Genomic DNA, 126,029 nt, shown 5'->3' with positions numbered 1-126,029 from the left:
TTTCCTAAAGATGCACATAGGCCAGACAGAATATTAAACCAAAATGAAACCCTTGAGCTTATTTAGAAAGGAAAAATTATTAATATGAGTTCATCCTCCAGCCTCCAGATCTTGTGTGGGAGTGACAAGCAGTCCACAGCAGATGGTGCTGTGCACCCCCGTCATAATCCTCGTTGAAACCAACGTCTTTTTTTCAATCCGCTCCTGTGTGCAGCAAACCTTCCCATCACTGCATGTGGGAGACGTAGAGACATCCACTCATGCACCGAGGTCGAGCCAAAGCAAACATTTCTTACATGTAAGGAAACAACTGCAAGTACAGCGGGAAAAGAAAAAGAGCTGGATGTCAAAAAGATTCATTGATTGTAATTTTAGGTTTTTTGACTAGGTGAGATTTAACAAGTGTTACACATATAAAGCAAAAAGAAATCCATCTAATTCATAGCATATATATTTTAATGTAAAACAAAAAGAATGCTGCGAGATTCTCCCCCACTAATCAGGACATCATGACACACAGCATCACGTCTCCCTGAGACATGATCGATGTAGAACGGTCTTCTCCCTCCTTCTAGAAAAGCTTTACCTCTTGCTTGCTTCTTGAAGAAATTGTGTTTTTCTTCCACCCAGTTTTTACATTTGGGCTTTATTAAGCCCAATGGATGAATCGTGGTTCTAAATAGACAACAGAAAACCACTTGTCTTACAAAATTAGTGATTAATACATTATAAACCATTGTACAGTGATCTACAGTATATGAATGTGTGTTTATATATATATATATATATATACACGTGTGTATACATATCTATATATATGTGTGTATACATATCTATATCTATGTGTGTATACATATATATATATATATATATATATATATATATATGACAATTTCAATTATTAAGATGAGTTTGTGGAAATATGGGCAAACTTTCAATGATGTACAATTATTTAGATTCACTGTAAAGCAGTGTGTATATGAGTAATAATAATATGAATGTAAGTATGTCTGTAATGTTTTTTATGAAAATATCACTGTGTGCAGAAAAAATGCAGGAGCAGAGGCAGGTGTGAACGATCATGATGGGTCATATTAACAGGTAAACAGACGGCGTTACTCTACAGTGCATACGTGCAGAACGTTGGCGGTGTGGAAATATGGGTTCAGTAAAATACCAGACACCTGTGCTCACCTAACAGATGCAGACACCATCTGTGAAGAACAGTCGGCAGAATGAACTCATTTGGATACATCATGTATACTATCAAAAGATCTTGTGTGTTGCAAAAGGCAACATTTTACAGATCAGGCCGCGTATTTGCACGAAAGGGTAGAAGTGCAATGCAGTGTGAAGTTCATCATCACAGCGTTACAATCACATCATCAGACCATCACGGACCCTTAAAGTCTCCACTAAACCCTGCACGTGGATCACATTTTTTAGAAATAGCAGCGGAATCTGTACAGAATCACACTGGGCATGGATCTGCTGCCGCCGCCGCCGCCGCCGCCGCTTCCCGTGTCTCAATCAGTGATGCCACTGTCAGTCATCTGTAGCAGCTGCTTAAGCCAAACACCTGCTGTGACATCACTGACTGGGGTGTGGCCAGACGTTCAACATGCTCAAGCTTCGAACCTGCGCGGTGGTCAAGCATAATGCGCTTTCACACACTATTCTAACCGGTCTTGATTTTTTTTTTTTTGCGGTCCACCTGCTGTCCAAGCTGATGATAACAGAGGTCCGTCTTTCACGCCTCATCTCTGTGATCGAAGCGCATGTATCGAAGTTTCACCAACCCAGACTGTCAATAACCCACATGAGGTTGTGAGTATCACGACCGAAAGGAATGGTAAGTGGGGCTTGTGTTTCTTCTGCATTTGAAAGCACCGCCAGCCAAAGAATAGACCGATTGTTGCCTGATGAGAGCAAGAGGATGCTTCCAGCGTGTTTGCCTGATGCTCCTCAGGGTTTTAGGATCATCATGAGCGGGTTGAGTGCCTTGCTTGGGGGCTGTTAGGCAACACACAGCGGGTATTTGATCAGCCTAGAGTTACCTGACCGGGCAATTTGAGTACAGTCACAATAAGAATGAAAAATCATATCAGCCCCCTCCAGTCCCTTCCACTAAAAAATGTGTTTTACTTGTTGTTACTTGACTTTTGACGTTTGACCTTCACTGTGTAGAATGATGTATGAACACTAGGCTGTTTTCAAATTCGTCTGCTGAGGGCGGAAAGTTTGTCTGCGCTCGCCTTAAATCTGATTTTGAGACTGCACAAGCGGATTTTCTGACACAGCAACTAGTTTTTAGAGCAGTCGTGGCTCAGTATGCACCTTACGCAAGTGTGACGGGGAAAACTTAAAACCTCTCGAAGATTTTACTTTTCAGTGAAGTAGGAGGCACCTTGTGCCTGGCAGCTAAAACGTTTGAAATAAAAATATTTGCTTAGTCAAGGATTCTTGATTTTTTTTTTTTTTTTTTTTTAAATGATGGAGAAGGATTTTTAAGTAAATTTTTAAGTAATTACCATTCAAATGGGACTATTTCATGTGTCTTAAAACACGTCAAAGAGTAGGTCTTGCGATGATAGCAGCTCACTTCATTCAACATTTAGAAAAACATCAGAACTTAAAAAGGGTTCTTGCTTGTAACCTCTTCAAAAGATAGAATTAACAGTAATAAAACACCCCATTTTCCGTTTATCTGTTTTTTTCAATCACTCTTAGATACTAAAAATATATATTTAAAATTTTTTTTTATTAAGCTTATTGTATTTTGAATGAATGAATGAACTAGGCTGGATGTACTGTATTATGGCCCTTGTTGTGGTGAATGGAAAAATCTTGACGAGTGGGGAAGAGGAAAAAAAGCCCCAAAGAAAGCCGAGGCTTCAGTGAATGGTTTGAGTAGTGAGAAAAAGATTTGACCTGCTGTATGCGCTATGGCCTTCACTGTCCCCTGACCTCTACCCAGATGAACGCCTGTGGCGGACTTGGGAGGGACGTGCTTGACGGCGTCCTTGCGCCCCCAGATGAGCGAGTGTCTTTTGGAAGAATAATGTTCATCCCTCCAGTAGAGCTCAGAGCACCGAAGCTGCCGTCCACGCCTTGCTGAACCACGTGATGTTGTGACACTGTGCTTCCGCTGATTGACATCCCAGTGATTAGCCAGTTACTCCGTTTCTGGGCTGTTATGTTTATGTCCAATCTATTTCCATAAATGATCACGAGAAAAAGGAGAGACTGGAAGAAGACCGTCGGGAGTTGTTGTCATTTCAAGTTCCTGCGGGGATTTTGTCTTTCACCTGCACACATCTGATTCCTCATTATTTCTGCTGTCATATCCAGTTTAACTTAGAAAAGGAAATATTTGTATTGACTCCTTGACTTTAAGTCATTACCCAGGGTCCATTTATTTTGACACGACGATATTAACCACGACCTGTTGTACTTTCTGGATATTCCTCGGCAAAGATACAGAGCACTTCTCTGTGCGGCCGGGCTCATGCTCTCTGCTTGTTAATGATCTGTTTGGTTATTGAAGCGATCCACCAACGTGACGAGACGCGGAGCTGACGTATTGATCGCAGCGTAGAAGGATATGGCCTCCACCTTTACATGAAATCCTGCTAATAAGTGGTGAGGGAATCCTGCCCGGGGTCTCGCTTAATGGAATGAGCAACCGTCGCTCAAGACGGACGATCAATGAGACCGTCAATGAGAATTAGATCTCGCAGGGCTCGCTCGGATGTAAAAGGCAGCAAAAGCAAACCCGGCAGTCGTTTCATCCTCAGCACTGTAATGGCAGCTCTTCAGCCAACTCTGAATCATTTGTGTGATAAATCCAATGGATGAAGTTCACCCGTATGTCATTAAAAACCAGATTGATGTAACCGATGCCCGTAAACAAATAAAACAGAACACACAAACACTATTTCAGAGTTTGTGTGTTTGCTTTTTGGTGAAGCTGTGGATGTCAGATGTTCCGTTCAGACAGAACGTGTTTGCAACTAATTCGAATTGGTCATAGTTAGAGTACAGTATATTCGTTCAGTGCATACTTATCCACTGAAAGTGGGCAATATTACTGAGTTTTCAGGGATGAATAACACTGCACTTTCTCTAATTACAGCTGTTAAAGAATGAGGCTTATCATATTTAATGTTTTTCTTACTGTTGACCAATCACATGAAAAGACTGAAACCAACCATCGGCCGCTCAACACTTCCCTCAATATCCTCATCCTGTCTGTAGCTCTCAGCTCCAAGCCCGTAACTTCCTAAATTATACACAAATCTTTGAAAAAACGGGTCACAAATATAAGGCTTCATTTTTGAAAAGGCTAAATCCTTTTCTGAAACAGCTGGACACTGTTTTCTCAAACAGATCCAGCTGTGGACTAATACACACTGGCTGCTCTAGTGAGTATTTACAGCACAACGAGTCCCCCGACTTAAATGACCATAGAGGTCGTTTGTCTCTACCCTAGGATAGGACCTATAGGAGCCTACCAGCAGCTGGCGTGCCAGACCTTTGTCGTCCTGGTAACGATGCTAAACACGAGGTCATTGTTGGGGGTCCCGGTTTGGTTCGGTTTAGGCACAGAAACTACTTGGTTAGGTTTTTGAAAAGATCGTATTTCGGGTTATAAAAACGACTTCCTTAAGGTTGGAGGACCTTCTCCGTAAGGGTTACGATAGCAAAGACATGATTAATGTCGCAGACACTGTTAAAACAAACAGCGCTGATTATCGGTTTCGGCAAGGAAATGAACAGTGGTTTCCTGTTTGAAAGTCCTGTGTTTTGTGGACCCGTCCATCCAAAGGACACTGTGTGTGGGACCGAGTCAAAACAAACCACGGTTTGTGTGGGTGTTTGTGGTGGTGAAGGAAAACGGATTTCACCCTGTGCAAAATGTGGCTTTTTAATGTGTTGTAATATTTTCTGGACAACAGTGGAGCTCTGTGCCACAGAGGAATAACACAAACCAGGCTACAGCTACACAAGCAATACTTGTTAGGATAAATCCATTGTTTGCCTTTTTTGTTTTCATGGGAGTTGTTGACAATAAGAGAAAGTGAACATCATCAGACTTACCCCTTTAAAATACCCATTCGAAAAGGAAAACGCAAACAAAAACCCAAAACACCATAGGATTCACTGGGAAGATGGAAACATAAATATTCAAAGTCGTCCTTCTTCCTGCTTTCCTTCACACTGCTACCCGGAGAAAGACAGCAAGGAACGGAGCTCCCCTCCTGCCAATCGCACGCCAGTTCGATATCATCACAGCGCTTGTGTTAGCGCACGAATGTGTTCTGCTCACTGGGTCGAGGACGAATCACATCAGCAGTGGTCAGGAAAACCTGGGAACGCCTGAATGCACCAGACAACCCCGCCGCCCCCCTGCTGCCTTCGATGCGCCACGGTACCTGGAGTAAAGGCGCGATCATACTTTCCCTCATTAGTGCACGTGGTGTCGGGGGATCTGCGACACTTTGAAGTGGAGCGTCCGCGTGAAAACAGGACCGTTGGTGTGGATTAGCCCTAGCGGGACTGAGGGGCGCACGTTTGTCGTCTCCACCTTTCATCTCTTACAACGTGCATTGACGACAGCGTGGCCAAGTTAAACTGACAAGCCGTTCATGTGAACAGTCATCAGTTGATTTATAGTTATGAGGACGGTTTGTGAAAATGAGCTTTGGACACTTCGGAGCCGTCCTCCACGGCGGCTGTGACCGTCGCATCTGTGCGCTAAATACGAACCTTGGGGCCAGGAGGTGATTATCATTAGTTAGCACAAAGAATGGGAGCAGGGAGAAAAAAGGAAGCCTGGCTCTGTCAAAAAAAACCAAAACCAAAACAAAATCCACCTCTAAATCTCACAAATTCACATGTTTTATCTCCACACCTCTCTAAGTACCTGGTTGATCCTTTTATGCTAAGTTGAGCCAGTTTTCACGTGGCTAGCTTCATATTTAGCAACTATCAACAAAAAAGTGCTTTTTTCTGTGACATACTTTTCTTTTCCACCTTATAGGTCAGTGGAGCCCTATAACCTATAGGTCTTCGTCATACTTTATTTATTTATTTTTTTTACTTTTATTTTCCAAGCCGCTCATTGACTCTAATGTCTGAAGTCCAGGAAATGGATACAGAGCCGTGATGCGTAGTATGAGAGTTTCAGATCAGGGCTCAGGCCCAACGGATGAACAAAATCATGGGACTGCGTGAGTTGGTACACAATAATCGATCCGGACGGTGCGCACACAGGGCGGGATTTCGGCAGGGATCATGCTGGGAGCTTTCAACAGTTGCTTCCGGGAACGTGTCGTAAAAGGTGAAGCGCCAGGCGCCGAGTAGAAGTTGAGGAAGAGAGGAAGAAGAGTTTTGGATGTCTTATGACTAAGGGGATGCTCTCGTCATGGCGGTATATTGAAAGGATACACACAACATGACGTGTTTTTTGCGACTAAAAAGCAAGGGGCCGTAAACATAAGCACGTATGGCCACCGCAGCTGACATGACCAGCTGAACCAGCTGCCGAAACTCAAACTACATTAACAGAAAACCCAAGGAAAAGCCCATCAGTCCCGCCCACGCTATTCGACTGACAGACAAGCTCCGGAGGGTGCGCTGCAGAAAACACAGCAGCAAATATGGCCACTATAAAAAAGACTTTGTGCCGATTATCGGTTAAACCTTTCTACATCTTTATTTTTTCTATCTCTTTTTATTCTACAATCTACGGATGTGAGTTTTATCTTTGCATTGACAGTTAAATTATTTTCACACATCAGATAAAACGTCTCCTTTGTCTGCGTGTTTATTTTCTTTTTCTCTCCTCTTTGGCTCATAACATGGCAGGTGGAGAGAGCGAACGAATGGGACTTGCTCCCCTCGGTGCCACAGAAGGCGGCAGTGACTCGTGTGATGACCATATAGCGAGTCCCCACTACTTTAACGTGCGTGAGTGCACAAATCTGGGCACACGCAAACACACGCTCGAGAGACATAGGGGGAACAGGGTCTGCGTGAGGTTCCATCGGTACGCAGAGTTTCAAGTGTCACCCTGTGGTCAGCGCTGCCCTGCGGGCCCTCCGTCTGAACCGGACGACGGGTGACGGACACAAACTCAAGGATTCACTGAAATAGCCGTCGTCCGAAAGATGCGACATCTATGACGAAACAAATGTTTTGACTTCGGGGCACCGAAGTTGAGAATTTTCAAAATCTATGCACAGTAGCTCCAGGTGCAATCTTTCATACCAGCACGTACAACCCGGGCGGTTTAGAGCTTATTTCAGTGGACCCCATCCGAACACGCACAAAGCACGGTTAACCCGGTACTGGTGCAGTTGTCGTGACAACAGAAACAGAGCTGGTAACACCGGGATTGTGCGATCGGAAGAGTGAGCGATCGGTCGGGGATCACAGTGGCTTTAATATTCAGCCTCTTACCCGTGAAATGACGTCTTAGACCATATTAAGAAACACTCTTCCGATAGAGGTCGGAGACAGCAGCACACAGTTGCGAGGTGGCAGGAGCTGCCGGTTCCCCCCATCCTCTTTCACCATTCAGAATTTTTTTTCCTTCAAATGATATACACCATGTTAACTGACAGAGACACGCAGCACTCCTTCGGACGACGTAATCATCATACGGGTCTAAGTTACGGCTGTAATTACTTCATCTCCGTCCCTAAAGGATCATGTTTTGGCCGTAACTTTGTCGTGTCAGACGGGTCCCAATTACACAGTACCCGTGAGGCTCGGCCTCCTCGTTGCCGTGGAGAAGAGGCCAGTCGGAGGCGCGGATCAGGGCGGTCGCCAAGTTCAAAACGCTTCGCTGTGACAGTTGAGCACAAAACGCAGGCCCATAGTTGCTGAATTCACCCAGTTTGACCCAGAGTTGAAAAAGCAAATTGAATTAAGCTGCAGGTTTGTGTTTTCAGTGTTTTTAACACTGTTGTCTTTAGCTTCCACCCACTATTAGCGGCATATAGAACAGAAGTTAAAGCTCGGTGACTGGATGACTCTTGCCGAAATGCAGCTTGGGACTCGTAGTTAACATCTACCTCGAAGTTTTTTATGTACACAAGCTTGTACTTTCAACTTTGTTTTTTGACTCAGATAGCCACGAATTTTCTAACGGAGCTCTTAATCTTTTGTGCCGATTACTTAACCGTGAGCGCTTCATGCCGAGCCACGCTTTAGAAGTTCTCCAACCGTGAGTCGCGTAACATTGTGGGAGAAATTAATAAGACTTTTACCTCCAGATCTCAGGGGCTCCCAAAATAGCGCTTCCTACTTTTTCTACCTCTTTCTATAGGACAAGTTCAGTGATAGTGATTATAAATCAATTAAAGATCAAAAACAGGAGTTGGACCAACATATGGTAAAAATGAATTCGTACACAAACGAGGACTCCAAGTATATAGATTAGCTGTCAAATTAGTTATGAGGGCGTTTACATGAACACTAATATCCTGGTTTTGAGTCTTATCCTAGTTTTGATCATATCGGGGATATGGTATTTACATGGAGCATGAAAAACACTCAGTCCCCACAGAAAATACAGGAAGTAATCGTGAAAACATAAACGAGATTTTAAAGAAAAAAAAGGTAAATTGCATAAATTGCCCATACAGTACATTGGCTACCTCAAGGAAACTCAACACACTCGTTCAGGGTAAGATTGTGGTCTTATTTAGATATCAAAAAAAGTCAACGCCGACCCCAAGCAAAGCAACATTTTGTCTTCGTAACCTCAACAAAGAGTTAAGCAGCCTACCCATGGCCACACAGGCCCTGCTATGGTTCCTCCAAAATGTATTTTCAAAAGCAAGTGAGTTGTCTGTATGAAAGTTATTCATCAGTCAGAGTCATGTAAACATACAGCGTGTGCTTTCAAAACACTGAGTAAAAAGCAATTTCGTCTCCATCTTGTACATGTGCATGCAGTCTTGAATGAAACCCCTTTTTTGATGATTAGTGCACGAGCTGATGCCCATGGGCTGACATGAAGTGTCTGTGCGTTCGCGCCAGTCCCTCCTCACTCTTAATGCTCTTTTACTTCTGCCTGGGGGAGGTAACCTCAGTGAGGGAGACCCAGCTGCCCCTTACCTAGCCAGCAACAATCCGGCCGCGGCGCCACGGGAGGGAATACCCGGGGTCGGCCCGTGTGGATGCACAGGACGGGACCTTACATAACGGTCCCATTATGAAACACTCTCTTCTCAGTACCGTGGCGTAATGCTGTGTTGCGTAATGTTGTGAGTGTCGTGGCTACAGAAAATAGATTTGTTAGAGTAATACAAAGAGCAAGCCTGCCAGAGTGGCGGGTAATTTGACCCGCGCTGGGCGGACGGCAAGCGTTGCTGTATGTAAAAATGACAAGATGTCTTTTGGTTTTTTGTCTTTCATGCCAGGTAAACAGGTGAGGAAAATGAGGGGGCCGTCCACCGAGTAACTCAAAAACAGGCCACAGGCTAAAGTTCCTAAAATACTTTTGAGAACTTGCAAGTGGTTTTACATGTTTCTACATGGCTTTTTTATAGAATAGAATAGCCTACTTGACAGTAATGGCTCTGTTCATGTTAACATGTAGTGATAATATAGTAATCATGCTGCTGTTGTTGGTGATTCGAGTGTTGTAGTGTTATGAATTTGTTGTGACTTTTTTTTTATTTTATGAATTCCTCATTTTTTCATGGTACGGAACATGAAAATGACAACAACCTATTTATGAGGTAGAATCAACATTTGGATGGAACGTTCAGCCGATTCATGTGGTAGAATGAACCCAGCATTGTAGTTGATATGAATATGAGCCTTTGGGCTGAAATTTCAGTTTCAGTTTCAACACATCGCGATGGGTTAGATTAACCCAGCGCGTGGTTGGTCCAACAGTGGCCCAGCGGTGTAGCTGAAAACTACCCTGCATTTCTTAGGGTGTGAGTATAAACAGGAATGTGAAAGAAAGTGACATAGACTGTAAAAGACAGTTTTTTCACTATATCAGCAGAGTGTGTATACAAAGCTCCTGGATAACTACCTTGAATTTAAGGTCAGCTAGGCTAGCGTACAATAAATTTAGTTATTCACAATCAGAACATGGGGCTCCATAATATTCACTACTCCCTCTCTAATTTAGCTTTTTTTTTTATTTTTTATCACTGGGCTTAAGTCTAATGCTGCTTAGCCGGAAAACAAATCTATAACTAAATTGGTTAAACTGAGTCATTGAGATTATTTCTGCCCACGGATCAGATCACTCTGAGAGTAAGACTCCAGACGTTCAGGGCAAGGAAACAGTGCAGGACTCACAGTCAGCTGAATATACATTTCGCTCTATTTATGGAGACAAAAGGATTAGATTTCAGTTTTCCTTGGTGCAGGGTGGGTTGTAGTCAGCTGCCGGGGAGGCTGCTCTAACCTGCCTCCAGTGCGTCTGACCCACATGCTTAATAACCCGTCCCTCGGCAGTGACAGGCACATCTGACGTGCATCTTTTGTGTCATCTGCGGGGGAAACGCATCTGTACATCCTGTACAAAGAACAAAGCATGAGAGAGGGTTGTTTTTATTGTTGTTCACGAGTTGGAGTGCAGTCACAATGCTTTGTGTATGTCAAGAGCTTAATATAGGGCCTAGGCTTAATTGGAAATGTAAAAGGTTTATTTCAGGTGCACATGTTTACAATATGCCGGAAGAGAATTGTCACCGAACTCTGAATCTCCCCTCAGCTCTACAAAGCATTTTATTTTTGTCCCGATTTTGTTTTGACCACGGCTTCACTGTACCGGTTCAGTCATCAACATTGTTTTCTGGCAGCAGTAGGCAGCTGTTTTAAACTTAAAAAGATCCAATTAACCCACTTTAAACTACCTCCTCAGCACCAAATAGCAGACAGGTACAGTTAGAGACCAGCTCTTGATAGTATGTGATGGTGGAGCATTTAGCAGCTAAAAAACAAGATATTTCTGTCAGGAGTTGTTGGACACCAAACCTGAGCGTGGAGGAGAGTGAATATTGAACTTACGTTCATCAGTGTCTCCTTAATGTGTAAAAGGAGCAACCGTCCGCCAATGTTCACCATAAAAACTTCACAAGGTAATAATATATCAATGTAGCGCTTACAGCTATTTGCGCTGCACATAAGTAGTAAAAAAAATCTACCTAATCCTGTTTTAAGCAAAACCAAATCAAGGCTGAGCTTGATAATGAGCCACAGGCAATTATATGATCCTCCACAGCAGATGAATAATAAAAAATAAATTCCCACATTTATTTAAAAACGTATATGATCTAAATATTCTGCAGTAGAGAACATGTCATACGTAGAGTGAAAGGGACCAGATGCGGGCTGCTCGTCACTGAGGAGCAGATGCCCTGTAGTTACCCACTGACAGTTACATGTGACGGACATGTCAATACTCCAAGTGCTTCTGCCTCTCTGACACGAACGTAAAACCCCCACATGACCTACACAGAAGGCCTGGAGGCGGCACTAAAACGCAAACATTATTGGCACGCTGGTCAGCCACCCCCCACACACCGCCCCAATCTGGGTCACTGTTAGGCGATCTTTCATTAAACTCAATCCATACTAAGGGATGGTGCGCCCGATTAAACAGTGGGTCCTGTAGGTGGCGAGGCTACGTAAAACGGTGTGAGGGATGTAAAGGTTATCTAAAGGTGAGCTGGTAAATGAATTGGAGATATTAGGTTGGTTCCAGGAAGCAGCATGATTATGGCGCAAGTCTTTTTTCTTCTTACAGCCTTGTCTGATGGATGGAACTGCAGGGCAGAAACTGTTATTGAGTAACCTTTATGTCTCCTGCAGAAGGGTCTTGCTGCGAACATGTGCTCCACACGGCTAGACATTTATGCTACACAGCAGTTCCACTGGAGTAGCTGGAGGTTAAATGTCCATGATCTTCTGGACAGTAGTTATTGCAGAGTTAGTCAAGTCCAGCCAGTTTAATTAAAAAGGCCAAAGTCACGATTCCGATGTTGGAAAGGTGTTTGGGGGGAGGGGGTTTCCGAAGCTATTCGACTGTCAGACCAGCACTTCTGATACAGTACACTGGCAGCTTTAGGGTGTCAGAATACTTTAAATGGAGTGCTTGTCAGATCATCGAATAACTTCTGAAACTTCTGGGGAGCAGGAATAAACACTACGGCCTTTAGATGGGTTTGGGGTGAACAGATGGACATATAAAGCATCTGACTTTGACATGACAGTCCGTTTTGGTTACATTTAACGATAAAGATGAACTTTTTTTAATCGAAGAAAAACACTATGCATAGAAAGAACCTGTTCTTTCAAATCACCCCACTGTAATGTTCGGAGTGCCACATGGCTCAGTACTTGGTCCATTGCTGTTTACTGTTCACATGGTATCTCATGGTGACTTTATGTATGTATGTATGCCATAAAGTTCCCCTTATATGCTGAAACCAAACCCGACCGTCCCTCCTTTATATGGTACATCAATAACTTACTGTATGGAGCTCCTTGTGTGAAATTAAGCACTGGGTGTTGGAACAGTATGTGCGATTGAAACTTACTTATACATCACAAGAATTAACACGAATTATGTCAGTGTGAAAGCAGTTTTATTCCATGATGGAATAAGACTGGAAGAACCGCTTGTCTCTGCACCCTATGAAATACATTGTCAATAAACACTTTGCAGTTACGTTCTGTATATACATTTTGCAACTTTGCATATACATTCATTAATAAAAACATTTCCCTGATATATTGACAAAATGAAATTCATTTAGGAGGCATTGCATTTCTCTAAAACATAAACAAATAAAAAATCTGTTGCAAAATAGTTCTATATAAACATCATTTCTGGGAAACATGGTTGATCTCTGAGAATTACGGCCTTTCCTTATTAGGTTGGCTGAAGTTTTCTCCTTGGGGCCATTATAAATCTGGATTAATGTAGCGTATATAGCATGCGTAAACAAGCACGTGTCTATTCTTGGTATAAATCAATACGTATACAATGTGGTTTTAAATGCTTGCGCGGTTAGGAATATTACCTCTATTGATTTGTTTCATGCTTTACTGATCTATTTCATGTTAATGTAAGCTGTGCTGACAAACAATTTGCACCTTTTTTAATAAACGCTATCTTGAGTCACATTTTCTAAAATTTCTGGTATTCCCATTTTCTCCCTTGTTTCTTTCTCTTTTTTTTTTAAAACAGTGTACGGTATATCTGTGCTAACTGGAAAGTTTTCCTTTATTTCATGTGCTAATCCTGTTGCTCTAACCCCTGGCTTCATTGCTACTGACTGTTTCCAGTGAGGCCAACAAAGAATCTGAGCTCATTTCGGCGTGTGCACTTATCATGCATCGCCCTGGATAAGACCGTCAGCTAAATGCCTAAAATGTCAATGACACTGTTTGGAATATTAATGATGGATGTGAAATGTGAAAACACATTTTGCTTCAAGCAGCACCATCTTCATTTATACACAAAATGATACTGAAGGTTATTTTATCCTTGAGGATGTTACTATTTGGAAAGATTGATTTTTCAACCATTAATCATCACCTTTTACTGTCCGGCCAACATAGATCCCACAAAGTGGAATACGCATTTTGAAAATGCTTAAAATTCTTCATCTTTTCCAGTATCCCAAGGACTTATGGCCACATCAGACCCTTCCACACCTCAAGATTTACTTCCTTTATGTAGGTGGAACATCAGGTTGTGGAGGTCGGGGTCGTAGTAGCACGTCTGACTTTGTAACGTGATCTCATGGGACTGTATTTATATAACACGCCACCTTCAGGGAAATTTCGCATTTCATTTCTACACATTTTAATCCTTTCATTTATTGCCATATAATCGCACGTGTCGTTCTACACCGTTTCGGTTAGGGTAAGGGTTAGGGTTAGCGGTTCAGTAGAGAAATGACGTGGCGTGAAATAGCATGCTAAAAGTAAAAAAAATGCGTAGGGATAACACGCCAAATGACTTCAGGAAATTGGCGTGTTACTCATATGCCATTTGGTGAGACCAGGCTGGAGACCGATGCGGGAGACTGGAGATTACTTCCCTTTTTATATCTGCAATCAACTCTTTTATTTACAGTAATCACGATCTTTCCCTAATCATGACCAGTCATTTTAGCTGCCTAACCCTGATCGGACTTTACCCATAGTTCGTTATTTCTCTCATACTCTAGGTTTGCCATGCAAGGATATTGTACATAGTGAGAACTTTAAAATCACTGGCACTGGACATAATCCAAGGTTTTGTAGAATCATCCAATATCAACATTCTCGTCTGAGGTCAGGATTGCGCTCAACCCCTTTTTTTGTCATATTGTATAGCACTACACCAATTTCTGTTGTTAGTAGTGGCTAATGTAGCCTTGAGCAGCTACCTTTTTTATTTATTTTTTTATTTTTAGACCTGGAAACAGACTTTGGAGTGACACATTGCTGGAATTCCCCCTTAAGATCGTAGTGGGTTTTATGGACTTACCACAGATGATTACATTTCCTTTTTTAATTTGAAACCATCTTCTCAAGCCAGTACATAGATCGCCAGTAGGTATCTGCCACATGAATTTCTTACATACTGTAGGTGTATACGTGTACATACAGCAAATTATCATTGTGTATTGTGTTTGGTGAACCAGAGCAAACCTACATTATTTATCCTTTTTTTTCTTATACATGTTTATATTAGAGGTGGACTAAGATAATAGTTCACAATTTCAATAATTTCATTGTTTGTTTATTTTCATTCATTTATTCTTTCTTTCTTTCTTTGTAGCCATGGGTTCATAGGTAGAAAATACGTGTGGGCACTGACCATTGGGTCCTTATTTGTGGTTGTATGTGCTTCAGTTTAAAGGCTGCATTCAAAATTGCTCTCACTCCCACCGATTCACTTCTCCCTATGTAAGAAACACCTTATTCCAGTTAGAGGTAAAGTGAGATTTCGGACACTTGTGAATCATCATAATTTTGTTAATCACTAACAAATGTGGTTTCGCACAACTGTCATTTTTTGCATGTGTGGGATGTGGTGCACTGCACTGTGGGGCTGCTAGCAGTCCATCCCATGGACACTGCTTCTTTCATTCCATTGCAGAACTTTTGAAGGCCCTGTACAGTGTGATGCATAAATTTCACACTCGAGCTTTCACGATTCGGACGCGCGACCATAGTGCGCTAAATGGTTAATAGGGCGTGATCTTGAACACAGCCACGCTGTTTGATTTCTGTTTTGTAAAAATCAATTTTAGACAAGACTCTACAGTATGTAGGTATTTTATTAACTACTGCACATTCTCTGTATGAATGCTTTCATACATGTCATGTTTCTGTGAAGAAATCGGTCACAAACAGTATCCATCCTCCTGCTCCATCCCCTGTTCCCCTGCCTCATTTTCATTCTCTATCTGTCTCTCCCTATTTGTCCCCATTTCTCATGTTTCTGTCTCTCTGTGTTCTTCCGCCACCCCCCCACCATCTCCCCCCTCTCTGTTTTTATCTCCTTTTTGTTTTTGCCACCTTCTCTCAGTCCTCCGGAGAAGATATCCCACAGGTTGCTGCACTTACCGCCTGTCGAGTGGAATGCTAATGTGGCCGGCTGATGCGTGCCACAGCGGAGACGGCTCGGAAGAAGGAGGGAGGTGAGGAGTATTGGGGAGAGAGAGAGAGAGAGAGAGAGAGAAAAGGCACGAGAGCATAGGACCTCAGGGTTTTTCAGGGGAGGGAGGGGAAGGTGAGGACCAGAGCGATCGAGGGGAGGGATGGAGGGATGTGACGTGAGCGAGCGGGAGTATGGAAACTGATCGTTGCAGGCAGCGCAATGTTGGGTAATTATGCTCTCCCCCTCTCTCTCCCACCACTCCACGTCCCCGGCGATGCTGTGCTGACCAGACACCGCCGGAGAAAAACAAACACTACCCCATCCACATACTCACAGACTGACAGAGCAGCAGAGAGGGGGTTGCTGCTAATCCTTCGTCTTCTCTCTTTCACACAAATACACACACTCTCGCACTCCATCTGATTACAAACACCCACTCTTGCCTTGCAGCTGAGAGAAGATCTTGAGGAGGAGGCAGCAGAAATGAGAGTGAGGAGCTTCATCTGAAAACATCTGCCCGGAGGACTCCTTCCCCATCCCATCTTGGCGGTTAACTCCAGCGCTGCAGCAGGTGAGCAGCGGGATGATATCTCATCTCATTCGCGGTGCTTAATGTCGCAGTGACCGCTACTGTATTGTATCTTGTGTCGTGGCATCGGTGGTGTCTGAGCTAAGGTCTCCCGTCAGTGGCACATGGATCCACACCGGCCGTGGGATCTCCTCACTGCACCGCGGGGGGACAGTGAAGCTGATCCGATGATATTGGTGGAGCTGGATTTTGATTATTGGAAAAAGGATGCCAGCCGAGTGTTTTGTGAGGAAACACTGCAGTTAGGCAACACCAGAAAGAGAGAGAGAGAGAGAGAGAGAGAGAGGATGATTACAGTGCACTGCACAGCAAGAATATGCTGCACACATCAGTACTATAGGATGGTAAATGATGGTTGAATCAGACTCACCGGAGACTGATACGATGAGTGACAAGATTCTCCATCGGCTCCTTTTTTTGCTGTCTGTGCGAAACATTAAATAAGATGTTGCAGAGCGCTTTCTAATTTCAGCTCCAGAGGCAGATCAAAGTTTATGCGAGGGAGGCTGATTCCCACGCACCCAGCGTGTTAACACAGCAACGCTGGTGGCTGCACATTGTGTCGGCTGTTGCTTTCCCTTCTCTGCGTATACTATATCATAGTGATGATGCTCTATTAATAATTCGTACAGCTTTTGTTTATGCAATCGCTTCTTCTTGCAGAGGTTCTTCAAGGTAAAAAGTCGTATAACAAGGGGGATTTTCTGCGCATGTATTCACGCGTGTATGCACACGCACATTTGCATGAACACAGACACACATGGACACATGAGTCCAAACAAAATTAGACACATTTACGCCTCACTAAAAGCACATCGGTGCTTATTGGTGAACACACATGCAGGTAAACACACACATCCTCCACATGAATGAACATCCCCACTTGTTGATCCAGGGTTTGAGTTCCCCAGTAATTGGGGCAATGATACACACATATAACACACACAGACACACACACACACACACACACACACACACACACACACACACACACACACACACACACACACACACACACACACACACACACACACACACACACACACACACTCGTACATGTACAAATACACATTCACGCAACCCACACAGATGCCGGAGCGACACCTACACAGACATACGATTATATGCACACTCACTCTACACAAACGAGAGGGAAAGCGAGGTCGTATAACTCTCAACGGCAGAACTGTGATGTTGTACTAATCAGTACCGCACAACGATGACATACTGTACCGCATGTGTCGACTGATAAATCCGATTGACAAAAGAAAAATATCATGTCGACGCTTGCCTTTTTTGTTGTGGCAAATATCAGCAAGGCATGCAAACCCCCCTCTGATATGATGGAGGTTCCTCCTGAGTCTCAGCGTCATAGTACAGACCTGTAAAGCCTGAACTCATTATTCATACGACTGACGCTTTGTGTTTTCCCTTCCCCAAAGGGCATCATTCTGCCTTAAAACAGCTGCAAACCTTAAAATATTGTGTACGCCATGATGGTTTAATAGCTTTCGGCAACAATACATTTCTAGCAGACACACTGACAGCTTCTAATTTACCTCCAACGAAACACCGGCTATTGGAGTACCAGCCTACATAAGCCCATTTAGCTTGAACTCGATCATGTTGTCATCATAGCAACCAGTCAGGCTGATGCGAGGTCATTTGAAAAGCAGCTCCAACGCAGTTTTGAAAGCTTTTAATCCCCAAATGAGGTATTTTGTTTCATACAAGGACTCTCCCACTTGTTGCAAACATTTCATGATGCTTCACAGTAAACCAAACAATTGAGCATATGTTAGAGTGAGTGAGTGAGTTTTGGGTTGCTGGTTTTTTCTTTGTATTTGTTTTTTTTTTCAGAAATGCAACAAGTTTTATTTCTTATCAGTTAGAAATATCCCCCTGGAATGACTAGATATTCAAACACTTGTAGACTTCAAAAACCAACAGGAAACTGGATGATGGGCAATGTTTCCATTTTCCAGATGTTGCAGTGACATTTCTAATGTGATATTATTTAGCTTAATCGTGCGTCGTGGGTTTAATTTTCATTGGAGCAATCTGTGACTTTTTTTTGTTGTTGTTTTTATTATAGAAATGAGGTAAACAGTTTTTGAAATTTTATTTTGAAACAAATTAAAAATGTTAGATAGAAATCTGAACATAAAATTATAGGATATCGTGTTATTTTTTTAATTATCCTACTTCCTATAATGTGATTCTATCTTCTCTGTTAAAGTTTCTATCTATGAAATTCCTCCATCAACCTTTAATCGTGGTGGATTCTGCACCGTGGCTCGTGTTAAACATTTAATTCTCAATCCTACACCGGCTGACAAAGATGAATGTCGGCGTCTGAAATGTCAAAGCGTTGCACCAGCCTTGACAAACATGGTGATCAAGAGGCAAAGGGATATTCTGCAGAGTTGAGATGACAGCCGCAGAAAGACAATCAGGCAGGCGGGAAAACAGGGAATTTCTCACATGTCCAAAATATCAGTGTTGTAGGAACTGATACAAAATGAAGTTTTCATCTATCAGTAGGTATTGATACGCCTCATTTCCGACCTTTCACAATGCACCGACAGCTGTTTGGTTTGGTTGCAGGCTCTCATTACAAACCGCAAGTATCTCCAGCTCCGTGTCAATCCAGCCACATAGCTGGGTGCATTTAACCTGCGATGTAATTTCCACTGCCATTAAGTAACAAGACGTGTCTGCTGCTGTTAATGGGGCAGGTGATCTGATGTCTTCTGTTGTTGTTTTTCTAGTGTGACGCCCCGCCGCGCGTTGCCGCCCAGGGAATGCTCGACGGACAAAGAGACAAGGCCTGAACACAATGAGCAGCCAGGACAAATGGGTCACACTGACCCCAGCTGAATTTGCCCTGCTACAGGAATACACCCAGTGTGAGTAGGAGAGGTACTCTCTGTTCGTGTCCGATGGTGTTAAGGATTGTGTTGGCCAATACGCAGCTCCTGTGTGGCTAATGTTTTTACCTTAACGATGGATCAAATGATCATGTGTAATGTGAGGGCGGTCGCTTGTAGTGATAAACGAATGGAAATGTATTACCCCTACTCCGGAGTTTCCCTCATCTCTGCGGAAGATTTAGCGTCTTTCAGCTCACTGGTGTGGTTTTTCGGCCCGTTTACCGCTTTGTTTCGCTCTCACCGTTCTGGTCGGCGCAAGCTGCAAACTACGATAGAGTCACTGTACGGATCCTGGCCGGCACCAGACAGCAGACAGGCAACGTGAGCAACACACCTGATGAACAAAGTGGGCCATTAGTAGCCATATTCTTCCCCGAGGAGCCACTGGAAACCAAACAGAGCCGAAAAGGAGAGTGAATATGTTCTGCTGGATGTCTAATTGGCAGCTATTTGCTAACACATTTGCCAACAACAATTTTACTAGGTGATGTCAGTGTCGTGTTCACAACTAGTTGCGTTTCCCCGAAGTAGCCAAAACATGAATTACTGCAACTTTAACAACAGTTTCTCCCTCTCAGTTGACGTCCTGCAAGAACCACTTATACGAACAGATACAGTCATCAGTTGCACGGTCGAGTGATTTAAGAGAGTCGGTCCAGCCCCGTCGTACGTTCATGTACAGATAGTGTCCCCTTTCTCCACAGGGAGGAAAGCACTTTGACTCAGCAACTATGATGTCGGAAACCGGAATAAATTTCAAGTTCAAACGTGTTACCGGCTTGTTATTAGCATTACCATTTTGGCATGACATGTCATACAATTCAGTATAGTTTCTGGGAAATGCCTCACCCTCTGCCTCAGGGTCTTTATGCCGGTTGTTGGTGAACATCCTCCATTATAACATTTGACAGTGAGACATTGCTCACTGCACAATACTCTTCCATGCCTCCCTGTGACTGTCACATCCCTTCGACCTCCTCCGCTCATCGGCTGCTTTGCTTTAGCAGACATTCCTCACTTTATTTCTGTTATGCGAATGATCACATCTCACGAATGTGCGCTTCCTCACAAACAGGTGGCACTCATCAAGTTTTATTTGCTTTACAGAATTTGCAACTGTTTTCATTCCTGCTTGCTACTTACCGTTTTTGGTTGCCATCATTGTGTGGGTCAAGGAATGAAGCAATTTATCGTGAGGGGAAAGTTGTAACTGACTATGTAACTCACAGCAAAGATATTTTTGTAGAATAAAAGAGATAGCTATGCTTTCTTTCACTGGTTTCTCTATGTGAGATTCTTTAGTCCTTGTACCAGTTTCAAGGGTTTTTTTTTCATTAAACAAGCAACTTCTGTTCTCATAACTTTATCACAGTTGGAGCAAATGAACAGCACAACGTTGTTCATGTGCCTTCAAAAACCACTCTAGCATTTATTGAAATAGAGTTGTTTTGTTTCTTCCTTGGAGTTTGACAAGAAAACTGTCACCAGTTTCATCTCTGTGCGTGTCCCATATTACTATACTGTACGTCCATGACATGTTTAGCATAACTTAACACAGACCGGAAGCAGGGGGGAAAATGCTAGCATAACAACAGTAGAGGTATCTTTCAACAGCTCGAAAGCGGTCAGATTTAGGTAAATGTAGGCTAAGTGTAAACGTGGTTTGACTTGTATTTAGGTAGTGCCTTAATAACAGATCAGCAACAGCTGGGCACAGTGACTCCACAAGAAGTCCTGTCTTCATCGTGAAGTTGCCAGCTTCAAACATTTGGATGGATTGGTGGCTAACTTGTTTGCTAGTGAGCCACAGCATGGAGATAAGACAATTTGGGAGGGTTTGGGAGGTGAATTTTTCCTTTTTTGGTGAAGGTAAGCGGTTTCTTTTAAGATAATAGGCTAAACACATCTTTGACCAGTCTTTCTACAGAATATATGAATTTCATTATCTTTCTCATCCTAGTAAGTCCTGGTAAGAAAGCAAAACAATATACATTCTTTCCCAAAATGTTGAATGTTCCTCTCCTCGTTGCTTCGTGTCTGTGTTGTGTCTATGCAGTTTCCCCCAGTTCACAAAAGTTTGGAATGTTTTCACTTGGGGTAAATTTTCACTTCATCAATTTTGGGTTGTTGGAAAAGTTGTCATGAGTCAGATTTCTGTTTTCATATCTTCAGTAATCCTCCTCACGCACGGAGACCAATGTGCATCGACAGTCAAACCCCCTGCACACCAACACAAACACAAATTCTTTCTGATAGCAGCAAACCACGGAGTTAACAATAACAAGAGTGTTCCTGTGTCTCCCACAAACTGCCGTGCAATTGATCACAAACATCCCTTGTTGTAATGATAAAATTCTGACGTAGTAATTGCAGGCTGCATGTTCATCTTGTTGATGTAGGGAACTCAGTCTGCTGAAACACTTAATCTGTGTGGTGGAGTTTGAGCTATGAATGATTTATTCACAACTCGACAAATGTCTCCCTTGCTCACCAGGCTGTGCTCTGGGTGGCTGGAGTTTATGTTATGCTCCAAGATGTTGACACATTTCATCATTTGAAATGGTACCAGAGATGGAAAATATGACGATACCTGGCAGGCAAAGTGCAGGATGTTGTGCACCACCCACGGATAGTTTTGGAGCAGCTTTGGAAATACAAAACACCAGTCACAGTAAATCGTTTGTAGGAAGACAAATGATTGAATGAACTGTGGACAACAAATAGAGTCGTTCGATATCTTCAATCCATTTCGAACATTGTCTCTCTTATTTGCTATGCAGAGCACCGAGTATGAATCTTAGTAATTAATGCTTTCCGCCCAGGATCTCATGCATCAGTGTTTCGTGTGGCAATGACATTTCTCCCTGTAATTGCTCTGTGCCCGGTGACAACATTGTTGCTTACTCTGAGGGACTCCCCTGCTCTCTCCGGCGGATGCTGCACTCGAGAGCTTTGTTGGTGGCTAAGGACTTTGTTGAATTAAGCAGGAACACGTTTCAGCGACCTGAGGCTTCACAATGTAGCTTGGAATGAAAATTGTGTGGTAATAAAAAAAAAAGCAGAGAGCAGGATGAAAAACGAAAGAAGTAGCAAGAGAGAACTGACAAGTCTCTCGTGTGTGTGTGCATGTGTGCGTGCAGGCATTTGTGCATGCTAGATAGATTTGGATAATCAAGTTTCAATGAGCTCTGGGCAGCTCATTGTGCACTGTGCGGCTACAGGTTATAAAATATCCCATTCTCTGAGCAGCAACAATGGCGTTCACAGCACCTCACCTTCCCTCCTTATCTCTCCACTCACCCCCCCCCCTTCTCATTAAAGTGAGCTGTAGACACTTTCATAACATTTTAATAGCTGTGTGCCTAGCGAGGCACCTAAGATCTGACTCACAACAATTAGTTTCTCTTCATGTGATATAATTGCTAATGTGTGTAGTGTAGCAAGAGTGCTGCCTTAGAGAAGGAGAATTGTCCCCTTTCAAAAAAAAAAAAAAAAAAAAAAAAAGCTTCAGTGTGTTCATTAACCTAAAAACACAAAATGAGACTGGTCCTCTGATTCCTATGTATCACGCAATGGCTAAATCATTAGTCCTGATTGAGGAAATGTTGTAATTCAGCAGGGCCTGCTGAACGTGAGGGGCAAACAGCGGATGCATGAACACTGTGTTCCGTAGTGGTTTTGTGTGGATGGCGTGCAAATAAAGACGGTCAGTAATGAGCACACACGCTCCCGTACAATGCGAGGCATTCATTTCTAGACACCGTCGGTAAAATGCACCCGGACAAAATCAAAAGCCAATAATGCAGGAGGTGACGAAATGTTACAACAACAAATTCGCGGTTGAGAGGAGCTCAAAAGCACATATAAATAGATGCAGAACATCAGCCATCATTAATGTCTCATCACTTACATTTTCTGTGACATTTATCCTACCGTGTGTAAACATAAAGCAGATGTTACAGCTCATTTATTGTAACTAATTGAACAAAACACAGATAGGTTTGTGTGAGGTGCGATGATGGAAAAACAAAAGCTAATGAATTAATGTAATTTTGTATTCGCTCCGTCTATGAGGTCACATACTGTAGGGTTTATAATCACACTTTTACCAAGTTCCACAGTTTTTGACGATAAAACAAAAGCGACACTTTCTTACCTGCCCGGCTGAACTCCCAACACGCCTGCTGAGGCAGACATGATTTCATCGGTGGGAGGAACCAAAGATCCACCTTCTCTCCGGCCTGGTTAAGCCTGTGAAGACGTAGGAGACAAGGTAGCTAATATGAGATGGGCAGGGATCGGCTTAATACTTAGAGATGAACCAGGGCCTTCAGTGCATGTGATAAAATGGTACTTCTAATTAACTTCAGTAACATTAGAACCTTCTATCTGTGGCGCAGCAAATTGATTGAGCAGTAGGGCTCATAAACGCTCTGCAGCATGAAGTAATTATCACAGTAACTTTGTTGAAGTTATTTTTGTCTGTAACTGAGTGCTAAAACAACTGCCTCTTCTCTTGAAACAAGTGGGGGGGGAAAAATCCACCAGTGCAGTCACAATATTTCAGCCTGTTTTTAGTACAAATGAACGCTTTTTCGATTTGTTTTACAGCTTTTTCTCTCTTGTTTTGAGAAAATAACACTAATCAGGTCATTCTTTCAGAAAGTTGATGTGTATTTTTTGTATTTCATAGCGCTGTAATCCATGTTAACAATGTAGGGCATGGCTGTATGTGGATGTCAGATGTAGTAATAACGAACCCACAGATTATCACCTGACTCTGTCATCGCCTGCTGTTCCTCTCAGATGTTTGGAGCTTGATTTATAGCGTCTTTGCTCTAGTGGAGTTACTGGAAACCAAAAACAGCTAAACAGACTTGGATTTATATTCGCCAGGTGGCCAGGAACATTACTCCAAATGAATGCTAATGCTGCTGCATCTGTAAATAGGCCACTGTTTGCCAACAACTTCATGTGTCAGTGTTGAGTTTGCACGCGGTTTCTGCTGTGGTCAGACAGCCCAAGTGCGCAAAAAAATAATTCAATGCAGGTTTAAATGCACTTTGAATTTGCTAGGTGACCTTGGTTATTGGCTTATTGGCTTTTTTTTTTTTTTCTTTCTGAGAGTAAGAGGATTGATATCACTCTCCCATTTTTGCCTTATCGAGATGGGGTCAGCCTAGGTTGACAGAAATTTGCTAGCATGGGGTAAGAAGCTTGCTCGGCTCCGTCCGAAGTTCACAATATGCTGACCAACACCTCTGGAGCTCACTTCATCAACACAAATGTCATTCGTTTAACCTGTACAAAAAATATATATAAATACGTCAGATTGTGGTTTTAGTGGGTTTTATTTGGTTTGTTTTTTTTGTTTTATATCCTGGAACAATTCTTCACGAACAACAGTTTATCCTTCCCTGTACTGATGTGCAGCGTCTCCAGCTTCAGTGCAGGTTTCCGGATACAGTGGTTGGTGGTTTTGGTTTCTATAGAGGCACAATAATACCAAACCTGGTAACCTCGCTGTGATGATAACACTCTTGACGATAACACCCAGACATACATCCAGCAGGCCTCTCCTCGTAAGATCACCAGATGTAGTTTTTACATTTGTTTGTGTCCAGGTTAAATAAAGTGTGAAATGCACAGTGTTAATTAATGAGCTTTAGAGTTGCAGGTTGGTGGTTTTTCCCCCCACTTTGGACAGCTGGCTAGCTGCTTTGCTAGCTGTTTCGTGTTTATGTAAAGCTAGGCCAACCTCGTCCTGTCTTCGGTTTCCTATTTCGCGTGAGATTGATGTCGATTGTCTCGTCTCACTCTCGGAAAGAAAGTTACCAAAAATAATATATCCATACATAATTGCTTTTATACACACACACACGTGCCACATGTTTGGCTGTTAGCTTAATTGTTCTGCTAAAGGATGTGGATTGTAGCTGCATTTCTTGAAGTTCAACTAAGATTATTCATTTTCAAAGCCTACAATAACAGCGGATATGACTAAAACAACGAAAAGTTTGCAAGTTTATGTACAGTATAGTAGATCTTAAGCGAGGTTCAATTCACGTACTGACATGACCTTGGCCGTCGGTAGTGTAGGCTACTTTTTCACAGCTCCGACTCAGAAATGAAGTTTCATGTCTCCCCACAGACACTGTAAATTTGCGGTAGCAAGATGCATTTGTTGTTTGAACTGTATTATCCCCGCAAATACCATTGCTTGCCGAGTGCAGTACTGTAAAACAATGTTTAATGTCACTACTCACTAGAAGAGGAAGCCAGGTTTTTGAAACCTTGAGAGTAGGACACACAAATACCGTAACCTTTCCCCAATGTTTTTCGCTCAGACTCAACCAAGAAGCTGAGGGACGTGCTGCAGGAGTTCCATGGAGATGGTGTGTTGGCTAAATACAATCCAGAGGAGGTACGTTCAGTTTATACTGCATTATGTAACAGATAGTTTGTAGTCTATTGAATCCAGCTGTGCTAATAGTCCTCACTCCTATCTGTAAACTGACAAAAAATGGAACAATGGCTATTTCTTGAGGTATGGTTGCTGTTCCTGTGGCTGTGCTTCTATTTTGTGAAAAAAAAATGCCATAAATAATTTTGATTTTAAACACAGAACTGCAGACAATTAAACATAAAACGATTGTGAGGCAATTATTTTTTGTACAACGGTTCCTCAGCATATTCTTTACAAATTTTCACTCTGCTTCGTTCACACTTTTTCCAAAAAAATATTTTGACACACGCCTAAAGTGTGAGCTGCCATTTTAGCCCTGAAAAGTTATGTCACCGTAAGAAAAACCCCCTCAAGGCTGGAATGTGGCAGCATTAATGAGGTGTGGAGAAGAGACACACAAACACACACATACTAAAAACTGGGTTCCTGATAGGTTTTATTTGGGAGAAGGGAGTCGATTTTGTCAAGTACTCTCAGTAAATACAAGGATGGCAGCTTGACTCCCTCAACCTGCAACTACACATCATGTCTTTGTCGTGACTCTTTACCGTGTGTAATATGGACATTTAGCACACTTTGAATGTAATAACTGCACGATGCATCCATGAACATGTTGGGTTTCTTTCCCTCTGAAATGCTGCGGGTTACAGAAGCAGGAAATCCTCAGCCAGGTAAATGCGATCCCTTCTTCTCTCCAATTTATTGTCGCTGTCTTTTGCCGAGTGCTCACATAGAACCTCACTGAATAACTCAACTCTCAAGCTTTGGTGGAGCAATAAAAAATAATTTTTAGTCAGAAACAAAATTAAAGGAACTTCTAGAGGGCATGCAACCACTTACGGGGAAATATAACTCACCTAAAGTGTCTTTTGCTCGAACTGGTAATAAGTGTGTTCATAAGCAAAATGTAGCAAAATGTAAGACAGCATACAGATCAGTCTAGACATGACAGCTCATAGATTCAGTCAACCAACCAAACAATCCAATGGATGGCTGAAGCTGTGGGCCTTAGAAAAACAGATAGTAAAAAAAGCTGCATTACATGCACTGAATGCAAAGAAACAAGCTGCAGAAACAGTGAAACTACTCTAAAATAGAGCCTCACTGCTCACAGCCCAAACAGCACTTTAGGAATCTTTCTGAGATTCTGATTCTCAGTGCTCTCTCCGTATGGAGAGTCGTCTGTATTTTCTCCAAGCCTTCCCGGCGATCACTGCAGCTCACCATGGCAAACAACGTTTTCTGTTCCCGTCTTGGTTCTTTAGGAGATTGACTTTGAGGGCTTTAAGGTCTTCATGCAGACGTTCCTGGAGAGCGAACTGCCTGAAGAGTTCTGTCGACACCTCTTCATGTCGTTTAGCAACAAGGGACCCAAACCCAGTCCCTCGTGTTCCGACAAACCCAAAGTCTCCGGTAAGTGTAGAAATGAAACCTTCACCCCCATCAAACCCTCAAATGATAAACACGGCATGTTGGTGTTTTGTCGTAACTGATACACGCTGTAAATGTTGCGGCTTTTGCTGCTGAAGTGCAGCCAATTTGTCACTCTCTCTCTGTCCTTAAAGCATTTCTTCAGTTCTGCTGCATTTTTAAGATGAGCCACTTTACTCTGTGATTTACAGAAACTTTTAGAGCTTCATTTCATTGCCGTGTGAAAACAGCACCATCTTTCTGTTTTGTGCCGTCAAACAATCTGATAGATTGTCTGCCAAGCCCAGCCCGGCGTAACACAATGTACTGTAGAAGCTGCCAATTGTCTTGGCAATAGTCTTGTTTGTTTACAGGATTCATACTAATATCTCATTCTCATGTTGTAATGAATGACTGATGTTAAAAGGACACTTGTAACACGTCAGGACCTTGTTGGTTCAGCCAGCATTCCCCTGCGCTGAGACTTGGCTTCCTTCCATCCACCCGATTAAAAATAGTTAACCGACCTCTAGTCTAAAGCTTCCCAAGGTTTATGAATCAGCAAGGCTCCACCAACCTCCCACTCTTTGTCCAGTGTCAGTTTCTGGTGTAAGTTCATAGGATAAGTCTTCATTTTACAAGTGTCCTGAATTGAATCGGCGGTGACATCAGAAACAGGACACGAGCAAGGCCCGTAAACAAGATTATCATATCTCCCAGCAACAGGAGAGAAAAAAAACTCCCAGGAGGCGCTAAACTAAAGCAAGTGTCAGCACTCAGTTATTGCAATGGATGGTGTGCGCGTGTGTACGGTATGTAACATCTAAGGAACAGCCAGCCAGGCCATCAAACTGTGATGACCGACGGATATGCATAGCAGCCTATCAATAGCTCCCTCAGATTTAAAGGACAAGGTTTCATTGCCTTCATTAAGAATTATGTGTAGCTCTTGAGGCCAGCAACTGCTGGAGACTTAATGAGCAGCAGCTGAGCATGTACTGTCGTGTGTAAACAAGCTACTGTTGTGAGGAGATGTTGATGGGTGAAAAAAAGCAGATACGGTGGTTGAAATACTGACATTACCTCTTAATTCTTGTTTTCCTTGAATTTACCCAGCAGAGATTGTTCTGTCGTTGAACAGCAGGATCAGAAGAGGGTATTATAACTTGTTTTTTTTTTTAAATGTTCCCCAGTTGCTGGTAGCATTCAATGGCTGGAAGTGGAAAACAATCCCCTTGGGAACTGAGCCGTGCGAAAGCACATTTACAATAAAAAGTGAGGTCCTTGCTGTAAGTTTTTAAATTCGCCAGGGGATTCCCACACTGGCATGATTTCAAAGATAAAACCTTTCAAGTCGTTACCTTTTCCTTAAAGCAATATTTGAATGTAGTGTAATAGCGAAAATAAAGCATTAAGTTTGGTCGACTGATTAAATAAACTTAAAGACAATTTTACTGCAAGAAAGAAAAACTTATCGAATTGTGATTTTAAAACATAAAAATATATCCTAATATAAAATAAATCCTGATTATTTTTGATATTAGCCTTAATAGCATGTACAGTATGCTATGCACTGAATGAATACTACTAATACTACTTACTGCCCTGTTTCTGAAAACTCCACATCTCGACCGTCCCGAAGCTTAAACGTGCTTGTCATCTTCTCTTTTTTTTTGGTTTTAAATATTTTTCTTTTTTGGTGATAAAATGGTTTAATAGAAGAAATTTGCGTATCGTCAAGAGGAACAAGTGACCCAATTATTCTGTACATTTACTGTAAATTTAACTGAACTTCTTCATGTCAGGCTAAAAGCTCCTAAAGTATAAAGAGTAAATAAAAACATGGGTGAACTAAGAACATCACCTTACCTGAGATTTCTTTTAAGCAGCAGTATCACTCGTCTACATTCAATATTCAGTGCACATTGTTTTTTCCCGATTTACCTCAGAGGGCATGTGTGGAGCTGGATGTGCGGCCCACAGTATGTGAGTTGGCAGATTGGCCCTTACTGATCCAGTTTCCTCCCACCACACTTGCTGTTTACCTAAGTGCAGATAAAGGCGCTAACAGGTCCCATCTCCCATTAACAGCTGTCGTCTGCAAACTGGAGCCTGTATGCTCGTAACATTATTCAAGGGTTTATTACATACAAGTACTTTTTGAGGCAAACAGCATCTTTACTTGTTTGAAATACAGTTTATGGCAGATGCAGCTGGATGTAAACACTGTCTTTATACATAAATTACCGCAGCCCTTTTGTGAAAGGACTGAAGATGAATAATAGCAGATCCAATAATGTGCCTTCAGTGTCTGGTGTAAAGCGAGAGTTTAAAAAGTAGGCCGGCTTGTACCACCTGACCGCTCAGTTTCTGAAGTATTTTTACTCCACATCATTGTCATAGATGTCTTAATCATCTATCCAGCCATTTTCCACTGCTTATATAAGTCTAAATGATTCTTCTCTCTAGCCATGTCCTCCAGCTCTTAAGGGCTCTCGAAGGTGTGTCTCAGCCAGGTTAGATATACAGTATAATCCTTCCAAAGTGTTCTGAGTCTGTCCAGGGTCTCCTCCCACTTGGACACGCTTGGTATATCTCCACAGGGAAGCTTTCAAGAGGCATCCGGGTCTGATGCCTGAGCCACTTCAACTGGCTTCTTTCACAGCCAAGGAGCGGTTCTCCGAGCTCCCTCTGGAGGTCTGAGCTCTCCAAACCTATCTCAATGGGTCAGCCGACCTGCAAGGGGAAACTCATTTTGGCCGCTCGCATCCGTGTCTTTGTGGTGGTCTTTACCTGAATCTCATGACTGTACGTGAAAGAAAGTAGACCGACTCATAAATGGAGAGATTTGCCTTCAGTCTCAGCCTCCCTCTTCTCCAGGACGGTCCTGTACAAAACTGCGCCGTGCCATCACTGATCCTGATCTTTACCTGACTTTATAGGTGCAATGTCGAATAACAAACTTTGAGCCCATCGTACATTATTATTGAGCACTAAGTCGGATATATGTGAGCTTTCATAGAAATCTGAGATTCCCAGTTGAAGTCGCAACTCGAATGCTGTTCATTGGCGTTATTTACGCTAAGTCAGAAACAGGTCATTACTGTGACTCTGAATCAACGCGGACAAAGCGTGAAAGACCCTGGCTGGGTCTATTTCATTTCATATTTTAGCATGCTAATTGTTTAGCAAGCCACCGTTTGAGAACACTATTGCACGTAGCAGTGAGAAAACTGGTGTCTGCAGTGCCACTGAGAGCCCTATATGCGGGCTATAAACCTGATTTGACTTGACTATTGGTGACTGGCCATGTACGTTGGCCGGTTGTATCAGCTAACCAGAGGGGGGAATCAATAGAGCGTTAATGACTGAGCATCATGTTTTGCTCTTGACCTTTAACTATTGAACACGACGAGAAAAGGCGGAAATATTCCAGTGTAGATGTTTAATCCGCTTAACGCCACTTGCTAGAATACAGCCCTGCCCCCAGAGCAAGGCCAAAACTCGAGTATGTTTTTGTTTGCCTTCCGCTGAGCTGGACACCACCCACCATTGCTAAATTCAACCGCATGACTAATGTCAGGCAGCCTAACTGTTGGGCCAACATTAGAGGCGTTGTGGAGGATGTTTTTGACCTTTCATCTCCGTCCCCCTCGAGGTTTGAAGCTGATCAAAGGCAGCTCGACCCCTCTGAAGACGCCCGCACTGCCCAGGCCCCTGGATACGGTGCAGCTCAAGGACATCGTGTGTTACCTGTCGCTGGTGGAGGGCGGGCGTCCTGAGGACAAGCTTGAGTGTGAGTGTCATCCCGTGTCACATGACTGTTTGGTTCTTTTATTAATATGCAGCAAGCGTCTGAGCTAAAGTAATGTGCAGACAGTAAATAAGTCCCGATGAGAGATTTATTAATCGCAGAGATAGAAGAAACACTGGGAACCTAGAATACACAAATAAAAAGATTAAATACACAAGCCAGACAACTGACTCTACAAGGAACAGAAGTGATGTCACTGGCTGAGTAAAACCTCGGTGGGTGGAAAGCAGTTTTTCAGGCTATGTAAGGTCAGACCGAAGCCCGGTGAAAAAGACAAAGGGTAAGTGAGGACAAAGCTAATACCATGAATTCTTGCTCTGCTGCATCGTGGAAAAGTGCATCATCAAGCCACACGGAGCAGCTAAGTGGGAAATTTAAAAATGCACATAAAAGCAGGTAGATGGAAACCCTCAGTTAGAGCAGCAGCTTAACCGTTGACTGGATCGTTCTTTGATGTGTCCCGTTACACGATTTTAACAGCCACCAGCAACTGCCAGCGAATCAGAAACCAGTATTTTCCTTGGCCGTGGCACCGCGTCCGACATCTGCTGTAGCTAACAAACTTTTGCTTCGCGCGCAGTGCGAGCCGTGGCCAGCTCTGTGAATGCATGTTGTGGTGACACAGAACCCTGTTCGGTCCGACTGCTGGATATTCAGCCTTTGAGTCTTTACTTGTGGCCACGAATGCATGAAACGACCGGCGCGAAAAAAAACACAAAAGCTATTTTTCCAGGTGCTGAGTCCAGAAATCTGTGAATTAAATCTCCCAAAAGAATCACAACACTGTAGGATGCCCCCGTTAAAATTTCCTCTTTATCACACGAAGAAATGTTTGGCGCTCACGCTGGCTCTTTGTCGGGTGCAGAGGAAGGAAAGGGCAGAAGTGAAGTGAAATCAATTAATAATTTCTTCTACTGATTTTATGGTCTGTGTTAAACCTTAGTTCTCCGTTTGTAATTGCACTCTGCAGAACTGTTTGTTTTGGCTCTGCCCACTGAGATTAAACTCAACCAGTGAGATTGTTTCTGTGTCCATTTTTTTTTTTTTCCATAAATGCTCATCCAAACAAAATCCTGTGTGTATGAGTTTAACATGACATGATGACAGTAACTTGAACATGTACAGAACCTTAATAATACACCGTGTTGATACTGGCCTTTTTTTTTCAAGCAACACAGGCGGACATTTGGTTTAATATAAGTAAGGCAACAGATGGTACAGAACATGGGAGTCTTTAATGTTGATTTACACTGTCATGTTAACATTTATTTGCCATACCCAAGTATTTCCTGGGTATCTTCCTCCTCCTTTCTTTCTCCGCTCTTTCTGTGTCTTTTTATATCTCTCTTTGTCTCGGCCTTTTATTGGAGGGAGTCAGAGTTTCCTTTGGTGTATTTGGGGATCAACAGGCACATTCAATCAAACTCTTTCTTTCATGTTGTGTTGCTCTTTCCGCCTGGCGAAAAATAACAATCGTAATAAGCTCTTTTAGTTTATTAAATAAAAGTTATAATCCTTTATGCTTCCATGTTTTCTGGTCTCAAAGGTGTCCTGTCCGGAGCCTATACTCTTAATTTATTATCAAATGAAAGTCGGTTTATTTAGCCAGTGTACTCTGTTCCTGCCTTATCTCATTTCTTTAGAAATGATCTTTGCAGCTCTCATAAAGCTTTTCCCGACGGGAGTTTGCCATTTATTGGAACATCTTCCCACATCTCTTAATTGCATTTATCACATCATTTATTCACAAGGTTACATTGCTTAATTGGACATCAGAGTTTTGTTTTGTTTTTTTCTGTGTTGCCGTTATTCTCATCCAGCTGCTGAATTATTGAGTAAAGCTGCACTCGTTAAGTGCAGGGATGACTAAATAATTCAGCTAATGCTGTGTGTGTGTGTGTGTGTGTGTGTGTGTGTGTGTGTGTGTGTGTGTGTGTGTGAACACATCAAGGATTTAACCATGGAGGAAGTCTTATTGAGCACTTTCTCCCTGCATCCCTGTCTCCCTCCTCCTCTGCGGGCCACACTGATGTTATTTCTGTAGCGGATGGGTCCATCTGCTGGTTTGTTTGTGAACTGCCCAAACGTTTTCAGTGTAGCTTGTTTGAGCTGTTTCTGTTCTGATGTTTGTTGGTTTTGTTTTTTTTTTCTTCCTTTGACAGGGTCAGAAACAAGCAAGTTTTGACAATCCAGCACATCTGTCTGCACTGAAAGTAGTTATTTAGTTCCAGATTCAGCCAACAATAGTTCTTTATCTTAAAAAGATAATTCAACTGACGATGGGGTGAAGTACTGTTATTTCTATATCTCCGGTATTTTCTTAAAATTAGTACTGTTTTTATTTTTGTTTTTTTATTTTTTTAACTTTTTGCTTTTAAAAAAAAAAAAACTCAGTAATCTCTTTTGTTGAGATTATGTTGAATCAGATTGGGTTTTTTTTAGCCAAATCTAGCACAAGATATCACTGAAGCCAGAGAAATCTCACTAAAATAACTTCTTTAACGCATTTGGGAAGGATAATACGTCAGTGTTAAGCAGCCATAGCGAATGTTTCAACAAATCTATTTTGTCAGGCCTAGAAAATACGTGTTATTAGAATAAAAAAGTTTACGAAAAAATTAAAGGATGTGAGATTAAGGTATTACAAAATAAGATTTCTTTAAAACAAAAAAGGGTCAGTCAGTCAAATCTAAGAAACTGATGAGAATAAAACTAGAAAATCTGGTAACACAAAGGTGGTAACAGCTAAAACAGAATGAGCCAATATGTAGAGTGACTTTAAAGATATTAACATTAATAGTAATGTGTATGAGCATTTGTCTATCTAAATAAAATATGACCCGGAATCTGTTCCAAGCCTTAATTGCATTAACTAAAATGCCCTAACTTCACAAAACCAGAATGGCACTCAGTAGAGCACATACCTCCGCCAAGGCCAGGTATTGAGGAAAATGCCAAAAAATGGCCGATCTCGCAATGTTAAGGAACGTGATAAAAAAAAATATCCCTGGATCCACCCCTATAACCGGAACAGCGCCAAAAATGTAGCGGGCTCTTCCCTGGCCCCTGCCCCATCCCTCCGCCAAGTTTAGTAGGAAAAGGTTCAGAAGTTATTGTGTAAGGCTGCTGACAAACAAACAAACAAACAGACACGGGGGGAAACATAATGGAAAATAGTAAAAATGGATCAAGAGGAATTCCGCAGGAAACAACTGACCTTTACTGGAACGACTGTGAGACTTTGGTTTATTTACAAGAAAACATTTCAGCTCAGTTCAGTAGAGGTTTATTTTTACCAGCACGGACAACTCTATGTCCTGTATCTTAGTTGTAAGGGCAACTGTGCATCTCTCCCTTTTTTTTCCAAGAGAAGATTTAAGTGATTTAGAGAGTTTTTCTTTCACCGACACTTTGCTCCGTCCAGCTTATTTGTACTGCAGGCGGACAACTCCCGCCACCCTCTGCGCTGCATTGCCTTTTTGGTGCCTCTTTGGGTCACCACGATTGCCTTTTTATAACACCATCGACCTCCAGCCGACACCCGACACCAGCATCACTTCCCCCTCCCTTTGCCTCAAAAGGTCACAGTCTCAGGAAACTGGCAATTAGCTCCTCGTTAGTGGTCTGACGTCAGCCCCTTGTGATGTCAGCAGCCACCCCCTGCGGCACCTCCACCGCGCTCACTTGGAGGCCGGGGTGGAGGTGTGTGTTGGTGGTGGGGGGGGGGCACTGGTGGGTTGGTGCACCTCTACTTATGATCTGCAGCCAGTTCCTGTTGTTGTTGTTGTTGTTGTTGATGTCACGACTCTGTTACTTTCAGACTTGGGGGTGTGTACACGTTGCCATCACAGCTGTAATGTGGCAGCTGTCTGTTTCCATGGTGACACACACAGTGAGAGGTTATTGTGGCGGATGCTTAAAGTTGCAGCATTCAGATTCTTACAACCGTTGAGATTTTTTTTTTTGGGGGGGGGGGGGGGGGTTTGCTTTGTATTTGCATCCAGTGAAGCGCACAGTGACATTCACAGACATAAAAAAAAAAAAAAAGAGAAACCATTGTAATTAAACCATCAGCTTCGGAGCCCTTCCCACGCTGCCTTTGTTTTTCCTCCGAGCAACTCTTCTCTGCGGAAGAATGACATTCCCAACCTGCTATTACACACTGTTTACCAGCCCGTTCACGCCGAAGACATTTGGCGACATCAGCTGGTAAGGCTGCAATATACAGGAAGGTAAATACAGTATTTTTGTGCCTGTAATGACTGTCTGTGGTCTCGCCGCAGGAGCTGGAGCACATTATCTCCCAGATGATGCATGTGGCAGAGTACCTGGAGTGGGACGTGACCGAGCTGAAACCAGTAGGAAAGACACATGACGCATTAACAAAAATCCGTAATATCACGAGTTTGAGTTGAACATACTGTGAAGTACAACTCTAGGCCTGTTACCAGACACCTCTTCGGCTCATTTTACTTTTTTGGAATCTTTTGCCAGCAGGCTGAGCGGATGTCAGTTTTAAGATGAAATGAGGAAAAAAAAATAAATGAACAGAACATGAGCATGAAGAAATAAAAATTGGTTGATAAATTAAATCTTTCCCAAAATGAATAAATACATATATTCAGGGGCAATAAATAAACATAGAAAAAATCTCTCTCTGTGTTTATTGTTTTCTTTATTTTTTTTATTACTACATTTATTTATTTTTTTCCTTGATCATTTATTGCCACATTGATACAAAAAATATAATATCGTTTATTTATTTATTGACCATTAATCTCTTTATTCAGTCTTATAATAGTATTTATTTTTTATTCCTAATGCTCAGTTACTTATTTCTACATTTATTTATTTCGCATACTTTTTTTTGCACCGTAGTTAGTGAGCACAGGGCCTGAAAACACATCATTTCACGGCTTGGCTTTTCTCACAAAGATTATAGATTATAATCATGTGTGCATTAAAAATACACTTCGCTTCAAAGTTTATGCTTGACCTTGGATATAGCTGAGAAAAACAATCGCATAATTTCCTTTAAGCGCTCAGAAGAAAATGGAAATTTGAGCATCTACAGTTACATGACCATTGGGCAAATGAAGATCATGTGATATGATCAAAAGCTCCGGAACAGATACTGTATGGGCCTTGTGGTGAGGTTTTGCTCCTTCTCTTCTTCTTCTTTGCTCTTCTGACCATTGCTGTTGTTTATAGATCCTCCAGGAAATGATGCAGGAGATCGACTACGATCACGATGGCACCGTGTCACTGGAGGAGTGGATCCAGGGAGGCATGACCACCATCCCCCTGCTGGTACTGCTGGGCCTGGAGACGGTGAGTCCACAGAGAGGCCTCTAACGCTTGTCGCTTGCTAACACTCTCAGAAAGAAAACATTTTACAGTGGCAATATCAGAGAGAAAGACTGAGAAGAGACTAGCACACACACTGATCGATTCGCTTCCGGTTTTGACTCTACTGCGCCTTTTATCAGAGTCGAAATTGACAAAGGCATAAATCTAAAACGTAGTCAACCTGGAATTAGTGTACGTACTCATCTAGTATTATCAGTTGCTCCCGTGTCAAAATGTGCACATCAACTTCAGGTATAGCCATTTAACAATGTCTTTAAAACATCAAAATGTCCATTAACGAGACTGAGAGTCTACGGCCGTGTTAGCAGCTCTGTGAGGCTGCGCTCACAGCCACAGCTGTGACTTGAGCGAAATGCTGACGTTAGCCAGCTAACAGGCTAACAATGACGTTGCTGGCTTGCTGCTGTTTAGCAGGTATAATGTTCGCCATGTTCACAATCTTAGTTTAGCATGTTAGTATGCTAACATTTCCTACTTAGCACTACTTGGGCATAAACCAAAGTGCTGGACAAGTCTAAACTTTGACCCGATGGTGGCGCTGGAATGAAAAGTCGGCTAATCGTCTAAGTTGTTACGGTTCATCCTGAAGGGAACGTGAACGTGTGTGCCAAAGTCCGTGGTAATCCATTCAGTAGTTGTCGAGATATTTCACTCAAAGACACAAATTTGAACCTCTGCTGACGCTACATAAAGTATCACCAGAGTCTCACCAAAGTCAGTAGGATTCTTCCTCTGGGAAACCATTGAAATCTGTACAAAATCCATCCAATATTTTCTGAGATGTTTCAGTGTGGACCAACCAACAGACCAACTTTCCCTACAGCCGCGAGCGTGGCTAAGAAGTCTTAAAAAGTACTCACGCAACGTGATCCAAGTCTTGGGTATCCACGTGTATGATCGATGCGTCCTAAACAGGTGGATTTTCACTAAACATTGCAAAACAGTGGCAAATCAGATAATGCTCATACGAGTTGTTTTGGAAATGGTCTTTCAACCCAGAGCCGACAGCTACCGGGCCAGACTGTGCGAGACCGAGGGTTCGGTGTGGTGCTGATAAGAAGGACACGCACGCAACCTGATATGTGTGATTTTTCTCGTAAATACAGCAACTGCTAATAACTAAAAATAATGCTATTGTTGCTATTTTAAAACTGATATTTAAGATGAGTGGTTCCACACAGTTTTTAGTGCACCAGCCAAAAAAAAAAAAAAAAAGATGGCCATCTTCTCTGGCATCCTGCAAGTGTAAATTGACTTTATCAGTCTCTCTCCAGCTATTCTCCAGCTTATTTCAATCCGTCCCTGCAAGATGATTATGTTAATTACTCTAAGGTCACAGATGTACATGCATTCTCTAATGGCTTACTGCAAATTACCGTGTCAGCTAAATTGCTAAAATTTAAAATGCGAATCTGAAACGAACTGTTTTATTTTCCCTTTCTAGCCCATGCTACCGTACTTGATGATCTCAAAAGGACTAGAGGCAGCGAATGTGCAGTATTTGACAAACAAATCCTCATTACACCATTTAATGTAATTCATAAATGATCTCATAACATCTTAGACACCACCCCAGTGGTTTTCTGAGGACATCCTGACACGTGGTTCCCTGCTGCTGCTGCTGCTGCGTAATCCCCACACTAATGAGAGCATGTCGGTGGTGACGTCAGTTCATTATTTTCCCGCTAGATGGAAGCATTTGACCAGCTTCGACAGAAAATCCCCACTAGATGTCATTTTTTATGAATGAATATTACTGCAAATGGAAGACAGAAAGACCCGTCCTCCGTCTTTAACTGCATTTGGACCACTTAGCTGGAAGTTTAAAAAGTAAAATAAAAAAAAGTTTACTGTAAAAAAACAAACAAAACAAAAACAAACTCATGTGGTAAATATGGCCACCATACATTACCAGTCAGTCAGCTAATTAATATGGATTCAATCAATTAATCATTCGATCTGTTTCTGCAGAATGTAAAAGATGACGGGCAGCACGTGTGGAGACTGAAGCACTTCAACAAGCCAGCCTACTGTAACCTGTGTCTCAACATGCTAATTGGACTGGGGAAGCAGGGACTCTGCTGCTCCTGTGAGTCCTTCACTCTACTATTAAGGGTTCAACAGAAACCTAGCTGCGTACGGATAGGTGCAATAATGGAATACAGCAGACTGGGGCGGCATGGCCTGCTCAAGCGTTGCAGCGCCGATATGATGGATGTCACTGTGTGATCCAATTCATGTGAAAAACAACTGAGTCGTATGTTTCACCGGGAGCCTAGAATAAATAAAGTTTCAGCGTCCCGTGATGACACAAAAGCTTTTTCCAGAAATGTGAATGAGAAACACTCAGTGATAGAGATGGAAAAAAAAATTACCATGAATTGAGAGACACTCAACAAAAGACTTTATTTTATGTATTTTCCATTCTGAAAGTATAAACACTTGTTGTGTTTCCATCCCAATTACCGTTTTCCTTTTTTTCCACAGAGCACCCAACTCTACCTTACACAGAAGCTGCTTTTCACAAAATATTGGCAACAAGCGCCTTCAGCACATCTTTCACAAATACACTATTCAAACCCTTGTGTATGGTGGAAAGTCATTTTTTCTTTCCCCTGTGTTCCCTATTTTTTACTTGAAAGTCTTAAAACTTTTTTTTCCTTTCCCAGTCTGCAAGTACACGGTCCACGAACGCTGCGTGGCTCGCGCTCCGCCGTCTTGCATCAAAACCTATGTCAAGTCCAAGAAAAACACAGAGGTGCGTCCAATTGAAGTGTTTACTAGTCGGCACGCTTGGATCAGCGATGCTCCTTGGAGCTTAGGATGAGGGCTTCTCTTCCTGTAATGGAATTAAAACAACTCAATCTGGTACTAAGCATTGCTAATTACCAGGATAAGCCTAGTTTAAAGACACAGATACCGGCAGCGTCATTTGTCTGGCCTCTTTCTTTCTTGCTCTTTTTTCCTTCGGCTCTTCATCCTTCCTTGTTTTTCTTTGCCTCCTGATGTCTTTAATTGTTGTGTCACTTGTGCCTTTGTATATATATATCTTGTTTTTCTGCACCGTGTTTCTTTTCTCACTTCTTTCCCTCCCTGTATGCTGTCTCTGCCTCTCTCCGCAGGTAATGCATCATTTCTGGGTGGAAGGGAACTGCCCCACCAAGTGCGACAAGTGTCACAAAACCATTAAGTGTTACCAGGGCCTGACTGGCCTCCACTGTGTGTGGTGTCAAATCACGGTAAGCTGCCACCCGAGGAGAGGCAGCCACCTCCTCATTATATTCCCACTGCTTCTTGTTGTTTAGGGTTTCATTTTTGCACCTCTGATACCTCACAAGTCATCCCGCCAATTTATACCCAGAAAACACTTGTTTTTGTGGTTGCAAGTTAATAGAAAATACAACAGAGGCAATGACACATGTAATGCAGATAAATGCTGAGCATATACCTGAAAATGTACACTTAAACATGTACTGTTATTGACACAAGTTTGGCTGTTAATAACGGTTGCTCCTGCAGCTCCATAACAAGTGCGCCTCCCACGTGAAACCTGAGTGTGACTGTGGACCCCTGAAGGATCACATCCTGCCCCCCAACTCAATCTGCCCCATTGTTCTGGTAAGACTTCACTCCTCACCGGTCAGCGGTCCTGGCTGAGTGAGCCTGACCATGTTCGACGCCGCGTTATCTGAGGGACGAGATGAAACTTAATTGATCCCCACAGGGGGAATTCATTTGTTACAGCAGCTCCGAAGTAGAAGAGAAAAAGGAGTGAGTGAGTGATAAATCTCAGGGATCCAATCATCAGCCTGTGTTCCCCCACTGAGCGCTGAAATGGCAAACCTTTCTTTTTTTTCTCATCTTTAGAGTTTATTTCCAAAACGATACAAGGCTGTTTCAGAGGAAAAGACAGTGCCTGAAAGGGCTCATCAAAATATGAATTATTTTAAATTTCTGTGGTAAAAGTTGTCCAGCCACGGCCAAAAAGGACAGCGTCAAAGCAGGGTTGCAACCAGGGCTGTAGCCAGGCTTTTCGAAATACTGAGGTCTTAGTTCAAAGTCCACCAAACATCCTCCCCAGACACCAACGTTTTTTTTTAAATTATTATTTAGATTATTTATATTTTATTTATTTAGCTATAGAGGTGCATTTGTGTTTTCTGCAAGTTTTATATAAATTGAGCAGTTTCTTTAAAAGAAATTCCTCTGGAAATCTAAATCTGCTCGGAAACCAAACTCAAACTGAAACAACTATCTCCGAACTTTCCCCGTTATCAGCACCAGCTTAAACAGGTAACTTTCTGGATTGGTGAATTATTGGGAGACGACAGTCCCATAAAATGAAGTGATTTATTTTCCAGCCTGATGGTCTGCCCTTCTCATGCTTCCAGGAATAACATATGTGTTGGAGAGATGGTAAATTTGTTGACCTAAAAGTAATCAGAAAAAACAAAACAAAACAGAAACCAGAAACAAAAAAATATCCAGTTAAGAGGCATATAATGGTAACTTTAACTTTTCCAAATGATACAAATTAAGGAAAAGCAACAATCTGATTAAAAAAGTACCGTGATTGATTTAAATTTGTTTCATAACTTGTCTCAGAGCTCTGAAGAGTAGAAGTCACAAATTTCCTGAATTCACCAGTTTGGAAGGAAACTTAATCTGCGGGTCTTTGAACAACATCCCTGTCTGACCTTTGACCTCAGGAAAGGCAGTCAACGGTGAGGAAAGACTCCCGGTCCAGCCAGTCCAGCCGGGGGAAAATGCAGAGAGCCAACTCAGTCACCGTGGACGGCCAAGGGCTGCAGGTAACCCTCAAATCCGTGTCCTTTTTAACCTCAGTGTAGTATTACTGCCATCATTTCTTACAGTCTAGATACAGTACATGCAGTTCCATGCTGCAGTGCCCTAGTGTAGACACAGGGATTCATCTAAACTAAAGTGATTTCATTGATAATAAGGTAGAAAGGGCAGAATTTGCAAAACTGGATTTGAGAAATGCTTTATAATTACAATCTTCTTTTGATGCAGGATAACAATGTGGTTAATTTTTCCAAAATCAATGCTTAAAATGGACATATTTCATCAGATTATCATAAGATAGCATCTCGCAGTTCTTAATTTGTAAATTCATTGTAAGCATCTGTTGTAAAATGAGTCAACAACTTCCAACGTTAAGCCAAGAAGTAAGAAAGCAAACTTTTATTTCTATAGCGCCTTTCAAATTCTGAGTTGAGAGGTGCTTCACGCAGGCACAGAAAATACAGGACTGTCCAAATATAGAGAAATAAAACAAAACATAAAAAGAAACTATATACAACCATTGGAGTACAAATTAGAAAAGAATGTTATCAAAAGCCAGTCTACTGGATACAGGTGAGGTTTTAAAGCTTTTTAAAATGTTGCACTAACTCAGCTGATCTGACAGTGTAGGGGAACAGCGAGAGCCCGATGCCCGTCTCGTCACAGGCCCGGACCTTGGAGCTTTTTACATTTGGTTGTCAGATCGGAAAAGGTGTTGCCGAAAGGACAGAAGGTTACAGGACCTGGAATGTTTGGCGGAGTCACAGCAGAAAAAGTTGAATTCACCCAACAGAAAAACTTTATTTATCCCCACAGGGAAATTGCTTTGTTACAACTGCTCAACACGTACTGTAAAAGTAAAAACTACTACAAAACACTAATAATAACAAATACACAGTTAATGAATAGAAAAATGTACAAATACAAATGTGCAAAAAGTAATGTGTCGAGGGTCCCTTGATCGAAGTCCCCGGAGATCGTGAAGAAAGCACTTGGGTCTGCAGTTTCGCAGTTAAAGAGATGATGGCGCCACACGCGGTTGATGGGTTACCGGGGGGGAGGGTTGGTTAACTAACCCTACCAAGATGGTGTGTGAGAACTTTCCAGGACATGTAGTATGGACGTAGCCCCACGGCTAACAGTTCAGTGTCTGGGCTTCAGAAACGTTCACGTTCCTGTCCGACCGAACCGTCTGAAAGCCGTCGATGGTGGGGCAGGGATCAGGAGTGTGTTCCTGTAGCAATGTCTGTGTAAAACACATAACACTACACTCAGAGAAGTCCCTCCGATTCCTCGCAAGGGGCCACTAGCTCGTCCATCTTATTGTCCAGCGATCTCACATCGGCCACCATGATGAAAGAGCTCATATCTCCTCTTCTCCATCGGTCTCTGCTGTCCGGACCCAGCTCTCGTCCCTCGCCTCCTCGTTCCTCCTCCCCATCCTCTGCGTGTCCTCCTCCTGATTGCCAAGGGGGTGTCCGTCGTTCCGGTCAGCCAGCTCCGGGCGGCTTCGGCGCGATCAGCCGGTCTCTGGTCTAAACAGTGCAGCTTTAGAGTGGCTGCGCAACTGAATGACAACACTACGCTCACTACAGAGTGACCAGAAGTCTCTCTTCTGGCACATTTAGTGAGGGTGCAGCTTAAATAAGTTACCAGTGAAAATTTTCACCAGTGTGACGAATGAAGAAGCTCGAAAAGTTGGAAAAATAAGAAAAGCGAGCAGGAGAAACTTTAGCCGGCTGAAAGCACAAAATAGTATTTCTCTGCACCAAGTGTAGATGGGTTGCCATGACAGTTATTTTAAGAGGGTATCCCTGCATCAAAGCTTTTTTCATTGTTGAATGCCATGTTTTTTTTCTCTGTAGTTGGTGTTGGGGTGTAGGATGGGACTCCGCAGGCCCTGCTGGTAATCGCTGTCATACAGCAAAGCCCAGTCCGGCCTGATCCTCTCTAATATCTGTCAGCCAGCATGCTGGCGATGGAAAGCTGCCGCCGTCTTTGGCGACTGCTCGTCTACGCGTGGCTGGGAGAGCAATACGATGAATCATATCCCAGGCACATCCATCTATGCCTCTTGCTGGCTAACCAGCGTAATAATCAAGATTATTATTTATAATTACAGGAAGTAATGGATCACTCTGGACTGGACAGGGAGCTCATTAATTCACCCTTGGCCTGCTGGGATAGCAGACAGGGGGAGTTAAGCGCTTCATCTGTGTCAGGGAGAGCACGGGGCGAGTCGCTGCAGACTAACTGCAGGAAGGACAATTCAAACAGGGGGCCACTGGATTAGAGCCTGTTTATGTGACACTCTGCGAGTTCGACCTCAGGCGCCGCGGGCTCTGTCTTTCCCCGTCTTCACCACCGCTCAGAGAAACTGGAAGATCCTTCCTCACGTTCCACGAAACGAACTGCCCTGCCAATTCGGAAGCAGTGACAAATAACTGTAGTGACTAAATTATGAATCATGAGTTATCAGGTTGAGAGCACTGATTAGGGTGTTTTACTGTACTGTATATCCACGGCTGTCTGGTTATTGAAATTTGAAGAACATCTTGCATCTACTGTACTATCATTCGCCATCACATCTATAAAAACCTCAGTATCTGCTAAATTTTGGGTCCAAATTAGAGCAGCAAAACACTTACGAACGTATTTAGTTTGTATTTTGCTCACAATATTCTACAGCTTTCTTATTGTCAATAAATCCCATGAACAAAAACCAACAACGAATTTAACCTACGAAAAATATTGTCCGTGTATCCAAAGCTCCATGCAGCTTATTCCATTGTGCTGCGGAGCTCATTTGTTGTCCAAAAACGATTAAAAACACACCAGTGACTCGCCATGTTGCACTGATTGACATGCGTCTTCATCGCCCTGAACGCAGCTGCAGGAGTTTATTTTGACTCAAACCCGCATACACCGTCCCGCTGCTACAGATATTATTTAGTGCACTGAATTTGTATTAATCCGCCACTGAAAATAGTCCACAACAAATGCACTATTTACTCCTATTTGAGTAACATTTGCTAAAAACTACAATGCCCAGCTGTTCCAGGAAATTACTTAGCCATTTTAAAAACGAAACTACATATTTGTTCCCCGTTTTTAAAGATTTTCGTCTTCAGTAAGAATGAATGGGCTCGGGGTTGAGAGCCACAGACAGGGTGGGAAAGACGGAAAAATATCCAGAGACTGACTATTTTCGTGGGAATAAGAAAAACATATAGTAATGACGACCTTATCCTTCAAATAAACTAGATCAGTTCATCAAAAAAAAAAAAAAAACCCTTTAAATGGAACATGGATGTGATGGCTTAAAAATACATTTCTGGTGACTTTATCACCTCTCTCCTTAATAATTAGGTATTATAATTAACACAAGATTAAATCTGGACTCAGGCAAAGGAATAGTGAGCACCCACACTTTACCTTGGCCCGGTAGCAGGCAAACTACGGTGTAAAATGTATCAGATGACTGGCACTGCTTGCAAGTGCTGTGTGTACTGTCTGAGGGATACGGCTCCAGAGTGAATTCCTGTGAAGCATCCTGCAGTCTCCCAGCACCAACGGTTTGTTTTGACATCTCCCATTCAGATCACAACAATAGAGGGCACTCATCCTCTGCTAGTGTTTGTCAATCCGAAGAGCGGGGGGAAGCAGGGAGAGAGGTAAGCACACAATCTTCCTCGACATGCTACAAGAGGCCTCTGAAGCCCTGCTCCTCAGCCACGGAGGGTAAGGCAGCGGCGTGGCCTCTGGCTGCCAAGTGCTTTAGGCTTACTCAGTCAAATGAAAAACACAATAACATTTACCTAACGTGCCGGCCGCCTCCGCCGTCAGCTCATACATACCCCTTCTCCTCTCCTCAGACACCCTCCTCACTGTCAGGTCCCTGGCTGGTCCCCCTTCTTTAACCCAGGGCTAATTGGGTTATTACTGAAACATATTCATTCGCTCCTTATTACGCCGGCCCTCATTTGTTTAAATTATGAGATCAAAATATGACTTCAGCCAGTTGATATAATGAAATTGAAATTAAAATGAATTAGTCTTTCTAATGGTTTCTCCTCAAGGGGCCTTTGGGTATGTCCCACCCCGCTGGCCAGTCCACTGCATTGTCACGCTCTGATTGGACGCTGGGCGCCATTGGCACTTAGAGGAAAAAAATCTGACAGTAAATCATCGTTTTTGAGCCTCATCTGCTACATCTGAGTCAGATGTTTGAATTGTGAGTTTTAGTTTTTCGTTGATTTGATGTTGTGGACGGATGTTTCTTTTTTGGATGTGATCTCTCTGCATCTTCTCTCCTGAAGGATTTACAGAAAGTTCCAGTATCTTCTGAACCCGCGACAAGTGTACAACCTGGGCAAAAATGGACCCATGCCAGGGTATGTGGGTCAACTGTGCTGAAACGTGGAAAAGTCACCCAAATACTGTATGTCATCATCCTCGGCCCGTGTTTACCAAACTGCTAAAAGTAACACTGTGAACTTAGGTGAAAAATAAAACTACTCACAAACTGACAAATAAGACAAATTTGCCATAGTTCTTACAACTTAAAAATGTTCTTAAATTTAAAAGAGCTCTTAAGTTAGTTAAAAGTAGATCCTGGTTGACTGTAGTACAGAAACCGAGGTGAGCAATCCTCTGAGACATGTTGGGTGCTGGTCCAACATTTCATCGGTCATGAATAGTAAGTACATTAGCTGAAGAAGTGTCAGATGAGCTGTATTGACGGATTTAACGTCATCAGTGACGCTAACATTGATTTTGTTTGCAATCACTTTCCATTTCCCTGAAGTAATTTTTTAAGCAGAATTTTTTTTCTATTTCGGACCTTTTCCTTTTATTTCATCCCGATTTACGCTAGATACAATAAATCGAGATAGAAGTTGAAAATTAAAATAACCCGTTTTTGCAGAACAACACATAAAAGTAAAATGTAAGGGTTTTTTTTTTTTTTAAGGTGCTATATGTAACTTTTTTCCATCGCTACATAGCCGACATTAGCATTAACAGCTGTTTACTAACCAGTCCAGAAGAAACGTTAGGAGTTCAGCATTAATCTTCACTCCTTTACTCCCCGAGAGCTGCCTCCAGCGCCGGAATGCTGTTTTGCGTCTTTCTCCATTTCTATCGCTTCTTTTCTTCTGCCGAAGTTAGCATGCTAACCAGCTGGCCCAGGTCCAGCCGGACCACCTGGTCCCTGTCCGATCGCCACCGCGGCGTCCAGTCTGCCCTCAGTCCAACATGTGGAGAAGTAGCTTTGCTCGGAGGGCGAATTCTAACCTCTTGTCTTGTAAACGCAACGATGGCTGAAGCTCTTGGCAAGCAACCACCGCCACCACCACCCGCTAGTGGCAACAAACCACGTTGGGCGGCAGAGAAAAACTTACGTGTAGCCCCTTTAAAGAATGAACAAAATGGCGGAGACTGCGAATTCTTCTGTCTGATCGGCTGTTCCTGCTCAAAGCATTAATGTGATTCATCGTGTGGTCACTTGAGAGCTGCTCTTTGAGGGTTCCTCTTGCGTTACACTTCGCTGTAAGTAGGAGTGATTTGCCTGGTAAACGTGTCTTATGGATCACACATTCTTTACTCCTAAGATGGCTGTTTAGAGCATTTCAAGTTTAATTCCTTGCAGGTTGATAAATATGGGCCCTGCTGTGCATTTGCTGTTTTTTAAAAAAATAAATAAGAAATGTAATATATCAAATATAATATATCATGCTGCTTAATGACAAATGACATGAAGACACCACAACTGGAATAAAAAGATTAGGTTTTCCAAATACAGCTCTTCACAGATACATATTACAAGTACGCTGATTTTTAGTTTTAGGTTACATTATTGATTTGATTATTGATTTTAAAATACCCAAATACAAAACAATATTTTTACATTTTACTTTCTCTGGGTGTCGAGAGGAGAAATCTTGTTAGAAAAAATATAAATTGATCATAAAATGTGAATATTTTGATGCAGAATATGTTACTGCTGACATCAAGTAGCATTTAAAAGCCATTCTAGTCATTTTTAAGTAATTGACATTAATCGTTGTTATGATCAACAAAGAAAGAAAAACAAAGAAAGACCAAGTCCCAATTCTTCCTTTAAAAAAAAAAAAAATTATATTGGCTAATGATCTTCTGTTTACAAAAAGTCTGCTGTTGTTGGTCGCATATAATAACCACCATTACATGCAAGAGAGGCCTGTAGTATTAAACCCTCCACTCAGTTCCCCTCACACAGTACAGACACAAATGAGGTGAGTTCACATATAACAAATCCTGGAGATGACAGGCCCATGCTGTCGCCTCAGAAGAGCAGCGTCTCCATATGCATAAGCCTGTATGTCAATGGAGAGCCAGCGACACGGACGCGAGACGGATAGAGAGGGGTGAAACTCTCGCCATACCACGTGTGATCACGCATACAGACGAGCAGCTCACTGTGGGTTGTAGGCGCGGGCAACATCGGGTTTTCCTATGGTCCACGTCTGTGATTAAGACAGGGAAGGGATCGTTTACATGCATAAGGCTCCTTCACTTTGCTGTTTGCGTCCAGCGGCGCTTAAATACACAGGAATGCCGCGCCGCCGTGCTCCCGCGTTATTTGGCTTTGATTAGAACTGAAAACAGAATCTTTGTGCCTTTTATAAAAAAATAAATACACAGCGGCACAGGCGGTGTACGAACACCTGCACGAGGTCTGGCGTGTATGTGCGCGGAGCTGGCACGGCTTTCACGTGACAGGTTGTGCCAACGCAGCTCCGAGTTTTTCGGGGGACTGACCTTTGCGTCCACCGTTTTGTTTCTCCGCTACTGATGTCCCAGCCCTCGTCAGCTGCCTGAACCCAGGGCTTCTCGTCAGAGCCGAGAACATTCCAGATGACCTTGCCCCGCTGTAACCTCGTTAATATTTTGTCAAGTGTACGCACTGCAGCGCACATTAGCGAGGTGAACGGTCACCATCGGACACTGCAGGCCGAGGCAGCCGCACGCACTGCTGTCAATTAGCTGCCTCACTAATGCAATTTTAGCAAATTAAGTGTTTGTTTCTTGGTATTTAAATATCCCCAAAGTTGCCTTTCATGTTTGCGGCTGTCTGTTTTGCGTCTAATATGGTTTGTGGTCCCAGTTGGAGAGTAATTGAGCGAATCATTTACCCGCCATACGAGGCTCGGAGGCCGGCTCATTCAGTTAGGGCTTTGTTATTGTGAAGGAACGGAAGAAGTTGGACTGAACATTGCCTGTCATGATCCAATTAACCCTCGAACAGGCAGGCTAGCTCACTGAATGAATAATTGTCAGTGCGACATGTGTTACTTTGTGGGATTAGAGGGGGTTTGCTGTGAAGCAGCGTGTTGTTTCAGAGGGCTCAAAAAACGTGCTTGTGATCTGCACACTGTGCATGCGTTATGTGAGCACTTAGCACTTTCTGTTGTTAAGAGAGGCTGAGAAAAGCAGAGATGTTTTAATTAAACTTCAATCACCTGAGCAAAAATCTGGCATTTTAAAAATCTTTTCTTTAGGCCAAAATGAAAAGAAAGTACTCGTTCCCTGTGGGATTTGGACGGGAGACAGCGAAACCAGCGTTAAAGGCAGTGGAAGCACTTCACAATGATGGTAGCAGCTCAGAAAACATACTTACATTTTTTTTTGTATCAGCTTTTGATACTTTATGACTTTTTATTTATTTATAAGCATGATATCAAACTGAACGTGTTTCAGAAGTCCACTGCAGGTAATGATGCATTACTACTACCCACCTGTAAAACCTGATTAATACAAGGGATTTTCATCTGCTCTGTATCCGTGACTGGTGGTGACGGTACTTTTTCACGCAGCACTACCCCTCCCAAATCCCAACCAAGTCTATTAGGATTTCCGTTATTAGAATTTTATACGGTAACATAAGCGACATCCCTACAACAAACTGTCCGTTTCTTGGTCTGTGAATGAGTTTTTGGCAAACAAAAATAACAATTGTTTATCCATAGCCCATATAACATATGAAACATTAAATATTTTCTTATTTGGTGTAATAACAAAGCTTTATGGTCATTTCTGTGTCTCGTGACCTTCGTTAAATGTGCAAGCTCACATTTAAAGTGAAGGGTTACCACTTCAGTACTTTTCTACATTCTGGGTCTTAACAAGGTCAGAAAAAAAAATGGTTGATTGAAAAAAGGTTTGATTCATTATTATTATTATTATTATTATTATTATTATTATTACCATTGTTATGATTATTATTATTATTGTTGTTGTTGTTATCATCATTATGATCCATAGAGCAGTTGGGTGTATGCGGAACTACATCCAGTGTCTAAAAGCACAAGGGCTAAATGTTGTATCAGTAGTTAAACTGCACATTCTGGCTGTTAGTTTCCTCTGCTGCTGAAAGCAGAGCGGGCATAATGAGACTCAGGATCAAAAAGAACAAAAATCTGCATACTATGGGATAAATTTTAATATCGCTGTAAAGAGCTAAACATTAAAGTGGTTCGCCAGAGCATGGAAATGTATAAATATGCACAAAAATGTATAAGTAGATATATAATCTATATTAATTATGTATGAAGTGAAAAACCGTTTTGTGTGTCAGTAACGTACAGAGAGGACTGTGTTTGTTTTAGGTTGAATTTCTTCAGAGATGTTCCCGATTTCAGAGTGTTGGCCTGCGGAGGGGACGGCACCGTGGGCTGGATCCTGGACTTCATAGGTACAGAATGTATTGTACATTTCATAATGTTTGGTGTTATCCTGCGCTGTTTTCATTCATTTTACAAGAATTACAAACTCCCAAACCTCCTGGGGGGGGGGGCACAGTATGTGTACTCACACTGTCTTCAGTTTCTGAGAACGTTCAACACGGTAGAACTTTAAAATTCAATTTCATATTTTGGTAAAATTGCATTTGTTTTTATTAGATTTCAAAGCCAGCTGTACTCTTGTTCAGCCCGAAATGGTAAAGCGTACTTTATGGTGTGTGTATAAACACTTTCATTACGCCCAAGCCTGCGTATTCAGGGGTGGTAAAATGGGATGATTACGTGAGTTGGAAAACAACATATTAGTCATTATTTTTGGAAAAAAAAAAAAATCACCTGCCGTTCTCTATTTGGTCTTGAAGACGTGTTACTTGTTTGGGTTCTGAAAAATTGCTTCAATTTTTTATCAATCAAAACAAAGAGAGGTAATAACCATCAGGCCAAATGTGTCTCTCGAAATAGACTGTACAACTGGACGTTCATATTGACTTGTAGTTTTGCAAGTGTGGCTGCAAAATGGATTTGACGCTTTCTTTGCAAGTCTTTGCAGCGAGTTTGCTGTCTTGCTTCGGCTGTGTTCCGCATGGCGTTATGATATTTGTCCTGCTGCTCCAGATAAGGCCAACCTGGACAGGAACCCCCCTGTGTGTATACTTCCTCTTGGCACAGGCAATGATCTGGCAAGATGTCTGCGATGGGGAGGAGGTACTGACAGAAAATAGATACATAACACTGAAATACATGGCCTCAATTTACCTTATTACTTTCATAGTTATATATATATATATATAGAGAGAGAGAGATATAAATACACTATACTGTAACCCAGTGTTAATATTATCATTAATGATATTTAAATTGTTTTGAGGAACTCAGACAAAGCTCAGGGAGAAATAGCAGATCAATAAAACAGGGCTGCAAATGTCATTTATTTTTCAAACTGTTGATTATTTTCTAGATTAACTGATTCTTGTCTTTAAAATCTCAGAAAACAGTGAAAGTTGATGTCTTCAAATATCTTGTTTTGTCCAACCGAGAATCCGAATATATTCAGTTTACAATGCTATGACCAGAGAAAAGCAGCGAATCTGAAGCCCAGAGAGTGGTTGTGGGTTTTTTCTCAAGTATTGTTTTAAGCAATAAGTCGATGATCAGAATAGTTGGATATTGATTTTCTGTCAATTGGCTGAGCAATTAATCAACTAATCGTTTAGGTGCTGCACCAAAGTACAGCATTAGGGGTTTTAGTGTCAGGGACACCAGAACCAAAATTATATGCAAAACAGTTTGATAGAGAGTTTTTTAAGTCCAATATGATTATTCATTACCTGTAATTATAACCATTTTTATGCCAGAAATTACACCTTCTACTCTTATCTGGGTAGAAAAGCCTTATTAGGAGCAATAAGACCATCATGGAAACTGAAGCTCTCTTTGGGAACAGACACTATAGACATTATAGCTTCTTTTTTAGCATCTCTCTGAGGCAGAAAACCTTATATTTAACAAACAGCCTATATTAGCCCACTTAATCAATAAATCGACTCAGCGGTAGTTTGCCCCCACGTAACCGTAAGTCACTTAAAGGCATCAGCCAAGTGGCACGGCTCTTTTAACGTCTCCCTTGTCTCGTCCTTTTCTTCCCGAGGCTACGAGGGCGAGAGCCTTCTGAAGATCCTGCGAGACATCGAGAACAGCACGGCGGTGATGCTGGATCGCTGGAAGATTGATGTCACACCCACGGACAAGGAGGAGCGAGGAGACCCGGTGCCTTACAGCATTATAAACAACTACTTTTCCATCGGAGTGGTGAGTCGGACGCCAGTCAGCGTTCACGGGACTGAGCAGGCGGGGAAATGAACGAACAGTGGATGGAGGAACATGCATAAATAGCTCTGTCAGGAGTCAAGAGCACAAACAGCTCTGTTGTTGACTCGACGTCTCGGCTTCTTTGTTTTTGGGTTAAGAACATAAACATCACACCTCATAACTCTTCTTTATGAGTTCAGTGGCTCGTACATCAATCAATGCGAGCTGATTCATCTTCCTTTTTTTTTTTTTTAACCCAGATTTTTTTGACAAATGAAAAGTATGAAATCTAAAATGCATCTTTTCTTTACAGACAAGAAGTAAAAAGTTATTTTAAAAATCAAGTTTAATAAACAAGAACCCTCTGGAGTAAATGGCCACAAGAAATGCGAACGTGCAGGAAAGGAAGCGCTCTGCATCCCGAGCGCAATAAAAAGTTGTTGATAGTAGCTGACACCTTCGGTGGTTGCTGTCTGTAGTGCTGCAAGAAGAAACCAATCGCTGCATTCTACAGTCAGTAAGCTTTTTGAGTAAAATAATCCTGAACGTGGTTGATTTTATTATGTAGCTGTCCCTCCGAACAAGCAATTGACAGCCGGGTGCATGTTGCCTAACAGAACCAAGACACCTCTCAGTAAGAAAACACTTCAGTGTATTGGGATTGTGCTGAGTCTCACGTTTTAAGTGTCAAATGTGACTGATTCCAAAGAAAAAACTGTTTAGTATCTGCACCCAAACAGTATTTTCTCACTGATTTCGTGGGCATTTTTTTATATTCAAAACAAACAGGATAAATACCTAGATTTTTATCCATAGCAGCTGAAATAACAAAGATAACTTTAGTTGTATAGCACCTTTTCTGCTCAGATGCAGCCCAAAGTGCCCCACAGAACAAGATTAAAAACAATGTTAGGCCAAAAACAAAAATGAAAGTAAACAATAAGTAAAACAATGTAATGAGACTTTAATAACAATGCCATTAAAACCAACAGGAAAAAAATGACACAAATACCAAATATAAAAATATAACGAGGTTGAATCACACCTGATCAAAAGCCCGATTATTTACATCTATTACCGGTTTTTCATTTAAGCTGACAATGTAATGTGGACAACAATAATACAAAGAATGTGATTATTGACCTTAGGTTACTTATAATCTTATTAATTGCTGTGCAATACCGCTAGAACACCTCTGAATAGCAATTTCTTTAACGTTCTCTAATAGATACTTGGAGCTACACAGATTTCACCTCCTGGCATCTTTTAACTTCAATCCTCTAAGATCTTTTAAAACAGGCTGGTATCAGATACATGAAGATGACAATGAGTACCATAATAACCAGACTGAACCATGAACACATCGCACTGAAAACTCGGTTTGACTGTGACTGCAGGGTGACACTAATGACACACTTTTGCGCACTGCCGGTGAAAGGAGGTTGTGACACCTTTTTCGAACCTCTCACGCCGAGGTTGGGTTCAATCCCAGCGACAGCTGCAGAAGGGTAAAGCTTGTGCTAAGCTATTAGTGAGAATAGTAAAGTGAACCAGTAAACGGCTTAACCCGAATACAAACTTAAGCAGGGACGAAGACAGAGGCCACTGCGGCGTAGACTGACGAAAATGAAAATGAGATTCCCTCTGTCAGTAATTCTTGGGTCTGTTATTTAAGGTTAAAAGAAAAAAAAATAACAATACACAGCACCTGCAGTAGCAGCCTAACCAGTCAATTTATTTGTTTTGATCACATTCTGTTTAGGCCTTTATTGAGATGCGCTCAAGCCTCAACCGTCTAATCGATAAACAAGCCTTGTTGTGTATCTGCATGGTGTTACGCACCCATCAGCAGCACCCCCCCGTCCATCTCCACCATAATGACACTGATTTTACGTAGCTCATGTTAGCCATTACCGATAAATGTCAGGGGGAAATATGGTAATTGACATTTGCAGGTGGCAGAGGAGGGAGCCACTCGTCTGTGTTGTGAGATTCATACAGACTGTGGCAGGGACATAAGTGATGCATGGCCTTACAAATGTTAGTTGAATAACACCTCCAGCCTGGGCCCCTAATGATGATGTTAGAGGATATTAGAGGACAGGTCTTGTTAACATTGTGATAGAAGAGAACCATGGCTGTAATCCGTCTACAGTGCTGAACATATGGCGATGTGTACAGGGGGAAGTGGTCACAGTGTGACATCAATGTCTAAACATTCATCCCTAATTTTCTCACTATAAATGTCAAAAAACACAAAGTGCAGCGTGCAACACGTTGCCTTATCTTTTCATTCACACAACATTCTTAATGTGAATTTAGTAAATTTGTTGTGGCTGGGCATGAGTTGGAGCTTTTCCCGGAGAGCACTATTAAGTCGAGTTTATGTAGGTACCTTTTGAAAAACGCAAAATGATTGCGTGCCAAAAGGCTTGTGAGGAAGGAGGTTAACAGAACTTGCGCCTCCTCAAAAATGACTAGACGAGGGGGCTGCAACGGATACCACATGGGGACAATGAGAACTGGGCCGCTTGTGTTTTCTCTTACAAGTTTCTGATGCCAGTAGAGATTGTTAGCGAAGACGAGGCGCGGGGCCAGTTAGAGAAAGGCTCGGCTATATTCTCAGTTTCAGTAACGCCCATTTAACATACACATCCCCGCTAGATTTTCTGTTCATTGTTTTGAATCAAGGAACGTAAAAACGGTAATTGTAGTAGTCTCCTGTTCAATAATGAACTGACGTGGATGTAAGTCCAGTTTTACAAGCACGTGAGCAGCTTGCTGTCGCTCTATATCACACAGGCTTTCATGTAATTACAGTTACGGTGGGGAATATAATGAAAGCTCAATACGACCTATACATCCATCTGGTGTTGTGGTGGTGCCATACATAGGTGAAATCTGACACAAAACTATAAATTCAAACTCACGCTGTAGGTATTCATGGCGGAACCCCTTGTATCGACTATAAATCCAACTTTAAAGGTATCCCCTGAAGTTTTTGAGCACTAGCAGTGCTGTAGAACAGTGTTTTTATGAGCGAGTTCCCATTGGCGCTAACACAGAAACAAGTGACGATAGCCCAGACGTGAAGGTATAAAGATGTGATCGATTTTCACCCATATCAGAAAACAGCAAAAAAAAAAGGCTCCAATGTTGGAGGCAGTTCCCATTTTGGAAAAAGCTACATTTCAGCAGCGTTGCCTCAGGAGGCGAAAGTTTGTGCCAGATGTCGTAGCTTTCAACACATCTCAGGTCTTTCGTTTTAAAAGATTTTCAACGCATGCCGCTAAATCAAAACTAAAATACCGCAAAAATAATGGCAATGTTTTATGCTTTAATGGGACCGGTTGATACCAAACTTATATAAGAGCATTAAAAGAAAACAGCTTTGCTCTGGCTGGTTCATAAAGTCATTGTAACCCCTGTTGTTTTTGCTCTGTTAGTGGGATTAGTGCCCAGCAGGCGTGATGATGACAAATGAAGTTGTTTGTGGGGGATTAAGAAGACTTTGAGCTCTCTATGGATTTGAGTGTGATATAATATTTTGTTCGCATCAAATTTTTTGCTTTCCGTTGAATTAAATTACAATAAAGATTATGCGACAAGTCAAGCTAATAATTACCTCAGAGATTATGCAGATGGAGAGTAGATTGTTTCTGTAATGACGCTGTCGAAATCAAAAGATCAGCACTGGCAGCCGCCACGGACGGTGAGTGTCACCACCGACATATACTTGAACCCGAAGTAATTTAAGGAGAAGTTCAAGTCCTTTCAAATTTGTATTTGTCGGTTTTTTCTCAGACTAAAATCGGAAGCGGCAAACCGCGATATCTACTGTAAAACTTTATTTTCCAAGTAATTTCAATCCCACCGCCCAGGTAATTCTTCCAAAAAAAGAAGGACCTTTTTTTTTTTTTTTTTTGTAAATTCTTCTAACCTAACCGTCTGCCACAGCCCATTGGGACCGAAAATTAATGGCGCCATCCCTTTGGGAGGATGTGGAAGTGACGTGAAGTGTAATGATCTCAATCAGGGCCAGGGGTGAGAGACAGAACTAATCACTGAGCACGCTCCACTACCATAATGCAGTCAGTCGCCCTAATGACCCTGGCGCTCCTGTCAAAGCCATTACTCTCCCCCGTAGTGAAAGGCACATCAAACCGCTGGGGCCCACTCATAATTGGACTAAACTTTGAGCTATGAGAGGACATTACACATGTCCTGTATTAATTTGGGTGCCAGATTTTTACATTGGTAATTATTCGAGGGCAGCTAGGGGGAGAGAGAGAGTGAGTGAGCTGAAGACGTCCCACTGCCGTGAGGGGGTCGGGGCTTGAGGGTGTAAATCTGTCCGACATGTGTTGATGGTGTCACTGACTAGTCCTGTATTATTCAGGTTTTATGGCTTTGTTTGCAAACACACAATCAGGCTTCAGATGAAAACAAAGTTTTCAGTGATGCTTTAAAAGTGAATGTGTAGGAGTTAAGAATACAAAAAAAAAAAAAATATTCTGAACACTTTGAGAGCTTCTCGTCCATGTTGATTTAAGAACTGAGATTCGAAGTTCATTCTCGACTTGGACACAACAGCTGAGGCTCACCACAAGGCCACAGCTTGTAGGCCAACACGAAGAGTTAAAAAGTCAAGTCATTATCGGTAAAAACGGGAATTTGAACATCGACAATTCCATGACACCTGCTGATGAAGATCATGTAATATGGTTGAAAGCTCCAGACCAGGCACAATAAATGGATCTTTGAGATTGTTTGCTCAAATGCTGTTTCCGAGGTCAAGAGTGAACATTTAACCTCACAAATGTACAGCAACTTAGTTAAAACTGAAATTATTTATTGATTTTAAAGACTAAATTCTCTTGAGCTCTACTTGAGCTTGATTGTCCCGAAAGCAACAACCTCTCAAGCTGAAATGAGGTAAAATCTCCTAATTGGAGGATTTCCAGCTCAGATGCTGTAAACAAACTTGAGTGCCAACGTCTGGTAATTATTTAGTGAAGTGAACCAATCCATTTGGGATGTGCTGTCACCTTGGAGTTGAGAATTTTGGAGGAAATTCGATAACCCAAGCCACTCAAAAAACAAACAAAAAAAAAGACAACAGAAAAGCCGATACTTTTGATCACACATGTATAACCATAAAAAAAAAAAACCTCAGCTCCTGAAACAGACCCACAGTGATGTGTCAGCGTACCGACACGCGCTGGAGCTGCATCACAGCAGCAAGGTGAGATGTTAAAAACCACGAGAGGTCGACAAAAATAGGACGAGGATGAAATGCAGCATTATTGCATCGTGGACGCTTGGTGGAATCGCATGATGACATGATCATATTGTGTTGTTGTTTTACAAAGATCTGCGATAATCGGTGGTCCCCAACATGGAGGTGGGGATCCCCAGAGTGGCCCCAAGGTAAATAGTATGGGTCACAAAATAATTCAAGTGGTATACATACACACACACACACACATACACACACAAAAATGACTCTTTGGTTGATCTGGTCCAATTCATGTTCACCCCAAGGCCAAAAATCTGAGTGGTTCAAAGCACAAAGTAATTAAAAATAATAATAAAATAGGTTTAGGATTTTGTTTATATGTGGACTGAGATCCATACATTTTGTAATTTTATATGTAATTTTGCATATCTACCAATTTTTGGATATTTATCCATATATGAATATATTCTATATTTTTGATATCGATTTCACTCCTATGGCAGTGTTGGGCTGGTTTATGTAAAAGTTTTTACCACTTAAAGCATACAAACGCTGACATCGATGCAGAATAACAAAATGCTATATCCACTCGCAGTTCTTTGAAATCGCTGTTTACTGCTGCCAAGCCACAGCTCCACTTGTACAGATCTCAGATAATATACCCCAAACCAAAGGGGAGACGGCCTCTCTTCGCTTTTGCTCTCTTGTTTGCAGCCATTGTCCTGTTTGTAAGAAAATCAAGTTACAGCCTCTTAGATATATCCATCATCTCACCTTTCTGGCTCTTGTTGGAAGCGTGAGGCGAGTCTGCGGGGATCTTGAAGAATTCTTTTGGTCTTCTGCTTACAGCGTCTTGAAGAGACATCAAGAGAAGCTCAATTGATTTTTTTTTTCTTTCTTTTTTTTTTTTTTTTTCTTTTGGCTTCTTCTAAATTTCTGTACAGAGAGCTAGCAGGGGGTCCTCCCCGTATGAGCCGTTTCAATAGTGCCACTAAAAATGGAGCGGGTCAAAACAGATTGCTTCAGTGGAGGGAGGAGAGGAGCGAGCCCAGAAAGTTTGGATCAGCTTTCTCTGACTCTTTCTTGAGATGTTTTCAGAGCCGGACAACTTTGCTGTGTTTTTTAGAGGTTGGTGTTTTTCACAAAGGCCTTGCCAGCATTTTTTTTTTTGTTTTTGCTGAAACTGACTTAGAAGTTCAAATTAAAGGAAATTTTAGTGTCACTAGTCCCTGTATAGTGTATTACTTGGGACTTTACAATCTGTTGACAAGATCGTCTACATGCTTAATGACGTAATCGACTTATACAACTAATGGTGTATATTCACAAGTTACTACTCAGACAGCATTTTTGTGTTCTTGCAGTACATTCGAACGGCCAATATGCAGGTTATTACATCCAAAAAAAGGCCATTGTAAAGTTTTGCAGAGTATGTGACTTACACTGAACATTTTATGAAGTTAACCCTACTAAAAAGAAATAACTTCTATTAAAACAGATGATACAGATACGTGGTTAATACTTAGTAACTATGACACTTCAGTTATACTTCACCGGGTAAAAACGGTCTGAATCTGGATATATTATGATGATATATGTCACGGGCCATTGCATTTATACCTGATAATGATAAGCTTTCTGACTGCGTTGTGATTTCATATTGTCGCTGTCCCGTGAAAAGCATGTATCTCCAATGCATCAGCTTCTCACGAGCTAAGAAAAACAGTCCTTTTTTCAGCGTTGTGACGGTGCATTTTAACATAATCCAGTTGGTGATTAAATGGTTCATTTGGCCTCACAAGAAGGTCGTGTTTCTCAACTTGTAAAGTAACAAGGATACGTTCCCGATTTTCTGTCTGTGCTAAAACAATAGCCAGGTGCCTACATGAACACTAAAACTGGGTTTATTTGCTGTAATCATTCCTCCCGATCTTACCGACCATTAAGAGCTCGTAGCTTTTTGCTGGACTTGCTTGAGATGGCAGGACGGGGTGGAGTTGAGTGACCTTGCAGCTTCTCAGATGGATTTTTTTTTCTTAAAGAGTAACTATACACCTCCACCAAATCTTGCCTTTGCCGGCCTCAAATGATCTTTTCTTCTGACCCTGCTTCTGTGATGCACAGGTGTACTCCAGGACCCTGTGGCATCACTGATGGGCGTAGTCAGAGGTGAAATAGGCTCGAAACCCTTTAACCAGAGAGCGGAGTGAAACGGCCTGGTGTTGAGTTGCTCTGAAGGAACGTGGCCGAAATGTTCAGATTGCAATTATACCTGGCAGAGATCAGGAGCTGGATTTAAAAGATGGACTTTGACTATGTTTTAGATCAAAATAATTGTCAGATTTCAGAAGAACTCCTTCGTTGGACAAAGCTTTCTGATTCTTGTCTATCTGTAAGTGGGACTGCTTCGCCATGAATTAAGGGTAAACAGACTTTTTTCAAACTCTAAAACATCGATGACTGAGAAACTGCGTCAAACTGCTCGGCTCTGTTCGCTCCAGAAGAGAATGTTTGCCATCTGGACAAATTTAGCGAAGGAGTGCAACGATTAAAAAAAACCAAAACGTCCAGTAGCATATAATCTCAAGGCAGAGCGGACCTGTAGCAGAGCTGAGATGCTGCAGCTTCTTAATGTAGCCTGGGTCAGTACTTCTGCTAATTCATCAGTCAGGCAAACATGGACAAACAAAAACACCCGACGACGTCCTCACTGATATATACATTTATTTGGGAACCCTTTCCTTTTTGTCATTACTCGCTCCACAACATTATTAGCAAACCAGCAGCCAGCAAAATTAAGGCTGGCCTAGAGGGTAACAATACACTACAGACCGGTCAAAAATAACTTTGTGAAACTGGCCCCTGATGACAATCTGGGGCCAGACCACCTCCAGTATGCAGTGTGCGAGCATTTACACCTGTAAATAATTCTCCATCTCATTTAAAAGGAAATTTCTGTCCATTAGCAAACTACCTTATGTGGGTTTGCTTTAAATATACAATACCTGATTCTATAAGTTCATGCTTAAATACTATAAACAGTCTTACCAGACTAAGATAGTGCTAATACACTGGTGAAGCGTCTCCGTCAATCACACCACACTAACATATGTAACATGAACTTTATCGCCTTAACACCAAGAATGGTGATGTGGCTGTACTTATTGCCCCAGGTCACACACAGACAGACAGACGAGAGAGAGAGAGAGAGAAAGGGGGGTGGAGGAAGGGAGAGAGAAAACAACTTGGTTGCCGGGGTGTCGGCAGCATCCTGTAGGTTAGTTGGAAGCTGTGATTACTCACAATGTGTGTTTAATTAATTAGCCTGTGTGGAGACAGCGTGCTGTTCGTCAGGGTCTCTGTCAATACCTCTCCATCCCAGGCTCGACCCCGCTGCCACCTCCCGCACACAGCTCCTTTCATCTTATGGAAATATACACAAGGGACGCACAAGGTGTAACCGCACAGTTTGAGAAGTTTGAGGAGTTAATGAGAAGAGGTTGTCTTGGCTGTAGAAGCATTATTTTCAAGCAGATAGTCATTTGGGTGCTTTGGGCGGGGATTTTTGTGCCCAATCTGACATTTGCCATCAGTCAGTCAGCGTCACGTCACGGACCTGGGCCGAGTGATGCACAATGGCGCATCAAACGGTTCCCATCAGTCCAAGTGCAGTGCAGGGCAGGTGAAAAACTGCGAAGAGCAGCCGTGTTCGTTCCAACGTGTTGTCGACTTGGGACTGACAGTTCAGGGGGCACAGGATGTTTATTATCGTAATTAAAAGGCTGTTATTGTTGATAACGTTGTTACTGTAACTATGATTAATAAAATTGTGTTAGTGCTATATTCCGCTCTCGGGGCAGCCCCCTGATATTCTGCATCCTAGGCAACCGCCTATGTTGCCTATGCCACGTGCCGGCCCTGCATGTTAGCATCTCCAAATGTCAGCGGGACATAAATTAAATCCCCGAATCATGCAACGATGTATTTCTAAACTGAAGATTAGAACACTCTAGAACTCCAACAGGAACTTTTAAGCATAAAATTTAAGGTACGGATACCTTTGTGGAAAAGCATATACACTGACGGCAGGATGAACTGTAATTTGGGCTAAGAGGCTAAAAGTACGGGCTTTAAGTTAGAGGACATGAGACTTACAGTCTCATCGTAGGCAGAAAGGTTGGATGTATTTTTACAACATAATCTTACCAAACTTAAATAAACCTCAATGTATTTCCAATACCTGAAATTAAGATTTTGATTTTCTCTTTCAGGATGCGTCCATTGCACATCGCTTCCACGTTATGAGGGAGAAGCATCCTGAGAAGTTTAACAGCAGGTATGTTTGTGTCTGTTTGCTTTTTATAGAAATGATAATGTACCAACCCAGAGGTTCCCAACTGTTCTAGCCTCAGGGATGAGCAGCAAAGACCACTACGGTCTGCCATGGATGGGTTTATAGATCAACTTTGGTGCCAGTTTGTCCCAGTGGCCACCCACGGTATTGCAATGAGAAAATCCCCAGCAGAGCCAAAATGCATTTTCCCCCATAGACCACCATTATAAAAGAGATGTCTGTAAAACTGTTGACGAGGCACATAGAAGTGCAAACAAGAGCCCGACGCATAGAAAATTTTTGTTTTTGATAGGATTTTTATGGGCTGCATGGGAAAGAGCAAGCGGTGCCAGGAGGAGAAACACTAATGCGCTTGTGCCAAAAACTTTTTTGATAGGCTGCGTAGTGCCACCCCCCCATATAAAAGGCCAGACGATGATATTTGGGCACTGGAAATCGTTTAAAGGACTGTTACAAAAAGCAGGTTGGCAGGCCGGAGTACGTGCTCAAAAAGTGATATTAATTGACAAAAATATTAACGAAACAGAGGGAAAAATTAACGCCGGGAAATTGAACTCAGTTAAATTAAGCCACAGCAACAACAAAAAAAAGATCAAATCTGCAGCCTCACAACAAGTTGCCACCTGCTCTCCTCCTCACCTAACTGAACATACCACCTGCAGAGGTTAGTATGGGGTGAGATACACAGATACTAGGCTTTCCGAGCGTACAGAACACCATGCAGTCGTAAACACTGGATTCTTCCGTTAGTGCTGACAATCACCACTGTGCACAAAGTTCAGCCAAATGTCATCTACTACCGAGCAGTTTTACCTGTCTTCCCACATCCTAACAAAACCCAGTCCTTCACTTCTAAGAGGAGCTAATGGTGCCAACCTGTTTCCCCTCCCCTTGACTGAGCAGCTGATCTACCCCCCAACTACCCAGACAGACCAACTGAAAACATGCGGAGTGGGCTGACCCATCTCTCAGATCATAAACCGGTAAACAAAGATAAACCACATCTCACAAACCTTCAATTACTAAAAACCCTGACAAATTAATGGAAGCATTTGACTGAAATACTCAGGATATAACACACAAAACAGTGATGATGTGGGGCAGCAGGGCCCAGAAATGGGAATGGAGCAGCCTTTTCACAGGCTACTTACGAGGAAGCTGAGAATGGTACTTCAAAATAAAAGCTATTTCACAGTAAAATTGAAGTTGAAAAATGTAGTTGGCCGGTGATTCACCTTCAGTGTCTAATGATTTGCTCAAACGCCTTAAATGTTGTGGCTGCAGGTTTGTGAAACAAGCAGCTTTTAACACAAAAGTTGAAGCCGGAGGGCACATGTCTGTCATGCCTCATGGTCAGGGTGAATTTTTACATTGTCGAGATACTGAGATCATTGAAATGAATTTCAAATTCAGGAGACCAGACTGGCGCCCTCAGAATCCAGAATCTTCCACCCATGTGGCAGACTTTGGTACTGGTTTTGATCCAGATAAACGCCAATTTTTAGGCAGAATTTCAAAGTTTTCTATTTCTGGAGAGGAGGTGTACGCCCTGAGGATAAGGCTGAGTAATCATCAGGGTCCTCGAAGGATGAAAATGGTCCCTCAATCAATGACCGTGACGGAAAGAAGTCCAGATTTTAAAAAAAGATATAAAGAAATCAAATCACACATTACTGACAGTCTAAACGAGCCTGGGGTGCATTTGCAGATCCAACAACAGACTGGGGCATAGATGCTCTGGAGCTCAGCATGACGAATGGACGGACTTCATATTTAGCGTTTGTGATTACCTTGAGGAGATGCGTTCACCTTTGGAGAAGAACAAATGTGGCATCTATGTTTCCATCAATATTTAACGTCTCCAATACATCTCCACTAGCGCCAGGGAGTAATTGCAAGCCTAATTGAATTTGCTTGGCTAGTTTGACATCATGGATCTGTCAGACTGATGACACACAGCCTCCTAATAATCCCATTTGTACTCATTATCATATTTTACCCTGGTCTTAGTAGAACATATAGCCAACTATCCTTCTGCCGCTCATCGCCTGAACACGCGGATACACTGGCGAAAGGGAAGGGAAGGGGGTTTCGTATCCACACAGGCCTGTCGTCTAATGGTCTAATGGTCTAACTCCACCGTAACCGATGGTTACGAGGGATGTGCCATCGTGTTGGAGAAATGCCAACGAGCAGGGGAGACTGTAACGTTATCAAGTCTGAATTCACTGTTTCAACAAAGAGAGTGTTGGGTGAGCTATCCTGTTGCCAGTCCAACATGGCGGCACATCCCTCATCAGTGTTGTCAGCCAATTTTCCTTTTTTAATACAGTTTGTTAGAGTCAGACTCTGTCACTTTCTACATCTACATGCAGGACACATGGACTGCATCTCTGTTGTTTTACCCCATTTTAAGCCTTTGTGAAAAATGATTGAGATATTTTAAGAAAATTATTCTGTCTGTTATTCGAATTCAATTAATAATTCACGAGGGGGAATGGGTTTAGGATCTCTCTATTACACACTATCCTTGCCAATTCAATAATGCATGATTATAGTTTTTCAAGGTAGCATAGATTTTGTTGGATTTGTCCAAAGGGCTGGTGTCCATTGGAAGTATATTGCAACTTATCACAGAGTCATTTTCCTGCAGCCGGAAGCTCTTTCTCAGGAACTTTGGTGACAATGGAAGTCAAAGTGTGGCTTGTCTCAATGGGAATATTTTATTTCGCTCGTAGCAAGTCTGAAATAAGTATGTTTTTCTCTGGAATGAATGAAGAGAACACAGAGCGATGTTTTTGACGAGCTTCTAAAAAGGTTCAAACATCACGAAACTCACTCGGTACAGCAATGCGCCGGAAGCTTTCCCGATTGTAGTAACAGCAGTGTTCAAGCTTTTCCACCGGGGGAGTAATGAAGCCTATAAACACAGACTTAGAACATTAATTGCAACAATAATGTTGATAAAAACATTAAAGCCACTTTGCAAACATATTTTTTACCCAAAAACATCGCTGTAAAATTTAAAATAACTTGTTATCTCTGCCGAAGTCAACAATATTACAGTGTATTGAGATGAAAAACGTTTTCCATTAAATGCAAGTCAAATTTTAACAAATTACTCCAATTGTGGGGGTTATCCTGCGACTCAATAAACTTTTCAACAACAAATACAACAACTCCACATGTGACATTACACAGTAATATTACAGCAGTGACTCCAAACCAATTTTTTTTAATTAGCAGCTTTCAACAGTTACCAAGCAACCTCTTCCAGAGGTGAAATGTGAGTAATTACTACCGAACCTGATTAATTTTATCGCATATTTTGTAACATCAAATTGAGATGTTCCATTTTTATCTATTTTAAATGCATAATATTGCAGTGGATTTGTGAGGGATGTATCTATATTCTATTTTACTATCGTACTATCAACAAAAACAGCCTTTCTATTGTACTGTCACAATAGTAAGTGGAAAGAAGTTTGTTAATATGCAACATAATTCTAAACTCAATTTGCACACATAATATCTTAATATTCAAATATGTATATTTTTAATTAAATAGTTATACTGTATATTTTGATTTGTGATTCTTGAAATAGTTAACGTCTAGATATATAATCTACTGTTTCTCAGATTTGAATATCATTAAGTATCAATTAAAGTATTTTTTCAATTATTTTACAATCTTTCTAAACCCTTTATAGACGAATCTGATTCTCTAACAACCTGCCTTATTCAATTATTTTAATATCCCCTGATGGATGTAAAAAAACTAAAAAATAGGAAATGCACTGTTGGCAGAAAACAAGCTAATGTATTGCATATCCAGAAAGCATTTTAGCATCTTTTTATAGATCAAAAACACTTATTATGATGTATTTTTCTATTGTTCTCTTGTGCCCATATATTTTCAAACCTTACCTTTATCATCGGACGGGTTTCAAGGTCAAGATAAATACATAAATTAAAAATGTCCGAATTTCAATTCAACTTGGAAAAAGAAAAATGTCAAATATTGAATTATAAGATTTTAATATGACAGCAGTAATAGCTCTTCACGTCTCATATGCACCAAATCTATACATTTTGTCACCGTTTGACCTTAAAGAAACTGAATATTTAATCAGCTTTAATTACCATCAAAACAACATCATGTAGCTTTTCGTAATTACGAAATGAGAGGATGCTGTTGATGAAAAGCAGGGGTCATACGCTCTCCCCGCCTCATCCCTCTCGTTCTATCCATCTTCTGTATTTGCACCTTGGGGTGATTACCAGGGTGAAGGTGTGAAGATTTGACACTCGGCAGATAGATTCATTTGCTGCCACTGCCGGACCTGGAGGTGATAATGAGGTAAAGGATTAAAAGCAGACAATCAGTCGGCCCGTGACGAGGGCTGCGCCACCTCCTCCCCCATTGCCACTCCTCCTCAACTGCCTTGTTAAAATACACCCCCCCCCCCCCTTTTTTCTTTTTTCTTTTTCTTTTTTTTTTTTGCTGATCTCCCATGTAATTACACACTAATCTCTTATTCGGGGACAGAGGAGGAAAGAGAAGTAGAGGGAGAGAAAGAGCGAGGGTTTTGAAAATTAAGAACTTTCCGCTGTTATCCAGTTTCATTCCTTTATACTGTTTTTCTGAACTTCTTGTTAGAACTTGTTAGATCGTGAGCCACCTACCAGATTAGTCTCTTTTGTCCTGTTAACCAGTTCTCACTTTTGACGTACATAACTGTACCAAAGATGACACTCATATTTTGGCCCATCTCTAAACTTTTTGGGGCAGGTTATATCTACTCTACGATGTAACTCGTATCCAATATAGTGACACCGACTTTAGGCAGAGTAATAAAAGACATAATTTCTGTATTTTCCATTTAGATTCCTCCTTTCTTTCCCATTTGTTGTTCTGTCTCTAAGGTGGCAGGATATCTTCAAACCTTGTCAATGGATTTTAAAGAAATTCAGTGGAAAGTTAGGTGTTGAGACGAGAAACAGGTGATGGTTTTGTTTGTGCAGATAGTACCATTTATCCTTTCATGCATAAGTCCTGAACCTTGAGGCGTAGAAGCAGCTTTGTTCTCCTGTTTCAAGATGAATCTATCAGTATAGGCCGCACCCACTGGTGGCTAAGCAAAGTTACTGCGATTTTATTTTCATAAATCATATTTTTTTATTTTACACTTTGTATCAAATCTTCAACAAAATTTAGGCGTCGCGTAAAATGTTACTATTTTCCTATGATTTTGAATGTTTTGTTGAGGGACCTACTTGACGTGTACTGCCCTAAATCTCGATTGCCGGTGTGAATTTCAACCTCACGTAACCCTGCATAATTTGATGGCATCCTGCCAACAGGTGGCGCTGCATCAACATGATGAATTTAAACCACTCTATTTCCAGACAAAAACATCAATATTCAGCAACCAAAAAAAAAACAAAACTGAAATACATTCAATAACAAATCTTTTAAAAGTCTCTCTTTCTACAATATCTGCACACGGCAGAAAGATGGGCACCCAGCAGCCGAAGGGTTAAGGTGCATACCGTGTAACCACAACGCTGCCGCTTCGTTTCTGGCTGTGGACTTCGGTTTCACGTCATACCCCTGTCTTTCCCCGTGTTTCCTGTAAATGACGATCAAAAAAAGTTATGTGGAGGGGTAGGCAACTAAAATGGTTGGCTAAGGCTGGGGAGAGATGAGAAGGCAACGTTGATTGTAGGTCTGCGATGGGACACGAACCCCCTTCTCCTGCATCAAGTGTAGATGTGCTACACGCCCATGCACCACCCCACCCTCCACAACCTTACGTTCCAACCTCGCTACGTATACAGCAGGACACACATTGGCACTGAATGTTGGCACTGAGCATTAATCGTGAAGTGTGTAATCAGCCACTGCGGATCAGTAGTACTTGTAGCACACTTCATCCTTCATGTTGCTAAACGGGATTTATGTTCCAGCTCAGCTGAACTGCTGTGGTACCAATAACGTGACATCTGTCTCCGGTGAATTATTAAAAATTTACTCTCGTGATTTTTTTCCAGGACCAGCATTTTAAATCTGATTCACATCTAGGTTAAAATCCACAGGATCCATTGAAGCAATTTTCTGTGTCGCCGAGATCTTAGTTTGAAAACGAAACTGGCCTCCATGCACAGGGATGTGTTCTGATAGCTGGTTCCATTTTGGATCTGGGACCAGGTTGGTAAAATACCCAGATCTGTGAAGCTCCAGAGCCAACGAATCCTTTATTGAATCTTCCTTTTCACATTCCCTGTGCAGTTTAGTCTCTTTTGCCTCTCACTCTGACATTACAGGAGCCGGCAAAGAAAAAAAAAATCCGATGTATACAAACACACCGTAACCCAGCAACGCTGTTGTAAACAGACATGGTGGACCCTCTGAAAACGTTCCAAAGTCAACAAAAAGACTGCAAAATGCAAACTTTTTGGGAGGGTGCTCATGAAGAAGGGGATAACGACAAGTCCTTTGTTTAAATATTTGCATTACAACGTGTTAAAGTAAGAACTTGTGTTATTTTTGACAACTTGAGAGGGGATGAGTGCTCGGCCTCAGCCTACCTCCAGTGTTAGGCTGTAATCTGTGACCCAACGGATTCTGTGACCTGTAGCAGTACAATGAGCCTGCCTTCAGGCAACGTAACGAAAAGTGCACTGCGTAGCCAAATATGAGCGATTTATTCTGTTGATATTGATGGAATGATAAAGTAGAAATAATATTATTTTCACTATTTTGTTATTACTTTAGCTTCTACAGCTTTTGCAGCTGCAGCACAGTCCCACAGTGAGCAAACGCCCTTTTCCCCTCACCACAGTACGAACCACAATGGCACTCAGAGAGCGCAGACCTCCGCAGGTCAAGGCCAGTGCCAAACAACATATACCAGACTTCAGAGAAAAAAATTCAAATTCACAGTAAATGGTCTGGATCTGCAACAAAATTGAGTGGGTTCCTCCCTGGCCCGTGCCCCATCCCTCTGCCAAGTTCAGTGGGAATCGGCTCAGCGGGTTTTGCGTAATCCTGCCGACAAATAAACGAACAAACAGACACGGGTGGACACATAACCTCCTTAGCGAAGGCAAAATGAGTCAGGACGGGGTTAATGAACGTCACAGAGCGGTGACAAAATATGTGGTTAAAGCCCTACACTCCTTCGACACGGTAGTCAGTGGTTCAGGTTCGATACTTCATTAGCAGTGTCATGCTTATCTGGTAATTGGTCACTAAATCACAATTAAAATGACCAGTTGTGTTATGAACGCGATTAGAGAAAAAGTTCTATCTTTTGTTACACAGAACGCTTGATATTTGTTATGTAACTGCACTGGGTGAAATAAAAAGAGCACTTTTATTCGCTAAACGCTGTCTTCATTTCCCACCAAACAAATTGGATAAAAAGATTGTTGATAGTCAATAAGAGAATTTGGAACTGGATTCCGATTAGATAAAACGCTATCGATACCCATCCCTGTCTGGCAGCTTTTTGCTTCCCACATAAATTAGACAACGTCGTATCTGCGGGGGGAAACACCTGATTTGGGACCTTTCAGCCGCACTGTGAAAGCTGCAGCGGCTTCACCCGCAATGTTTGTTTATTCCGTGGCATCAATCATGGCACCTTGATGTTCCCTTGATATTTGCTATGCATACCCAGATCTATTTCGGTCCTGAGACATCTAACACCGTCAGCGCACTCCTCCAGAGCCACTCTGCCCCCGTGCGCCCACAGGCCCTCGCTGTGCTGCGTAACCATCCTGAGTTAACCTTTCCTGAAGGCGCAGGGAAGCCCAGGCATGGAGCGCTCTTTAGCATAATGAGTATGTTCATCAAAGCCCTGCGACGTGCTGGATGGGGCCTTCGGATTCACCAACACACGCGCGCGTCAACACACCCACGCCAATGTGTGCGTTCGCATGTACGTGTGCGCAAGTTTCCTGCCGAGCTGGGAACAGGGCCACAGGTGACGGCGCTCTAAATTGCACATGCACACACACTCGTTTACACACACACACACACACACACATGTGCATTGGTGGACCTCAGTAGTGGCCGCCCTCAGACCTCATTTGAGGATGAAATCGTTTATGTGACCAAAGTGTCATCTATAATTAATGACCACTTGTGTGTAATTTAGAGGGGATCTCACCTGTGGCCCTGTCCCCAGCTCAGTCGGAACACACACACACACACACACACACACACACACACACACACACACACACAGAACACAAACACACATTCTCAAGTGAACACAAGAATCTCCACGTTCAGCAGGAGGGCTGAGCAGATTTAATTCACAGCTTTACTCTGATAATGATAAAATGACGATGACCATTTTTTTTTAGATTTAAAAACATTATTTTTAATGACTATCATGACTCCCTGACATCTACATGTCTGCATAATAGGTATATATTTTCTACCTCTGTCCCTCTGTCTGTGCATATACTAGCCAGAGTGGTGGTGTTGTCTCCATCTGTGTAAACAGAGAAATTGTTTGCATATGGCCAATTATTATGTAATATACAAGACTTAAGATTTATTTATTTATAAGACTTTATAAGGTTTTGTCTCACAGATGGGGGCAACACAATTCAGTCAGAGGTACTTTGTAAATAAATAGAAATGATTTTTTTTTCTTGCACCCAAAAACCTAAGAGGAGGTTGAAGTGGTCTATCGAGTCCTGTGTAGTGGCTGCAGATCTTTCTCTCAGGGTTTGTAAGGCCTCAACAGAAAGAAGATAGGGCAGCCTGTATGTTGCCTGAGAGGCGAACCCCAGGGCAAAAAAAGTCAACAAGGCACTCGTACCTGTTCATAAAACTAAACTGCTGTGAGCAAACGCTAAAGGAGCACTTCTGGTGAATCTCCACAGCCTTTGTTATTTATAAGTCCTCCAAGCCATCATATCCCTGGTCGCTTGTCCCTTAACACACTAACCTTAACACACTAACCATGTGTTAAGGCTGTGGAACGGTCACAGTTTGCTTAGGTTTAGGCACAAAAACTACTTGGTTGGTTTTAGGTAAAGATCATGGTTTGGGTTAAACTAAGTTCTTTCATGGTTCGAGAACCCTCATCGTCACGTTTCTAAAATAAATAATAAACAGTTAAGGTTTTCCAACAGTCATGGATAAAACAAAGGTTATCTATCGGTTTGTCACGGTAAATGAAGAGCGGTCTCTTGTGTGAAAGTCCTGTGCTTCGCCGACCCATCCATCCATCCTGACGTCGACTCTGTCCCTCCATACCCTGTGTCCCCTGACTTCCTCCTTTGCTCCTGTCATAATTACTACAGTTGCTAGAGGTTCGCTTAACAATAAAATTTATCATAAAAAGCTGCCAGCGCAGGCGACCTATGGGGCGCGGGGAAGCATGTGAGCGACCGACTGCTTTCGAAGGGTAACGAAGGAAGATCACTGACCGAATCGCACTCTGACCGTAGAAACTAAAATCTAACTAATTTCTCCCTGCTGATGTGTTGCCGGAGTTGTCAGACCTTCGATAAACATGTCGCTAAAACACCCGTCAGTCCCTGTAAACATTATGAAATCATTAATGAACGGCATCGCTTTGTTAAGTTCGTGTCACTTCCCAAAGTCAGTGGTTCTAGTCGAAACATTAGCACGGTATCACACATAAGATATTTCATTTCAATTTTGAATTACTGCAAGTTTTTAATTCTTCTTCAGATCATCAGGTTTTCGTATGACTTCAGTCGCAGTGTCACTAACTGTTATAACTGGCTTCTAAAACGTGATGTCAGGTGTTCATGAATACTGTGTATTTGCCAAAGTTCCCCACTCTACGGCTGTGGCCCCCATACTGCCGCCCCCCCCCCCTTAAAGGGTCACAGATGATCTTTTTTGTCAGTTTCTCATGAGATACTGGAAACGTGGTAGTTCATTATTTACCCTGGAAACACATATCTGTGAAAGAATGATCTAAACTCAAGTTCATCTACTAGCTTTTTCTTAAGCTTTCGGCCTTGTCCCAAAACCTTATTCAGTGACCCCGTGTATGACCAGTTCTTGGCACATTAACATGCTTTACACGTGAACAGCTGAGCAAGTTCAGTCTAATGAGGAAAGCTGTTGGGCATGTCCAAAAGTTCGGGAAAAAGCTCGAGTGTAAAGGTTGAGTTTAGAATTTTTTTTTTCACAGATCACTTTTCGGTTGAACTGCTCGCAACTTAGATATTCGAAACCCGTGACAGAGACATTGACGTAGACATCGCTTTGCTTTGAATGGTCAAGACCCAAAACATCTGGTAATCCATGATCTAGAGGAGGAGGCACTGACTTTGTCATTTAAAGGTCAGAAGATATAGAGGTCTAGGTTAAAACTGAAGGTCTTGAAGAAGGCTAGGTTACATATTACCATTGTTTCAAGAGCATTTCATTTGCTATATGTCAGTCTTTTAAAGATCTAAAAAGATGCCACTTTCAGGCTGGGGAGAGTGTCTCCAAGTTGGAAACAATGGTCCAGTATTACTCACTAAAAACAACTGTGGAGATTTAAAATCAACTAGTGAGATTTCATTTCTGCCTCCACAGCGGCTCGGCTCACAAAGATAAAATGTGTGAAAATGAAACATATTTGAGGAGTCAAGCTGATCATTTCACTTCTGTGTCATTTTACTTGTTCAGTTTTTGTATTTGTTACCAAAGATGTTGGATATTTTAAACCGTTATCATTTGTTTAAAAAAAAAAAAACCCCAACATCGGAGTCATTGCAGTAAAACAGAAAGAAATACATTTTTCAAACTGGTTGCTGCATCTCTGAAGGCAGGGAGATACAAGTCAGGTCATTTCTCAAACTGCCAGTCGGAGTTGGAGCGCTCCAGGCGGTGTCATGTTAAACAAAACAGTGCATTGATGCAATGCACAAAGAGTTGGTTATGTCAATGCGATATTTATCACCTCTGATCAAGAAGAAATTAGTGTGAAAATAAGGTCGTAGATCATTGTGGGTTAGATTAAGTGTCAGAGGGGAAAAAAATCAATGGCGCTGTGCCTCGCGTTCAGTGTGGCCGGTGGAAGGTGCATCTAAAGGTGCTGTGGCCTCAGGACAGCGACGCTACACTGAAGCTTATCGCCTCTGACATCCTTTAATATGGTGACCGAGCAGTGGCGGCTTGATGAGCATGGGTGTATTGTTCAGACTCAGGCGGTTTTAGCTACATTTGTCCCCCTGATGTTCAGCTCGCCAGTCTCTCTTTCTTCTTTTGGTTCGTGATGTTTTTCTAAAGCTCTTTTGTGTTGTTTTTCCTCTTGGCCACACAATTTGTATTTGCCCTCTTCTTTCAGTTTTGTCTTAGGCTTTGTTTGTGCGATTAAACAAGACCTCAGTGGCTCTGGAAACCTGAGCCACTGTTTTCTTTTGGCCTGCCAGCTGTGACTACCACAGCTGATCTCACATGCACACCGCTGAAGTTATTATTGCACTACACTTTGCATTGATACACTGCAGGTAAAATCACAGCAGAGGCCTTGAAAACCTGCTATGTACAGTACGATGCCGCTTCAACGGGAAATATAATGAGTTAACTTCTACGATGTCCTGGAAGGATTCAGGAGCTTAAAGTCAACCAACAGTTTAAGGAAATGGACAATTTATGTTCACTTTTATTGCATTTACCATAAAGTAAGGTCTAATCTACCTTAACGGTATCATCTTACTCGAGTGGACACTGCTCAGTCAGTCTGTCAGATGAGTCCAGTGTTTAGCATCAGTCGGCAGATAACAAACGACAATCCGATCCAACCAATGAGATGCTCCTAATTACCTAATGAACAGTGACACGAGGTGATTTGTTGCCATGGTGCGCTTGTTAGGTTAAGTGGTGGGAATCGACAGGACAGTAAGATGTTGTCTCCTCCTGTATCTGTTCTTAAAGGTGCTTTGGTTTCCTGCATTTGGCTCCAGCTGCCCCGACTGCAGTGTGGTTCTGCTGTACTGTAAACAAAACCCCCAGGGCTCGCTGTTCAGGATGGTACTGCACAGAGGGCGTAGTCGTGCTGTAAAATTTGATGAGAATCACTGGAGTACAAGAGGTCTGTTGAATGTGCAGTGGGTTTTTCTCTCAGGTAAACTCGGGAGAAATGTCTGCCCAACAGGTGAATGGTGTAGCAGCTCTGTGAGCCCACTGATATGAGCCTGAGTGCTCCAGCCGTTTAGCATGGAACTCCTTTAACAATGTCGGACTCATCCAGGACAGCTTAAAAAAAAAAAAAAAGACTTGATGCAACAGAAAAAAAGGTCTTTATCAAACTTTCGTGTGTAGTAGTACTCTGCAGCACCTGTAAACAGACTTTGGTATGTAAAATTGGTGGAGTTCTCCTTTAATATACTTCCAGAGCTGAGCCTACCACAAGCTCTAGTTCTTTGTTCCTTTCCTACAGTTTCTCCCCGTGTTCCTCTTTTCTCTTCACTTTCATGAAGTGGAGTCATGTAGCCTTGGTATACGTGCTAAAGTTGAAAAATTCAATTCGTACAGACCTTCGCCTCACTTCGTGACACCTTTCCACGCCCATTCATGTCTCCCCACTGACTTTGTATGCAATCGTGTCACCTCTAAAACTTGCCTCGCCTTGAGTCTTAACACGGCTCTTGAACGTACCAAAAACATACCAAAACCAGCTTCAACAGAGCATCAACAAAGGATCAAAGTCACAGCATCCAAACCTTTCCCTGTATCTGGCTTCATTCTCTCCATCAGTCACCAACCACTAGTTTTGAATATGCTTTTCAAAGTAGCCACCTTCATTTGCTTGTTTGCAAAATTGCCCAGGCCTATGTTCATGTGCTCTCCTGGGTTTTCCCACTCAACTGCTGAGCTGGAGGAGGTGTAAGGACGTGTTGTTGTGGAAAGCCTCTCAGCACGGGCCTGTCGCCCTCCTGCCTCCTCCCACCTCCCTCGGCTCCCATCCCTCTGCTATTGACCATGTTGCACATTATAAATCAACTGCGAGTTGAGCTACCTTGCAAGTATCCTAATGAAAGCTCATTTATAAAGTGGCTAAATGGTCCTGACAAAAGTCCTAATGAGGAAATCAATAATTCAGTGATTGTTGCTCTGCTTATACTAATACGTCCCTCTTGTAGTGCTTTGATTCCAGCTAAGAGAAGGCCATTTTTTACCGTTTTCAGATCTGCATGTCAGCACTGTTGTAGGTTTTTTTTTTTCTGTCCCTGTAGCTTTGAGATAAATTGTGTGGTGTTGCCTGTTGTTTCTTGGAAAGATCAAAAGCCATCTGGGATCTGTGCTTCTGTACAGAATTAACCAGAAATCTTTATTTGTTTTTTGTTTTTTTTTTGTGAGAAATGACTATGGAGAGCTTAACATCACTGATCATTTTCAAGTATACAATAACTTATTTCCCGCCTTCAGTGAGACTTGCGGCAGCCTGTTTTCACTGAAGGCGCTAAGAGGAGGCTTGGATATTTGCCACAAAAAGTGGAGAGGAAACATCTTCCACTGAGTAATTCACCTCAGACCATTGGTGAGTGGAGGAAGTTGGTTTTGACTTCTTGCAAAGCTCTTTACCTGCAGCGAACACAGTCTTCTAGGAATAAATAAGTCTGTTACACAGGATCCAATTTCCCATGCCACGTAAGCAATTTTAAAACCTGCTTAGATGTTGAAGAAGTGCTGGTACGTGTAGGTATGTGACCGGGATTATCACATTAGCGTCGCACCGTACGCTTGAGATGTCGTGCATAAGGGCGACAACATAAGCCTGAAAGTTCAACGGTTATTTTGAACATCCTCCCTCCGCATCTCCCTGACTGCTCCTCAGATCTGAAGCTGCTGCCCTGACCTCCTGTGTGCTGTATCCATCTATTTCACATTAAACCTAATACCCTCTCCTATAACTCCTATAGGTTTCAACAGCAAAATGTTCACCCCGAGCCTGACTCAGCAGGACGAGGTCCCAACAATTGTGCTGTTGGTCAGTCATGAGCACGATATTAGCTTGCAATAAAATGCAGTTTGGGAATTCGCAGCTCCTAGAAAAAAAGGATTCATTATGTTTGTGATGACTCTGACATTTTTCTGTACTGCCACCGTCACGTCAAAACTGTCAAGTGTATCAAAAAAACAAATTGCAGAAATTCTAAAAGCCTAATTGACTGACAAAATGTATGCTCTTGTACAGGATAGGCCCTCTAGAAAATAAACTAATGGAGGAATGGAGGGAGGGAGGACATTTCAGACACTCCATTATCTTTCCATGACATTAGCCTTAACATTACACTGCCTTGACATTTTCTTAGGACATACTGGCTCCCAGCACTTTTTTTTAATATTATTTTTTTTTTTCTGTCCCTGTAGCTTTGAGATAAATTGTGTGGTGTTGCCTGTTGTTTCTTGGAAAGATCAAAAGCCATCTGGGATCTGTGCTTCTGTACAGAATTAACCAGAAATCTTTATTTGTTTTTTGTTTTTTTTTTGTGAGAAATGACTATGGAGAGCTTAACATCACTGATCATTTTCAAGTATACAATAACTTATTTCCCGCCTTCAGTGAGACTTGCGGCAGCCTGTTTTCACTGAAGGCGCTTAAGAGGAGGCTTGATATTTGCAACAAAAAGTGGAGAGGAAACATCTTCCACTGAGTAATTCACCTCAGACCATTGGTGAGTGGAGGAAGTTGGTTTTGACTTCTTGCAAAGCTCTTTACCTGCAGCGAACACAGTCTTCTAGGAATAAATAAGTCTGTTACACAGGATCCAATTTCACATGCCACGTAAGCAATTTTAAAACCTGCTTAGATGTTGAAGAAGTGCTGGTACGTGTAGGTATGTGACCGGGATTATCACATTAGCGTCGCACCGTACGCTTGAGATGTCGTGCATAAGGGCGACAACATAAGCCTGAAAGTTCAACGGTTATTTTGAACATCCTCCCTCCGCATCTCCCTGACTGCTCCTCAGATATGAAGCTGCTGCCCTGACCTCCTGTGTGCTGTATCCATCTATTTCACATTAAACCTAATACCCTCTCCTATAACTCCTATAGGTTTCAACAGCAAAATGTTCACCCCGAGCCTGACTCAGCAGGACGAGGTCCCAACAATTGTGCTGTTGGTCAGTCATGAGCACGATATTAGCTTGCAATAAAATGCAGTTTGGGAATTCGCAGCTCCTAGAAAAAAAGGATTCATTATGTTTGTGATGACTCTGACATTTTTCTGTACTGCCACCGTCACGTCAAAACTGTCAAGTGTATCAAAAAACAAATTGCAGAAATTCTAAAAGCCTAATTGACTGACAAAATGTATGCTCTTGTACAGGATAGGCCCTCTAGAAAATAAACTAATGGAGGAATGGAGGGAGGGAGGACATTTCAGACACTCCATTATCTTTCCATGACATTAGCCTTAACATTACACTGCCTTGACATTTTCTTAGGACATACTGGCTCCCAGCACTTTTTTTTAATATTATTTTTTTTTTTAACTTATTATAATTTTTTTGTTATTATTCGGACAAGCTTTACATTTATTTCCCCACTCACCCATTACAGTTGCAATATCATCTGTGTGATTTATGCCATCTAAAAGACCTTTACCACCAGGGGGCCTCTTAAGAATTTATTTTATTTTGTATTTTATTGTTTATCCAACAGGGAAAATACACAATATTCAGTATTTATTGCACTAGATATAGCTTAAAAGCTAATTTCCATCTGGGCCCAGGTTACGAAGTAAAATACAAAAAGCTGTGATTGTGTGATATGTGTGTGATTCACTACCCGCGGTAGGTTTTCACACTGCCTGCTGAAGAGAGCTTTTACAGACCAACACGTAGCTTTTCTTTTAATAAACAGTTTTGGTCGCCTCCTGTTTTTGCAGCACGGAGAAAGTCAAATTCTGACTCTTGATTAGTCAAACTGTATTTCTCTTTAAAAAAAGGACAGAGAGAGCTGCCACCCTAGTTTAATTGGCTCAACTGGCCAAATTAACAAGTCGCATGACAAGAAAAGTTCAAAAGATCCAGCCCATAACTACCCCCACTGGCCTTAACTTGTGCCAGGTGACAAACATTAAATCTTTCCTATCTTGTTCCCTTTCACATTTGAAGCCACACTAATGCGCTGTGCTCGTTCATAACTGTAAAATAAATAATAACCTCATGCCGAAAGAAATGTTTATTCAGCTAAAAAAAACATACATGTGTTAAATATGATATCCTCCCTTCGATTTCACATGATTTGATATCAGTTTTTAAGGTCTGGATTGCACTGTAAGGCATACACTGGCACGATTAGCATGACTACAGGGACTACCCAGGCCGCTGCGTTATGTCACGCTTCACTAATAAAACTAAAAATATAACAAAAGAGGGAAAACAAATAATCAAATGCTCCAATATGAGAATACAATGACGTTTTATTCCTGTAGCCATGAGAGGACGTAAGCAGCATACGGACAGATGGTGACTCACCCCTGCGAGGTCACCGATCATCGGCCTTAGTAATGGGAGTCTGTGCTGTAGGATGCGTGGGGAGCAGCGCCCCATCCTCTGTTAATTGCAGGGGCAGGTAGATTACCCTCTTACACCCCTCACGGGGCCTTAATGTTGAGCATGGGTACCCAGTGGCCGCTGCATGCGCTCCCTCGGATGCCTCCTCAACTGGCCTGAGATTCATCATCGTGCCTCAATGTGTGATTAATGAAGCACATTATGCGTTCTTTGGAGATTAACGACTCTGTGATTTTGGTCAGCGGTAAACATTAGAGGTGTATTTCCTGTGTAGTTTAGAAGATTCTTTTTCAAACACAAATACACCTTTTCCGAATGGTCTGCTGTTTCTTTTTCTTTTTCGTACGCTCAGCATATAGGGGACTGGAGACAGAGAAGAGACGGGGAGATGCTACGATTGTACAAGCTTCAGATTTTGATGTGTTGGAAAACACTCCTGTTTCCTCTTTTCTTGGTCCCTTTGCAGTTCCTGTTTTCTTGTCTTTTTCAGAACAAAGAATAAGCTGTGGTACTTTGAGTTCGGCACTTCGGAGACCTTTTCGGCCACATGTAAGAAGCTCCACGACTTTCTGGAGGTTGAGGTAAATCAAACCATGTATTTTCTGTTTGTGGAGACAAAAAAGAAACAAACAAGCAAAGTCAATATTTTTTTAAAGTCACTGCTTTTGTACCTTATCATCTCTATTATGCCAATCCTTGAGTGAATCCTAAGCAGTCATACCTTTTCTTCCTGGTAATATGAAGAATGTAAGAGTAGGCAGGGATAATGGTGCCTCTTAAACATATTCTAGTCAACCATTGTTCAATGAATAGCCCAGATTTGTACTAGTTTCACATTCTCACAGACAACGTGTTGATGTGTGAAGGCTATCTGTACACGCCCACCCCCACCCCCCGCTTCTCACTGAACCTCGGTTCAACACACAGGTAATTAGTCCTACATGAACCTGCTGTGTGTGATATTGAGTGATAATGAAAATGGTGTCTATACAATTCATCTTTCCCCTTCTCAGAGCTATCCACACAGTGCAGAGGTCTTTATTAATTAGTGTTGGATAAGTACCTACTGGAGTAGAGCAGGTATGGGGGTGAAGACAGGTCCAGGCTGGTGTAAAATCCAATATTTCGAACATTGCGCTTTTATTATTGGCCTGACGATTCTGGTGAACTCTTTTCAGCTTAATGGGATCAAATCGACAGGAATGGTGGTTTAAAAACAGGCTCAGGCTCAGCCAGGGATACAGACCCATATTCAAGCACATGCAGAGGGACAGGCTCAGGTCAGACGGACAGGTTTAGGCTCAGGCTCAGATTGAGAGACAGGTTTAGACTAATACGGCAAAACAAGTTCACACAGGATCAGACAAAGAGACAGAGACTGATTCAGGTTTAGGCTCAGAGAAATGTTTAGGCTGAGACAAAGAGAGGCTCAGGGTAAGGGTCAGACATTTTCAGGCTAAGGTTAAATTGGAGCAACATTTTCGGGCTCAGGTTCAGATTGAGAGACAAGTTCAGACGGAGGTGCAGAAACAAACACAGACTGTGACAGAGGAACAGGGACACTCAACTGAAACAGGAGGTCATCATCATCGTAGCTCAACTGTCTGTCCTGTTCCAGCTGAATTCAGAACAACTTAGAAGCTCTTGATTGGCTCAAAGCTCAGGCGAATCATTATTTAGACTAGGTGTAATTTGAGCTAGCGCTGCTTACCACATAATCTGTGAACTAAACAACTGTTTCAGAGCTACGTCCGTGGGTTGGTTCAAATGCATGTTTACGTCCGACATACAGTACACTTGTTCCTCAGATGAATTCTGGCTGTTTAGCTATACAGTCATAGTACCTAATTTTCAAACATCAAATGCGTTGGTTTTATGTTTGCGACAGAATTTTTTACTCAGCGATTTTAAGTTAAAGACACAATAATTTCACTAATAATTGAAGTTTCACTCGCCTGATAAGAATATTTCTGCCTGGATTGATTTGAAACCTCAAGATTCCCCCTTCATGGCTACTAAGTAAATTTATTACCGAAGAAAAACAACAGACTGCAGTCAATAGAATTGCTATAAATAAATGTAGGTTTAAGTTTTTGCACAGCAACTGTGTCCTGTCATTGCTCAAACTACAGAAAAATGCATCTTACGTTGATTACCCATATGAAAGATGTCTGCTAAGCCAAATTCTCAACGTCTTTTCCCCTCTGTTTCTTTCTCCTTTCTAAAAGTGTGACGGTGTTACTCTTGACCTCAGTAGCATCTCACTGGAAGGCATTGCCATTCTCAACATTCCCAGCATGCACGGTGGTTCCAACCTCTGGGGCGAGAGCAAGAAGAGGAGGGGAAACCGAAAGGGAGGAAAAAAGGGCCAAGACAAGAGGACACCAGTGGTCGACCCCAAAGAGCTCACGTTCGCAGTTCAAGGTAGCCTTGACAGCATAAGAGTTGACGTGACTGTTACAGTCGTTGGCATAAATACTGATGTCACTGCAGTAAACAATCCCATTAGAGCACTAATCCAAACTGTTCTAAAACACAATCGACAGTATGTTTTTAGCCACACTTAGCGACGTGGGATGTCAATATCGGTTGGATGGATCGCCATGAAATTTTGCACAGACATTCACGGTCCCCAAAAAGATAAAGCCTGATGAAACTGTTGATCCCTTGACTTCTTTTAACGCCACCAGCGGTTCAAAGTTTTCAGTTATCCAGTGAAAAATCTCAACATCTACGAGATGGATTGTACAAAATTTTGTACAGACATTTCTGGCCTCCAAGCGATGAATCCTGGCGATCCCCCTCAGCCATACTTTTTGTTTACTGCTAATCTATATTAGCATTTAGCTCAAAGCACCGCGGTGCCAAAGCACAGTCTCGGAGAGCTGCTAGCATTGCTGTGGACTCACAAACACAAGCCTTTTCTAAGATGTTTTTTTGAAAAGTAAGAAATCTTGACACATGGTGAGGTAATTGGTGGATCATCAACTGCACCTTCAAGGCCCCGTATGTACTGTTGATTATGGTTTGTTTGCGCTATCGGAAAATAATGCTGTAAATTAAGTAGGTTTGACGGTTTGGGCAGCTCATTTCCCTAAAGCCCACGGACAGTCTGTGTCCTTGCTCCTATCGGATGGAACACAGACTAAACTTTTGGCCAAACTTTTTCCGAGAGCATGAATATTTCACCGATGACAAGGTGAATCATAGCTAGCAGATTTTGTTTGCAAAGAAGAGGTACAACCATGTCACTGTTTGGAACGGTCACTTGTGTATTAATGGTCTGTGTAGGCACCAGCGGACAGGCTCAGTTAATAGGAGTGGACTGAGGAGGGTGCTGGGCATACCCCTGAATCCATTTACGTCAAAAGGAAGCCCGTCAATGGGAATATATGAATGAATGAAGCAGAAGGAGCCAGCTGCTCTGTGGTGACTGATGAAACGGTGTGAGCCACTTGAAGGAGTTGGTAGGAAACGGATAAAATGTCCAGAAAGCCGTGGTAGACGCAGTATTCCAATAATATTTATGGAAATGGAAAAATACTTAATTGCTGGTAAAGATCCTGCACCCAGTTTTGCATTTAGCATAGCAGCACACAAATGAAATTAATGTAGTGAAAATGAGTAGAGTTTACTTTTGTTGCTGTTGCACTTTCATGCTTTCAGTTCAGGATAATGTCCTCTTTTCTTTTTTTTTTCTTTTTTTTTTTCTGGACATCCCATGTTTTCTTCAGCCATTCCAGCGGCACGGCTCCAGGAACGGCAATCTGGGTTGGTCGGTCAGACCAAGACAAGACTGAGATATCTCAACAACTATCAGACTGGATAGATTGCCATGAGCGTTTGTAAAATAATACTCGGCATCAGAGAGCAGGAATCATCCTGAGTCAAGAGAAACTGTACTTGTACTTTGGGGTGAAGTGGATGTTACAAGTGTTGGGCTTGAGATATGACGAGTCAGTGAGGATCTCCAGACGTGGCTGCCGGTGATGCCTTATGAGACTTCACGGGTCGGAACATGACTGGTGGAAAAACAGATTGTATTGTAAACCACATCAGGGACATTGAGGGAAGTGAAGAAAGAGACAAGACAGTTGAGTGGTAAAATAATCAATCCAAACAAAACACATAGACAGTCTCCTAAGAAACACTGTTCCATATTTGGAACGTGTAACTTCTCCAATGTGATGGTGTGACAGTCAGATGAAGGTGCGGTGTGGGACAGAGGAGGGCAGACTGTTGGGGAGATAGTTGATCAATTGAAAGCCCAACCTTGCTACGACGAACACTCCATTAATCCCTGAATAAAAATCAATCAGTTTGGTGTTTGTGGTTGAAGAAAAAAAAAAAAGCCAGAGCCTGAACCTGGGAAGGCACTTAGTGTTAGTGGGAAGTGTGTATTTGTGTGCCACCATGTCTTTGTTTGCTGGTGCCCATTTGTGTCTGCTTGTGCCTGTTTATTGATGTGTGTTGGCGTGCACCTATGTGAATGGATGCCCTTGCTGAAGGTGCCCTCAAGGTGAGCGGCCTAACTTGTCAGATCAAGAGAATGGCGTATTTGGAGGTAAACACAGGAGTGCATTAGCCCAGAGGGGGCACCGCCAAGCCCGACGCACGGATCAAACCGTTGGCAGGGATTATTTTGTGTGACTTTGTGTCTGAGAGTGTGTGTGTGTGTGTGTGTGTGTGTGTGTAGATGGATGGGTGGGTGGGTTGGTGGAGGGTGGCTGGGAGATAAAAAACCCTGACCTTTCGGGAGCTGTTAAATCGTCCCGCTGGTGACGCCAGGAGACAAGCCCCTCAGGTGGAAGGGAATGGCTGTGGAGTGAATTATTTAGAATGGGACTGAGGTTTTTGCGGGGGGGGGGGTTGTCGGGGTCAGGTGAAGTAGTGTGGGTGGAGGAGTTGACGCCAGGGACTGTTGCCCCGTGACAAGCCCCATGAAGCTTTCATTGGAGGATCAGCCTCCACACACCCTCCATCCTCCTCCCGCCATTCCTCTTTAGTTTTACTTTCAGCCGATCGGCTGCTGGTCCTGCTCTGCTCCCTCACCGTCCCTCCTTTATTCCTCTGCTCTCACCCTGTCGCTCCGCATGTGTCAGAGCGGCCACCGGCCCCGACAGGTAGCCGTTTGACAGTGACAAGGACGCCGTTTCTGAACCCACACTCTGACGGGAAGGCACGGCCGAGATTAAAGCCACAGCACTGCTTTTTTGAATCTCCCATATGGACATTCATTCATACGGCTTTCTGACTCACACTTCATTGTCACCTTTCAGTGTGTGTGTGTGTGTGTGAAAGTGTTGTGTGTTTATTGCAGTCAAATATTGCTTTCATCACTCAAGTGAGGCACATAATGTTGATTATAGGTTAAGTAAGGGGTGTTTTGGTTTATATTTGGCCACCGGCTACTCATCTTGCGTGTTAGTCATTTAACCTCCTTCTGGCGTGACCAGTTAGACGACTCAGTTTTTGCTCCCAGTTTTATCTTTGGACAGTAAACATGATGGTTTTGTTTTCTATATTTGGCAGACTCCATTTTTGATTATTGTTCCAGGCATTTCATTTGCACTTCTAACATAAGAAATAATAGCTGGTGATTCAAAATAAAAATGGAAGTTCACTAGTAAATCACACTAGATGAACTCACCAAATCCTTTATTGAAATCGCGTGTCTGCACATGACTAAAAGGGTCGAAAATAGGGGAGCCTGAAATAAATAATAGAAATACTAAAGTATATGCTCACGTTTCGCTAATTTTAAAATCCATTTGCAACATTATATCATGTTATTCATTAACTCTTGGCTTTAAGTAGTGATTTATTGAGTTGAAATAATAACTTTCCAAACTTAAATTTATCATTTAAGGTTGTGCGCAAAGCAAGATATTGTGTGACATCTTAAAGGAATAGTTCAATATTGTGTGAATGTAAGATGTAAAATTTGTAGACTGTTTTGTTTGTTTTGAGTTAAACAAACGAAATATAGGCAGGCAAGCTGTTTCCCCCTGTTTCCAGTCTTTAAGCTAAGCCAAGCAGCGCTAACAATCTGTGCACGTGTGCTTTCTTTCCCCCCTAAACTTTATTCAGAAAATGCTGCTCACAAAATGTGGCACTGGCCAGAGTATTTGCAACTTTTTGCATTGTATTCTGATTGATTGGTTTGCATTTCTTGGTTGTAGCAGCAGACAAATTGTGAGAATTTGGTACTAAATATCTGACACTGTCAAAATTTTTTCCACAGGCTGTCTTTGGTTCCAAAGGCTCCAAATCGGCTGTCGGTCGCAAGTGTCTCACAGTTCATTCTAGGACTGTTTTGGATTGACAACCAAAGAATTTACGAAATTCCTCTCATGATTATCATCATGATTATGTTTAAAATTTTCCAAAATGTCAAACCATTCCTTTAAATTAGCTTTACATGTTATTTGAGGGTGTAAACCGTGTATCTGAATGAGTAATGTGTTCAAATAGAGTCAAATATAGTTGTATTCTCAGTTAGAATTAATATATTTCGTTGTGTTTTTAGCAAACATCCACTGGCTGTAAGGAGTCCCACTGACCTTGTTGTATTTGGTAGAGAGGCTCTATGGTCTTTCCCACAGTAGGCACTCATGGGTATACTGTATCTCTGTAGCCCAAGGCAACGAGGAAGCCCTATCGCCGTGGTGACGCTGTCCATCGTACGTGTCAGTGCGGGTCTGTGTGAGCTGTTTGCATTAACGTGAGAGGTCACGAAGGGAGGGGGAGCAGCTTTAAAGCCCAGTGTCAAGAGGTCTGCTGTGTATGTACACACACTCCTCCACTCCGACCCTGGAAAGCACTGCACTCACAGTCCAGCGCTGAGATAGGGACAGACGCATGTCCATCACCACGGCGACAGCTGGACAACCACAGCTTGGCAGCGACAACAACACCTCACGACAACAGCAACATTACCTACGACACTCCTCCGGGAAACCGACGCGGCTCAGATAAACATGACAGCGATGGACCAGCACCGGTGACAGCGAGCTAACTCGCTCTCACGCACCAAGTACCTAAAAATGGGTCTTAGTTTCAATTAGTGTCTGTATACTCCCAGCAGCGAGGCAGCAGCCTCTTAATTTGTGGAGGGATGAGTCGATGGCGAGACGGAGGCAGAACGGGCCGCTGAAACAGATGGGCCCTGCGTGACACTGGGCTTCCAGCAGGGGCAAAATCAATGCTCATAACTGCAAAACAGAAGAGAAATTAATAATTATATTATCCCAAGATTGCTTTGCATTACTGGTGCAATCTAATTAATAGCTGTTTTGTTTGTAGCTCGTTGTTCTTGTTGCCTTTTTTCTTCCCTGTGGAAGGTTTTTAACTCCGAACGGCAAATGTTTCTGAAGCAGAAGGCAAAGACTGTCGTATTTATACTTATTGTTATTATTCAATATCGAATCGTTGACTGAGCCATTTCAGCATATTTACCAGTGTAAAACACTGCTTTGAAGAAATATCATTAATGCCTGTAGCATAAGTAACCAACTTACAATGTGTGCTCATTTCTGGAGAGAATGACACTTTTTCTCATTGTCTCACTTTTTAAATATGTATCTGGGGCCATTACGTCAACACAGGACTTCCATTATAGAAGCATGTCCAATTGGCTGGGCTTTCTAGGTTTAAAGATGTGGATGGGGGTTTTGTGTGTGTGTTTTAGACCTGTCGGACCAGTTGCTGGAGGTGGTGGGGCTGGAAGGAGCCATGGAGATGGGTCAGATCTACACTGGCCTGAAGAGCGCTGGAAGACGTCTGGCACAGTGCTCCTCCGTGACCATCAGGTGGGTGTTGAACTGGACCACAGCTCTGCCGCACACAAATGATGTGGCCCATAAAACAAAACAAAAAAAGTTTAATTATATGAGAAGAGACCAACATGTGTTAAGTTGCCTGGTGTGAAATTTTAAATTTGTTTGTTTGTTCTCTTTTTTGTTCTGTTTTTACGCAGATTTTGGTTTCTTTTTTTTTTTTTCATAGGGTTTGACTATAACATGAAGTCTTATCCGTTTCTTACAGAACCAGTAAATCCCTTCCGATGCAGATTGATGGTGAGCCTTGGATGCAGACTCCCTGCACTGTAAGTCATTAAATGTATTCACCCTGTCTCTTCATTGTGCATCACACACAGGTGGTCAGCCACAGTTAAGCCAAAACTTATAGATATATATATATATGCCTAATCTATGTAGCATTTGTGTCAGCTGTTAACGTAGCAGAACATGTACTTTCTTTGGACATAAACATGAAGTTCCTCTCAATGAGGTTGATGTTTTGCAACTTCCGACAAATGAAGAGAAACGTTCATACAAGCAGTGAAAAGACCGTTTCAAGGTGTGCAGCAGTGACTCAGCTGTGATTTGTTATGTTAGCCTTTCTGTTGGACTGTTTACCAGGAGCTTACAGAGACCTCAGCACCAGACTAAAGAAATTTTTCTTCCACCAAACTGTTCTGATTGAAGGTTCCTAGTCTGTCGCACCTTTGACGACACCCATCTCCCATGTTGTGTGTCATCAGAAGTGCGATCTCTTACACCTGTAACCACATGTAACAGGGATGTTGTGGTGTACTGAGCAGAGTACACTTTCATCAACAAAACAAGATTTCAGCTGGTGTTTAGTTACTCTTGTATAAACCTGAGGGCGTCATTAGTCAAAGCGCCACGTATTCAACTGTATGATCGCTTTGGAGGATTTGACGTGTGGTGCTGTTGAACTGTATTGCATTATTAAGAGAGGTGTTTGTGTTATTTAGCCCATCCTCATTGATATAAATGGGGTGGAATAAGTAATAGAAAACACCTGTGAGCATACCAGAATACAGTTAAAGGTTGATGTTCAGAATTAAAACAGGGAAAAGAGACAAGTCAAAAACCATAATAGCACAATGAATATAAAAATTCACTGTTCAGTAGGTTCCTAAGGGACTGGTTTCAAAATAAAAGACAGATCGGCATCTAGTGCATCCTGCATTTCTCCCACCGATCACTTCTTTTTGTCTTTTGTGCAGTAGTTCATGATAACAAATACTTAATGATGCCAGTCTTACTTCTTCTAATTTGCTTACCGTCTACGTCTTAAACATGTACCTCGTCAAGTGGTAGCTCTCTATCCAAGTTCTTCATTTTTCGAAAGGAAACTCCTCAGTTTGTGTTGCTTACTGTTGTGTTTAGCTTTAATTACAACGCCACTGCAGATGAAGTGCGGACGGGATTTACATACGGATCGCCCGGGCAAAGCTAAAAAACCCAGTGCATGACGAAATGAGTAGCCTGCAAGTGCTCTTGTATCGGCCGGCGCAACTCGACGGAGCAAAGTTTGGATCTGACAATACATAATTGTGCTGCAGTGATTTCCACGGCAAGTTGTTCATACTGTATGTCGCTGCTGAATTTCAATCAGTTGACCTGTTAAATGCTTATACAAACATGACAGATGAAATGGGATGTTATCCTACTAATTATTAACAACTATGCAAATGCATGCATAACATATTTAACACCATCAATCCATTTGCATTTCGGAGTTACATATGACATGTATCACTGTCTCTTTGATAACTAGGTCTTAAATAACTGCTGCGAAATGAAATTTTACTGTATTTCCAGATGTGATTTTGTTAAAGTGAAACTTTGTTAGGTCTTGTATGTAATGCCCTCACAGTTTTCTTAGTTCGGATTATTTTTGATGCCTAAAGAGTACATTACTTACATAATTCAATTGTTCTAATTGTTTTTCATTTCTGTTTAAGTGCCATAATGCTCTTTAACTGGGGCTCTTTATGCATGTAAATGCCTAATGTTGCATCCTTAGAACAGAGCTCAGTTATCCTCCAAATTTATCTCAGTGATTCCTTTAGATCTCCTTTTTGTGACCTTTGTTTTTCCCAAAAAGGTTATCATGTATATTATAAAGTACATCAGGAACATTAAGTTCAATCGTTCAAAACGTTTAATGATGGAAGAAGGTCTACAAAAGTTGGTAATTGCTATGGAGTCAGAGTGCAAGTACAATAAATGGCAGCTTTCCTTTGAAGTGAATGTGGTCCCTTTAATGCAGATGGTAGCATTTCCTCTCCCCATTACTGCATTTAGACTCTTAGTGCAACAGCATAATGAACTATGTACTTAATATGACAACCCTTGATAGTTGATATTTGTTGTTCCATTGATCTGCAGTTTCAACCTTCAACAGAAATGGCATCATTGTTGGGAAACAGGATATTGTCGGATTTTATATCCATTAAGTCCATACTTCACCCTAATCCATCATAATGTATGTTTCCATTCATAATCAGAGTCATGAACCTCAAGGAATCTCAAATTATCATACACTCATATGCCAACAAACCCGATTTGAAAAGGACCCATATGGACTCAGGACCCATATTGGAGATTTTATGATGATGATGATGTCTTGAGGAGATAGCGGTGGGTGTAATGAACTGTGGCTTGAAAGGTCATTGTTTCTCAAGGATAAATTGTAGTGATTTAAATTACAGGTAAAATAAACCTCTTATCGCTTAAGACTCACTGGAGCCCCTTCCAGAGCCTCTGTAGATCCCTGGAGAACCAATTTGCTTTAAACTGCCCTCTCCAGTGGTGAAACAGTAGTTGAAAAGTATACCTTTAAACCCAGAGAGGGCAGTGCAGCTATGTCTTTCCCTCTGTTCAAGATCTTGTGTAGAGTTACTCTTAAAAATAAAAGAATCATTTAAAACACAAAAACTGGCTTTATTACCATTTTTGTCACCCAGGAGAGGTGTGACTTGACAAACTGATCAACCTTTCTCAGCTCTAGAATGAGGAGAGTGTCTCCGAACACAGAAATTCTCCAGTTTTATGGTTTCCAAATGCTCTGCCATTCAGATGAGTGTATTAAACATACGCTGTAGAGCTTTTGAGCGCAAGTGGCGCTATGGAGCAACTTTTTTAAGAGCAGGTTCCGGTTTTGTTAGTACCTCGTGGATGCGCGCACACGATACATAGTCCTGCTGTTGATTTCCTGCCATTCCATTGATCAACAGCCAAGAAATGAGGCAATGCCCTAAAAAAAGGCAAGGAAGAAAGAGACTGCTACCAAACATGGATGTAAACAAACCAGGTTTCAAGTTCTAACAAAAACTGGCTTTGCAAATGTAAGGAGAGAAATGCATTCAGCATGTTTATTAGGCCTCAAGGACACATTAAGTGAGTTTTGATTGACAAATAGTAAACGTAGAGATATCTTTGTTTACAAAGAAAACTCTTTTGGGTGCCTTTAAGAGATAATTATTTAAACAGGCAGAAATCTGCAGCCCTTCTGGCAACCCCAGGAGGCTGGAATATTCATCTCACCCTCCACTTTGAAAGTGTTGGACAGAGATAACAAGTGACAGTTTTGCTGTCATAGAGCCATACTTTCAGTGGGGCTAAAAATGTAAACTTTGTCCTGCTTCACAGCATGAGTGTGTTCAGTAAATTTAATGCCCCTCTGCCCAATTAGATTTTGCTATTTCTTGTGTACAAGTGAAAAATTTGGCCTTTTACTAACACTAGAGGAAAGGTTAGGGTGTCGCCAAAAATGAGGTCCCACTGTTAGCATGGACGAAAGGTTGGGGAATGAGTGTTTGGTCCAAAAATTTGACTTGGCCAGGAATTTGGCTTGTTTTCACCAACGGATAAAAGATCATCAGTTTATAGAGTAGCATTATCTCTCAGTGACACAGAGCCAAAAGTAGAGGGAAATAAACTTTTAACGTATGAATGTAATTTGGAAGAAAGTGTGAAAGGGCATCTGCCGGCAGGGAGGAGGGAAGAAATGAAATGGCCTTTGAAAGCGCCACTCAGGTGCGACTTGTAAGGCAGACTGGAGAGAAGCGGTTGGTTGATTGTGGCCCAGATTCCTGAAACAAGGAGCTAACAGACACACAGGACACAGGAAACAGTACACAGGAAAAGCTTCCTCACCAAACTGTTTCCTTCCACACTGCTTTAAATTTTACTGTGACCAGCAGCTTGTAGCACAAAACTAAATCTCAACTCTTCTTTCTCCCCAACATCAGATTGAGATCGTCCACAAGAACCAGGCTCCCATGCTGATGGGGCCGCCACAAGGCCGAAGCTTCCTCTCTTCTGTCATCAGAAGAACACGCACTGAGAGCAAAGACTGATCCTCCACGGTTCAAGACCTTCGAGTCCTCACAAGCACCTGCAGAGCAGCGGTCACCAGTTGATCATCCCTCGGCCCATTAGTGAAGAGGGTCTTTGATGCCTGTTTGATAGCCCAGCGTACAGTAGCAAACTGTAGGTTCAGTACGCCATCAGCATCGAGACGTCAATGACAAGTGCTCATTTAGTCCAGAAGGAGGTGTGTTAAGGACTGACGCTTTGATCTACAGTGTGTAGTGTAGTTTAGCTCCAAAAATACTGAAGCTATTTCTGGAAGTCTAAGAATTTTCTAAAAGTCTGTTTTTATTTTTTCTGTTGTGATCTGTGCCACGTGGAATAAGTCCACAGATGAATGTGTTTTGTGATATGATGTATTTATTTATTCATATTTTGCTGCTATTGATGTTTTTTAACCTTTTTTTGCATTTGCATACCCCTGATGCATGATGGACAGTGAAAGAGGTTGCTGCTGTTGGAAACTGACATATCTGGAGTTTGCAGCTTATCTTGCTCAAGTGTGTTTAGTAAGAAGTGAAGTTTCTTTGCTCAGCATTTCTTCAGCACTTCACTCATGAATGGCTTCAGCTAGTGCAGATCAGAATCTGTTTTGCTTTCCTTTAATGGTTCCTGCAAGTCATTTTTGTCACGTTTTGATCTGCCGTCTTGCTGCTCTGTCAGTGGAAAGATTAGGAATTATTATTGATCGCTCATAAAAAATGCATGACACTCTTTGTTTTAGGTCGCACGAGAGATTTCCAGACAGTTTTACCAATTGTGTGCATACTTTCTGTTGCATGAGTGACCAAGATCTTTTTTGACACTTGTGGAAATTGACGCATTTTTGAATCTAAGTCTACAGTGCTGCTTGGTTTAACATATCATACTTTATCTATGAGATGGCTGTATTTTTATGAGATCCTGTGTTTTTCTGAACAGGTACTCAGGTACTTTTAAAATGGAAAAACAGTGAAAAGGCAACAGAAAATGGTCAAGTGTTCAATCAGACTGTATGTTGATACTGTGACTGTATAGTTAGACATTCACAAGAAGCAGTGTGACCTCCTCTGGTCAGTGATTTGTTCCGATGTCTACAGTTGAGTGTTATAGTCTGTACTTACATCAACCAATTAAAGTCGAAATACAGAATTACTATTGACACACACATACGCACAAACTAACCGTTTAGAGCCAGTCTTATGCATAGTCCCTCCATTTTCAGGGGCTCAAAAGTAATTAGACAATTGACTGAAAATCAGTTTCATGGCCAGGTGTGGCCTGTCCGCTCGTTATTTCATGACAAATTAAGCAGATAAAAGGTCTGGAGCTGATTCCAAGTGTTGAATTTGCATGTGCTGGCTGTTTCATGGGAACTCTCAATAGGTGGTCCATCCATTAGGTGGTCCATCCATTAGTCTGAAAAACCAAAACAAACCTACCAGACAGATGGCAGAAACTTTAGGAGTGGTCAAATAGACAATCTGGTGCATTCTTAAAAGGAAGGAATATAATGGTGAGCTCAGGAACACCAAAAGGCCTGGAAGACCACGGAAGACAACTAAATTGGACGATTGCAGAATTCTTTCCTTGGTGAAGAAAAACCCCTTAACAACAGCTAGCCAGGTCAATAACACTCTTGAGGAGGTAGGTGTATCATTGTCAAAGTTTATAATCAAGGGATACCTTCATGAATGGAAATACAGAGGGTTTACCACAAGGTGCAAACCACGGGTAAAACTCAAGACCAGAAAGGCCAGATTAGACTTTGTCAGAAACCATCTAAAAAAGGAGGCCGAGTTCTAGAACAAGATTCTTTGGACACAGGAAACTAAGATGAACTTGCACCAGAATGATAGGAAGAGAAGAGTATGGAGAAGGAAAGGAAAGGCTCATGATCCAAAGCCACCACATCATCTATCAAACATGGTGGAGGCACTGGTGTTTATTGATGATGTGACGGCTGATACAAGTAGCAGGATGAATTCTGAAGTGTGTAGGGCTTTACTATCAGCTCAGATTCAGCCAAATGCTGCAGAACGGATAGGACGGTGCTTCACTGTACAGATAGATAATGACCCAAAACGTACAGCAAAAGCAACTCAAGAGCTAATCAAGACAAAGAAATGGAATATCCTTCAATGGCCAAGTCAGTCACTTGACCTCAACCCAACTGAACATGCTTTTCACTTACTGAAGACAAAACTGAGGGCAGAAAGACCCGTCAACAAGCAGCAACTGAAGGCGGCTGCTGTAAAGGCCTGGCAAAGCATCTTAAGGGAGGAAACTCAGCATTTGGCGACGTCCACGGGTCCCAGACTTCTGGCAGTTACTGACTGCAAAGGATTTTCATCCAAGTATTAAAAATAATCCTTATGATTATAATTTTGTTAGTTTGTCCAATTACCTTTGAGCCTCTTAAAATGGAGGGACCATATATAAAAATAACTAATTCCCAAATGGTTAATGCAATATCAGACCCCTTGAATTAAAGCTGAGAGTCTACACCTCTATCATAAATCCATTGTTGTGTACAGAGGCAAAGTTACAAAATGTTTTTTATCTCATTCAGTCTCACCAAAGACTAACACCTGACAAATTCACACACCACTTCAAATTTTTGGGCATTTGTAACAGGCCCACCAGCATGACACTCACTTATGTATTGTTTTAAACAGATTTGCAAACCTGCATGTTTTCTGAGAATAATTTTAGGCTCGACTGTTTTAGTCTTTAAAAGTGCCATATGCCAGTGGAGACTGAGGTCCGATGAGTCTCCCATCTCTTTGCTTTGTACGGTGCAGCGTTTGTATAGTGAGGTTGTATTTTTGTACACGGTATTATTTATTTTCCCTGCTTACTGCTTCACTCAAGGACTCACACCATGTTGCTCTGCCTAAAATAAATTATGCCTGCCAATGTTGACTGAGAAAAGTGACGATGGAAATAATAAAAAAGCATTTGTTGTTTGACATTATGTTCTTGCGGTACAATATCCCTTTGCAGCGACTACAACTTTATTAAACTTTGGTGTGGTTGTGTTTGGCACTCACAACACTTGGTTAAGGTTATTGTAAGATCTTTGTCTGCCTGCCATCCACTCCAGCCTCCCTCTGGTGACTCCGCTGCTGTCAATAAATGCAGCGCCTCATTCATTCGAAAGATATGTTGCCTGTGAACATAATCCATCTGGTGATTATGTTTCCCACAAAACGTATCCGCTGTTGCAGTTGAGTTGTATAGAAATGTAGTTTCTAGGAGACAGGGTTGATGAGAGAGTCCCGAACTGGGCTAATTTGTGGTAAGGGTGAATGACCCGACTGTCAAAACTCAGGGTAACGGGTAGTCCTGTAACTTCACTGATTTGAATCATGACACGGTGTAATGTACGGAGCGTTCAAATAAATCAGAAATTAGGATTAAGCAGTGGCAACGTTGACCCCCAGGTGGTTAGCTGTCGTTTGCAGCTGTTGCAACTGAAGTGATATAATGCACTGTTTTTAGGGCCCAATAAATCACAGCGATAAAATCACCAGTACCAGCATTGTCAGTCAGTACCAAATATTCATGTTCCCTACAGAACGTTAACGTATGGGTGGGGGGGGTCACTTTCAATGCAGAAAAATAACTTACTGATACTGATTTCTTGACAAAAAATGTGTTTCAATTTCAGTTAAAGGAACCTACAGTAGGAACTCATTAACCTGAAGTACCAGCAGCATCTTTCAGGATTTTTGGTAGTAAGAAGTCTTTCTATCCTGTTGCCTGGAGTGGGCTTTGGTTCACTGCGTGTCTCGGTGTCAGATGGGTGGACGCCTGCACTTGACCTGGGTTTCTCCATCCTTTTGGGGGGGAGGGGTTCAGCAGGAGTGACACAGTACTTCACTTCACATCCGCTTCACCTGCCTGGTAATGGACCCCTGCCTGGATCCAAGATGGCATCGGCGTGACCACTACTGGCTTCCGATATGTCCGTCGTTCAGTCAAGCGTCGATGCAATGGCAAAGTTCTCCCTCGGGGGTTTATCCTAGATCTGTCCTGTATCAGCGCGGGGAAATCTTTGTTGATTGTTGTATTGTCGAAACGCTTCCTACTGGCAGCGTTGGCGAAAGTTTCATTTAACCACTGAAGTTTCCTTTGTCAAGTTAGAGAATGACTTGCTCTAAATAGAAACACTAATACTTGAACTGTGACCAAAACATTGTTTTTATCCTTTTTTTTTTGAAATGATAATGTGCTTAATGGAACCGATACCAGTTTGGCTTGGAAAATGCTGAGAATACAAATCTGCCTCTGAGAAATGTAACGCTCATCCCAGTGAAATGCAACAATTCCCTGGCCGACAGCAGACTGTGTTTGTACTCGGCAGCCTTCGGTGTGTTTATGTGCATAACTGCATTATTCTAAAGCAGGGAGCTGCAGCAAAAACAGCATGATACAAACTTTCCCCACTAGGCCAGCTTCAGACTTGGACGCCGGCCTCTTGTTTATCGGCAGTGTGTGTTGGGAAGCGGGGCCCGGTGTTTTTTTTTTTTTTTTGCAAGCTGTCCCCAGTTTCGCCCGGTGACCTGTGCTTTACTTCCAGGTCAGCGCCTTCTGCAGGTCTTCGCTACACTCAACAATGTGTCCCTTGCAGGAGAGGGAAGAGCTGGCGCTTCGCGAGTCCCTCTGGAGGCTCTTCAAAACACTGTTACCATGGACACAAAGTTGACCGGGAGAGGAGCGAGGAGTGTGTTTGTGCGTACACGCTGTGTGCGAGGGGAAAAAAGAGAGGGTAAAGACAGGACTTTGTGTGTGTGTGTGTGCGCAGGTGCAGTTTTCACGTGAGTCTAAGAACAACTCTAAAATCATGATAAAGTATGCCTAAGTTTGGTTCATGTTTCCTGCCATTAAAAATAACTCCAACGTCCACAGTTAACAAAAATAAAGCGCACGACACTCCGGCGCTGCCGCTGACTTTCTCCCGGTCCTACCGCCTGCGGCCGTGCGTGATTGACTGCCAGCAATCTGATCCAGTGAAAGACATTGACAACCAATAGGAAGCGGAGTGCGGCTTGTTTCCATGGGAGGCCCCGGGAGGCGATGCCAAGCCGCTAGAAAGCAACTCAGTGAGCGGGGGAGTCGCGCTGGCAGCAGCCGCGCTGTGGCACTCTGCACGCGGATGAGAGCGGCGCGGGGGTCGCTAGGTAAGAGCGTGTCGGTTTTAATGCGTGCTCTCCTCTACAAGTTGATTCTCTGGTGCACAATAAAGAAAAAGGACTCCGGTGTGCCCTCCAGCTCGACGCGCTCCTCCTTTTACGCACGAATTTTTGCAGATCGTCAACTTTAACTTTACGCCATCGCCGGAGGGGCTGTCGGTAACGTCGGTCCCGAACGGTTGCGCGAGGTTCCTGAACTCGCGTCCTGACGCCGGGCGAGAGGAGAAACACCGCCACTCACGTCCTCTTTCTCCGTGTTTTTTCTGTCCATGTCGCTTTATTTGAAGGGGGTGACCGGGGAGACTTTGCAGATTGCCCGTCAGTTAAAGCCACAGCGGTGCAGGATGGATGGATTTCATGACCAGCAAGTGCCTTACTGTAACTCCAAAGTGAGTGACTTAAAAAAAAAAAAAGTTGCAACCTAACCAGATTACGATGCCTTCATCTGACTCTAACTCCAAATGAAGATGTTCTCTCCTCATCTGTCTTTCACATCATCTTTTAACATCTTTGCCTGTTGTCTTGTCAAATGTCTGCTCTCTCTTCAAATTTCTGCGTCTTGCCTCTGTCTTCCTCTCTCCTGCTGCCAAGACTCTTCTTTTTTTATCGCTCAGGGACCACTTCATTGAGTTTCATCTAATCATCAAAGTTAAACAGCTTTAAAAAAAATAAAATAAAATAAAAGGTCCCCACTACTTTGCACAGTGCCACTGGCGATGCACCGTGATACAGCTTGTTGATTTATGTCTGATGAGTGAGGCCCAGGTCCCTTCGCATGTGCCAAGGCTTTAGAAGTACAGTGTGTGAGGCACCGGTGAGTGGCTCGTCGAGGCTCTTCCGCTGCTGCAGCCAACAGCAGAATCACTGCTCCAGTGAGGAAGAGAAGACAATTGATTTGTGTGTTTTTTCAACTTCTCCTTCTTCTTCTTCTTTGCAGAAGCTGCAAGTAAAGACAACGAGCTACGAGAGGCCAGCAAATGAGAGAAAGAGAAGATTCATTAAGTCCGACCTGGCTCAGGACACTGAAGGTAGGCAGAGGGCAGAGGGAGAAGTTAATTTCACGGCTCCTAAACATTTAGCAAAATTCAATTGGTTTGCGGCCACCTGCGCTGCTAACTACAGAATCTCAATTACAACACAGCGGCCTGTGATGATTCTCGCAAGCCTCTGTCAACGGTCAGAGACACAAATTGACTTGTTATTGGCTGCACACGTGCTCGCTCAGCTCCAATGGCACTGAGGGCATATCAGCCCGCCATAATGAAGTCAGTTGTTTCTGATGCTTCTCCTGGGCTTTGTCTCTCTTTTTTTTTCTTTTTCCTTTGACTGCCTTCATGCCTTGTTCTGTGCTTCGGTTCCCCCTCCAGAGCTCTTCCAGGACCTCAGTCAGCTGCAGGAGACTTGGCTGGCAGAAGGTGAGTGTTCTAAATCCCGAGCAAAAAGGAGGAGAGATGGGTAAAAATGGATAGGTTGTGTGTGTGTGTGTGTGTGTGTGTGTGTGGGGGGGGGCTGCCTGGAGTTACATGCCTAGCGTTGCAGTCCAATTAAAAGCCTGTGTGGAAGAGGCACCTTGTGTGTCATGCATACATTAGAGACTGTGAGCGAGGGGTCTTGAGGGAGACAGAGGAGGCTCTACCCAGACAGTGTCATCACAAATTACCCGGAGAAGGCTCTCCGACGCTCACTGTCTCTTCTGCTTTTGGCAGGAGCTAACACGCTGCACGCCAGCCACCGCCACCACCTCCACCTCCACCTCCACCAGAGCTCTGCTGTAGCCCACCAGCTCTCTCTCTCCCTTCTCACTCTATCATCTGGTCTCTCTCCCCCTGTTCTCTCTCTCTCTCTCTCTCTCTCTCTCTCTCTCTCTCTCTCTCTCTTTTCCTCCTCTCAGCACACCTCTCTATCTTCTACAGCTGTACCATCACCTTGTCTTCTTCAATTTCATTTCTTGGTGGCAAAAAAAAAAAAAAGAATGGATTTCTATCTTTTATTTTTTATCGCAGACTTCCAAAAAGGCAGGCTTGGTCTCTCAAAGTGACAACTGATTTTTTATAGTTATCCATTTCTTTGTTTTTTTTTAAATATATTTTTTCTCTAATGGCAAGACTTGCTCATTGTGGTCTAACTGAGACGTGATGCTTCAGGATTTAAGTACCAGTGTCCTCTTCCCACCGTGTCTGCAGCACCGAAGTTTTGGTTCGTGGTGAATATTGCTCATCTTTTGTTTTTGACTGCCGTGTTTTTATGTGCATGTGTGACTTGGTTTCCCGGCTTGACTTTTGAGTTTGCATCTCCTTAAGGTGCAGCTTACTTTGAATGCCGCATGTTATCTGAAAGTTTATATTTCAGCAGAGTTAGAGTTGGGTATTTTAGAGTTTTCTGCCGAGGAAAGCAGTACATTTTCAGAGTTAACGTGTAATGTTGTACAGTGTGAAAGCACAGGATAACTTGGAAAAAAGGGGATTTTAACTAGTTGTTGCATGTTTCTAAATCTGAAGCCAGTCAAAATGCAGATATTTTCTCTGCAAATGTGCCAAAGCACTGGGGTAAAAATTAAGGTTTTTTTAGACACCTTGTAACAACAGTTACACTAGACTCCTCCTTCCCTTTAGTGCAATGCATTTTCATACACATACAGTGTTATCGGAAAAGAAAAAACTAATTATTTAATACTAAGAATTTACTTTAATTTATAAAAACGTATCGTTAAGTTCAAGTGAAAAATGTAATGCTTTTGAAAAATCTGTGTTAATGTGTTAAATTACTGTTGGGGTTGTTTTCTAGTCCTTTAATTGAGCTTTTGATACTTAAAAATGATGAGAAAAGTCTGAAATCTACTGTAATAAAGCTCAAATATCAACCTTTTTAATATTACGCTCATGCTAATATTGTGTCTCAATTATGGAAAACAAGAAAATTACAGTTTCTAATTTTTATTTTTCTGTCATAGAATTGAAGCTCCCAAAAATATATCTATTTCAACGTATCAGGCAGTGCTCAGGTTGTAAAGCCATAATTCTGATTGTTAAGTGGAGCCCTCAAGTGCACAATAAAATTGAGTCAACTTTTAATACTTTTTTTTTTTTTTTTTTAAAGAATTGAGTTGTAATACATCCCCCTGGAAAAGTGTCAAAATTTTCTTTAGCTCAAACCCTTCACACAGGTGTAACAGACTCTCCATCATTTATAGGCTCCATCTATTCTTTAGCACATTTGAAAACGCTCGCCGTGCAATCCAGAGCTTTTAAAAAATGGAAAGTATGCTTTGAAACAGATGTTGGAGTAGTTGAGCCGACTCCGAGCAGCAGTTAGATTATGAGGTGGCGCGGCGCACACCGCAGGGCGTGTAAAAGAATAAGACACGATTTAAATATTTCAGTATCCAAAGTGAGAAAAGAGACGGCGGCGGCTGATAAGAGGTATTACTGTTAAGGATTACAGTTCTGCCTGTCATGGATCAATGTGATGATGTACGCTTCAAGATTGTAGATTTAATGAATGACTTCCTGTCCATTAAGATGAAAAGGAATACCTTCCCATTTCTAAGATTTATTAGATCAGGTAATTGGAACAAGAGGAGGAATTATGAGAGACAGACTGAATTTCCGACTCCCAAGACCAAGCGGTTGAAGGGGTTTGTCAGCCGACAGGCGTACGTTTGACCCCCCCCTCCCTCCAAACCACAGCTACCCTCCTCTTCCAGTCAGGTTTTTTGGACTCATTTAAGCGCTTTTCTTGCCAGGAAAAAAAAAAAGTCTCATTCTATACAGATGCCTCACTTTAATAATTCTCCTTTTGCTTTTCTTGATGCACTGATTTCTTCGTGAAATTCTGGTGCTGATCGTATAATTTGCCTTTGAAATCAGCGCAGGCAAAATGTTGAATCTTTAAACTCAGAGCCGCTCACAGAGCCGCTGCAGGTTTAGTCCGATGGGCTCAGGCCTCGTGTTCACAGCCTTTACAACTTCCCTCTTTTTATCCTCACTCCTTTTTTCCCCATCTGTCCCTCTCCCTCTCTTTTTTTGTTTTGTGAATGGCGGCAGATTTCCAGCTCTGCCGTTCTCCCCAGGAGTTTGTTGCAGGGATTCGCTGGCTCATTCACAGACTGAGGCCGGTGACTCATCCATCCTGTACTTCATTTTGGACACAGAGACACTGCTGCCTTCTTTTTTGTTGTTTTTTTTTTTTTTTTTTCATCTCTCCTCTCTTTGTCCCCGTCCAAGTTAGCTTCTCTGAAGTTTCTCTGAGTTTGCTTGTGTTGTAATCATGAGACAAGAACTGATGCTGAATTCCCTTCTTGTTTCCGTTTTTATTTTTCACTGTGTTGGTTTGGCAGATTTAGCTGTTGTGGTTTTCACTACTGAGGAGAAAAATAAGACTAGAGTCAAAGGGGTTGAGGCTTTTAGAAGGTTTGAGTATGATTTATCTTGGAATGACTGTCCTTTTATATCTGTTTTGAGTTAATATATTATTGAGATTTTCATGCTGTGGCCCTTTTTGAGAAAGCCTGCAACAAAGTGGAATAACATAGCAAACTGGCCCTAGTTGTTTTTCCAGATCAATAGTAATTCGACTGGGCTAAAATGCAAACTGTATTTAGAAGAACTGCATACAGTAGAGGTTTGATAGCTTAAACAGCTTCAGAATCTAGGGTGAAATCCTTTCTACACCTTTGCTGCTCTCTTCAACCACTTGAAAATATGGAGCAATTTCTCCTCTTGATCTGTTGATTGTTTACTCTCCTCAATTCACACCTCCGGCGAGGAAAAAACCCATCCCTGATCATATCAAGGGTGACAAAAATGGAAAATCTGTGATTTTTTTTTGTTTTTTTTGATTTTTTTTTTAAAAGATCTCTAGACATGTCGAGACATGTTACTGATCCTGCGATAATGAGGATCCACCTCATTGCGTGTATAAATAGACGTGCTAATGACACATTTAAATCTCCTTCTTGCCTTTCGCCAGCAAGAGTCAAACCGGAGGGACTTGGCGAACTGTCACCAAGTGTAAATATGTGTGATATAAATACGTACACTGCCTGATTGGAGCCGGAGCTGAGCCGGCTTCATTATTTTAGCATTAGCCTGAGTGCAGGGGCGCTCGAAGCGCAGGTGAAGCATTGGAAGGTTTGGAACAGACCTAACTCGGTAGGTACAGGTGGATTCACCAGTAGGGAAGAAGCCAATTAGATACTGTTAACAATGGGTGTTTGGCTGCTGGCAAGGAGTGAGAGCCGAGGCTGCAGAGCAGTCAATGGACGAGGCGACCTCAGGAAGTGGAATTGGGAGGTAGACAGTCACCTAAAGCAAAATATTATCTCCCTCACTGGCTGGCGTTTGTTGGAAAACATTGTTCATTGTACACCTTCTTTAGTAAATCATTGAAAACGTGTTGCTCGAAACATTTCAAGGTTATTTTCTTAAGGTATATTGCTGTTCTCAGATCTGTAGCTTTGGTGTATTTGCCGGTTGCCTGCAAGCCACCTTTTCTTTTCTATTATTGAGTTGCAAAAGTCTAATTTTATTAAAACAAGTGATAAAATCTGCATCTGGTAAGGTTTTTCGACTTCTTTTCAGTGTAAAACAGGCTGTTTGTAAGATTTGTTTAGATATGAGTGTGTATGTATATTTATGCAAGACACAATAAGACACTAGAATCAAGAAAAACTATTTTATTTAATTTAGTTGAATTTTAGGCCAACATGGACAAAGAGTCCGTCAACTGACAACTGGTAGCCTCATCTGTGGAGGAGGATAGTGTGTTATCGTTGAAAGCTCCTGAATGGCAACTAAATGGACCCTGTTGTTTAGTCAAGTAAAATTGTTTAGTCAAGTAAAATCTCGTTTGATTTATGACATTTTTAATCATTTTAAAAATAATCCTATAGTTTTTTCAACTTGTTTTTTTTAAAGATAAGACTAATGAGACAAAATGTATAATAGATAAAAATGACGTAAAATTTAGATTTTCATCATGAACCCGTGGTAGTTAAAGGACATTAGAACCATATTGCACATTTAAAAAAGACAAACTAAAAAAAAAAAACCACGTGGGCGCCAAAGAGAAAACAACCAATAATTGCCTTGATTTTCTGTAAAACATATTTTTCGCAGCTGTGCTCTTTAGCCGACAGCAGAAGCAAACAGTGCTGGGAGAGGCCAACCTAATATCCCGAGAGACTGTTTGCAAGAGGAGGGAATTGGACAGTAGAGAGCTGTGATCAATGCCGCGTTGTCCATCAACAGCAGAAACAATCACTCTCTTTCTTCTTCTCTGCTTGTGTTTTTAGCTCAAGTTCCCGACAATGACGAGCAGTTCGTTCCAGACTTCCAGACTGAAAACTGTGAGTAAGAGACCACGTCGCTTTCCTCTGTGTCTCTGTGTGTTAGTGCTTGTGTGTGTGTGTGTTGTCGTGTGTTTGGGCGTGTGTGAACATCTGCGGTGTTTCTTTCACTTATCTTGACTGGTGTGTTTGTACTCGGGGAGAGTGCACATGGCGGTGTGTGTTTTTCCGTGTCTCTTAGTACCCTCACCTTTGCTTACACAAGTGCTCTCTGGAGAGCTGCAGCAGTCTTGCGGGTCTGCAGACAGGTGCGTGGGTGGGGGTGGGGGGGTTATCTCTCGTTCTGTCTCTCTATCTGTCTGTCTGTCTCTCCCTTCTCTCTGTTGCTCATGCACTGTACCTCTTACCACCACTGAGATATTATTGCACTGTGACTTATTTGCATAAAGAAACATCAAAATATTGTGGCTGATGTTTTTTTAGGGGGTTGAAGTGATATTTTTAACTCCAGGTGGGCGAAACTACTGTCAGTTGATGGCTGTTTTGAATTTTTTTTTAAATAAAGTCTTTAAAAAAATGCCCCTCCACAACCTTTCCTCTAAGTGCTTTTTGTGTAAACCATCCAGAGTGGTTAGATTGTCTAAATCAAGCAGTGTAATATTAGTTATTACCACACTGATCCCTTTCAGCTGGAGGTTTTTGGGCCTTCTCGCACACTGCCCGACCTTCGGTGGGGATTTTACATCATGCAAAAGAACTAATTCTGTTTCTAAGAAAACTCCCTAAGAGGTTGATTAAAAATTTTCAATCACCTCACCTGAGCTGAATTTACTCTAGCAATAATAAGGGCCGAGGTAGTTATGTACTTCACCTGGTTGTGCACGGCGGTTGCACACGGTGACTGGTGACTTGGCACAGTCCACTTCTGGAGGAAGTGGTGCCAAGGTGGGGACAGAAATGGAGTGAGTGGAGCTCAGTGGGACCCGGAGTGAGCACATGTCTTTCAGAGGAGCCAAAACGCCCATGAAACTGTGAGAAAAGACATAAAACTGCGTCTTCCCTATGTCCTCAACGCCCTTTTACCTGGAAACAAAGTTGAGCAAAATGCAGAAGTGAGGGATTCTTTGCTGGAACAAAGAGACAAGGTCACCTCAGTTTTAGAGTCGATTGTGAGCTAGTAAGCTTTAGTGGTCACGGATAACACTTCGGTGAGATTAAGCGGACATGGACCTTTTTAACCGCGTGAGAGACAGACTGCAGCCTGAGATCCTCAAGCAGGTACCTGATGGCTGTCTAGGTTAAAAAACCAGAGAGGGGGGTGTATGCTTTCTTTCCTTTTTTGCCCTCAATACTCCCACACCTTGAAACGACAAGCCTGAGGAGCTCAGGCTGACTAGAACAATATCATCCTGATAAACCTTTCGGAAAAGTCATTTTTAAAGTCTTGCTTTTATGGAACAAACCTCATTTAGCATGTTTAAAGACCCTCGACTTTAAATCTCTTACCCTGATTATGCTCTTTTTTACTCTATTGTGTGATTCAATTTGCTCCAGAAACTGAATAAAGAGGACTTAAATTGGGCCATATTCATCCATATTAAGCTCTAGTTTTCACTTGAATTCTTTAAATATTTTTTCCCTGTCCCATTCACTTGATTTTGCCTTGTTTAGAACACACTACAGCAGGGAACTCTGGCTGTATGGCAGTTTGAATCCAAAAATCCAACCCTTGGTTGTGAATAAGCTTAACCTAAAATCCAAGATGGAGGAGCGTTGTGGTGTACAGTGGAGAACCAGAGGTCACCGAGACTGTCCCGTTGTCCTTCAGAGGTAGCCAGGGTGGGTGGCCATGGTGGCAGGAGACTGCTGACCATCTGAATTGTCCTGTTGGCAAACCTGCAGCAGACTGGCGAGGCACTAACAGATGGCGGGAGGGTGAGGGCACCGTGGTTGGGCGCTCGAGCAGGCATCCCAGCCGGCAGCTCTCCCATATGGGTTTCGCCGAGCCGAGAGATGGAGGGGCGGACGGTGACATAGAGAGGCAGACAGACAGAGATGAAGGTGGAGAGAGATACAGCTAGAAGTTGTACGCAAAGAGAAGAGAGTGAGAGGAGGACAGTGAGTAAAGGTGGAGTTAACTAATTACATGTAATGAACGTCATTACTGCAAAAAAGTAGCTTTATCTGCTTTGTAACGCTGGAAATATTCTGTATTTTCCCTAATGTCAACAAAATCCCATGAAAAGGCCAAAACCTGTGTACTGCCTGTATATCCAGAGTCTGATATCCAGTAACGTTTTCTCTGTGCCACAGAGCTCCATTGTTGCCCAAAAACTATCAAAAATACTAAAATGAGTCACACCACTGCACCGAGCGACGGGTTCCTTTATAACGTTGAACTTGGGCACTGTAGTTTATTATGCGTCAGTGCCACATAGACCATCCTGGTGCAGTAAATACTCATTATTGCACTAAATGTGTATTTATGCGCAGTGTAGTGCACCGTTAACTGGTGTTTGAGCAACGTTTGTTAAAAAACTACAGTGTCCAGCGTCGTAGTTTATTTTGAGTCAATCCCAAATCCACAGCTGAAAATAGTCCCCAACAAATATATATCATTTACTCCTCTTTGAGTAATGTTTGCAAATAACAACGGTGCACAGGTATTTTTGGCAGCAGCCTTAAATATTAGTGACCAGGTTTTAAGGATTTACTGTACTTCTTTGAATGAACACGCCTGGGGCTGTATTGAGTTTACTGAGAGACGGTTTCAAGCATTGTGGGTATTTATCTTTTCATGGGATTCGTTGACAACGAGAAAAATATAAAAGAGCAGCGGCTTTATGCTGTTAAAATAACTGAATAGCACATTGTATGTATACTTTTACTTGAGAACAATTAGACTGAAGCCTTGCACCTAGCTAAGTTTAAAAATAACCTCCATTGCAGTCTAGATTTTTTTTTCACCTTTCATTTACACATTACAAAACTTTGTCTGCATCGCATTTCATTTGACCCAAATGTGACGTTAACCTGTGTTAACTGAAAAGCTGAAAATGCCTTTGATAGTAGCGTAGTTAGCGTTAGCCAAAAAGTAATTTGTCCATTTACCATGGCTAGTGTAATTCTTTGCTAGCTAGTTAGCTATCTGCGCTACCCAGTTGGTAGAATTAGTAAAGGAAACAACATTGTAGTAACTGTATTTTTAGGAAATGAATCTCTTCAAATATACAAAACATTTATTGAACTTGCATACCAAGAAAACTAAATGTTAGCCCTAACGCTCTGTTGTTTTCTACCTGTAATCTTACTCCATTCTGAATTAGCTGCTATTTACTTCTACATAAATTGATTTTTACGCTGGTAGTTTTACATCTGCTTCGATTTTAAAATTAACAGCTGCGGAAAAATAAACAGCATTTTTAAATGCCTGCATGTTTTGTTTTTCTTTTCAGTTGACAGCTACAATGAGAATGAAAGGTGGATAAAAAAAAGAAACTGAAGGAGAGGAAGGGTAGAGAGAAAGATAGGAATCTATGTTGAGGAGTTCTGTGGATGAAGATTGTATCTGAAGTCATCTTTGTTATTCTTTTCCCATCTTCATGGCCTTCCTGGATTTATCACCTCTCGAGAAGCTATGGCACTTTCCTTCAATGTCGACTTTGCACTCTCCATCCGTGCGGCGTAGAAGCAGCATGTGAGCGGCCTCGAAGCAAAAGTGTCCTCGGGCTGAAGGAGGAGAAGGAGAATTTTTCTTTGTCTCAAACTCCAACACAGATGCTTACCATTAGCATAACTTAGCAGGGAACGAAGGAGTACGGGAGGTGTAAAATGAGGCCACACGTTACCAGCAGATCCGAGCCTCTATCATTTAACAGCAAAGGCGAGCACCTACAGTAGGTGAAAATGGAATGGAAAGTTTTTCGCTGTTGCCAAAAGACCTGTATTTTTTTATGAATGGACTAGAGAAATAACTGCCAAACGTAGGGTTTGGTTCTGCCAAAACACACAATTTGTACCTGATAGTAAACAATGTTTGGGGCCAAGAGTTCTTTGATAATTTACCAAAAGGACTGGCAGAAAAATGGCAGCTAAAGTGAAATGATTAGAACCTAGTTTTTTAGGAAAATATAAAAAATAAAATAATAATAAATCTAGAACGTTAAATTTTTAGTTACATGAATGACAAAGCTGAAAAAAATTCCTCACTTTGTTTATTTATTTAAAGCAAAGATTTCCATTGAATTTGTACACCACAAGACCAAAGAAAATTACAGAAAATTTGAGTTAATGGCAAAAACAGAACAAAAAAAAACACATTTGCATTCAAAATAAACCCAGTAATTGTTCCAACTGCTTCTTCTTTTAAACACCCTACCATCTCAGTTAATCAATATGTAGATAATGAGAGCAATCAAGCAGTGATGGGCATGACATTCTGGACTAAAAAGGAAGTCTGTTTTAGTCAGAGGCAATGCCCTCGCTATTGATTTGTGTACCTTGGCACCCCACTGACAAAATCTATTGTGACATTTCCATTTGTAATTTAAGGCCCTGTGCTGCGGCACACGTGAAGCTGTTGTTAATAGCTGACGTGACTCTTGTAGTTAAGCGCAGGATTTTTGTCGGCATTTCAAAAATACATTTCATATGTAAATTGAAAAACCCAGAAAACTGATGTTGACGTAGTTAAATGAAGAAAAGAAATGGAGCATCAGGTGAGCCGTAAACCAGCAGTCCGGGGAGCTGGCTCTTGTACTAAACTCAGAAACACAAATTAATGTGTGTTTATTGTTGTAGGTAATTAAAGTGACACCGATTGTGATCTCAACAGGCAAAAACTGAAGTATTGTTTTGACTCCGTAAGCCCTTAACGAGGCTATTCCATGTCAGCGTCGTCAAAGGTCTCCCCTCAGGAAGTGTCTCTTTGACCTCCAATCGATGACCCAGAAAGGTCAGGCCCCCATTGAGGGCTGCAAACAACCCCTGAGCTTTGTCATGCCGGGGCCGTGTGGCCCGTCCCCCAGGGGCTCAGCTATGCGTCAGATGGGGTGTTAGCAGATCGACCCCTGCTCGTACAGCAGCTGTCAGTCAGCCGTGAGAAAACTCCCCAAAACATCCTCCTCTCTCAGCTCCTTGTTGCCCTAGAGACCTTCCTGACAGTGGGTGTATGTAGAAGAAAAACATTCCCAAACCACAGATTTGGGTTTTTGGGTCATCATATGTCTAAATGTTTGTACTTTAGTTGGACCAGGAGTTGATTGATTTCCTTTATCCGTTCATAATCTCTTTGTTTTTAACTAAGCAAAAGACCTCTCAGCCTGAAACATCAGTCAAAAATCATCCCCTTCAACCGCGACTGGCCCTCTCTCGCGGTTGACAGAGCGCTCCGGGACGGCCTCGCCGCTGCTTTGTGTGCAGTCGCGGTGAGACGGCGATCGGCGAGGCAGCCCGGGCCTGACTTCATTCTGACTGACTGGGTTTTCGTCAGAAGCGCAGCCAATTGGATTAGCGTTGATCATGACTCGAGATGATGGGATGTTAATCAGGACTGATCAGGCACTTAACAGCCTCTCAGATGCACCGGGCTCGCTGTGGGGCCATAGGTAGAGAGCGCAGGGCCCCCCCCTTCAGATCAATGAGCCCTGTTGTTCCCGTCTGAAACGTATTGACAGCCAGCTGAAAGCAGATAAAGCATTTATAGGAGCCTGCCGCACGGCCAGTTTTATGTTTGTCATATTTCACTAACAGAGTCCCCGTCAGGAAAAAGGCCGAACAAATGAGATTTGAAGTGAGTCGTTTGTGTAAGTGATGGCCTGAGATGTCAGATCCTTTTGGTAGACGGATGCTTAGAAAAACAAGTCTTTTTACTTCAATATATTCATCATGACTTCACTTAATCAATGATGGCCTGGTACGCATCCACATAGGTACACACACTGGTATCTCGACTGAAATACAGCTGGTTTTTTTGCTTTTTTTGTTTTTTGTTTTTAATCTGGGGAAAGCTGCTGCGTGCGGTCCACACTGTAGTACACAGAAGAAGGGTCGGGGTGTCTCATCAGCCACAGTCACATCATCCACTATAGCTACATAAAGACGGAGTGTAAAACCTGCCGTATGTTCTTTACAGAACTGATGAATTTGAATGTTTTTTTTGTTTTTTTTTCTCTTTTTTGTGAATGAAATTGACATAACTCAGGACCGTAGTGGTGGCTCAACCTGCCATAAATAGCTGCTAACCGTGAATTAGCGTGAATTTCAAGTGTTTTTCCATCCGGCGATTTGACTAAACTCTATTTGAGGTGCTTACTCACCCTGTCAAAAGTAATATTCTGCTGTAAACGTGCAAAAATGCTGCTCTTTACGAAAAAATTATTTGCATCCGCTCTCAAAAGCCACAGTATTTATACCTACCAAGTTACTATTTAATAGGGAGGTGGTGCATTGTCATTCAGTATCTAAATTATTATTTTTTTTCCATCTTTCTTCCTCTGTCGGTGCAGTGGCTTTCCACGGACTGCAGCTGAAGATCAAGAGAGAGCTGCACAGCCCGTGTTCAGAGCTGAGCTCCAACTGTAGTCAAGAACGGCCCTTCAAACTCCAGTATGGAGAGAAGTGCCCGTACAACGTCAGGTGGGCACAGCACTACGCCGACCGAAGACCTTTAAATGTCCCTCAAGAATTCCTCAAATAGTTGTCTCAGTGACACCTCATTCACAAAAGAGGTTCCACGTTCTGCTCTTAGCCAGCAGCGAAAACGCAAGTGCAGAGCTTTACTGTAAAATGGTGAAAAATGATTCCAAAAACAAATCACAGTAGTAGGAAACTACTAGTTGAAAACTCATGTCCTTATTTGAAAAATACGACAAAATGTTTACACTTCACACTTTGACGGAGCATGAGTTTTATTGTAGGCATCCAGAATGATGAATCTCGAATGTTTTCTATTGATTTTCAATCATTGTAAATAATTTTTCTCCACACTATTTTTTTTTTTTTTTTCATTTACCTGAAAATTACTTTGCAAATACCCAATAAACATTTCATATTAGACGTGCAAGGCATCTCCTATTTTAAATCCAAAGCACACTGTGACAAGTAGAGTCATGCTGAGTGATTTCTTCTGTGGGACCCGAGTGTTGCTTAGTTACACTCCTGAACTGATTTGTGAGACATGGCATTCATTCTACATGCAAGCCTGCGTAATGACCTCGTATGCAGAGAGTCGTCTTGAAGCCGTGTTGTATAAGCGGTGAATCATACGTGCGCTTCATTTGCTCACCTGGTGATATCTGCTCAGACGCATAGAGAGGACCAAGAAAGACAAAGACATTTGGGCAGGGCTTGCTTTACATCGAAAGTCTCCCCACTCTACGCCAAGAGGTAGTGTGACATATCCGTTAAAATAAGCCCAAATGGATCTGAGCTAACATTTGATTTTAAGTGTGTAATAATAAGGAGTATATAGAAAATTTTTCACAAACTTTTAAGAAGCAACCGTTCACTTAAATTTAACATTGTAGAAATCATTTTTAATGTGTCTTTTGTTTGCAAATTCAAAGACATGTTTCTCTGACTAAAGTAATGCAAAATAACAAAATGAGCAAAATTACAAAATGAGATGCCAAGAGCCTTTTTTTTTTTTCTTCAAATCCCCCTCAGTTTTTAATTTTCATTTTTAAATGTCTTTTTTCTTTTTATCTGAAGCAGCTTTTAAATTTGGGGCAGGATCGGTGACAGACGATCTGGATTTACCAGTGCGTCTGTTGTCCTGTTACAAAGACAAACACACCCGAAGCGTATCAATAAGAGAAGACTCTACCCCTGCAGTGCATATCTCACACAATTAGGATGTCACACAAAGCATATGTTGAACTCTTCAAATCAAAGATGGAGCTACACTGTCTCCGGGAGGAATCGAACCCCAAACCCTGCCAACAACCCGGAGCATCCCTGGCTCATGTCTCTTTTCCGTGTCTGTCGTTACCGCAGTGCCTATGAGCAGAAGCAGCCTGCAGGAATGAAGCCCTCCAGCCCAGTGACGCCCCCCTCTAGCACCCCTGTGTCTCCCCTCCATCATGCCTCACCCACGGCAGCCCCAACGCCCAAACCAGACAGGACCTACGCTCACATACCGCCCTCGCAGCCGCTCCCTGACAACGCCTACTCCATGGACCACAGGTACTGCCGCCCGCAGCCTTTTACATTTGCATGACATTTACATCCGGGGCTTTTAGCTGGCGGTCTTACTCAGAACAGATTGTAATAAGGTCACCGCAGCGGATGCACGTCAGAGTTTTAGTTGCAGTAGAATCTCATTGGTTGAGTGGATCCTCAGTGAGAGGTGCCCAAGAAGCTTTAAGTAGCTCGTGTTTTCTAACTGCTAAAACCTGAATGAAAAAGTTTCCTTCTCATGATCTTAGAGCAGTGGTTCTCAACTTTTTCTGCTTGTGACCCCGTAAAATAAAGCAATGCCTACTTTTGACCCATTATCACCGGTTGCATACTGTATACTGTACTTAGGAGTTATTACCAGATCAAAGAAGGAGTGTGTGTGTGTGTGTGTGCGTGTGCGTGTGTAATTTCGAAAGCTTGAAGAGTTAAAATTATCCATTCATTTATAAGACCAAAACAAGCATTAGAGGAAAGCCTGAAAAAATGTATAGACTTTTTGTGCAGCATAAAAAGCTGAAAGTACTTTCCTGCTTTCCCGACGTGTTAATCCCCCAGGCTGGGGGTCAGTAGGCCCGGCTACCTTACCTACAGAACTTAGTACGGCTGGGTTGCTTTATCCAAGTTTTTAGTAGCAGGTTTATAGGACGTGCTGTGGTGGGATTATTTCTGCCTTCAGAACTGCTTCGTAAACACTGTGTGAGGTGTTTCCTACCAATACCGTGCCAGTCGACCTCTTATCAGTGGAAAGCTTGATACTCAGCCAGCGAATGTGAGGCTCATGGCCACAGTTTGCTGTGGAACGAGCAATGTATTCTTCTTCCGGAGAATCGTGCATGATAAAGTGCAGGGTAGAGAAATGGGCAGACTGACTTATATACTATGTTTGGACATTGATTTGATATGTTTTAGGTTCTCTGTCCAGGTATTCGTACTTACATTGGTCAAACAGTTAAATTTCTAATGCCATTTTAACATGGAGGTTAATTCTTGACCTTCGGGAACTGTGTATCTAACATAAATAATTTAAGCTCAAAGGTCGGCTCACTAGCTTTTGGCGCTTCCAACTGGAGCTCAATTGATTAGTCGACCGTCACCCAAATATGTCATTTTTCAGGCAGACATTCTCTAGTTCCACAGTCTTCATAGATTCTTTAATGAAAGTTAGTAAGTAGGCCTTTGAGTTGGTGTTATTTATTTGTTTTACATTTTCTAATGTCATATTTAAGTCATATAACGTAAATAGTGCCACGTAATATGTATTTTAAGATTTAAAATTGATTCTTTAATTGTTCTAATTTGACAGTAGTTGTCATCACTCTTTTGCAAACAGGCTCAAACTAAACGTAATGAGGTTTCTGGTTCTTTCTGTGTGTCCGAATCCACTGACTCGGCTGTCCTTCTCAGATTTCGACGTCAGCTCTCAGAGCCGTGCCACTCGTTCCCCTCCCCGCCAACAATGGCTCGGGACAGCCGGCCCATCTACCACAGGCAGATGTCGGAGCCCAACATCCCCTTCCCTCCTCAAGGCTTCAAGCAGGAGTACCCCGACCCCCTTTTCGAACATCCGGCCATGATGGGGGCGCCGCTACCCCACACATATCCCGCCACCATGATGATCAAGCAGGAGCCCAGGGACTTCACCTACGACTCAGGTGAGAGGTTTGAAAAAAAATGCCGGTTAGTGGGCGTTTCTGTGTTACCTTGAACTACTCTGGTAAGTGAAAGAGCCAAGAAGTGAAAGCAGCCTTTTTTTTCGCTGCCAGAGCGTTATCATTTCAGGAATGGGAGAAGACATGAGAGGAGGGGGTGGCGCTTATTGAGTTTGCCCATTATTAGGGCAGGGGATCTGGTTTTGCCGGGTGTCTGTGCCGGTCGCCATTTCCTGTGATGCTCTAATAGAAAAAAGCGGGGGCTATGCCTGGTCACAATCCAAAATCCGCCCTCCCACACTCGTCCGCTCCCTTAAGTTAGAGGGTAAAGGGAGCTAATCATCAGCCCGCAGCCTCCGCGAAGCCTGAGGCTACATCAGGACATGAATGAACATACGCTGGACTGCTGGGTTCATTCACAAGGCGGACAGAGAGGGCCCAGGAGAGGCAGAGCGGGAGGAGAGTGTGTGACCAGTCAGGGGGAAAAGGACTCTGGGCCCCTTTAGGGTCTTTCCTCTCTTTGTTTCATTTCGGCTCTGCATTTTTTGGCACGGAAGAGCCAGGAAACTGTGATTTTTGGTGTTTTTCTCACTTTCCAGTGGCGAGTTTACTTTGCCATTGATGTGTTCACTGAGTTTCACGAAGCCGCGTGCCTTCTAAATACTAATTAACACCACCTGACGGTTTCGGAAAAAAACAGCCTCAGTGCGAAAACATCCTGCTTCTTGACGAACTCTGTAGCTCTCTGTAGCCACCGGGTTGTAGCCCACTAGCAGCAGCAGTACGAGTCCAGATTTGGACCGCGGCAAACTTTATTCATTATTTTGTCTAAAACGGGTGGAGAAACTGTGAAAACTGCCTGTAACTAGTTCTTGAAGTCCAAAGTGATGATTGCTTGTTTTGTCCAAACCGAAAAAACTTAGAAAATCAGCAAGCGCACACATTTAAGAAGCTAGGACCAGTCGATAATTTGGCATTTTTGCTTGATAAATGGCTGGAACAGTTATTGATTCGTTTTCCCGCAGTGGGGCTAAGCTATTAGCCATTCGTTTCAGCTCTCTCCAGAATGCCACGTGCACGTTTTGCCGTCTAATAATGAGTGCGACAGTAGAATACACTTCAATTCTTAGTTCATCCTCGTTACAAGAACCAGGAGCACACGCTGTAAAAGCCAGAGCCAAAAAAAAAAAAAAATGATACGATTACAAGTAAAGAGAGAAGAGGTATATTTTGCTTCGAGTGCACAGAGGTCTTGCCAGTGTTGTGTCCACTACTGTACTGTCCTGTGTATCCAAGATGGAGCATCAGAGTGAATTTATTAGCAGTCACAGTGGGGCACGTTGACTGGAGCAGGCCTGTTGAAAAGGATGGGAGGGGAGCTGGTAATTTCATTAGCAGCAATTTCCTCTACAAGCCCATTACTTTGATGAGGTTCAGAGAAATGTTTATGGGCCTAAATGAAGGGCCTCAGTCTGTTTATTGAACATTCACTTTGGAACCTGTTTGGCCGTTTTTGATCCCAAGCCATGACAGTGATGTCTGCGTTGTGGGAGGGTCTGACGTATACAGTAAAGGGGCGATTCAAATCTGGACAGTGTTGTGAAGCAAACTGGTGACACAGGCCTCTATGCCAGAAGTGAAAGTAATTTGTAAGGAATTATGACGTGTAGTGTAAATGGTTTTTATCACAAAATCTTTCATCAAATTTGTACAAGATCATATTTTTGGTTAAAAAAAATTATACAGAATCGTGAGTATTTCCGCAAAGACATCCAGTTGAAAGTTTGATCTCTCGTTAAATCCATGATGTCGACGAACAAAATAGATGATAAATAAATATGTTAAAGCAGGAGTCTAAGCTTTACCTTCACTATTAGAAAGGCACCACCAATAATTTGCACATTTTATTTTAAAACTGGTGAAAACATTTCTCTGTAGCATTAAACACTCATGACTGAATAAGCAACAATGCGAGTTTAAGAAAAAATATCTTTATCTGCTATTTGTTACGACTCAAAACCCCAGCTGATCTGCTTCATCAGGACTGCGTGGGCATGTTTAAATCAGATTGGGTCGGCAGTGGCCTGGCAACATGAGCAAACAACCCCGCAACTGTCATAAAATTTCAAGTAAACGTTTTTAATTGGCGTACGACAGCGTATGACCGTACATGAGCTGCCCTCTCCCCAGCTGAGCCGCGCCCATTTCAAACCAGTGAAAAGAGCACAGAGAAAAGGAAGGGAAAACAGAAATCTCTGACTTGAAGGAACCAAAACTCGTGTCCATGTAGGATTCAATCACTCACAGTGAGAGGCTGATTGAGAAAATACATTTTTCAGGGCCTCCAAATCAAAAATGACACAACTCTTAGCAGTGTTTAGCTAACCTGCTGCAGTTGCAAAAAAATTAACTGAGAAAGTCGAAGAAACCAACACCTGCGGGTCCGTTTAGTTTTGATCTGGAAAATGTGTGCAGAAAGCGCTATCTTGAGCCCCTCGCATTATGAAAAACTTACATCATGTCAGCTTGTGTTTTCACACAAGCGCCGTGTTTTATTCGGCAGTAAATCTTCCTCCGAGTGGAGACGCTCGGAGGATGTATTACCGGTGTGATGTAGTGAGTTCGCCGGTGGCTCGGAGCCATTGCGATACTGGCGCTGGAGGGCATGTTCTTTAATCAGAGCCAGTGGTGCATTGAGTGAACAGGCTCTGACTGCTCTCAGATAACTGAGATAGTGTTCTTAATGCTGCCTTCGGGCCCTTTAACACCCACTCTCCCATTCTTGCCTGGCTTTCAGCAGAAGTGCCTAGCTGCCATTCTGTCTACTTACGACAAGACGGCTATCTGGCTCACACTAACAGGACTGAAGGTACAAACGATGATACGAGTGAATGTTGTGATGGTGCACTTTGGGTTTTTGCTGAAGAGTACATCAAACGCTCCTTTTTTTTTTTTTAAATCTTATTCTCCAGGTTGTATGTTTGACAAAGTGGCGAGGCATTTCTACGATGATACCTGCGTGGTGCCTGAAAAGGTCGAAGGTGAGTCTTCCCCAGAAGTGCGCTGAACACTTTTCAAATACGACGCTGGAAACCACTCGGTGCACAGTAATGCTCCGTTGTGTGTCCTCTAGGTGACATTAAGCAGGAGTCAGGCCTCTACCGCGAGGGCCCGTCGTACCAGCGCAGAGGCTCGCTGCAGCTGTGGCAGTTCCTGGTGGCTTTGCTGGACGACCCGTCCAACTCCCACTTCATCGCCTGGACCGGCCGTGGCATGGAGTTCAAACTCATCGAGCCGGAGGAGGTGAGAGGCTCAGGAAGACATTATTACATATGTCAACACATATTTAGCCTATAAACCTGTTTTTTACAAATCTTGTTTTTCACATTGGTCCTTTAGCGCAGCCTTAAGAGTAGGCCACGTTGCATTTCAGACACACATTGCTCGTTAATGTGACAAGTGTGACAAAACCTTTTGAATCCTTGAATCGTCAAATGTATCATCTTAATGTTTCGTTGATTAACGGATAAGTCGGTCGAGAGAAGAAATTTTTTTTTTCTTTTCAGATAAAAATGCTGAGCTTTTGCTGCTTTTCTTAGCTTCATATCACTGTAAATTGATCATCTTTAGGTTTTGAGCCGCGGGTCTGATAAAACAAGCAATTACATTACATCCAGACAAAAATCAGAGAGTGTCAAAGGTCGAGATTTGAGGAGGAATGAATAATGTTCTTGGCTCTTAATGTGGTCATGCCGGGCCTGGATTTACCATAATAGTTTCTTTTTATTCATCTTGTGCTCAACCACATCTAACCCTTGTGACCAGCACCAGCTGAAGTATTTCACGGGACATATTAAAATTATAACCCATGTTGACGGTTGGGCCTTTTGAAATGGAAACAGAGGCTGGGTCTGTATGGGCCCATATCACACACACTGGGGCTCAGTCACTGTTGCTCACTGTTGGAGGATGGAGGGGGTTGGGTCCGTAGAAAGCGGGAGATAGAGGGGTACCTGGCAGCGGTCCACGCAGCCCAACGGTGTCTAGAGGCACGGGCCAGCTGCAGCCAACAAGGGGTCCCATTCATGCCATCAGGTGACCAAAGGCACTGGCTTCGGGACGCCGCAGACAAATGATCGCTAGCGGCTTCTGCCTTTTCACCAGGTGTAGCGCGTCAACGGCTATGAGGACAAAGTCTGTTGTCGTTTTTGGTGAGAGTTTCGCGGAGAGAGAGAGATAGCGAGAAAGGGAAGAGAGTGAAAATGGGAACCACAGCGATAAAAGCAGAGAGGAGAAGCTGAAGTGAGTGGCGCGGGGCTGTGGGTTTGGACGGCACGGCTGGGCGGTGGGTGGTCTGGTAGACAGGTGCTGTAACATCTGCTGCCTCCTCCGCTGGGTGTGTGACAAGCTCCTAATGAACACATCCCTGGTCAGGTCTGCTCAGGCTGGACGCACTCTAATTACGGTTATTAGGAAAATACGGATTAATAAGTTTGTTTAACATTTCAGCTGCCGCAACGCTCCTTTTCAGGAAATCAGGTCGAAATCGTGTCTGCGTTGTGGCATCCTGCTCTCTGTTCATGTTTACCGACTGTCTTAGTGTTGTTTATCTGTTTGTTGCAAAGGTTGCACGTCGGTGGGGGATACAGAAGAATCGACCGGCGATGAATTACGACAAGCTCAGCCGATCGTTGCGCTACTACTACGAGAAGGGAATCATGCAAAAGGTAAAAAGGGAGAATTTATACCAACAATAAAACGTAAAAAAAAAGAAAAAGAAAAACATCTGCAACACTGAAGGAGATTCAAAGCTCTGTTAAGCGTAATTCAACACATACTGCAGAAATCCCACCACTTGAAGATAAAAGGTCTTGGGGTTCATGTACTCACTAAAAAAGCCTGATTGATAACACCTGTGTTAAAGGAGGGGCATGTGCTAACTCTCCTCCCCAAGGTGGCGTATATAAGGAGGTGGATCATCTCCAAAATGGTGTCCCTGCTGAAGAACAGGGGACTGAAGCCTTCTTCGTGGTTTAAAATAAAAAAAATTCCCCTATGCAGAGCCCTCTCTTTTCCAAAACTCCAGCCAGTGGTGAATGACTGGGGGAAAAAGTAGAGATTTCTTTGACCTTGGTTGCAGTTAGGATACCAGAAATCAACATACGCTACTGTTTTACTCCGATGGGAAATAATACGCTACTTCTGTTGAATCCAAACGTCTCTCCGAGTTATTCCGTAAAGTTTCCCCAAGTGTCGCCACTGTCCACACTTCTTTTTACGTTTTTTTTTGCAGTCGTGAGCAGCTCCACCTGTTCTTCTGTGCATTCAGATCAGTCGAACTTTATCCGTATGGCACCTTTTGATACAAGTTGGTGCGAGGGAAAGGGCTCCGCAGCTGTCTGACGAGCTGATAATAAGACAGTACAAGCGTAAACAGTGTCAGTCCTTCATTAACTCACTTCCAGTGTGAACACATTACGTACTTAAAACCTGCCTAGCGTTAGTATGTAGTGTAGATTTTAGGGCACAGCTCATCTCACCGAGGCACTGAATAAAACCGCAGCATTTAGGCTGGGAAGTCTACGGTTTACTGTCAGGGACTGCTGCTACTGAACCAGCACTGCTACGTACCCAGTGTGCCACGCTGCTGTACACACTGTCGCGTTTACCTCGGGACATAAATCCTCATTTTCGTACACGTGTGTATAGTGTCATATTTTATCGATATCTCATACCATCTTTGTTTAAACTTTCCATCTGACGTTCTGTGTTTTATACAACTAGCGGTCCTGTTGCTGAGCTGATCTGTTTTTCTCGTCCGACGCATTAAATTGCGACGTTGACCCTGTGTCAGCCTAAATGCGACTAGTAAAACAGAAGTGAAGGGAACCGGACTGGGCTGAGCGGAAGTGAGCAATCAGGCAAAGTTAAATGACGGAGGGAAGTCATGAAAGACAGATCATGTCAAATCCACGTGTTGAGACTGTGTCTGCCTCTGTTTATGTAAACTATCTGGCCTTCATCTGGGGCAGACTATTCTCAAATTGGAACGACCTTAAGGTGTTTTTTTTGTAGACTGAAATTGGAGTTATGAATACGTAGAGACGCATAAAAAATACTGAGAGATGGAAGAGATTTGAGTATACGTGTTTGAAAAATGAGGTTGAAGAAAATACAGAATTTGGTGCCATGAATTGAAAAATGGATTTTAGACCTTTTCATAGGTTTTGCAATCACAGTAATTTTTCTCGTAAATTTTTGTATCCACTAAGAGCAACGGGTAATATGTAAATAAAATTTGATGAGAATGCTTTATATACTTACTATGCTAGAGTGTATACTACTTGAATCTGATGGTCTGCACCAAGCGGACCGTCAGCAGGCCATCACCCAGTTTTTCCCACTCATCTATTATCTAAACTATCTACATCCAGGTGGCCGGCGAGAGATACGTCTACAAGTTCGTGTGCGACCCAGAGGCCTTGTTCTCCATGGCGTTTCCCGACAATCAGCGGCCGGTGCTGAAGACGGACATGGAGCGGCAGATCAACGAGGAGGACACGGTGCCACTGTCGCACTTTGACGAGAGCATGGCCTACGTACAGGAGGGGCCCTACTGCCAGCCCCACCCCTACAGCGAGGGCTACGTTTATTAACGTCAGCCCCACAACCACACACGCTCCCTCAAACACACGCCTCCACTCTACCGTCCTCCCCCGCCGCCGCCGCCGCCGCCGCCTCCTCCGTACACCTGAGACAGTCGTGTCCTCTAATCCGCAGTCGCTCCAGGAATAAGACTGAACACATACTCGCAGCGGAGCTTCCCCCCTCTCTCTCTCTCTCTGTCTCTCTCACATAAACACACACACCCTCTTTTTTTTGCTTTTGCCTCTCTGACGTCCGAGCCGCACAGCAGGATGGAGCGTGCACTTTATGGACCGGAACGGCACGGTGTTAGCCAGGGGGCTAGCTATGTGGTTGGCTTTTTACCATTGTTTATGTTTGTACATTCATGTGAGAATCACTCTGTTTGTTTCTTTTTTTTTTCTTATGATTTTGAGCATGTGGCTCCCTGGGGAGACAGGACTCTACGGCCAATTCACGGTCCCCCGAGGACTGAATCTTAGACTTTGATTTCCGGCGAAAGAAGCAGCAGATGGAAGGACGATCGGTTTTGCTCGACTGTCCCTTAGTTTGTCCTCAAACAGCCATCCTGTACTTTTATGCTCATTTAAGTGAATACTGGCGACGTATTGTAACGATACTTTTATGTTGAAGTAACATGATTATAGACTTGAAAAAGTAATGTGATGATAAAAAAGAGACATTTAGCTGCCATCAGCGAGAGCTGCCTCGCCACCGGTCTGAACACAGCACCTCTGTCTGCCAACCATCTCTGCCCCCTCCTCCAATCAAAGTGTAGATCTCACGTAGGTGTTTTTTGCTGTAACGACATAAACTCCACTGACTCATCCCCTCAACGACTGGAAGCCGCCCGGGCTAGTAACGATGAGACGCTGGCACACAAGGATGCGCTCGAATTCTACTGAACCGTATGGATGGAAATGTCTTTTCTGCATCGCGTATGAACGGCCGGTGTTTAGGATAATCAATAAGGCCACAGGCCGCTGTAAAATAATTCATTAACTGTAAACAGCAGTTTCCTTTGTATTCTGAAATACATCTAAGCCACTCGTTTGTCATTCAGGTGTTCGGTTTTTAAACGAGGAACTGGTGAAAGTGCATGTACAGTTAAAACGGAAACAGCACTCGACCAGTCAACACATTCAGGATAAAGTTTGCATCCCCAGATGAAAAAAGTCACAGAAGTGGTTTCATTGGTATAGACAATAAAAGGCTAAAAAAAAAAAATCTCAAACATGAAATCAAATATTTCCCTGAAATTCTTTTTCTTTTTTGTTCCAGGTGAACATGAGGTGTATATTTTGCTTAAAAAAATGTTGCATTGCCATTGATAGGGTTGCTTTTTGGTATAAAAAAAAAAAAAAAAAGAGAGGAAAAAAAGGAAGGTATAAGAAATATCTAGAGTTTTATAATGTGATGAAAAAAAAATTCATGTTATAACAAAAATAGTGTTCCATTGTATAATCAGGTAAATGCACATTTTGTTGCTGCTTCAAATTGTAAGTGTATTTTCTAGTCTCCAGATAAAAAAAAAGAAAAAAAAAGAGAAGAAGTGCGGCAGCTATGGCTTGCTACTCTGAATTTCTCCCTTTTTTATTTTGACTTTGTTTTTTTTAATTTTCTTTTTGTTCAATTTGAGCATTAAAAAAAGAATCTGCTCTGTCTTGAGTTTTGTTCTCGAGAGCCGCGTGTCTGGGATGGGATCGGCAATAGCAGAAATTCTGTAATAAAATAGCCCTGAAAAACAAAGTTATCCCCACTTTTCAGATTGTTTTATGTTATTAATCATGACATAAAAGTTTTGTTGTTAAGAACTGGAGGATTTCCTCTCTTGGCAGTGTTATCTATTGCTTGCAGATGACAGAAAATGCAATTTAGTGTTGATTTCCACATTCAGACTTTACCATTTATCACTTCTTCCTTGACAGAAAAGATGAGCTTTACGTCATAAATGTACGTACTGGGGGTGAGGAAAAGCACCAAAGCAAATGTGTGTGTCACTGTGTGAAAAGACTAATAGATTATGGACTCTTGTCAATTTCCAGGTTGGAGAGAAAACTCTCCCAACCACAAAGCATTTAACCAAAGTGACACCTGAGGAAAAATCAATGGCTAATTTAAGACACCGCTTTTTCATGTAGGTGAATTGTTTCTGTCCTTTTGTTTCTGGTTCTCTCGCAAGACTGGCAGTAATGAAAAAAAAACAAAAACAAAAACATGGCAACACTCCCTTAAAGTTATTATTTCCTTCTGTAAAGTGTCACTATTGTTAAAAATCAATGACTAATTTAAGGAAGCATTGTTTAATTGGTTCCACTGATGGGAAAAATGAAAACGGATGTGTAAGTAATGAAAAAACACTACTTGCCTTAATTTGTCAGAGCAGGTTACGAGCCAACCCTATTACAGTCCCCACTCTTGGATTTTTTTATTGATTTTCTGTAGTGCAGGGAATTGCCGTTAACTTTAAACACCTGATTGCTTCCCCGAGGATATTTAACAACATCTAATCCGACATGTACAAAACCAAGAGCAGCAGCGAAGCTTTTAATATGACGAATGGCGCTTAAAATTCGGGCTTCTCCCTTTAAAATGGCAATGATCTGTGGCAATGACCTGTCTGTTCACCAGCGAGACAGGACTATACACGTACAATAATACCCTGCCTAGCACACAATGCACTTAAGATTCTAACAAACTTAATTAAGTGTAATTATATCAGCGTGGTTTGCTTTTAAAATCACATCTCTAATCATTTCAGAAAAACTCAGCGTTGCTCAGATTCCTCTCAGGTGTGAGGGCAAGACTTTTTTTTTTTTTTGGGGGGGGATGGGGGTGTGGACATTTTTATGGACTTTACTTTCTAAAATTGAAACTTGAACATTTTGGATATTTTACAGGCTGAACGTAGTATATTTCAGCCCCCTGCGACATAGTTGGCATTTCCACCACCGGAACCGTGTTCGTGGCGGCGGGAAGAAGGCTTTGAAACGGCAGTTAGACCAAAATGACATTAAAGAAAATAGGATTCAGAAGTTAACTGAGTAACACATGAAATATACAAATAATTAGAACGTTTCACAGGCATTCTAGCAGTGGTTGAAAAGTAACTAAGCACATTAAATCAGGCACCGCATATAAGCGCAATCCTGAGGTACTTGTACTTTACTAACGAATATTGATTTGTTGCTACTTTATACTTTAATTTCACCACATTTCCAAGCATTAATATTCCACTTTTCACTCCACTACGTTTATTCAGCAGCTGTAGTTACTTTGCAGATTCACAATTTAAAAAAACCCATGATGATCATGTAAAATATGAGGCATTGCTATACAGTACAGTACAGTAAAAACCACCCCACCGTGTATCAAATAGGGTAAATGAGCTCCACCACAGCCAGATATAATATGCGTCTTACATGTGAATGCATCGGTAATAACAATCCAATGATAGGCCATTTTAACAGAGGCCATTTTGCCTGTACAGTGAGAACTTTGAGTTTTATACTTTAAGTTTTGCTGATAATACTTTTACTTAAATAAAATTTTGAATGCGGGACTTTTACATGGAATGTTTTTTATTTAACTCTTAGTTAAGTAGAGGATCCCAATACTTCTTCCACCACCGCTTTCTGATGGGGGGAGGGGGTTTGAAGTCCTATGCAAGGAGAACCAGTTGCTGCCTGTGGTTTTTACTTTTGCTGTTCAAAAGAACTTCACGGTTTTTGCCGACCGGACGCATATGACTGCGAGGCCCATTCAAACTCGCATCATTGAAATCCCATGCAAATGCCTTGGCGCTTTAAATGCGTGGTGAGCCTCTCATGATGGGTGTGCCGGTGGGGCAGCAGCTCTGCGGCATTTTACACCTGTATGTAGTGAAGAGTCTTAAGGTCCCTTGCAGGATTACTCGTCTTACACCTTTTGAAGGCTGAAAATCGCCACGCAAATCCTGTTATCTGGCCCCGGTTCAGGAAATCGGGGCCTCGGCCATCAACATATTTACCATTTACGGACATATGCTTTACATCCTGTGCCGCCAGCCAAGTCCTCCCCTCCTCTTCTGCACTAACGGCTAATATTCTGTGTATCTGAACTGTGAATTGTGGTCCTCCCCCACTGTAACAAACAGATGGCCGCTCGATCTTGAGTCATCACAAACCCATTATGAGAGTGACTTGTCCTCAGCCGGGCCGCCTTGATTCGTGCCCGATGGCTCTCGCCAGTGTTTGCTCAGGCTCTTAAGTCATCCTCGGGCTTCGTGACACACTGTGTTTGCTCAGGTTAAATGGCTTGTGTTGCCCGTGGAGTTCCCTGATTGGCTGTGGCACTGCGGTGTTTGACGAGCGAAATGACACCGAGCGGCCCCCGCCGCAGCAAATGTGTTTGGCTGTTTGAAACAAGTTGGCTTTTAATACAGTGTGTTTACACACCAAAAAGCCCTAAGTGTGTTTCTATCTGTGTTGCCAGGGTCTATCAGTGGCCAGACCAGTGAGCATAAATCATTCAGGGGTAATTCAGAGGAACAACAGAGGCTCTAAGAGGAAAAAGCAGGGAAATTATAAAGCCTCTATAATGGAGGCCCCTATTACAGCTGCTGGTCCAGTTTAAGAAGGCCTTATAAATGGTTTTATTATCGAGGATGCTCTGTTTTGGCCAGCCAACCAGCATTAAGCCTACATCTGTCCAAAATCACCTGGTGAACTCTATTTTACTGTACTCCCGAACACCATTCTGAGTTGTAATCAAAAACTTCCCAGAGCATCTCCATTTTCTTCAGAGGTTCCGATTCCCAAACCCTGACTCAAATCAACATTTTTTTTTTGTTTTTGTTTTTCGTGTTTTTCAATTACAGAACACACCGGGGTCATAATTGTTCGCTAGCAGTCACCCCTGTGCACGGATCAAAGGTCTCAGAGATGCTGCTGACTGCCGAAACAAGCCTCGTCGTGGTCTAATTTAACAGAGCTGCTGTGGTTTTAAGCGGGTTTCGGGCAACGCCGCTGGTTCCTCGCTCATTACACTTTTTCACTCGCTTATTCCTGATCATATTCCTGCTCCAGAGCAGACGAAACACAAAAGCTGCCCCCCTCCCCCCTCAACACAAAAGCCTGTGACAGTAATAAATAGCCTCCATGATCCAGGTTTAGAAAGCTGTGAAATTGGATATTGAGATGCTGGGGAGCTGCGGGTCGGGAGTAGTTTCAGACTAGACTGTGGGAATCGTCTAATCCGATCACTGGGAATGTAAGATGGGCTAATCGCCTAACAGGCCCGGTCTCTTGTGCCCACGGGGCAGTGGCGGTGGGGAATTGCTGCCGAGCTCGTTTTGAATGGGGATTTATCAAGTCTTTAGATTCGTAGACACTCGTAAAAATACTTTTATGTCTTGGGCTTGTCACAGTGTTGGCACATGAGTTGAGTGATGAAATGTTATTCTGTAGTGCAGTATGTCCAGGGTATGGCCTGCACCGCAATGGAGAAAACACTCCAACAAGGACAGTTTTTTTGTTTTCATTCTTTATACAATTTTATTGGGTGGCATCATGCTTGTTTTACACAAGAACTCATAAAACGCATTGAAGAGACTTTTGTAAAAGGACACTTAATGTAAAGCTGTTTTGAACTCCCTTCCTTCATCGGTGAAATGAGATTGATAACAAAATCTCGTGCCAGACTGGCTCTCACACCCGACGCATGGTGCAAACTACCTGCTAACGCAATCCTGTTGCATATACATGTATGTAGGTGCTAGCTAAGGCTAAGGCAGTTAATTAGCATTCAAGTAACAGCAATCTTTTGAATATACAGCTATATCTTTCTCGGTATCCATGTCTTTTAGGATGTGATGTGGAATCATTTTCTTCGGAGTGAGGCCAGTTGGAAAGTGACGTTACCTCCTACTCAAACAGCTGCGAATAGCCCAAAATTTTGAAAATAAAAATCAGTTTTTCCTCTCAAAAACACACACACACACACACACAAAAACCTCATTATTTCCTTCCAGATTTATTGTCTGGGCGTAAAAAGTCTTCTTAACCTTTATTTAGATCGTCACTGGACACTAAAATGCTTTTTTGCATTCATGAAATCTTTTCACGTTAACAGTTCTTTCAGGCAGGTTGATTCAGAATATTTATTTTGTGGAGGTGAATCTGAGGAGTGCACTACTGCTTTTAAATCAAGAATTAATTAACAAGAAACAATATTGATGAATAAATAAAATGCACAAAGGAAACTGAGTTGCAGGGGAGGCTCATCAAACAGTTTTTATGTAGTCATAGAAGAGGCTGCATCAGAATCCAGTTTCAGGTATTTAATGTATAAAAGCCTCAGAATGGATTCATTAAACAGTAGACCGGCTCTCAGTGGAGACTTTTAGTGTCCCATGATGCTCTGTATTCTGTTTTTGAAGCTTTTCCAAGAATGTCGAAGACATTGGCCCATATTTGCTATTTTTGAGATTTTTTAAAAAATTTCCAGAGACGGAGCAATTTCACAAAATAACAGCTACAAATGAGTTTGGTGTAAAATAATCAGTATTGGCAACTTCCTCCCAAACTCTCAAATCGGTGGAGCCCTAACCCCATCTCTCCAGCTCTGGCCCTGGCACGCCACCCGTCTCTTCACCTTCCACAATGTCGTTTGATCTCTGCAACGCTGTCAATGCTGCGGATCAGCCTCGCAACAGACCTTGTAGCCACAGCCACCCAGCGAGGTGGCTAACCATCTGTCACCGGAGCCCGGAGACCTTGGGCGGCAAAGGGCCCAACCCCCCCCCCCCATCTCCACCTCTCCACCCCACCCTCACCCCCTCCCAGGGCCCATTAGCTCTCCCTAATGTAGCCACTGTAGCTCCAAGAGGGTCCCTAACAGGGACAAAATGGACTGCTACTTATCCTCCCTAATTCCCAAATGAGTTCTCTTTAGCATATACATAATTCATTTCTTGAAGTGACTTACAGGCGCCTTTCACCCATTTAGCAAATACTCATGTCAGGTTTATCTTTCAGGTGCGTAAATCTGATTGCAGCAGCTGTAAACCTCGTGGAGAGATTAATCTCGGTGGGAGGAAAAGTACGTGTGCGTGAAACACAGACGCGAAAAAAAGACAACAGAAAACAGTCTGGATCTCAGAGTCCTGCAACGGGATTTAAATAGCAAGTGAGGAGCCTGCAGAGCCTGGAAAAGTGTACTAATGTAGTCAGATGAAGATAGATATTACAGGGGTAAATTTAGACCACCTCACATTCATAATACCTTTAAATAGGCTTAAGAGGAGGACTAGAAATAGGCTCTGAAAATTAATTATTTTCAGTAGATTTCTTCTTCTTGCTTTCGTTTCCACAGGCGTATTAATTCTTTCTCTGTGAATATGTGGCAGCCATGTCAAATCTACTAAATAATGCACTTCTTACGATACACCTTAATTTCTTGGAGAACTCATGGGGTATTCGCCAATTAAACCGAATGCAGGCGGTGATGTTCCAGCAGCATTTTTCCTAGAGTTATTCTGTTTCCCTGTACAAGTTGAACTGTGATGATTGGTGGATAGGGAAGCTGGGGAAAAGCAGTGAAAATGAAATGCGCGCTCAGGGGTCAGTCATGAGGTCCGTAAACTGGACTCTTTTTATTTAACCATCAAATCAAAGTAAGATTTCCGAGTTTGCAGTAGGGATTCGAGTGGATTTTGGGGGGGGCCATCGAGCAGTCAATCGAAGATGGTAAACACAAATATAAAAACAGTTTAACTACTGCTTCACCGCTTGATATTGCGTGAGGTAAATCTGAAAAGCTAAACCCTGGAGGCATCGTGTCTTGGCCTTAAATTAGATCGCATGTGATGCAAATAGACACACACTGAAATAAGCAAACAATTGTCAACACACCGAAGCAGTTCACAGACACTAAAATGCCAGAAAAATAAACCCTGCTGTGGTAAACAGTCTTATTTAAGGCTATCGTAAATAGGAGCGACAAAGATATCTCCGGCTATCACAAAACTTGCAAAACACACGGGACAAGCAAGCCCTTCTTCTCGTAAGCCGTATGAGGAAACAAAGGCGTACTGTGATAGCACAAATGGCACGCTTCCAGGATCCCCTCCGCAAGCCGCACGATGAAGAGCCGAGCAAATACAGTACGCTCAAGGACCTGTGAGCACAG

The 126,029-nt window shown here is 42.4% G+C and overlaps 2 protein-coding genes across 5 annotated transcripts; both read left to right on the top strand.

The window, feature by feature from the left end:
* The first annotated feature begins 36,103 nt into the window (after positions 1-36,103).
* dgkb (diacylglycerol kinase, beta) lies at positions 36,104-91,142 on the top strand. The gene is made up of 16 exons (XM_040117874.1): positions 36,104-36,183; positions 38,892-38,980; positions 39,345-39,461; positions 39,742-39,840; positions 40,932-41,033; positions 44,629-44,702; positions 45,348-45,422; positions 49,677-49,762; positions 50,427-50,516; positions 51,460-51,620; positions 61,131-61,195; positions 78,225-78,315; positions 79,963-80,158; positions 85,425-85,545; positions 85,781-85,841; positions 89,805-91,142. The coding sequence occupies exons 3-16, from the start codon at positions 39,348-39,350 to the stop codon at positions 89,910-89,912; spliced, it is 1,443 nt and encodes a 480-aa protein (XP_039973808.1). The 5' UTR covers positions 36,104-36,183; positions 38,892-38,980; positions 39,345-39,347; the 3' UTR covers positions 89,913-91,142.
* A 3,346-nt stretch (positions 91,143-94,488) lies between these two features.
* etv1 (ETS variant transcription factor 1) lies at positions 94,489-119,589 on the top strand. Of its 4 annotated transcripts, none has more exons than XM_040118845.1 (14): positions 94,489-94,641; positions 94,819-95,090; positions 95,390-95,491; positions 96,040-96,130; positions 96,470-96,517; positions 101,395-101,448; positions 107,895-108,024; positions 109,384-109,572; positions 110,971-111,218; positions 114,013-114,084; positions 114,188-114,256; positions 114,349-114,518; positions 115,841-115,942; positions 117,650-119,589. In XM_040118845.1, the coding sequence occupies exons 3-14, from the start codon at positions 95,447-95,449 to the stop codon at positions 117,869-117,871; spliced, it is 1,440 nt and encodes a 479-aa protein (XP_039974779.1). In that variant the 5' UTR covers positions 94,489-94,641; positions 94,819-95,090; positions 95,390-95,446; the 3' UTR covers positions 117,872-119,589. The 4 variants fall into 4 exon arrangements, with proteins under 4 accessions (XP_039974779.1, XP_039974778.1, XP_039974777.1 ...); XM_040118844.1 differs by having other exon boundaries at positions 94,489-94,678; XM_040118843.1 differs by lacking the exons at positions 94,489-94,641; positions 94,819-95,090 and having other exon boundaries at positions 95,120-95,491; positions 114,016-114,084.
* Positions 119,590-126,029: the final 6,440 nt, after the last annotated feature.

Source organism: Xiphias gladius, chromosome 22 (genome assembly GCF_016859285.1).
Source record: "Xiphias gladius isolate SHS-SW01 ecotype Sanya breed wild chromosome 22, ASM1685928v1, whole genome shotgun sequence".
Lineage (NCBI taxonomy): Eukaryota > Metazoa > Chordata > Actinopteri > Istiophoriformes > Xiphiidae > Xiphias > Xiphias gladius.
Note: the sequence above shows the minus strand (reverse complement) of the source record. Positions and strands in the feature narration are given on the sequence as shown.

Bases quoted from the DNA above. Each gene is read 5' to 3' on its own strand.
- etv1 (XM_040118842.1), top strand. From the start codon at position 95,372: ATGTCGCTTTATTTGAAGGGGGTGACCGGGGAGACTTTGCAGATTGCC. The intron at 111,219-114,012 runs GTGAGAGGTTTG...CCTGGCTTTCAG, and splicing joins GGACTTCACCTACGACTCAG to CAGAAGTGCCTAGCTGCCAT. The intron at 114,085-114,187 runs GTACAAACGATG...CTTATTCTCCAG, and splicing joins TCACACTAACAGGACTGAAG to GTTGTATGTTTGACAAAGTG.
- dgkb (XM_040117874.1), top strand. From the start codon at position 39,348: ATGCATCATTTCTGGGTGGAAGGGAACTGCCCCACCAAGTGCGACAAG. The intron at 41,034-44,628 runs GTAACCCTCAAA...TCTCCCATTCAG, and splicing joins TGGACGGCCAAGGGCTGCAG to ATCACAACAATAGAGGGCAC. The intron at 85,842-89,804 runs GTAAGTCATTAA...CCCCAACATCAG, and splicing joins GGATGCAGACTCCCTGCACT to ATTGAGATCGTCCACAAGAA.